At 44.1% G+C, this 144,179-nt stretch overlaps 2 protein-coding genes and 2 long non-coding RNA genes across 8 annotated transcripts; 2 read left to right on the top strand and 2 right to left on the bottom strand.

Moving 5' to 3' along the window:
- Positions 1-4,887: 4,887 nt before the first annotated feature.
- On the top strand, positions 4,888-18,952 carry LOC116938931 (NXPE family member 4-like). Its single transcript, XM_032946665.2, has 6 exons — positions 4,888-8,973; positions 9,469-9,849; positions 11,993-12,372; positions 13,073-13,128; positions 14,351-14,590; positions 17,991-18,952. The coding sequence occupies exons 1-6, from the start codon at positions 8,824-8,826 to the stop codon at positions 18,557-18,559; spliced, it is 1,776 nt and encodes a 591-aa protein (XP_032802556.2). The 5' UTR covers positions 4,888-8,823; the 3' UTR covers positions 18,560-18,952.
- A 4,011-nt stretch (positions 18,953-22,963) lies between these two features.
- On the bottom strand, positions 22,964-39,096 carry LOC142913290 (uncharacterized). The gene is made up of 5 exons (XR_012934600.1): positions 38,511-39,096; positions 32,370-32,432; positions 26,855-27,059; positions 26,142-26,216; positions 22,964-25,773 (listed from the first exon to the last, which is right to left on the bottom strand). It is a non-coding gene; the product is annotated as an uncharacterized LOC142913290 (long non-coding RNA).
- A 167-nt stretch (positions 39,097-39,263) lies between these two features.
- On the top strand, positions 39,264-74,555 carry LOC116938934 (uncharacterized). Of its 5 annotated transcripts, none has more exons than XM_076060790.1 (15): positions 39,264-39,807; positions 41,579-41,672; positions 48,830-48,961; positions 50,216-50,329; positions 51,576-51,671; positions 53,837-53,889; positions 54,453-54,741; positions 55,485-55,784; positions 57,234-57,278; positions 59,526-59,834; positions 60,783-61,088; positions 64,897-64,932; positions 67,620-67,922; positions 68,994-69,370; positions 71,184-74,554. In XM_076060790.1, the coding sequence occupies exons 1-15, from the start codon at positions 39,742-39,744 to the stop codon at positions 71,286-71,288; spliced, it is 2,625 nt and encodes an 874-aa protein (XP_075916905.1). In that variant the 5' UTR covers positions 39,264-39,741; the 3' UTR covers positions 71,289-74,554. The 5 variants fall into 5 exon arrangements, with proteins under 5 accessions (XP_075916905.1, XP_075916909.1, XP_075916924.1 ...); XM_076060794.1 differs by having other exon boundaries at positions 68,994-69,299; XM_076060809.1 differs by lacking the exon at positions 59,526-59,834 and having other exon boundaries at positions 71,184-74,555.
- Positions 74,556-92,693: 18,138 nt separating this feature from the next.
- On the bottom strand, positions 92,694-115,906 carry LOC116938935 (uncharacterized). The gene is made up of 7 exons (XR_012934608.1): positions 115,241-115,906; positions 110,391-110,479; positions 102,097-102,221; positions 99,648-99,900; positions 98,848-98,995; positions 97,497-97,533; positions 92,694-95,532 (listed from the first exon to the last, which is right to left on the bottom strand). It is a non-coding gene; the product is annotated as an uncharacterized LOC116938935 (long non-coding RNA).
- Positions 115,907-144,179: the final 28,273 nt, after the last annotated feature.

Here is a 144,179-nt window from a genome sequence, read left to right on the forward strand (position 1 = left end):
CTCATTTTTAGGGATTAATGAATTTGCAATTATTGCAGTGGTCTTACGTTCTAAAGTATTAGTTGGATCTCGTTTAATTTTAATGTAGGTACTTTCCTCTAGTAAATTTCTAATTTTATTAACATAATCGGCTCGTGACATCACTACAGTAGTGCGGCCTTTATCAGCTGCTAGGATTTGGATATCCTTATTTACACGCAGCTCTCTTAAGGCTTTTGCCTCGTTAGAGCTAATATTTACTTTTGGAACTTTGCTATTCTCAATTATTTTAGCAACCTCATGTCTAGTCATCTCTGCCTCATTATGTGGAAGGAGTCTAACTGCTGATTGTACCTCAGCAATTATCTCATCCACTGGAATTGTGCGTGGGGTAACGGCAAAGTTAAGGCCTTTAGAAAGGATAGAGACCATGTCACCGGTTAATACAGTGTTGGTCAAGTTCAGTACAGTTTTGTTTTTACATTTTTGGTTTTCAGTAGGGATTTGTTTATTATGTAGTCTAGAAAATGTATTAATTTGGTTAGTTTTTGTTAGTTTAAACACATTATCAGCCGATTGTTGTGTTATGTTATTGATTATATTCCAATAATGCATAGATACACTATTGCTTATATCTAAGTGTAACTGCTTTAGCGATTCCGAAATGTAAGATAATTCACTCCTATTGTGCTGTATTCTCTCTATTAATAATAATTCGCCAGCTTTGTGTAGTATTTGGTTAGCTTTAGAAGACTTTATGTGATGTGTTATTTTAACTGCGTTTGGTATTACCTTTGAATCTCTGCACCTTTTGAGGAACGCCAGTGAAGATATCACTTTCATCCGCTTAATGCGAAGCTTCTCCAATTTTCTGGTTTTAAGAAAAGTATCCTCCCCATAGAGGTTAGTCAGTTTAACACGTAGGCTTTCGCGACCAATATTATTCATAATAAAGGTTTTTGGGTTAGATCGCGTTTATTTATAAATGTGTCGTAACCCTCCACCACCCGACACGGCCAATCAGCAAAAAAAAGTGTCACGTTGACAAAAGACAAATAATTCACTACTTCAGCCCACCGGTGTGTTGAAGAGTTAATCCACATTTACAGTTTGAGTACGACGTTTCGCTGGTAAATACATCCAGCATCATCAAGCAATTCGCCAGAATGGTAAAGCCCTCGCTTGCTCCCGGTTTTATATAGAGCAGCAGGGTGACGTCATCACTTAACTCATATCAGGTGCAGTGATTAGAGGCGGAGGGGGGGGGGTATTGTAATTATATAATCGATTAGTAATCAGTCATTGGTTATGATTAGTAATGAGTTGTAGATTAGTAATTCTTTAAATGTAATGTGTATTATTTAATAATACGCTTCCAGGCCGCACTAAGCCGGTAGCTGTCAGAGCGATTAAAGTTATTGTTGTTCCTCTCAATTTCAATGGATTCTCTAATTAGTCTTTGCCAGTAATAATTAGTTTTACACACCACTGCAACATTGTAAAAATCAATTGAGTGTCCTTGTTTACGAGCATGTTCTGCCACTGCCGACAGTTGTGTTTGAGATAATTTAATATTTCTCTGATGTTCTTTTAGTCTTACACTGATGTTACGTCCCGTCTGCCCAATGTAGCAGCTGCCACATGAACAATTAATCCGATATAAACCTTCTGTTGATAGTTTAGGTAATGCATCTTAAGTGCAAGATACTAGTTTTTGAATTTTGTGTACTGTACCAAATCTTACTGTAATGTTTTGCTTTTGCAGAACACGGGCTAATTTGTCAGTTACTCCTGAGATATATGGAATTTTTATTGTTTTAACAATCTGGTCGCTGTCAGTAGTATTGCTTTGCGATCGTGATTTGGCATTCAGTGCTCTGTTAATTTGAGCATTATTGTAGCCATTCTGTCGTAGTGCGTCTTTAACGTGTTTAATCTCTCTCACTAGACTCTCACCATCTGACACTGTTTTGGCCCGATGTACGAGCGTCTTGATAAGAGAGGATTTCTGAGCTGGATGATGATGTGATTCTGCATTCAGATAGGCATCAGTGTGCGTTTGCTTTCTGTAAATGCTGTGTGTTATTTTACCGTTTAGGCCATGTCCAAGCAAAATATCTAGGAATGGGAGTGTGTTATTCACCTCCATTTCCATGGTGAACTGGATGACCGGGTTTTGTGCATTGAGATGATTTAGAAAATCATTAAGTGTATCTTTACCATGTGGCCAGACAACCAAAGTGTCATCCACATACCTAAACCAAAAGGATGGTTTTAATGTGCTCGAGGCAAGTGCTCTTATTTCAAAGTTTTCCATGTACAAATTTGCTATAGCAGGGGATAAAGGAGAACCCATTGCTGCTCCTTCCTTTTGTTTAAAGAAATCCCCTCTCCATAAGAAGTAAGTGTTATTTAAGCAATGGCCAGCAAGTTTCGGAATATCTTTTTGTAAACCGGTATTCTTTACTAGTGTATCAAGTAATTTAAGCGATTCGTCCACTGGAACCTTAGTGAATAGAGAAATCACATCAAAACTTACCAGAATATCATCAGGAGTAAGTTCAATATCTTTAATCACATTCACAAGATGTTCTGAATTTTTTATGAATGAAGATGTCTTACCGATGTAGGGCTGTATTTGTTTGGTTATATATTTTGCTAATTGATATGTGGCAGAGCCAATTGTACTGACTATGGGTCGTAATTGGGATGCCGATTTTATGAATCTTTGGTAGCCCATAGAGTTTAGGTGGTTTTGAGGCCCTTGGCTTAATTAGGTATTGCTCATTTTTAGGGATTAATGAATTTGCAATTATTGCAGTGGTCTTACGTTCTAAAGTATTAGTTGGATCTCGTTTAATTTTAATGTAGGTACTTTCCTCTAGTAAATTTCTAATTTTATTATCATAATCGGCTCGTGACATCACTACAGTAGTGCGGCCTTTATCAGAACATCTTGTGAATGTGATTAAAGATATTAAACTTACTCCTGATGATATTCTGGTAAGTTTTAATGTGATTTCTCTATTCACTAAGGTTCCAGTGGACGAATCGCTTAAATTACTTGATACACTAGTAAAGAATACTGGTTTACAAAAATATATTCCGAAACTTGCTGGCCATTGTTTAAATAACACTTACTTCTTATGGAGAGGGGATTTCTTTAAACAAAAGGAAGGAGCAGCAATGGGTTCTCCTTTATCCCCTGCTATAGCAAATTTGTACATGGAAAACTTTGAAATAAGAGCACTTGCCTCGAGCACATTAAAACCATCCTTTTGGTTTAGGTATGTGGATGACACTTTGGTTCTCTGGCCACATGGTAAAGATACACTTAATGATTTTCTAAATCATCTCAATGCACAAAACCCGGCCATCCAGTTCACCATGGAAATGGAGGTGAATAACACACTCCCATTCCTAGATATTTTTCTTGGACATGGCCTAAACGGTAAAATAACACACAGCATTTACAGAAAGCAAACGCACACTGATGCCTATCTGAATGCAGAATCACATCATCATCCAGCTCAGAAATCCTCTCTTATCAAGACGCTCGTACATCGGGCCTAAACAGTGTCAGATGGTGAGAGTCTAGTGAGAGAGATTAAACACGTTAAAGACGCACTACGACAGAATGGCTACAATAATGCTCAAATTAACAGAGCACTGAATGCCAAATCACGATCGCAAAGCAATACTACTGAAAGCGACCAGATTGTTAAAACAATAAAAATTCCATATATCTCAGGAGTAACTGACAAATTAGCCCGTGTTCTGCAAAAGCAAAACATTACAGTAAGATTTGGACAGTGCACAAAATTCAAAAACTAGTATCTTGCACTAAAGATGCATTACCTAAACTTTCAACAGAAGGTGTATATCGGATTAATTGTTCATGTGGCAGCTGCTACATTGGGCAGACGGGACGTAACATCAGCGTAAGACTAAAAGAACATCAGAGAAATATTAAATTATCTCAAACACAACTGTCGGCAGTGGCAGAACATGCTTGTCAACAAGGACACTCAATTGATTTTGACAATGTTGCAGTGGTTTGTAAAACTAATTATTACTGGCAAAGACTAATTAGAGAATCCATTGAAATTGAGAGGAACAAGAATAACTTCGTCGTACTCAAACTGTAAATGTGGATTAACACACCGGTGGCTGAAGTAGTGAATTATTTGTCTTTTGTCAACGTGACACTTTTTTTTTGCTGATTGGCCGTGTCGGGTGGTGGAGGGTTACGACACATTTATAAATAAACGCGATCTAACCCAAAAACCTTTATTATGAATCTTTCCAATGGTTGCTTAATTTGAAACCATCTTCTCGGTTGAAATTGTGTCTGCGCTTGTAGGTCTGAATTGCCTCGTGAACAAATCTCTGATAAAAACCTGTGGGTTTGCAAAGAACCTTGGTATCTGAGAAAATTATATCATGATCACCCACAGCGTTGTAACAAGGTTCTTTGCAAACCCACAGGTTTCTATCAGAGATTTGTTCACGAGGCAATTCAGATCTACAAGCACAGACACTATTTCAACCGAGAAGATGGTTTCAAATTAAGCAACCATTGGAAAGATGTTCTAAATCGAACTAAACATTAAACTAATTTTCATTGGTACAGTATATTTTTTCAAGCAGTGGTACCCCAAACTTTCGCAGCACAGGCTGGTGCACTGCCGGTGCCGATCACTGTGCTACACCTTTCATCATGCTAAGTCCGCCAATCAAATGTTATTTTTTACGCTAATTCCTTTGTCAAGGCACCATAATCCCTCTCACACAGCTTAAAGGTGCACTGCCCCGTGTGACACCTTTCATAATGCTAAGTCGGCCAATCAAATGCTATTTTTTTTATGCTAATTCCTTTGTAGAGGCACCTTAATCCCTTTCACACAGCTTAAAGGTCGCAGTCTGAGCTTGGCTCTGTTTCCCTCCAGCGCAGTCTTCGAGACAGGCTGGTCCCTTCACCTGATGAAGGCTGCTTGTGTTGTGGCCAAAGCGTCGTGATTTTTTATTTATTTTTTTCCTACGTGACATTACAGAATAGAACCAAAGAGTGTTACAAATCTTGGTTAAACATAAACCAAATAATAATCACAAGAGATTAGACCTAGGGTAACTCATAAGAAGTACAAGAAAATAGGTCAAGCACACAAGACCAGATCAAATGTATTCCATGAAATCAGAGCCTCCCCGGCCGCCTTTGTCTTCCAACAATTTGACACAAACACATGGTAGCCATAAATACAGATGAAAGGTGCGTCCCCTCCCTTAGCAAACGCCACGAAGAGAGGGGTTGGAAAGGCAAACAAACATAAATTTGACGTAAAGCAGCCCGCCCGGGGTCACCAAGGGAAGAAGGGGGGCAATCAGGTGCGGCCGCGGGGGGAGAGCATGACAGAGTAAGCATCTGTTTTTTCTCTTACAAGAGACGCGCAGAGGGGAGATTTTGCGGATAAAAACAGCAACACGACAGCAAAGCAAGGGACAGCTCGGAAGAGGACAGCAAGCCAGCTCCGGGGCATGGCCTCGAGATCAATAATGCGTGTGGTGCATCGCAGAGAAGGGGGGCGAGGTGATGATCTGTGCTGAGTTCGGCATGGACCGATAGAGGATCGCTGAAAGTTATTCTCAGCGTCAAGCAATCAACCTCGAGAAAGGGCAGAGAGGGCCAAGCATCGACCAAGAGTGAGTGCTCAGCAGCTCCACCAGCGCCACCATGCAAGGGTGCCAGCTGCCAGCGGACAAGCATTGTGCCGACTCGGCTCATCCAGCAGGGGAAAGAGCCTGACCAGCCGACCGTGAGCAAGAGTGTCAGCCCCAGCGAGGGTGCCTTGGGTTCGACCCATACGCACACCGAGCGGCACCAGCTGGAAACCAAGACAAGAGTGAGGAACTGCAGCCAGTGGACGAGCCGCGGGCGCTATCTGACGACGGATCATCGCGCACCAACGGCGAGCATCGTGCCGACTCTTCCACCCAGCTGTGGACCGAAACTGTGGCCGCCCCCGAGCAAGAGAGAGAACGAAGCCGTTTGTATGACCCTCGCCCACACTCACACCCTCACGACGCTTCGCCCGGCGTCTGCTTTACACAAATAATTGAACAAGTGGCAAATAAGACACACAACACGCATATCGGGACAAATAAGATTGTTCCAAAAAGTTATCTTTGTGTTTCAAGAAGGGTTGCAATTACAAGTTGGTGCATTACATATCAACTGATCGTGAAGAACATGCTCCCCATTGAGCTACGTGGATACAGTCATTTAGAAATATTTTCGTTGTTAGTTTTTTTTTATTGCATAATCTTACCAATGAATTCATTGATAACTACTCTTGCCTTCGGGACATGTTTCTTTATTGCCCTTCGTATGAATATCGTTGCATGAATTTTTTATGACTTTTCCTCTCGCTGTGTATGCTCGCGTACTCTGAGGAATAATCGATTGTATTGTTACCCAGTTAGCAAACGTGACCATTGAGGGTTAAATGTATGGATCAATGAGGGGGAACATCTCCTGGAGTACTGTGACAATTCCAAGCATAAGAGTTTGCATATTAGAGTGTTAAGGTTTTGTTTAGAAATTAAAATTGCTTAACACAGAAGTGTTTGAGTGTTTCTTTCCTAAGTTCATGCATAATAATCTTAATTATAAGAACTGTATCCTGCGGTGAGATTTGAATTTGGAGACCTGATATAAACACACTAAGACATAATCAGTAAATGTTAAAGCAAGAACAATTGTATTATACCGATTGATAATACAACCCTAGACAGCGAAGCCGAGCTTAATCTAGCATACTTACATCACACCTGCATAACTTCATACAATAATTGTCTTATCCCGATTGATAATACTACCCTCGACAACGAGGTTAAGCCTAAGTATCATAACTGCGTACATTAGCATATTCGTACACATTCACATAAGTTAATATTATTACATCTTAATTAGCATAATCTATGCGCATAATTACATTAAATAACATAATTTCGGCAAATTACGTATATTCCCAAATTTCATTTAATTTGTATTATTTTCATTAAAATTTCAATACCCGGCATATAAAACATCTATATGTGAGTATATGGGTCTCTGTGTGAGGCTATAGGTCTCTGTGGGAGTCTATGGTTGTGTTTGTGAGTCTATAGGTCTCTATTTCAGTGTATAGGTGTCTGCGTGAGGTCACCTGTCTGTTTGTAAATCTATGGATCTCTTTGTGTGCCTCTGGGTGTCCGTGTGAGGCTATAGGTCTCTATGTGAGTCTCTGGTTATATGTCTGAGTCTATAGACCTCTATGTGAGTATATGGGCATCTGTGTTAGTCTATATGTCTCTGTGTGCATCTATGGGTCTCTGTGTGAGTCTATGGGTATTTGTGTGAGTTTATCGTTATCTGTGTGAGCCTATTGGTATTTGGATGAGTCTAAGTGTGTCTCTAAGAGTATATGGGTCTCTATATGATACTATGGTTTTCTCTTTAGTCTATGGGTTTCAATGTGAGTTTATGGGTCTCTGTGAGTCTATTGGTGTCTGGGTGGGTTTATGGGTCTTTTAATCTGTGGGTCTGTATGCGAGTCTATTGATCTGTGTGAGTATCTAGATGTCTATATGTGCGTCTTTGGGGATTTGTGTATGTCTATGTTTTCTGCGTGAGTTCATAGGTTTTTATGTGGGCCTCTAAGTCTGTGTGAGTCCATGGGTCTCTGGGTGAGTTTATGGATCCGTGTGTGAGGCAATAGATCTGTATGTGGGTATATGGGTGTGTGTGAGAATCTATGGGTCTCTATGGGAGTCCATAGTTGTCTGAGTCTATTTTTCTCTATGTGAGTCTATGAGTATCTGTGAGTCTATGGGTCTTTTGTGTGAGTTAATCGTAATCTGTGTGAGTCTATGGATCTCACTGAGTCTATTCGTGTCTGTGTGAGTCGATGGGTCTCTGTATGTATTTATGGATCTATTTGTGAATCTATGGATGTATCTGTGAGTATATAGTTTGAGTCTATGGGTCTCTGCGTGAATCTACGGATCTCTGTGTTAGTCTATGAGTGTCCGTGTGAGTACGTGGGCGTCTGTTTCAGTCTATGGGTCTCTATACGAGTTTTTTGGTCTCTGTGTGCGTCTGTAGGTCTCTGTATGAGTCTATTGGCCTTTGTGTGAGTGTATGGGTGTCTATGTAAATCTATGCATCTCTGTGTAATTCTATGGGTGTCTGTGAGTCTGTATGTGAGACTATGGATGTCTGTGTCAGTCTATGGGTCTGTGTGAGTATTTGGGTCTTTGTGTAAGTCTATGGGACTTTGAGTCTATGGGTGTCTGTGTGAGTCTGTGTGCCTCTGTGAGACTGTGGATGTCTGTGTGAGTCAATGGATATTTATGTGAGTCTGAGTCACTGTGTGAGTCTATTGGTCTTGATGTGAGTTCATGGGTGTTTGTGTGAGTCTATGGGTGTACGTGTGAGTCAATAGGTCCCTATATGATTATATGGGTCACTGTGTGAGTCTATGAGTGTTTGCGTGAGTTTATAGGTATCTGTGTCAATCTATTGGTTTCTATGTGCGTCTCTGGAATTCTTCATGCGAGTTTATGGATCTTCATCTAAAAGTATAACATTTATCCTAATTAATAATGGGAATAAAAAAATATATGCACGCATATTCTGGGCAGTTGTCAGATGAAAAATAGCTTCAAAGCCCTCCTGCAGTATCGATAAACATTCTGATTCTAATAAATAGTGGTTGGTCATGTGATTAACCAATTGTATCTCTAACAATGTTGCTAAAGTGGTAACCAATTAACACTGATTGCTTCTTCAGGGAGACTCTCAGGATGGTTGTTATTGTGTGGGAGACCGCGCCCGGAGGACATGTCGGTACCAATTCCAGGCAATGCTTCGATAAGACATCGAGATCACTCTACAAGTTGACTGTATGTTCGGCATTATTCGGTGTGCTGGTGTATCTGAGCATTGTCTATTGGGTATGTATACACTTTCATTATCATTACTATGACAGTAATACACATATTGAAAGTAATTTATTTGATGGTAAATGCATCGCACACTTTGAAATGCACTTCTGCCACCTGGAACACTCCTTTCGATATTAGGAAGCCACCGGAGCTATGCACTTTTAATCCACCATCTAGATTAAAAACTAATTTCTTTAGAACTGCTTTTGTGATTAGTTTGTTGTCCTTTCCTCGCACATAGAGATGCATAGAGATTTACAGAGATACATAAAGACCCATAGAGACCCATAGAGGTGCATATAGACCCATGGAGACACATAAAGATACATTTAAGCCTACAGAAACACATACAGATACATAGACATACATAGATACACATAGAGATGTAACTTGCTGACTCCCCAGCACCTACTGGATATCTGTAATAATGAGCTTTGTAGCTCGTCAGATTCTTCTTCTTCAGTCTAAACACATTATGATTCTGATTCTGAACGGTGTCTTTAGGTTCCCAGGCAGGGTAACTCCCGACTGGCACCACTCTACCACCACCAGCAGCAACCACGCCAACAGCACTACGAAGGTGCCAGCCACGTCCCTCCCCCGTCTCCGGCACACCCGCCATCGCCCGCCTTCGCCCTCGAGGGCCGTCTGGGCTGTACCCCCCTGCAGTGGCCCCTGCCCCTGAATATCGAGCCGCTACACTTCTCTTCGGCTGAGAGGACGGTGGCGAGGGTCGTGAATGAAAGGCGCAGCGTCGCCGTGGGGGACTCGGTGATGCTCCGCGTGGAGATGATGGACGGCACTGGCCGTCCGAAGGGCTACGGCTGCGACTTCCTCCTGGCTCGCGTCTACAACATGGCCCTCGGCAACGCGGCCACAGGACAGGTTATCTGATCTGCTCTTCTTATCGTGGCCTCTACTACCGTGTGCAGGCGTAGCTCTCATAGTTCCGCCACATCTAGCGCTATTTTCTTATAACACGTATTGGTAAAGCAAAAATATAGCAGTGTCGGGAACGCATCTCCATTGCAAACATGTCAGAGTGGCCTCCTATACTCCTGTTTCCTAATAACACTCAAAGGTTACAATATATAAAGCTGTTGGGAATGCATCTATTTAAACATGTTGTAGTTGACTTCCCATAGCGCTGTTTCCTAATAACGCTCACAGGTAAAACATAGCACTGTTAGGAACGCATCTCCAATGTAACCATGTTATAGTGACCTGCTATAGCACTGTTTTTTATCCCGCTCATAGATATAGGGAACCAGTTCCCATAGAAGCCTATGGGGACATGTTAAGAGATTGGGAACGGGTTCTCATAGAAAGTCTATGAGGCAATGTTAAGAGAAAGCAAACCAGTTCCTATAGAAAGCCTATGGGACAATATTAACAGATAGGGAACCGGTTCCCATGGAAAGTTTATGAGCCCATGTTAAGAAATGGGGAACAAAATCCCCATATACCCTTAGATAACTTTTTTGGGCACGTGCTGTTAGCGAGTAGCACCTATGAAGGCCGGCATGGTACACAAGGGTGTGGGTGTATGTATTATGAAGCTCTTTTACACTGTACGTAGTCAACCGTGCTAATCGGAGGTGCAGGGCAAGGACAAAATCTAAACACAAAAAGCAGGTTAACAGAAATTGGTTTTCAATCTCGATTATTAAAAAATGCATAGATCCAGTGGCTTCCTAATATCGGAAGGAACAGTGTTCAAGATGGCCGCCGAAGTCCATCTGAAAGCGTGCGATGCAGTGACCATCTTTGTTGGTAATGATGGATTATGCCCCTTGACGAGATTTGCAAGCTATTGTGGTTAATTTTTAACAAGCAATTTGTGTGTAATGAGTGTGACTTGATAATGTATTTGTTCTTCAAACAGAAGCCAATGCAGCTTCGCGAGCACAGTACGGAGATGGTCGGATCTGCAATACCCGCCACAACATGTGCCAAAAATGTTGTAATAACGGCAGCTTGGCAATGTTTTTTTTTTATATACGTCCCGTAGCGTAGTGAGATGCTATAATCGATCCTTATCGGTACTATGCTACACACCACCATGTTGGCTGTCACACCTCAATCTAACCACAATTTGTTTTACCTGAGTGACAACGAGCAGAGCCCTCAATTAGTATGGATTATGCATCATTTCATTTTATGCAAACCTGTCCTGTAGCGCTCGTGTACAATCTTTGAGGTTACCAAGAATCTCCAATCAAATGCTGACTTCACTGCAGTATACAATTTTGTATCAGCATATTGATGGAACTTGATGTCATGCGATGAGATGACATTGCCGATTGTCGAGACGTATGTGGAAAATAGGAAGGGCCCAAGGACGAGCCCCTGCGGTACGCCGACTAGGCACGACATAGGCATAGACTGTTCGTTGCCTAGCTTGATGAATTGTGATCGACCATGTAGGTATGACTGAATCCACCCCAGTGCCATACCTGATACATCGAATCATGACCTTAGCCGCCCAATGAGTATCTCACGGTCGATGGTGTCGAAGGTGGCTGAGAGATCGGGGCCAACCAATGCACCAGTCATCCATGATCTTGTAGAGGTCATCAATTATATTTAGTAGAGCCGTCTCAGGGCTGTAGAATTTCCGGTTTGCCAACTGCAACGGGTTTAATCTGCCCATCGCAGTGACGTGGGGAAGTAACCTTTTCAGACAAAGGCGCTCTATGACCTTTGAAAGAGTGCTCTGGTTTGAGTTTGGGTCAATGGCTCAAGCCAACTTTTTCAGGAGTGGCATTACCTGCGCCATTTTAAACTGGTCTGGGAAACAGCACTCGCTGAATGAAAGATTTGGCAGGTGGACAATCAGCACAGGCACGTCCGAGAGCGATTTGAGAATCAACGTGTGGATGTAGGCACGGGGAGTGGTGGCTAATCACTACGCCACCGCTCCCCTGAGCGGGAATCAAACTCGGGTCTCTACCGGGTTCGCAGTGCATGCTAACTGCTGCACCACCGCTCATTGTCGTTGCTGTGCGCACATGGTGGGGTGTGGCAGGTGACGGACCATGATAATGGCACATACAGTGTGGAGTTCATGTTCTGGTGGGCGGGCGAGAGCCGGCTGGAGGTCAAGGTAGTGCACCACAGTGAGGCCGTGGGCGTCCTGGAGAGGGCCAGAGATTTTGTGATGGACAAAGTGAGCTTCCGAGGCAACTTCGTTTCCGGGAAGGTGAAGAGGACAACTACTTGCCACTTCGTTCTGGATGCCACCATCATCGCCACCAAGGATGTGTGCAGCTACGATGATGATCTCCTGGGCGAGAGGTGGGCCTGTGAAAGGCCGGACAATATGTCATGCGACGCCATGCAGTACCATTCGTCCTACGACAAGAAGCCCAGGATATTTGCCGACGAGAGAAAGGAACTCTTTATAGGGTAAATCCCTTTGGAACTCCATTCTACTCTGGCAGTTCTTCTACCACACTGCTGTTGAGTCTCTGCCGTGTTAATCGGGTGTGTGGGGGAAGGACAACAAACTAAACACAAAACGCATTTCTAAAAAAATGCTTTTCAATCCACAGTTTGCAATCTGGGTATGTGAGTCTCTATGTAAGTCTATGGGTCTCTGTGTGAGTCTATCGATCTATTTGATTCTGTGGGTCTCTATGTATTTATGTTGAACATCTTTCGCTATCGTGCGTAGCTAACTGTGATAATTGGAGGTGCGGGGAAGGACAACAAACTAAACACAAAACCAACATGATGAAAAAATAATAGGCTTTACCCTTTGCAGCTATGGATGCCAGTGGGGGGTCCCCTTACCTCGAACTCTCCCACGAGTTGAAATAGTTGAGATAAAATCTGATGTAAGGCACCTTGAGTTCCTGATATGTCAAGTGCCCTATACATGTAAAAGCATATCACCATCAGTTGCCGTGATCCATATGAACTGAATTGAGCAGTGAAAGATTCCTTAAACGTAAATGCAGTTGACGCATGCTCGCGTTGTATCGCTTAACAAGTTCTCTTTGAACAAGACTTCGCGATAACGATACATTTTGAATTCAGACCCAGTTTTGTTTTGCGAAACGAGCAAAAAAAATTCTGAGCTGAGTTGTTACAATTCTCGTTTCAGTGAACAGATCTTGCCAATGGATATTGTCTATCAAGTACAAGAGGCATCAGGAAGTGGTACGGACATCCCCAGTCTGCATGCTCGGACTGGCCATGGGCCGGTCGATTCTGACGACTGGCGGGCCTGGTTGGGGAAATGGCAAATGTGATTGAAGTTAAACAATTTTTCTAAAATTTTATTATATACAAAAAACGTTCTAAAATATTTCATGCACCGCAAATGTGTACGCTCCATTGCTTATTTACACTCTCAGTTGGTATTAAGCTGCCAGATATTCGGCAGCCCCAAAGACTATTCCTCATCGGCGGCCCATTTGTGTTTTTGGACTCAGACCCAAATGTGGCCAATAAGGTAATAATGGCAACGTCACGCTCACACGGTACATCGCTAATCTGGCTACGAGTACTACACAGTTTGTCGCACAACCAAACAAAAAATATATATTATGCATAGCCCGAATTTGGGCCAGTGTGTTTAAAAATGCCTGGGCTAATTTTCGGTCCCAGTCCATCAGTGCCAGTCTGGATGATGTACAGTGATGTTTTGTATCCACAATCGCTGGCATATGTTTAAATGGAATTGAACTTGACCTGTATTGGTGGTTATCACACTAATAGATCTTATCACACTGTCTCACCACTACCAATAACAACAATAGCCACTATTCGTAACCGAGAATGGTGACGTCACCACGGCATCTGTGCCAGGCCAGGTGCACTTTGAGGCCACGTGAAGTGTCGAGGCTTGCTGACAGGAGGTCACGGGACAGACCCAGGTGCCATGGTTTTACTGAGATGACTGGCAGATGCACCATCTGTGCCCCCTACTCTGTCAGCTACCAAAATCACAACCAGCACCACCATCATCGACAACACCACCACCACCACTATCATAAACCGAAGCATCAACACTATCGTCAATAACCACCATCACTACTACGATTTACATCAGCAGCAGCAGCAGCTTCAACAACCACCATTATCACCATCAACACCATCACCACTACGAACATCATCAGCAGGAGCTACAACACCACCATGACCACTAACAAACATCAACATCAGCATGAACACCACCATCATCAGCACCACAACTACGAACATCAGCAGGAGCATCAACACCACCACCATGCCAATGCATTAACAACCATCGTCATCATCATAAACACCATTAGCAACATCAACACCACCAACATCATCAGCACCACCAGTACAAACATCATCAGCAGGAGCATCAACACCACCACGGCAAAAAACCAACAGCGTGTACTGTGCGCAGGTAACGTGACTGGCACGTCATCATCGATGTCATCGTCGTCTCGGCCCTGCGTTCCGGGCCTCGGCAACCCACGTCCAAACGGCCACTACATCCACAACGCATGGAGGTCCTCGATCTGCGACAACCGGAACTTTGCCACGGCCCAGGAGGTCAGGTCGTGCCTCCAGAGCAAGGACGTCTATCTCCTGGGTGACTCAACCATCAGGCAGTGGTGGGACTATCTGAGAAAGTTTATTCCCGGTAAGGTGTCCCCAGTACTCCCTCCGACGATCGCACCTCTAATTAGCACGCTCCGATTCGAGGCTGTCCCATCAACCAGCCATCGGCCATGCCATTATCACATCACGATGACGAAGGCTGGAGCAGGTACCTGACCACGAATAACTACAGGGCCGATTTCCAATCTGATATTCACGTCGACGCTAATTGAGAGAAAGTGATTTGTCGTCAGCTTGTGGCGTTTCTCTAACTAAACAGCCTCATAAAAGACGCAGTTACTCCTCGATAAATACAGTTGTCACCGCATCACGCGGCGCTTTCAGATGCGCTTCTGTGCCGTCTGGAACACTCTTCCGATAATAGGAAACCACTGCATTCAGATATTAACTTTTAAATCATCATCTAGATTTAAAATTCACTTCTTTACAACAACTTGTTGTGTTTAATTTGTGTCTTTCCGGGCACCTCCGATTAACACGGTTGGCTACGCATGGTATGATAAACAACATCCATACAAATATACAAACACACGGTGGGGGGTGACTGACTATGATAAATAATATATAGGCTTTGTTAATGCCAAAAGGCGAGGAGAACAAGGAAAATGCAAATATAAATATAATTAATGGCTCAGGTCAACCAGTTTTACCTGTCAGACTCTGCCAGTAACGTACATTAGCATAATGCATACATTGTCATCAAATTAAAGCAGTGTTTGTTTCATTTGTCCTTGTACTGTTCCCCTCTTGGCGTTGTTCTCTGATCTAACACCGGTGCATAGATCAAGAAGGATGTCGATCTCTCTGGTCTAGGTGAATCGGTGTCAAGGACAATGTGTAACATTGTTGTAAAAGCAGTGTTTGTTTACATGTTCTACCACAAGCATGATGTGTAGTTAATGGACATCTGTGAAAAAGAGCTTCATAGCTCATCGGATTCCTTCTGCTCTCTGAACACAGACTCTGATGCTGATGTATGTCCATCCATCTTTGTGTGTGTCGCTGCATCTCAGTTCCTTATCTATTTCCACTCGCCATATCTGGGTTTGATCTTCCACGAAGCTCATGGTCCACCATAAACCGCATCCCACTGCACAGATCATGGTTGCAGATGCACAAATATAAAATAAAAAAACTCCAGAAGTGTGCAACTGTGGTCATCTAGTACCCACATGGCAAATTTCAAGTACGCTAAACATTTTGAACAGACACACATATTCACAAATTTCCCTTTTATGTATTTATATAGATAAATCTGTGAGCCATGCGGCTCTTGACTCGGGTGCAACGACAACAAACAAAAACATGAACAAGAAACATCTTAAAGTGACTGCACGCAACAGATAAATCCAGGAAAAAAACAGCAAAGTCGTCCAGAAAAAAAAACACCGTATATCAACGCTGTGTGCAAAAATCCCAGTGGGATGCAAGTCAAACACTAACAACCATAAGACATTTTAGATTCAAGTTATCAGGCTACCTCCATACTACAACAAACAAACATGGCTAAACCAAAACGTTTTCAAAATCACCAAAATAAAGCGATAAAAACAATGTAACAGTGATCATAGGAACTGTGATTCAAATTTAACAATCAACAATATACATAACATGTACGACTAAACTTTGCAGCCATAGCTGGCTGCATGAGTCACTCCATAACAGCAGGAGTATCAGTAGCAGTATCAACATTTTTCAATACACCTTTAAAGATCAGCACACTAATAAAACTCAAGATCATACTTTGTAGCGGTCATCGGGAACGATACATTTGATTTCAGGCCACTCTGAATAGCAGTGGCAGCTAGGGGTGTACAACTCCTCTAGAGCAGTTTTGAGTTAATATCTCACAGGTTGTGATCCAAGTTGCAGTTTATTGGTGATAGCATTCCAGACCCTGTGAGCATCAATATAAAAGGCCCTTCCTCCAGTGATTATGATTATGATCGCGCCTTGGGTGGAAAGGTTGTGTCTGGAAGTGCATTAAGCATGTTGATTCCAAAAATAAACTTAACTTTTTGACAACGTGATTTTCCAGGTCTACAAATACTGTACTGGACTGGTAGTTATATGTCCTGGTGAGATATGTGCAGTGATGCATAGCACTCATGCATAGTCCTGTCTTTCCTGGATTACCACTGTCCTGTATATATAGTCTTGCCCGGTAGTTGGCGATGAAATTGAATCCCATAATGTAATTAGTCACACTTGTTATATATCTAACCACTTCGTGGGTATGCCTACAGTGGTTGTCCTATGGATGGACTCGTCCCGTCATAGGAACATGGAATTTCCACCACTTGCCTAGTCAGGGCTGTTACACGCGCAAGTGTCATGCAGCCAACCAATTCGTGTGGATGCCGACAATGGCTGTCCTAGGGATTGACTCATCCTGCTATAGGAACGTGGAATTTCCACCACTTATTCAGTCAAGGGTGTTAGACGGCACGTGTCATACAGGGAACCACTTCGTAGGGATGCCTACAGTGGCTGTCCTATTGATGGACTCCTCTCGCTCTAGGGACATGGGATTTCCACCGCTTGATCAGGGCTGTTAAACGGGCAGGTGGTCGAAAATCATCCTCACCTTTAGACTCAATAACGATAAAGAATAAACTCCTTATTTTTATTACATCGGTTTTATTATTAACAACTTCGTTTAACTAACGTCGAGAAGTACATCAATAGCACCTGAGACACACGGTGCCTGCTTTTTGTGCGAGTCGATTCTACAGTTTTGGGACCGCGGCATTTTTTACCTACACAAATATATAAATAGTAAGGCGTCCATACAAAATGTAAATTGCTTTAAAGTAGCGAATTAATTTATTGATGCCCATTTTGATACAGACATGCATTGTCACCGGATCTGAGTATGTGTGCAAAATGTGGAATTGATTGGACAACGGGAAGTGGACGAAATTTTTATTACAAGATTTGACCACGACAAACAAGAGGAATCAAGTTAAATAAAACCGTTGAAAAAAGAAAAGGCTTTATTTACCCTTTCCAGTAAGAATACAGGAGGTGTTAAGATGTTTAAATACCAATTATACACCGATTATCATATCAAAGCATCGTAGAGTCTGCATTAACCACACATCTAGCTCGTGGTAAAATGAACATTTCAAGGACAACGCAAACAAACTCGCTTGATAATAATATACGCATTGTCCCTGAAACTTATTGGTCTACACCAGAGCTAGATCCTTCAGTATGCCATTGTCTCTGCACCAGTGTTCGATCAGAGAACAACGCTAAAAGTAGAGCAGTACAATGACGATGGAATTTTCAAAGCATTAATTCTCGGGTTGAACAGTTATATCTATGTGACCATTTCTTGTCAGAACTATCAAGATGATGACTTTGCTCACCAAGTCACTCTCACATGGGCACGTGTGCTGTGTCTGTCCGTGCTACAGATACGAAGAGTTCAGGCATCCTGACTCGGGGCAAGAACCAGCTGAGGATGGCACTGAACACCGATATGAACACCACGCTGCACTACTACTGCCACGGCTATCCCGTGCTCACGCAGTACACGTTCACGAAGGACGTCGAGTACGTCTCAAAGCGAATTGACGCAATCGGAGGAGGGGACGGAGGAGGAGGAGGAGGTGGAGGAGAAGGAGGGCGCGGAGTGGTCGTCGCAATCAGCCTTGGCGCGCACTTTGTGCCCTTCCCGCTGGCCATCTTCCGTCGGAGGCTTCTGAACATCAGGGCGGCGCTGCAGAGGCTGCATGCCAGGATCCCCGAGGCCACAGTGGTGGTGAAGCTGGCCAACACTCGTGAGACGGCCAACAACATTGAACTGTACAGCAATTGGAACACGTTTCGCTTCAACGACGTGACACTGGAGGCCTTCGGGGACCTCCGCGTGGCCTTCGTGGATGCATGGGATATGACGGCGGCGATCGGCATGCGGATGGTTCACCCCACCGGCTGGGTCGTCAAGAATGAGGTGGACATGTTTTTGTCCTACGTCTGTTGAGCCTTCGGATCCATGACCGGTCCCTCGCCCTGTGTGTATCAATCTGTGCATGCTCGGTGTGTAAACATCAGCACTGGCGAGACAAAGGCATGGTGGTGGCCACCCACCTCTTGGTGTGCTATGCCGACCTTCATAAGTGCTCGCTAACAGACTGTGAAGGCTATATGTTGGATCTTTGTCGTTGTCTTTGTCGGCTCAGGATGTGTTCTTCGTAGATGGAGTACATTACGAAACAGCGTTAGAGGAGGTCATTATAAATGGTTCCAATGGAGATGCGTCACCTTTGTCGTTGTCTTTGTCGGCCTTCAGAATGCGTTCTTCGTAATAATAATGATGCTGTACACCTTATACATGTATTAAATCATATTATGAATACAAATATGACAATGACAATTGCTTGATGACGATTGCTTGTGTGGCGATCGAAATGTCGTGATCTATTTTTTTTCTACCTATGTACTTACCTTTGCATTCGGTCTGTCGTAAACGTACGTTCCACAGGAACATATACTACTTGCCAATGCATCAACGCAGTGATTAACTATCGATGAATCAATACTCTAACGTGGCTGTCAGATCGACTGAGCAGAATGAATAAAATAGAAACATCGATTCAGGTTCCACATGGTCACATGTGGGCCATGGTGGGGAGCGGTAGTGTAGTGGTTAGCATGCTTTGCTATGAATACAGCGACCCTGGTTCGATTGCCACTCACAGCCAACACCAGTGACGATTATCTGAACCGGTCCTGGGCCTCCCCTAGGTCGACTCAGCCTCAAATTAGTACCTGGACCGGTGTGTAAGCAACACTACTTAGGAGACAAGTGCGGTCGGACGTGATTCTGGCCACCCACCCCCTCGTGTACCGTTCTGGCCTTCATAGGTGCTCGCTAGCAGCACTTGCCCCTACAGTCTGTTAAGGCTATACCGGGGATCTTTGTATTTGGTGTGGGTGGAGGTTGGGTATGTAGTTGGGTTAGTTTGCAAGGTGCTGGCAACCTCTCCAAGCTCGTGCTGGAGGCCCCAGGGGACAGACTGAACCCACGTCTTGGTGTAGTTCCAGGAGACTATTGCAGTTGCCAACGTGGAATGTTCAAACTCTCGCCATGGAGGAGAGGCTGCCATTGCTCTGTCAGGATATGGACAAGTATCGCCTGGACCTCTGGAATACAAGAGGTCCGGGGAACTGGTTCTGCTCCGGTCACCATGAGGGGTGGACAGTCCTCCACTCGAGGCATGAAAATTCCAAACAAGAGGCTTCTGTTGCTTCTAAGCAAAATAATGAAGAGGGTGTGGGAGCGTGGAAGTGAGGTTTGGGAAGCTGTAAGCCCCAGACTACCGTGGGCTCACTTCCCGATCAACAACAAGTCGGGAAAGGTGGTGGTGGTTGCTTATTCCCCCACCAAAGATGAACATCAGTCGACAGATGCAGACAAGGCCGATTAGTTAAACGCATTCTATGACCTGTCCCAGATACGAGCTAAAGTGCACCCCCGGGATAGAGTCATCCTGTTGGGTGACTTTAATGGGCAAGTGGGTAATGAAACAAATACCTAGGCCTAAGTGATTGGAAGGCATGGGCCAGATCAGATCAACAACAACAGTATGAGGCTACTAGACTTCAGTGCAGCCCGGGGCTTGTAATTACGAACACACTGTTCCAGCATGAGCGCATCCACACAGCAGCCTGGATGCACAAATATCTGATCAACTATATACTGATGGAACAGTGGATGCAAGCCCATGTCCTTAACACGACACCAGGACCTGCTATGGAACTGATCTGTCCATTGACCATCGGATTGACATCTGTAAGATGTCTGCCTTCCACTCTGGTAGTGTCCAGTTAGGACCATATTCAAACCCACAATAGCCTGGTCTCAGCTAGCTGAAGATAGTTGCAAGTAGGAAGTTCAATATTACTTTGAGCTGGGGTTGGCATCGTCCCCCCCTCTTCCTGATACTGAGGGGAAATGGGTGAGGTTCAGGACTGTTACTCATTCAGCCGTAATGGCTGCATTTGGTGGGCAGTCCAGAACTCCCCAGAAACCCTGGCTGAAAAAGGAGGTGGTCCAGCTAATTGAACGAAAACGACAGGCCCACTCCTATCGTCTACATATCGCAGAATGAGGAGGCTTACCGCTGCCTTTGCTCGGAGATTCTGAGAGCTGTGTGGTGCTGCAAGGATGAATGGTGGTCGCGGGTTACTGTGGAGATGGAATCGGTCTCGGTAGCCCACGATCACAAGTCACTTTTTAATTACATAAAAAAGGAACTTACAGTACGTCACCTATCACCACCCTTCACGGAAAGAACAGTGATCTGATCTTAGACCCCCAGGAACAGGTCTGCAGGTTTGCAGAGCATTTCTGTGAAGTCTTGAGGGAGGGGAATTCTCTCATCCCAGATATCATGAGGCAAGGTGGGGACGACCCTGCTGAGACTGCTGTTCCTCAGAGTAGCAGGCCAAAGTGAAATCTATTGAAGTACTAGGGACGATCCGCAGTCTGAGACCAAGAAAATCAACTGCTGAGGGAGGGTGAAATCTGTGTGCAGACTGTCCTACATTACATGATCACAATATTCAGCACCACAAGACAGGTTCCACAGGATTAGAAAAATGCCATCGTGGCTCCCCTCTTTAAAAAAGGGGGGGGGGGGGGCACACAGACTGTAATAACTACGTGGAAATTTCCCTCAGTGTGCCGGAAAAGATTCTTGCCAGTCATGCTGAGGAGAGGCTTGCGGAGCCCCAATGTGGTTTCAAGCTTGGGCGGTCCTGCACCTCTGATTAGAATGGTTGGCTCCATACAGTGTAAAAGAAATTAAACATATTTTCTGACTTTAAAACCCTGCTGCTTCAACACTTTAACACAGCTATTTCAATGCTAAATTTCAAGTAGTGGTATACCAATCATATTGCTTCCGAACTTTCTATTAAACCCTATTTTGCTACTCCCCCCTTACAGCACATTCTTGCCGATTTTTCATTTTCTATTTTCCGTTTCTATTGCACACACACAGTGACGCATCACCCTCTACACAACAAAAAGACGGATTAACTCAGCTCCGCACCCCACCAAGGTCCCCTACATGGCTCCTCCACCCCCCTCCCCCCTTAACCTGCATTTAAGCTTTAATATTTCCCCTGTTTTCTACTCCCCCCGTTACAGCACATTCTTGCCGAACTTAAATTTTTTAAATGTTTTTCTTTCTATTGCACACACACAGTGACCAATCCCCCGCAACCTCTACACAACAACAGGATGCTAATCTTTCAGTTACATGCCAGTTTTCTGACTTTAACACCCTGCTGCTTCAACACTTTAACACAGCTATTTCAAGGCTAAATTCTCCTGTTTGATATGTAAACTCCTTTGTCAAGGCGCTCTGCTCCTCCCACCGAGCTTAAAAAGACGCTGCGAATATTAGCAGCGTTTATTGAAGTGCTGTCGTCTCGACAGTTCTGTTCCTTCACCTGAAGAAGGCCACTTGTGTTGTGGCCGAAACGTCGTGATTTTTTGTTGTTTTATTTTTTTACCTACGTGACTTTACCGAATAGAACCAAAGAGTATGGATCCTTGCAGTCACGAAAGCTTCAAATCTAGGTCCGCTGTCGGAGCGTCATTGTGTTTTGCTAAATTATCCTGTTTGATGAGTACTAGGTGCCTCGGTGAATGTATATGCTCTGACTTTAACGTAGCTATTTCTGTGACCAGTTACAAGCTAATCACTCAGCTATTTCAATGCTAAATTCTATGCTAATTCCTTTGTCAAGGGGTACCTCTGCGGATGTGTATACTTTAACTTAGCTATTTCAATGAGCCATTTCAATGCTAAATTATATGCTAATTCCTTTGTCAAGGCGCTTGGTGTTTTTCTTCTCACACAGCTTAAAGGTCGTGATCTAAGCGTGGCTTCTCCCACTCCAGCGCTGTCCTCCAGACAGTCTCGTCCCTTCACCTGATGAAGGCCGCTTGTGTTGTGGCCGAAACGTCGTGATTTTTTGTTATTTTATTTTCACCTACGTGACTTTACCCAATAGAACCAAAGAGTATAAACTCTTGGTTGTTCTTGATTTTAGGGTCCATGAATCTAGACTCACAATCAATATGGACCTGCATGATGGTCGGCAGGCCTGGGTAAAGTTAAATGGTTGGGAATCAGAGCCATTCCCTGTTCACGTTGAGGTGTGACAAGGTTGTCTTCTGGCTCCTATATTATGGTGCATCATCTTCGACCACTTAGCTTTAGAAGCCTTTCATGGCTGTACCAGATGAATTGCCATCTGGTACATATACAATGGGAGGCCGATCGATGCATGGGTGTGATTAAAGAATGTTCGCTGATTAACTGGAGGTCGCTTCTGTCTAGACATGCAGCAGAAACAGTAGAAACATTACTTGCCGATGTGCTTTTCATTTTATTAGCCACAATTAACAGGGTGTCTTAGGTAAACATCCACACAAACACTCGAGAATAACAAAAGCTCCATGCCAGGTCATACCAGAAACATGACTGACACTGTTCAAAGATGTTGGGAGTCGTGTCAGAAGATGCGTCGTACATCGAGTTCCTGCGTCGTAAATGGATCCGTGGTGGCGTAAATCTGAAAGTCTTAAATCGGAGACACCTGTATTTAAAAAGGACAAGTTTCCCTGGAACCTAAGTGGAGAAACTATGTAAATAAACCAATGAAGTTGTCTAACTGGCGTTTTTTCATCTGGCAATTATCGAACCTTTATGAGAACATATGACACTGGGTATCCGCCCACCTCAGTGTTGAGACTAAATTATTCATAAATCTGAAACGGCTCCGGGCCTGACTTAGGCCTAAGCTGTGTCAGCTACAGCTAAGGGCCTCACAATATGAGGGGTTCTCTAAATACAGCAACAAAAATAATACGAAGTTTAAAGTTGTACATAATCGGTTGAGAAATAAAGATGAGACAGGGAGAGAGGTAGTCTATTGGTGCCCTACGTACCAGACAAATATCCGAGTTCGAATCCGGCTCATGGCTACCACCACCATTACCACCACTAACACCAGAATCTAAAATCTTAAGCTTTTTTCACAGTTGTCCAGTAGGGGCAGGTCAGAAAGTTACAACAAACAATCAAAATAGACAAGAGGAGTGCAAAGTATAGGAAAGTCAAGCAAATCCATAAAATAAATGTAAAAATATTAATAAAACTAAACTTTTTATTTTACCAGCTAAAGCCCACTGAACGATTAGATTATTTTTCAGAAGCATGTAGCATAGTATCGACAATGCTTGATTATTGCAACTCACTACCCTCCGGGATATCTGTCAAAAACATTACCTAGCTGCAGCGTGTACAATCATCTTTGGCACGTGTCATGACGGGTACTGCAAGATCCAACAATGTCTGTCCAGTGCTCGCCGAGCTGCGTTGGCTTCAGGTTGCCGAATGAATTCATTATGGGGGCGCACACACTGCACACAAAGTACTTGCCAAAAATGGACCACAATACCTTACTGATCTTGTCAAAGAGCATGAATCATCACGCAAGCTCCGGGTATCTTCACAGAGTAGCTTTTGGTTTTCCATCGAGCAAAGATGGTCACTGCATCGCGCGTTTTCAGATGCGTTTCTGCGGCCATTTTGATTGCTCTTTCTTTTGATATTAGGACGCCACTGGAGCTATGCACTTTTAAATAATCTAGATTGAGACCTAATTTATGTATAATAGCTTTTTGGGCGTCGTTTGTTGTAATTCCCCCGCATCTCCGTTTAGCATAGTTGGCTACATAGAAGTTCAACATACATACATGCAACACAATCAAAGACAACAATTGCCCGTATAGCCTGAACAGACTGTTGGTGCAAGTGCTGTTAATGAGCACCTATCAAGGCTGGAAGGGCACATGAGAGGGTGGGTGGTCAGCACCACGCCCGGCCGCCCTTGTCTCCCTCGTGGCGATGTTTACATACGGCACCAGGAACTAATTTGAGTCTGAATCGACCAAGGGGAGGAGGCTGAGAACAGGTTTAGATAATCGTCACTGGTGTTGGCCATGAACTGGAATCTAACTCGGGTTACCAGGTTTGTAGTGCAGTACGCTAACCGCTACACTACAGCAACCCAACACCATCACCACCACTAACGCCAACACCATCACGAACATTATCACAATCACCACCATCACAATTATTTTGCAATGTATCGAGCCAACCGTGCTAATCAGAGGTATGGGGGAAGGACAACAAACTAAACAAAAAGCAGTTCTACGGAAATGAGTTTGCCAATCGAGATGATTTTAAAGTGCATGGCTCTAGAAGCTTCCTAATATCAGAGGGAAGAATGTTCCAGACGGCCGCAGAAGTGCATTTGAAAGTGCGCGATGCGGTGACCATCTTCGTTCGATGGCGAGCTAAAAGCCACTGTTACTGCGAGGATGACCAGAGTTCGCATAATGATAGTTTATGTTCTTTGACGAGATCAGCACGCTATTGTGGTTCATTTGTGGCAAGCACTTTGTGTGTAATGAGTGTGACCTTATAATGTATACAGAATGTAGGTATAAAGACTAAACATATATAGTGATAAAAAAGTACTTTCCGTATATTTTTTCCCCTTAATTTATCATTTTTCATTGTGCGTTTAACATCATGTCAGAAGCCAAATAATTACATTGAGAAATTGTAATGGATCCTTACTCTCTAAAGCTAAACCAGTTCTACTCCGTGAGTCTGAGTCTATTTATCTGTGAAAGTCTATGGGTGAATCTGTCAGTAGTCACGTCTCTGTGAATATGTGTTTCTATGTTAATCATTGCTGACTCGGTTGCTAAGGCAGCAATTTATGATTTGAATTCTTGTAAAGCGACAACATTTATGGGCGGGTTTAATTAAATTGTAAACAGAGGACAAAACCACATTTAACAGACAAAGCTTCAGGGAGAGACCAGGACAGCCTGAGATCGGGGTTGTCCTAGCCAAGCGAGGATTTTTTTTATAGCTTTACACGGAACTAACACGGTATATAGGTTCAACAGAATCTCTATAATTTGTTGGTATCTTAAACATTCACTCTATGAGTGTTGATTGTTTACACTGGAAAGCCTCTCGGTAAAATTGCTGCCTTCGTTAAAGATGATTGGGAATGGTTGACCAGACTTCTGGCTTCTCTAAGTTGGGGTCTTGCATTCTCCATCTTCATCCAAGCCTGTCCGGTGCAACTTAAAAGCTGTCTCACAAAGACAGCAGTCATCGATAAGTGACGGTATTAAATCATCAGTGCAAGATTCTCTCAAAGATACATAGTTAATTCAAATGCGAACATAGTCCATAAAAATACTCTACTCCTCCCGCCAACCTCTAAAGCCTTTAGATATTGTTTTGGCAAGTGCTATTTGCAAGCACCTATTAATGCTGGCATGGCCAAATAAGTGGTTTTGTCGCCAGCATCACACCCGATTGCAATTGTTACTTCATTATGCATTGTATTACATACACATTCTTTATATGACACACCCATGGTGCTGTTAAAATACTGACGTGTGTGAGTGAATTATTCAGTTAGAGCAGATCATATTTTGTGTTTCTTACTCTTACCTGTTTGAGGGGCTCTGGATGCATCTTTCTAACTCTCTTCCTCCGATATTATTCAGTAGAATTACTTCACGAGGCCTGTAGAGGCAGAAGTGGACACACATCGTTCACACATCACCACCTTGACTTACATCGTGCCTGTCATTGGATGGGGATCGAACCCAGATGTCCCAGCTGCCAAACACTTCCATAGAATAATTACAATAACATTTACTCCGCCTATCATTTTGCTCACCTTTATTTAAGCGTGTGCGAGCCCATTGAGATTCATTATGTTTTATGATTGATACGCCTTAACTAGGATATATTTAATTCATATTGCTCATTAAAACTGACGCCCTTTACCTAAGTGTGTTAGAAAACATCGAGATTGATTATCTCTAATGATTGACGTCCTTAATCGTTTTAAGTAATAAATCATTTGAAAACGCATTTCTTGAGAACTGCTTTTTGTGTTTAGTTTCCTGTCCTTCCCGCGCACCTCTGATTAGCATGCTTGGTTGCGTACGGTACAAAAGAAGTTCAACATACATGCATACTTTGCGATCCTGCAATTACAGCAAAGCATAAACTACAATGAAATGCAAATTAGAATGACAAAGTTACATATAGTAAACAATTATATCCGAGCAAGCCTTATACATTCGATACGGCCATTATGAGCTGTGTGCTATTAACCACTCTGTGCTATCAGTGCAGGTGCAGTCAGTACTCACGGGGCTGCTGTTCTATAGATTACTGAATGCCAGTATTTTCTCTTCCAGCAAATATAAATGATAATAAGGACTGCAGCATGGACTCCAAGGGTGATCGTAATGATGGCTCTGTAATGCAGCTTGCCATATGGCACATCTGTTGTTGGCGTGGGAGTTGTGGTTGCAGTGGGAGTTGTGGTTGGAATGGGTGTTGCCGATGTTTGGTCTATTAAAAACAAAGGCACACACAAGCACGTACACTTACATACACAGGCAACGTGCAATGCGGCTTTCCAAGTGGGGCTCAAAACAAAATTTCACACATTCCTCTAAGCTGCAGAGGGTATATGTAGAAAGATTGTAACAGGAATGGCACCAATCTTGAAAAACGTGTTAACTATACTACTCACATACCAGATTTCATCGCAGATCGCCCATGCCTTCATAACATTTGACTCAACTCAAAATAAAGTTTACGTTACTGTACCAATTGAGCACATCTAACCACTGTCTAAATTTACTTAAATTGCCTGAAAAATGAGGCTAAACACATTATTTGTATTTATAACATTTGCCAAATGGCATAGCCTTCTTGACTTTTATTCACAATTGCCTTGGTGCACAACCTATTTTTACAACAAATGACGACTCAATATGAGCCTCGGTTGGTGACTGATTCTAAAGTGTTGGGCATTGTGTTAATCCCGTTATGTCAGCACGTTTAAGGAAAATTGTACCATCCATCGTAGTTTGACCTGAACTACCAAGTGGCAGTCCCTTATAGATCGAGGGCTCAAAAGAAAATAAAACTCGATCATGTTATAAATCGATAACCACGCCTCCCACGAACTAAACCACTCAATCCAACACTCACCAATCACAACAATAACTATTTACTGGGTATATTTTTAAGCAATAAAATATACTTGACAAATATAAAATAAATATACGAAACAACGTAATCACATTTTTATAAACAAACGGTAATATAAATCCCAGAAAATGCAATGCAACAAAACAGTTTTAAATACCACCGGTGGTGCAGGCATGTTATTGGCTGTGAACATTGTGAGGGCATGAGGCATCATTTTTTTAGGAAAGAGATGGTCGTGGTTGGGGTCCAGTTAAGGGTTGATGGAAGGCATCGGTACATTAATTCAGGTCGGTTGAGAAGGGCTCCGAAAAACAATAAATAGCCTGGTTAATGGCTCCTTCAGCACACCTTCCAGAAGCTCCCTATGAATGTGTTCTGTGTTGAGAATACTGAATGCTGGACTCAATTTGTAATGTACTATCACTTGTTTCGCATCTAAATCAAGAAATGTTACTCCTGTGAAACTAGTTGTCACTTAATGTTGCAGTGAAATTGAGATGTATTGTGGAATGTTGAAAGCTGCATTTTATTCATATAGACTTCATTGTTTTTCTCATATCTTACAATCATTGAATTTAAACAGACATTGCGATAAACTGTTCAGAATACTTTTTTTTCTGTCTTTCTCAATGAATAATGCACCGTAGAATATATTAATTACATTTCATGGAATAATTTTGTATTATAGTACTATTATTATAGGTTTTATTTTTTAACAATGTATGCTAAGTTGTATTACAGGATGTTAAATTATTTGGACAAAACATTTCCCAAAGCCAAAAATTGAGGAAGACCCCACAGTACGTAAGTAGTACTAAAAGGGGTCATTGCTGTGTCATGCACTGCGTAACGCACATTACAAATGAACAACTTCAAATTTCAGGCATCCTGCCTGAAACACTTTAGGCTATTCAGGGACAACTCAATGTCAGAGGAAGAGTCTAAATTTTCACGTCATAAATTTGAGGTCATCGCTTGCAAACTTTAAAGTAAAAACATGAACATAATTGTCTCAAGTTTTCTGGCCTTGAAATTGAGGCTTGTTCCCCTGAAATTTGAGTTGTCCCTTAATAGTCTGAAGTGCTTCGGCCAGTATACCTGAGAGTTTCAGGAAATTTCCCGAAACGTTTTAAGAGTGTATTTTTCTGTTAATCTGCCACAACAATGTTAATTGACCTGCCATGTATTGCCTATACAGGCAGACCTCGCTTAGCACTTAAGATACGTTTCTGGAGAAGTGAGTACTAAACGAAGTAGTACTAAAAGGGTCATTACAACAATGTATGCACGGTAAAGCGTTCGTTATTTATTTCTTATGAGCAATATATCAGGTCATAATTTGGGTATCGGTAATCACCCTAATAATAATAACAATAATACAGGTGATAAACTTTATTTCACACCATATGAGAATAGGTTTTCCCTTTTTTCTGGCAACAAAACAGGTGTTAAGATGTTAAAACACCAAACTGAAACCATATACAAGGAATCATGTCTGCATTAACCACAATACTTGTGGTCAGAATGCAAACAAAAAACATACTCTAATAATATATGCATTACTCTTTGTCTTTGAAACTGATTGGTCCACACCAGACAGCTTTTTTTCGAGCCTAGTCTCAAACGGTATTAGACCATAAAAATAATGGTGTAATAAAATATCAGTATGATGCACTCTACTCACATTCTACTGCACTTTCACAAGGCAGCAGTGCGAGACAAGGTTTTAGGAGCTGCTGTGCTCCCATTCTGGGTCTTTCTCAGTGATAAACCCCAGCACCTCCGTGACGTTAGTGGTGTCCTCAGTCTACATTTTTGTGGGGAGGTTTATTTTTGGTGGAGCCTGATGCTCTATTTGATCTCGTGAGAAGACAAATATGCTCTATCAGCCAGCCTCTCGCCTTGCACATGGCCCACCACAGATCACCACCAGACTAACACTGAGAAGTAAAAAAAATCGATAAAAGTTTATCGATTATTTTTTTTTATTTTTGTTGTGACTATGAGTGGGGTCTGGTCGGCTGGCTGCTGCTAGTAGGACCTATCTTGACTTTCCTTCTCCTTGAAGTCAGCAATTGCCTGGCAGAGGATGTGGCGCCATTGAGGTCGGTTGATGGCTTGCCCCTACCAGCTTGTGATGTCCACGTCAGTTTTTTTAAAATATCCTTTCAGTGTGTCTTTGTAGTAATTCCTCTGACAAACATAGGAATTCTCACTGCAGGTGAGCTGGGAGTCGACGGCTTGTTTGGTGAGATGAGAATTCGGCATCCACACAAACAATATCTGGTCCAGCGAAGTTTGTGCGTGAGGATCATTACCTCGATGCAGGTGACAATTGGCTTCAAAGAGGATAATCGAATTTTTCCACTGATATTCCCACTCGATGTGATGAATCTTCCAGAAGCATCGTTTGGCAGTACCTCTCCAGATTGGTTTCACTAAATTGGTTTCACATCCCTCAAGGAATATAGGGATAATGACTGCATTATACACCTGAATCTTGGTATTCTTCCGTAGGTCACAGTTCCGTGAAAATACGTTGTATAAGTTTTCAAAAGGAAGCACTTGTATGCTGGATCCTGTGATTCATTTCAGTGTCCATGTTGGCACTTTGAGAGAGATGACAAGCGAGGTAACAGAAGTCCTTAACTGTCTCCAAAGAATGTCCCTCGATGGTGATCTGTGGTGGGTCATGTGCACGGCGCGAGGCAGGCTGATCGAGCATCTTTGTCTTCTCGATGTTACATGAGAATCCTAGGCTTTGGTAAGCTTGTAAAAAAGGATCCAATGTGGACTGGAGGTCAATCTTTGTACGTGCGAGATTGGCACTGTCAACTGACTATACGGAATGAATGCCTTGGATACTTTCGTTTTGAGCAGAGACAATGAAGATTAAATAGCTGCCCATTCATTCTCTATCGGATGCCAATTCCAGTGAGAAACAGTCTTTAACGTAAATCAGAATGACTGCTAAGAAGATATAGAACAGTGTTGGAGCAATAACACCTCCTTGCTTAACTCCAGTTTTCATTACGAATGAGCTCCTTTTCAGTACTAATAGAGAAAACAGTGGCATTCATCTGATCGTAAATAAGCCTTAGCAACTTAATACATTTCGTATTGAAGTTAAATATGGCCAGTACCTTCAATAGGGTGTTACAATTGAATCAAAATCATAATCTGTATATTACCTGAAAAAATCCAATGAGCTATGAAGCTCTTTTTCAAAAATGTCCAGTAAATTTACATGAAGCCTTGTAAAGGGCCATTGTTAAATTGATGAGGACCATGTACAGGTTCTGATTGTGTTCCCGACACTTGTCCTGGACTTAGTAAGCAATGAAGATCATATAAGTGGTCCCGCGTGATGGCCTTGACCTGCACTGAAATTCCGGCAATATTTTCTCTGTGAGAAAATTCCCTCACGTAGGAATCAAGGCAGATCAAGCCAATACCTTGATAATGTCCACATTCCAATGTATCTCCTTACTTACATATTATAACAATGATTGCATTGTATCAAGTCCTCCGGAACCTTGTCATTGTACCAGATTTGAATAATGTTTGTGGAGCATCTCTATCAGTTCTTCACCTCCGACCTTGTAGACTTTAACTGGTATGCCATCTGGTCCTGCAGACATGTTCTACTTGGCTTGTATGATAGCACTTCTTACTTCTTTGAAGACAGGGGGGAGGTTAGCGAGAGGGATGGATTCAAATAGTGGAATCAATGACTCACGGTACAGTAGTATTTCGAAATGCTCCTTCCATCTGACTTCATTTTAATGTATGGAGCATTGACCAATAATTGGGCTCAACGTGGCGTGGGACCATAGGTGCTTGGACTGTAAATGACCCTTATAGCCTAGAATAAAGCTCCTAATGGCATGTATATCAGTGTGAAGCTCGATCGTTTTGTCCTTTTCTTGCCACAACTTGTTTTTAATATGTATTTTTGTTTGGGCTTCAACATTGATTTGCTGGTTTGACTGTTTCTTCTGCTGGTGTCAGATGTTATTTTTCCATATACGAGGGGATTACATTCTCTAGTCGAGCAGGTCCTGCATTTTAGAATAATTCTAATCAAACCAATCTTGGTTCGTACTTCACGCTCGTTTTTTGTGCTAGCATCTCCGATTAGCAAGGTTGACTACATACAGTGTGAAAGCTCAACATACATACATACATATCTCGTGCTTAAGAAATATCAACCCTCACCTCAACACTGCAATGAGGGTATGCCAGTCTGTGGTGATATTCCAAAGATATTTCACAATGTGACTGTGGATATGGTAACCAAAGGAACACAATTTTAACTCTTGCCTGTAAAAGATGCGTTACAGGAAAATTCGAGAGTATCAGGAAAACCACCACCATAAGTTATTTTGTAGCTCACGAACCTCAACTTTCAAGTTTAGCTTTTCACCCATAACCTCGTAATATACCAGAAGAACGACTCAACTTTGGACATCTGTGGCACCCTTTCGTTGCTGTGATCTTGGCATTTTGGACCTGTCAGCCTTTGCTTTCATATAATGAAATGTGATAACTCATCATATGTTTTTGATTATTTCAAAGCAACCCTAGTAGTGTGGTTACATTGGTATTTGTGTTGGTGGTAATGATATTGTTACTGCTAATGATGATGATGATGATGCTTACAGAGTATTAGAAATATGAGAAGATGACACCGGTCCATTATTTAATGAATGCAGGTCAGGATTCCTGTAAAAGAATACAAAACAAATTAACAGACACCCAGATCTTCATTGTACTGTGTAGCAGGTGTGGACTTACCTGTGATGAATCACACATACAATTGATCACTCAACAGCATGTCAGAGTCCCCCTGTGGAAATTGAGAGTTTGGTATCTTGCTGCTGCATTTTACGTGTTCGGGTGAAAATGACACGTGAATTAAGGCATAAAGTGCACCATACAGTTAATATCAGTAAGGTGAAGTATCACGTAATGCATAGTAACTCAGGGATTGCAACCTAAGTCACAAGTACACATTAGGCCACGACCAGACAGCAGCTTACAAATTCATTTTGAACAGGCTGAAGATGGGTAAGCGTGCATTGTCTTGGAGCTTAGGTGTACATTTTAAAATTAATAATAATATACTTGAATGATAATTATGAGATATCAATGTTAATTTACTGTTGGCTAATTGGCTAATGGAGGTTAATTTATGTATAGTTACATTTTATATGAAAGTTGATTTTGATAATTTTATATATAAAATAGCTGTGGGATGTGGGATGATGCTGTGTCTCTTGGTCACAGTTGAAGGCACGATTTGTTATTTTAAGCATTTTCTTCGTTATTGCGTGATTTACCGTTTTTGACACTGCAGTGTAAAAGGAAATGGCGTCAGCGACCTCATTGTCAGATCAGATCAGATATGGCAGCATACGGCACGACAGCGCATTGCCACATCCAGTTCGAGGTCCCAGCCATCTGGATTCCCCTTGGCGACCTCCCAACCCAACGTCCTTACCATGCCCAACCCTCAATAATGGCCATCCATCTGCTGAAGCCATGCAGCACATAATCACCCCTTTCGTCTCTTCCACCTCCTTATGGCTGATGCCATTTCAGCACAGAGAAGCTGGTTGGTAGGTTATACCATTCGGAAACACGTGCCACGTGCACGTTTATTAAGGAGGTCGTCAGTCCCATCTCAGCTTCCACGAGTATGCTTTAGTTTGAAATAAAGTCAACCCACCAAATATCCCCGAATTCTTATGAAGGATTTTGTGACAAAAGAGTTCAGTTTTAACTTCAATTACTTATTAAGTATCTATACCTGTCAACCCCTTATCAGTTCCTACTTTATTACAGATCAATTCAGATCTTATTGGTCACCCCATGTCCTTATATATCTCAACGTTCATCCTATAAAGTCCCATCATATGGGAGAAACAAACAAATATACATGTTTGCCTGTATTGAAACGGCTGTACGCCGTATGGACCTAAAAACGAAATTTCCTTGTAAATGAATACAGGAAAACAATATGGGTTGACAGGTATGAGTATTTAAGTCTCTTCTCCGTAAAGGACGACTATAGCTTTGAAGACCTGAACCTGTAACCTCCAGTCCAGATGATGGCATTGCCATACACTATGATTGAACATTTCCATGGCCTCTTTTCCACGTATTTGGACGTCTTTAGACTTCTAGGCCTGGCTCACAGTGCCATGGAAATTCTTTGGACGTGCGGGAATCTTTGGACCTCTGTCTCTGAGCTCCCATTATCCTGAATAACACTACCTAGGTAAGTGAATCTCTTCATCACTTCTACATTTTCGCTCACTTTGACTGGCCATATAGCTTAATCCACAGAGTGACAAAATGCCTATATTTTGTCTTCATCCAGCAGACCTGTAATCCCAAAGGTTTTAGTTCCAGTTCCAGGATCTCAGGAGCTATAAAAAGGACTTAGAGAGACTCAGCAAACATCACAGCATCTTCAGAAAAGTATGTAGTTCTACCAGTAGATGGGGCAGCATTGAGTAGTTGTTAAAAATACTCAGCCCATTATTCTCGTTCTGATAAGAGCCTTCTATCGCTTGCATTGATTGAGGACCCCTAGTACTGAGGCTTTGCACGTAGACGTTGTAGGGCTAGGTAAGCAAGTCTAGGGTTCCCAGTCCACAGCCGACCCTCTACCTCCCCTCAACCCATCACCCAAGAGGACCTCACCTCGCCACTCAGTTTCCTGTGCGCTTCCATCTTACCATTCAGTCTTCCTGTGTGGCTCTTTTCAATGATCTTCAGCGTCTCTACAGATGTAAAGTGATGTTTTTTGGAAAGTTTCACTCCAAGGCATTATTTCAGTGGTTCTTAACTTGGGGTGCACGCACCCCCTCAGGGTGTGAGAATGCAATATTGTTTTAGAAGTCAAGATCTTGCGATTCTCAGCCCTCTTTCCTTTGCAAAGTCTGGGAGAATCGAGCCAATGGTGTTCTGTTTAAAAGCTTCATGGGGACCCAATACAAATTTATAGCCAGCTCAATTGATGCCACCGAATGTATTAAAGTCACACAATGTGGCCAATGGATTAGTGTAGAAATGTTCCTTCTCGAGATCACTCTCTTCGGTTGGAGCGTACGCTGAAATGCAAGAGATGCATTCCAAGGAGTGCCTCATTCTCATGTACATTAAACCCTAATCAATGGCCTGGATCTTCTTGACTGGCAGGGCCAGCCGTGAGGAGATTGAAAATGCTATTCTTCTCCGATGCACGCCCCCAGCGTATCCAGATCAGTGGAAGGTGAAGCTACCTACACTTAAGAAGTTCAACATACGTACTACATCTCTCCAATGCCCGGACGGTGCACCTCGGACAAAGCATCCACTTCCACTCTGATGTCACGCAGCTCCCTCGCCAGTAATGGTAGCTTTTCATCGTCTTTTACGGTTAGTAGGTTCCAGGAGCCAAATCGGATGTCCTGCTTCAGGTCTACCCGAGGGCGAAGCGCATAAAGTGGTTGTTTCCTTAGCATCAGTTTGGCAAGACGAGTCCCCACCTGCCGACAAGTGATCATTGGCGTGGGTGGCGATGGTTCACCTGGGACAGATAGTAAGAGATCTCGATCTTGGATCGTATGCTCTCAACAGACTGACTTTTAACAAAGCCGAGTTCCAGGCCTGAGCTAAACCCATAACTTGCGGTTATAGAGTTTTAGGAATCTACACCCCCCCCCCCCGCCCCCCATCGTCGGGGGTGAAAAAGGTAGGTAAAATGACATCACATTATATATTTTAAATTTCACAGTGGAATGTGTGACGAGTTATTCGGTCGAGCTAAAGCCAGGGGGCAGGAGGGTGTTGGTGAAGGGCGGCGTACGATGAGAGATGTAATGAGATGTGTCGCGGTTGTATCATTGTTTTACGAGCATTATTAACGGTTGTTTGGGGTACTTTTGGTCAATTAATATATCTATGAAGCAATTTGAAGGTGATTTAAACGTTGTGATGGTAAAAGAGAATCCATTTTAGGGCAGTTATTTTCATTCAACGTGATTAAACTTTCTCAGTACAATTGGCTACAATGCACAACATAGCCACTATGCAGACTCGGATTTAGCACTGAGCTTCAGGAGTTTGGTGTGAACACAGTCTTCCCAGTATTTTGGCAGAGATTCATTTGGCTGTTGATTCCGATAGGAAACAAAATGTATATTTTATACTCGTGTTTAGCAAACTATGATTTGCCTCATTTATGTAGTAATATAATTACATATTACATCTTCTATATGTATTATTATGATTGCATGTCAATAATATGCTTAAATTTGGTAGAAATTTCCGTGGGAATTATAATTTTTGCAGGTACTTTTGTTCAAATGTGATAAATGTACGTAAGTTTAACTTCTTTCGTAATGTGTAACCCAGCCGTGATAATCGGAGGTGCGGGGAATGTGTGATCATTTCGCGAGCTGGGCAAGCAGGAGTAGGGTGATTGAGCACTGTGGGTTTTTGTAGCACGTGGGCCGACGCAGGGTCTCTTGGTCAATGTCGCAGAGACAAGAAGGCTCCCCGTAAGAGAACATTTCGAAACAAAGTGTTGCTGTCACGTGGCCCATTCGTGTGTGTTCCTGCACGAAGTTGTCCAGTAATCTCAAGCAGCCGTGCGACGATGAGGAAGGGGAAACGAACACAACGCAAACTTAACATCGCTTATATTCTTGGTTCTTTCGGTAAAGTCACGTAGAAGGGAAACAATAAAATAATAAAAATATAAAACAATAAAATTCTCACGACGTTCCGTCTGCAACAGAAGCAATCATCATCAGGTGTGAAAACAGCAAGAAAATTTTCTTGCTGTGGTCGAAACGTCGTCAGAATTTTTTATTGTTTTAGATTTATTATTTTATTGTTTCCCTTCTACCTGACTTTACCGAAAGAACCAAGAATATGAATCCCTGCAGTCACGAAAGCTTTAAATAAAAATTTAACATCACTTGTCTCTGAATGTTCTTCATCCGGCCTGTTCTCTCGTTATGAACACGCCGGGAGACAGGGCCGGATGGGCTGGCTACAAGGACATGATTCAACAGGTGACATGTTTAAATAACGGACGTCGGTTATTAAAGGTAATTTATGTTAATAGCTGTCACGTGGTTAAATAAAGAACGTCAATTACGTGAGACATTAATCCGAATGGACTTTCATCTGATCAATTAATAGCTTAGTTGACAATGTCAATGTGCCTTCATTTGTTAAAATAAAGTATGCCATATACAACAGGAAGTTAATTTCATTGAGCTCTTTCCTGGTGATAAGAAAAGTACATTACATTTTTAACTATGATCCAATACAACATTTTAAAATTTCATGTAACATTCTGATATGCGTAAACATAAACAGTGATCATCAGCTATAATCAAGCCACTGCTGGATGACGTTTTTCCCAAGCCATCGCCATCTCTCACGATCCCAAGATGCAATAATCCACAAAGCGTCTGGACACGAGCTGATTCAATTGCTTACAGATGCGTCCCATTCCGTATTTGCCACTTCGTCGTCATTCTTGCCTTTTGGCCATCATCCCTTTTAGCAATGTATGGCGACAAAACTTTGGATAATGCCGTTAACTCGCATACATTCTCTAAATTTACATGTTCATCTGTCTGCCTGTTTGCAAATCCAAGCATGTATCTCTCTATTCTTCGTATTTGGTAAAGGCCATGTGTGCAAATCTGGTGACCAACTACAATAAACGCCTGACCTCTGTGATTGCCAACAAGGGTTTTGCCACCAAGTACTAAGTCATGTTTTGCAGAGGGGTCAAATACTTATTTCCCTCATTAAAATGCAAATCAATTTATAACATTTTGACATGCGTTTTCTGGATTTTTGTTGTTGTTATTCTGTCTCTCACTGTTCAAATAAACCTTACATTGAAATTATAGACTGATCATTTATTTGTCAGTGGGCAGACGTACAAAATCAGCAGGGGATGAAATACTTTTTTCCCTCGCTGTATTAAGGCTGATAAGCACACGAGGGGGTGGGTGGCCAGCACCACGCCCGGCCGCCGTTGTCTCCTCTGTGGCGATATTTTCAAATCGCACCACTCATTTGAGGCTGAGTCGACCTAGGGTAGGTTTGTAGCGCAGCACGCAACCGTTACACTACCGCTCTCCCTATACACACATAATAATACAATACCCGCCATTCACTACTAAGTGACGGTGACGTCACCACGGCGCCTGTGCCAGGCCAGGTGCACTTTGAGACCACGTGAAGTGACGAAGGCTCGCTAACAGGATGTCTCGGAACAGACCCAGGTGCCATGGGTTGGCTGACTGAGATGATCGGTAGATGCACCAGCTGTACCCCATACTGTGCGAACTTCGCCCGGTGGCTAAAAGTCCACAACAACAACTGCCGCCATTCGCCACTAAGTGGCGCTTGTGCCAGGCTGATTCCCCAAAGACAAAGATCCCCCGTATAGCCTTAACAGACTGTAGGGGCAAGTGTTGTTAGCGATAACCTATGAAGGCTGCAACAGTACACGAGGGGGTGGGTGGCCAGCACCACGTCCGACCGCCTTTTGTCTCCCCAGTGGTGATGTTTACACACCACACCGGGTACTCATTTGAGTCTGAGTCTACTTAGGGGATGCCCAGGACCGGTTCAGATAATCGTCACTGGTGTTGGCCGTGAGCGGGAATCGAACCCGGGTCGCCGGGTTCACAGTGCTGCACGCCAACCGATACACTACCACTCCCCGCTAATACTCATACACACACATCTACACATATTCACATATCGTTGAATACTCACTTGTAGGCCGAATTCACTGCTTCATGGAGGAACAAGACTTATTATATTTTTGAAACTTTTTCAAGGCAATAACACCTGTCCTTTAAACCTCCGATGCAGCCCAAATGCACCACCTATATGAGGGAAGTGAAGATTATATGGCAAGGTGTGGCTTAGAGAGGTAGGTGGAGACTGAGGTTACGCTCAAAAGGACTTCACAAATAACATATCAACCAACTCGTCAAAAAACACTACCATGAAGAGGGAACCATTCAATAGGCAACATTTCAAGCAATGGCTCCTGATCGTCGTAGAGCTACAGAAGCGAATTTCTTTGCCACTGATTTTTGTGTTGTGTTTTGTTCTTCCTCTGCTCCTCCGATTAGCTTAATTGCCTATGTACCGTGCGAAATAAGTTCAAGGTACATACGAGTAATAATGAATTCGTCACGAAGTAAACTGCGTATTTCTGAAATCCATATATCCCTAGATTTACGAACGTTCAGTTTACGAAACTCCACGTTTACGCAATGGACAAATTATGGACACTTTTTGAAATCGAATTTCCGCGTGAACGCTATTTCACACGGCATGTGCCATCAGATCAAACAAGATAACATCTCGCTCCCGTGGCGAAATATATTTTTTTCAAGGGGGGCGACTCGGCCGGCAGACAACACCAGGCATTCCACAAATACACTCACTCACTCGCCCACCCACACATCGCCCACCCACACACCCACTCGCCCATCCACCCACTCACTCACTCATCCACACTCCCACTCACCCGCCAATACACTCACTCACCTGCCCACACAATAATTCGTTCACCAATACACTTACTCGCCCAGCCACTCACTCGCCCATCCATCCACCCACTCGCCCATCCACTCACTCGCCCACAAGCTCACTCGCCCACTCACACACCCACTCGCCCATTCACTCACCCACACACTCACTCAACTCACGATAATAAAAAAGTTGAGTCGTGAAAGGTGTGGCTCCGAAACTATGTGGTCAACAATGGTAACTCACAAGGAAGTAAGTCTAACATTTTTTTATTTGCATTCACTGGATCTGTCACTGCTGAGATGCTAGCTTAGGGCCATGTGTCAGGGTGTGAGTCTCTGAAGGGGGTTGGTCCAACATAGCCGAGTCAGAGAGACACTCACAGAGCCAGCACCGTTGAGATCGCACGCAGCTCTAGAGTTTCGTCAGAGTTTCGTTGTCGAGACTCCGGCGGCAGCGAGCGATGGAGCTCACAGTGAAATTCTTCTGCGCGCTCGTCTTCTTTTTGGTCACGTTCTACTTCTCAGAGGTGAGCCGAGTGTCCCAGTACACGCGTTTTTGTTCCAGTGTGTGTGTGCCTGTTGTGTCCCAGTGTGCGTGTTCCCAGTGTGCGTGTTTCCCAGTGTGTGTGTGTGTGTGTCAAGGCCTATGATACCATCAGTAGGCCTGGGCTATGGATTTATCTTCGTGCTTTTGGAGTCCCTGACCCACTGCTCACGATCATTAAGGACCTTCATGATGGTGAGTGGGCCCGGGTAAAACTATGTGGCCGGGAGTCGGAGCCATTCCCTGTACACCTTGGGGTACGACAGGGATGTCCTCTGGTTCCCACATTGTTTAACATCTATTTTTACCACGTAGTTTATGAAGCCTTCAATAGCTATACCGGATGAATTTCCATTTGGTACAGATACAATGGTAGGCTGATTGATGCCCGGGTGCGATCAAGGGATGGCTCCCTATTGCTGAACTATGTTATGTATGCCGATGATCTGGTAATTGCTGCTCACTCAGAGGAGGAGTTGGAGGTGCTGCTGCTAAACCTAGAGCTCGCCACCAATAGGTGGGGCCTTACCATCAGCCCCACCAAAACAAAGCACCTGCCTGGGTATTTTGTAACATCGGACACTCCACCACCACAACTCCCAAATGGTGATAGGACAGTTGTGGAGAGAGTGGAGAGTTTCCCATACCTTGGCAGTGTGTTCATGACCGGCTCCAGTTTAACAGCAGAGGTCTCACTCCGAATCAATCGAGCGGCATTATCTTTTCATCGGTTGCGTAACGCTGTGTGGCAGCTACCTGGTCTATCACTCCGCACGAAGCTTCAGGTCTTCTCGGCCATGGTCATTCCCTCCCTTGTCTATGCTTGCAAAACGTGGACCCACCTAATGGAAAATGTTCGCCGGTTAGAAACATTTAGGCTGGCCTGCCTACGATCCATCCTGGGTTTAACCAGGCTGGATTGTGTGAGGAGCTCACAAATCCTTGAAAGATTTGGACAAAGTCCCATCGGGGAGCTCCTCCGGCAGGTAAGGCTGCGTTGGCTGGGTCATGTAGCCCGCATGCCCAGCCACAGCTTTTGTTCTGCCGGATCGAGGGGGCTAAACTGGCGCGGCACGGGCTAGAGAAGAGATGGAGTGATGTGGTACAGAGGATGTGGAGCTGAGTGGACTTGCCAATGACTGGTACCAGCGGTGTCAAGATCGGCCTCTGTGGAGTTGGCTCGTGAAGGACGCTACTGGGCAGTTGGAGGCAGTCGCCCTCCAACAACAACAGAGGGCGGAGGAGCGACGCTCACAACAACGATTGGAACGCCGGGTGGCTAAAGCACAGCAAATTGGTACAGTAAGGGGCACAGATGGTGCATCAGCCAGTTGTCTCAGTCGACCCGTGGCACCTGGGTCTGCCCCATGACCTCCTGCCAGCGGGCGTTCGACACTTCACGTGGCCTCAATGTGCACATAGCCTGGCACAAGCGTTGTGGTGACGTCACCACCACTTAGTGGCGAATGGCGGTTGTTGTTGTCCCTGTGTGTGTTCTTCGTGCTTTCGGAGTCTATGTTGTTGTGTTTAGTTTGTTGTCCTTCACCCGCACCTCCGATTAGCACGGTTGGCTACATATGGTGTGAAAGAAGTTCAACATGCAAACAGACATTGATGATGCCTTGCAACATGTGTGTAATTGGTTCATGACCAGCTCCGATTTAGTAGCGGAAACCTCACTTTGAATCATTGAAAGTAACATTGTGGTTTCATTGGCTGCATAGTAACACTTTGTTTTGTCTTTCCCTGTGAAGGTTCTGGTGCAAGCTCCATCCCTAGATGACAAGTTTTGCCCCCCAGGGAAATATAGCAGCAAGACTGGTGTGTGCTGCAATATGTGTATGGAAGGTAAATATGTCGGTGCAAGCCCACAATGTAAATGATGGTTTACCTGCTTTGGCAAGTTGATTTGGGGCGGCATGGTGGAAAGATGTTAACTACCTCGCCTGATATGCAGGAGGTCGTGGCTTCGATCCCGACCCTGACTTCTGCATATTTGGAGTTGGCGTGTTTTCCTAATGATCGCGTGGATTTTCATCTGGCTTCTGCGATGTGTTTCCTTCTACATCTAGAAGCATGCGTTTATGTGGCTGCTGTAAATGTCCACATGATAAGCCACTTCGTTGAGCTATTATTTGCGTCCAGGCCGCTTTTGAACCTGAGCTACATAGCTCAGTGGGCCTTACCTGGTGAAATAAAAATAGTTGAGTTTATTTTTTTCGTAGTTTTTCATAAAACGTGTTAATGTTTTTTTTTCCCAAAAGTATTTTTATTGAGCAAATGATTCGGGTACACACAGTGGACCATGTTTGGAAATTGCCACCAGTATTATAGACACTGCGATGAACAATGATTATTACTCAAAATAAAGTTTTATTGTTAGATTGCGTACTTAAAAATGCCTTCGTTAACCCACCACCTGACACAGCCAATTAGTAAGGTTTGTCACGTAAACAAAACATGCCACTTAGTTACTACTTCAGCATACCGGTTGTGTGTTGGAAAGTAAACCCATTTACAATTTGAGTATGACGTTTCGCTAGTGATCACAACCAGCTTCATCTGGCAATTTGCCAGAATTAGCCTCACTAATTGGCTGTGTCGGGTCGTGGTGGTGGGGTAAGGACACATTTATAATTACGTGATCTAACCCAAACTATTTTTTATTAATAATATTGGTCGCCAAAGCCTACGTGTTAAAATGATGATTACCAACGTTTTATATTTTGAACCTGTCTTTGTAAGTCAATAAATTCTACTTCCCTGGTGTCTACTTCCTTAACAAAGATAACCCTCTAGGACAGTGGCTCTCAGAGTGTGGTCCGAAAACCTCCTCCCGGAAGTCCGTCGTGGCTGTGACGTCAACAAAGGTTCAGAATCAAAACCAGAATATTTTATTCATACAAGAGGAATTCTATGAGCTATTAAGATCTTTTCCACAGACGTCCATTAGGTTGATCAGAAAAAAATTACAATCTTCATACCTTTTGCTCAGACATGCATTCATATTTGACTTGTTATATTTAATTACAAAAAAATAGTCAGGTAAACTTCCCTGATTATAATACGCTAACCCCAAGATGTAAATGACCCCGTAAAAAATTCTAACTGCGTAAAAAAAGAAGTGTTTACATTCCGATAACATGAATCATGTAGTTTTATTATTCGGATTTAGAGAGAGAAGTGAATGCGATTTGTCACCAGGAGTGGGCGGGCGACTGGTTGGTCTCCAGAAATGTTTACATCGGCTAAGTGATCCGTGGGCTTTTGTACTTTTATATTTACCGGGTAAGGCCCAATGAGGCTATGCAGCTCTTTTTCAGAAGGAACCTGGCAATCACAAATGATAAACTCAACGAAGTGGCTTATCATCATGTGGATTTTTTTAGCACGAAAATAGTAAAAATGCTTGATGTTGATTCTAAATGTGGAGGGAAAAACCGAAGGACCCGAAGAAAAATCCACACGACCATAGGGAGAACAAACTCCAAATATTCAGCAGGCGTCAGGGTTGCGATCGAACCCACGACCTCCTGCATACCAGGCGAGGTAGTTAACATCTCAGCGTGGTAAGCCACTTTGTTGAGCTATCATTTGTGGTCAGGCTCCTCATGAAAAAAATACTAATAGCTCAGTGGGCCTTACCTGGTAAAATAAAAAATAGTTTAGTTTAAGTGCATTTATTTTTTTCGAGATTTACTTACCTTGCCTATAGTTTGCACTCCTATCGCGTTTTTGCATTGTTGGTTATTAATTATCATTATTGCTTCATTCAATCACTCATTCCCTCCAGAACCAACGCACCAGTCTCCCTGACGCTCTCTTAATGACCTCCTGGCCCAGCCGTTTCTATGGACGCCGTTGCTAGGCTGACGATGTGCCCTCGTGGCCATCACAGAAACGTTATTTTTGTAGTCCACAGTGCATTGGTTATTCTTGGTTCTTTCGGTAAAGTCACGTAGAAGGGAAAAATAAAATAAAAAAATATAAAACAATAAAATTCTCACGACGTTTCGACTGCAACACAAGCAATCATTTTTTTTTATTTTCTTGCTGTGGTTTTCACACCTGATGATGATTGCTTGTGTTGCAGTCGAAACGTCGTGAGAATTTTATTGTTTTATTATTTTATTGTTTCCCTTCTTCGTGACTGCAAGGATTCATCTTCTTTGGTTCTTTCGGTAAAGTCACGTATAATGAGGATAAAATAATAAATAAATAAAATGTTATAACACAATAAAATTATCACGACGTTTCGGCCACAACACATGTGGCCTTCTTCAGGTGAAAGGAACAAACTTGTCGGGACGACAGAAGCTCTTCTGTCGAAACGTCGTGAGAATTTTATTGTGTTATTTTATTTTATTAATTTATTGTTTTATTCTCATTCTACGTGACTTTACCGAAAGAACCAAAGAAGATGGGGGTGGGATGTATATGTATACACAGTTTATATACAGCTTATATATTGTATCAAATATATTCCCATACATGTATCGTGAGCTTAATGATTAACTCATGTTACTTATATTCTCCATTCTTTGCCTTGGTTACGTGCATTTGAGTTTAGGATAAATTTAAAAATGATTGTGTTTAACCCTCAGCATGGTTGGCTACGTACGGTGCGAAATAAGTTCGACATGCATACATACATACATACGAAAGGGGGTGGCTCTCTTATACCTCATTCATTTGCTGAAACCTTATGAACCTGTGTGGCGATGCCACTCAAAATAATCCAGCCACCTGTGTGTGCCTTGGGGAAACCTGCGCTCAATGGGCGACATGCGCTATGAAGCCCTTTTTCACAGAAGGTGCACGGGGTCAGAACGTGACCACAACAAACAATACAAACAAACTAACGATAGGAGTGCAACGTATAGGACAGGTAAGCAAATCACTAAAGAATACATACGTAAAATAAAGTATATATGAGTTCAAATTGCAGAAGTGCATCATTGCTGAATCTTTGGTAATGCAGCAAAACAAGAGCAAGACTAACCCAGACCACACCAAGACAACACATAGTCCCTCAACAAAACTGCACGTAAAAATGTAACAATCAATACATAGTTCAGAATGAAATAATATTTTAGGTTTAATTTAAAAACATATCTGTTTTCACTCGCATGCGCGTATTTGTAGATTACGTGCCTTTTACTAACTTATTTAGCTGTTTCATAGGACCTCCTGATGTAGATGCACACCCTGAGCTCTCATTACTCTGATAGTGCATTGTCTTTGGGCTGTAGGCCTTTTGGCGTCCTCTGGTCTAACACCGTTTGAGACTAGGCTCGAAAGAAAGCCGTCTCTGGTGTGGACCAATCAGTTTCAAAGACAATGCATATATTATCAGAGTATTTGTTTTGTTTGCATTCTGACCACAAGTAATGTGGTTAATGCAGACATGATTCCTTGTTAAAGGTTTCAGTTTGGTGTTTTAACATCTTAACACGTGTTTTGTTGCCAGAAAAAAAGGGGAAAACCTATTCTCAGTATATTTGTTGTATAAATCTCTACTCAAATTGACATTCCTCATAGTGGCAGTGTGGGCAGACAAAGGTGCTTTTGTGACGAACTTCATACCTTGGTGCTAAATTGCACCCTGAACGCACGACCTTGCCATTGGAAACTTGACCACGCACACGGCCGTATGTTCCTTGCTGTTGTTGGTATTTATAGTTGTAACAAAAATTATTTAAACACAGAGTGTTTGCCACAAATGAACCAGAATACCTCGCTCATCTCGTCAAGGAGCATAAACCATCATCACGTGATCTCCGGTCATCCTCACAGCAGCAGTGGCTTTTGGCTGGCCATCGAACAAAGTCGGTGACTGCATCGAGCGCTTTCAGATGCGCTTCTGCAGCCATCTGGAACACTCTTCTTTCCGATAATAGGAGCTATGCACTTTTAAATAATCTAGATTGAAATTAATTTCTTTAGCGCTGCTTTTTTGTGTTTAGTTTGTTGTCCTTCGGTTGGCTACGTAAGGTGCAAAAGAAGTTCAACGCAACATACATATATACATAACCAGGTTTTTGCTTATTCTTAGCTCTTTCGGTAAAGTCACGTTGAAGGGAAACAATAAAATAATAAAATATATATAAAAGATTTATCTTGTATAACCAGTTCCCCATCGATATGCCATTCATTGTCCAGTGGGGTTTACCTGCGGCAAAACATACCACACCTACAAATCACGCCAGCTTTAAATTATCTCACAGCACTTGCCCCCACAAGTCCTCGTACACTGTTGGCAATCGTTGTCTTTGATGAAGTAATTCCTAACCTTACTTGGGCATAAACGCCATTGCTCAAATCTTAGAGAACAAATACCTTAAATAACTTCCTGGTGTGGCGTTGTAAGCATCAGCACTGGGGAGATAAAAGTGTGATCTTGGCCAACCATTGCCTTGCGATGCGATTCAACGTACAGTATAACACAACATCATCATTAGCAATTTTATGGAGACTATATGCAACTTCATAAATACGCAAACTATATGTATTCACGTAAAACAATATTTAAGAATCAGAATCCTGATTCATTATGGAGAAATCCGATGAGCTATGAAGCTATTTTTCACAGATGTCCAGTAGGGGCACGGGGTCACAGAGTTACAACAGCAAACAACACGCAAACGATAGGAGTTCAAATTATAGGAAAGGTAAGCAAATCACTGTAAGAAAATACATACTCAACTTCACTGAGCTATTATTTATTTTTCAGAAGCAACCTGGCCACAAAATAAAGCTCAACGAAGTGACTTGTCATCATGTGGAAATTTATAGCAGCAAAATAATCAGCATCCCATCATCAGCCACATAGCCTTCTGGTAGTGCAAAAATTCAACAGCATTGGTTGAACGCAAGGGACCTTTGGAGCCAACCATACAAATTGGAGGTGCGATTAGCACGGTTGGTAGTTCACTGGTATTTTTTTCCTGCATGTGTATGCTTTGATATTGAATAGCGCATTGATTGTGAGAGCACTGTGGAATGTCAAAATTACCCAACTATGGAGCTGTCAAATGTCCACATTGCAGGGGAGAGGGAATGATAACATCACAATGGCCTGGCTTAGCTACACTCAGTCGTGTCACTCACACATTCTGTAGGAAGAAAACAAATACATTGCTTGTTTGTCCTCTCCAAATATATTCGGATTGTGCAATCGGCGTCATGTCATAGCCAACACGGTGGTGTGTAGCCTAGTATATCGACACGGCTCGATGTTAGCAACTCACTACTCTACGGGACGTCTGGCAAAAAACATTAACAAGCTGCAGCGTGTACAAACCTCTTTGGCACGTGTCGAAACAAGTACAGCAAAATCCGACCGTGTCCGTCTAGTGCACGCCGAGTTGCATTGGTTTTAGGTCGCCGATCGAATACATTACACATAAAAGGCTTGCCACTAATTAGCCACAATACCTTGCTGATCTTGTCCAGGAGCATACACCATCACGCAAACTCCGGTCACCCTTGCTGCTGCCTTTGGACATCTATAAAAAAAAAAGCTTCATAGCTCATCAGATTTCTCCAGTAATAAATAAAATATTATGATTTTGATTGCTGCCTTAGGCACCCTAACGCAACGGTTCTCAGCCGGGGGTACGGCGGACCCCTGGGGGCACGTGAGGTGATTTATAAATGTGTGAAATTATATCATACATGAGAGTCATTGGTGAATAATCATGTATGAATCTGCCAATATAAAATAAATAAGATAACATTTAAATCCATATGGTAACCTGGAACGATATATAAAATAAATTCCTTGATCGTAAACAATGTGGTTTGCAATAGTAACCAGCGAGCGTGAACAAATTACGTCACGCACCGAGAGCGTCCGGTGATTTTTTTTATTCGCTTGCAGTTACTAGCAGCTAGTTAGGGTATATACCTCAAACAATTGGCAATTCTTTTAAAATATCGACGTTCATTATTAGTAGATTTCTTTCTCAGAACCAAAGTTGGGTCAGGCAAGGGGGTGCTCGGTTGAAACAAAATTCAACAAGGGGGTACAGCAGTAGCCAAAACAGATTGAGAACCACTGCTCTAACATGTACAGGGGTGTATGCAAGTGGTGGCTGATACACCAAGGGCTGTGATCCATTTTAGTGCAGCTCAGCGGGCTCTGTCATCCACCAGAAAGTTATGATGAACAATTACCCGGTTCGAATGCTAAAACGCCCAGGATTACAGCTACTTTGCTTATAAACTTAGATTCTCCCCTAAGTACGGATCATTTTTCTTTTGTTCTCCCGTCCTGCAACAATGTACAGCACACGGAAGTAGATAGCAACCAACGCGCAATTGAAGTGTATGACATGAAACCTTGCCATCATTTTTATGTATGTTGAACTTCTTTTGCACCGTACGTAACCAACCACGCTCAAAATAAACACAACAACAAGCACTTCTAAAAAAGTGAGTTAGTGAAATGAGAAATTAATTTTCGGCGAGGCTTGTAACCTGGTAACCAGTTTTCCATTAAACATCCATTAAAGTATTGTTTCACTTTGTCAAGTACCCCGTTTTTGTATTGCTTAGAAATGTGTTAATCCTAAAATGTAAATGACATTAACTGAGTGCATCATTTGGCCCAAATTATAATATTTTGTTACGATTTAGTTTATGGTATACGTTTAGAATATTTGGATGCAATACATTTCGACACGATAAGCCACTTTAGTGAGCTAGCATCGCGTGTGGCCAGGTCGCTTCTGAAAAAGAGCTACATACGTAGCTCAGTGGGCCTTAGCTGGTGAAATAAAAATAGCTAAATAGTTTAGTAAAAGGCACGTAACCTACACAGATGCGTATGCAAGTGAAAACACATTTTTTTAAATGAAACCTAAAATATTATTTCATTCTTAACCATGTATTGATTGTTATATTTTTATGCGCAGTTTTATTAAGGGACTATGTGTTGTTAATAATTGTAACAAGAATGTGTCTCTTCACCTCCCAAAACACCCCAATTCTGTTTTACTCAGGGACGTTTGTCTTAAGTGAGTGCACATCCAGTGGTGAAGATTCAGTTTGCGGTTCCTGCGTGGAGGGTGAAACGTACACGGAAGAACAAAACCACTTGGCAGACTGCAACGAGTGCAGCTCCTGCAGTGTTGGTGAGTGCAACAGGTGTGCCAGTTCATTTGTACGGTGAGCCTTCGCTGGGCGCCACGGTGGCTAGGATATGTTAAATACTTTGCCTGGTATATAGGAAGACGTGGGTTCGATCCCGACCGTGACGATGCCTCCTGTATATGTGGAGTGTGCATATTCTCCCTGTGGTGGTCACGTTGATTTTTCACTGGGTCCTTCAGTTTTCCCCTTCATATTTAGAAACATGCTTTTAGAGTATTTGGCTGCTATAAACTAAACTATCCAACTCAACAATTTTTTATTTTACCTGTGAGGCCCACTGAGTTATACAGCTCTTTTTTTACAAGCGACCTGGCCACAAATGATAGCTCAACGAAGTGGCTTATCAGGTGGAAATTTATAGCAGCCAAATTATGTAAACGCGTGATTTTTATTCAAAGTGTGGAGAACCCGGAGAAAAATCCACGCGACCACGGGGAGAGAGGCAGGATGTCATGAATTTGAGGTAGATAATATCTCGCCACCGCGGCACCCTTAAAAATGTCCACGTGATAATCCACTTCGTTGAACTATCATTTGTGGCCAGGTCACTTCTGAAAAAGAGTTACTGTACATAGCTCAGTGGGCCTTACTTGATGAAATACAAATTATAATTTAGTTTGGTTTTAGTTTAGTTTAGTGATGAGTCAATGTTATGGTGATCGCACAGCTCTCACACTCCAAGAGTTATTCTTGCGGGTTTAAACGATCTATTCAACAGCACAGATGCCTATGGGAAGATTATCATAATACGTACATTTATTAAATGCTTTTCATCTAGGATCTCAAAGCGCTGTATAGGACAGCAGGAGCAGACACTTCAAAATAATTTCACGAATACATTTTTTAAAATAATTTAATAAATTAACTAAACATTTAATAAGTGGAAGCATATATGTAGGTATTTAAGGCGCATTTGAAAAATGTCCACAAGCTCAGAGATACCGGATTTCTCGTGGAAGAGTGTTCCATAGCCTAGGAACTACAAGGGAAAAATTCTTGGTCACTCATAGACCAAAACCTCGACCTGGGAATACAGAGAAGGTCTGCATCCCCAGATTTTGGTTACCTTAAGGGGACACATGGGTGAAGCATGTCAATGATGTAGGCTGGGGCAAGGTGGTATCAGAACGTCCTGCGCACCATGAAGAGCCAAACGTGCTAATCGGAGGTTTATATTTGGAGAAGCAGGGGAAAATAAGTGGTGATTTTTACTATTTTTTTGTAATCTGCAACAGGTGAAGAGGAGGTGCTTCCTTGTAAAAGCACACGTAACACTGTTTGCCAGTGTAAGGAAGGCTACTACAGATCGACATACTCAGAGAAGTGTGAAAAGACAATCCCAGGGCCAGGTAATTATATCTGCGATGAAGAATTTGCTTTGTCTATTCGCTGAGATTATTCAGCTCAGTTCAACATATGTTCCTTTATTATGGCATTTTCATAATAAAAAAATAACACAGAATACGTTGATAATGAGTATATTGGGTATATATTATATAATATAATATGTATATATACATATATTACATAATACAGTATACATTGAGTATATATATTAATAAATATACTCAATATCTACTTCTTTTTTGTTAATTATTCATTATAAAAAGGCCATAACAAAGGAACCACCTCTAAAGTATGACTTTTTCTTATATATGCGTTTAAGATCCGACTAGTGATCGCAGATTGGCTTCTGCCTGTCGAACAAATACATTATGGGGTCGAACTAATTACACACAAAGTGCTTGCCACAATACAATACCTCGCTGATCTCGTAACGGAGCATAAATCATGATTACTCGAACTCCGGTCATGCTCGCAGCGGCTTTTGGCGAATGATTGAGCAAAGACGGCCACCGCATTGCGCTCTTTTAGATACGCTTCCTCGGCCGTCTGGAACGTTCTTCCTTCCGATGTTAGGAAGCCACCAGAGCTATGCTTTTTTAAATCGAGCGTTTAATTTTATTGTTCTTCCCTCGCACCTCCCATAATTATCACAGTTGGCTACGTATGGTGCCAAAGAGGTTCAACATAATACAACATTATCAAATAAAAGTGCGAGTCACTCCACCCTGGTTATATTACATGTTTTTTCCTCGCTACGCTCTGCACACGTGAGTTCCCTGAGTGATTTTATACAATTTTCACCCCTGTAAATAACTACCCATTATCATCACTTGTCCACAGTCCTTTTTAAACTATCCTGTAAAGCCAGAGTGGAAAACCATTTCTTTATTGAGGGTCGAATTGGGCTGTTAAATACATTTGGTGCAGGGGGAAGGACAACAAACTAAACACAAAAAGCTGTTCTAAAGAATTGGGTTTTCAATTTTTATTGAACAATTTAACAGTGCTCCCAGTGGCCTCCTAATATCGGAAGGAAGTGCATTCCAGACGGCCGCAGAAGCTCATCTGAAATCACGCGATGAAGTGACCGTCTTTGTTCGATGGTCAGCAAAAAGCCACAGCTGCTGCGAGGATGACTGGAGTTTGCGTGATGGTTTAAGCTCATTGATGAGAAATCGATCCTGTAATAGATATGTTATTAAGTGTTAAATCACGAAACTAATGCTTATTATTGTTTTCTTCTTCCAGGTTGGATGGTGGTTGGTCTAATTATTACATTGATTTTGATCATCATTGCTTTAATTCTGTCATTATGTTATTTTTACCAAAAATGGAGATGCAAAGGTATTAACCACCACACCGATAATGCTGATAATACCACGGCTTAATTATGAATGAGATTGAAACAAAACATCATTTAGGCCACTGCGTGGATCATTAAAGGTTATTAAGGTCCACGCATTAAAATAAATTAAACGAAACTTTTTTTTATTTTACCAGCTAAGACCCATTGAGCTCTACAGCTATTTTTCAGAAGCGAACTGGCTATCATAAATTACAGCTCAATGAAGTGGCTTATCACGTGGAAATCAATTGTGGTCATATATTCTAAACGCACATTGATTATAAAACCCTGAGGACCTGGAGAAAAATCTACGCAACCACAGGGAGAGAGACATGCAAACTCCAAATATACAACAGGTGTCAGGGTCGGGATCGAACCGACGACCTCCTCTATACCAGATGAGGTAGTTCACAGCAAGGGGAAGAGTGATTAAGAGTCGTGGAATAAAAAGTATGGAGACACGCGACACTCTCAGTCACAATCTTCTTGAGCAGAAAACCGCGTTTTTCAAAGAGGGGAGGTCGTCTGGGCTTTTCAGGGAGGCAACACGCTTCAGATAAGAGGATGCTGGAAGCACTTGCAGAGGAGCTACACAGATAATAATCGTAATAATAAGATGCCTTCTCAACAGTAGCAGACACGTCCAAGCAGCTGGGTTCTCATCCAGTGGAGCTCCCAGCAGTGATAATTGAAGTTCAATTCCATGCAACTTCACAGAGTCCCGCTTGGGTTTTGAGTCCGAACAAACCCGAGTGGTGTTGTCGCAGGTTTATGGAGCAGATTCCAGGCATGGGCTCCCTATTCTTCCAAGAGATGGTCTCTGTGCCGTGCCTTTGCCACACCCCAATAACTCTACCCATTTGGGGACATACTCAGGATTTTGTCCTAAACAAATCTTGGTTCTATGTGCGCAAAAAATAATAGGGGAAAACATTGATAATTTATCATCCCATACTATACTGCATCCTATACTGCCTCATGCAAAATGTCACGTGTGTTTATGGCACATCGTCACAGGGGTTCTCTTTATGCGTTCATGAATATTGCAGCCATAGAAGTTTCAAACTCATAAGATTGGCGGTTTGCTAGTTTGTTGTCCTCCCCCCGCACCTACAATTAGCACTGTTAGCTACATATGGTGTGAAAGAAGTTCTACACACACATACAACACGTAATAGTGCGTCCGCAGGAATTACGAGCTCACAAATACCAGTGAAATGTGGATTGACCAATTTATATATCCTATGAGGTTAAGAACTTTACGATTTAAGTAAAAGTTTATCTTAAAATTTCTCCAAGTCCTCAAATTTTCCCTCATTTGGAATCAACGTCAGGCATACATAGTATTTGGCTGCTCTTATAAATCTCCACGTGATGATAAGCCACTTTGTTGAGCTGATATAATTTGTGGCCGGGTTGCTACTGAAAAGAGCTACATAGCTCAGTTGGCCTTACCTGGTAAAATAAAAACATGTCCATTTATATCGTTCTTTAGATACGTCCAGTGCTCACTGAGCTGCATTGGCTTCCGGTTGCCAAACGAATACATTATAAGGTCTCACTCATCGCACACTACCTCGCCTGGTATGCAGGAGGGCGAGGACTCGATCCCGACCCTGATTCCTGTTGTATATTTGGAGTTTGCATATTTTCTCCGTGGTCATGTGGATTTTTCTCCGGGTCCTCCAGTTTTTGCCTCCACATTTAGAATCAACATCATGCGTTCAGAGTATTTGGCTGCTATACATTTCTACGTGATGACGATAATCCACTTCGTTGAGCTATCATTTTCGATGCCGAGGTCGCTTCTGGAAAAAGAGCTATGTAGCTCAGTGGGCCTTACACATGGTAAAATAATAAGTAGTTTTTAGTTAATAAGGCCGGCTCATTACAGTTCTGAAAATAAGGCCGGCTCATGCCGGTTCTGGACTTCTACCCCTCCATGTCGACGCTTCCAGCCTTTACAAAACCCCACCGCCGACCAGCGCCCCCCATCATCTAAACAGTGTGGGCAGCCTTGATCCAGCAGTGGATTGCCAATAGAGCGATACATGAAAGCTCGTATTTTTTTTTCACGCAATTTTTTTATTTATTTTATCGTTCACTACCGCACTGCTCACCAACTTTGTATCTCTCATTTGTATGGAAAACCAACCGTGGGAAGTTTTAAATGGAAGGAATTATGAAGAAGTCTCTCTGATTGATGGACTTTTCAATGTGAGTATACTTTTTAAAACCTGTTTTTATACCTAAACCGTTAAAAATTGAACAAATTATGAACCTGGAAAAATAACTCAACGTCTAACTGTAATATTTTCCAAAGATGCACGACAAATTCTGTCGTAAATCAGTACGATTCATTGTGTTTATGACTATATAGTAGTTCGAAGTAACATTACAATAAAAAATGAAAATCTCTGGTAAATGCATACACCCTACGTCAGCATTAAAGATAGTGGAGTATGTATCAAAATCACCGTTAACTTTAAGGTTGTGTTGAATTTCACGCCCTGGAACTGTATTGTTAATTGAAAGTGTCAAATTTGGAGAGTACATTATGAAAAGATCTAAGAATTTATCAGGACCACTACTCTGACCATGGGCACATAAGAAATGCAGCTATTGCTAAATTGGCTAAAAGGCATTAACACCCCACTATAACTGTGGCAATACAACATTTAAATTCAGGTTGGCTACGTATGGTGCGAAATAAGTTAAAAACAAATACGTCTATTTTTTATCATGCACAAGTATAATTGGTTATTTTCGCATGATCACAGGTTAGACACTGGAAGTCGAGACAGAAACTGATTTACAAGAACAGAAAAAGGCTGCAGAGCTCCATTGCCAAAAACCCTCAACACCTCCTCGATGAACTGGACAGCCAGGGGACCATCTCTCACAGCGTCTACCGAGAGGTCCAGGACACTCCCACCAGCTCTGACCGTGCGGCAAATCTGATCCAACAATTTCTGAACCACGGCGAGACGGCCTGCCAGAACCTCTTAGACGCCCTCCACGCAACCGGAGACAAGTATCCGGACCTTGCAGACTGGCTGGATTCCCTCGGTATGTAGCTTCATTGTGGATCATGAAATGCAATTGTCCTTCCGTCCTCACCTCCGATAAGCACGGTTGTTTACTGCGTATGGTGCAAAAGAAGTTCAACATACATACTACACTATACATTACTATACACTACACTATACACTGCACTACACAATACACTATACACTACAATACGCTACTATACTAAATAGAAAAAAAAATTCTTTATAAATGCACTTGGTGCGTAGTTTGTTTTCCTTCCCCCATACCTCCGATTAGCAATGTTGGCTACATAGGGTGTGAGAAATTTTCAACATACATACATTATTGCGGTGGGTTTTTCATGGACTACTTTAGAATCCGAATATTTATGCTGGAGGAATCTGAATGGCTTTTAAGCTTTTGATTTATAGCTTTCGTGACTGCAGGGATTCATATTCTTGGTTCTTTCGGTAAAGTCACGTAGAAGGGAAACAAAATAATAAAAATATAAAACATTAAAATTCTCACGACGTTTCGACTGCAACACAAGCAAACATCATCAAATGTCCAGTAGGGGCACGGGGTCAGAAAGTTACAATAACAAACAATACAAAGGCATGGAAGGTGTGCAAGTGGAAGTTAAGCAAATCACGAAAAAACAATATGTCCAAGGAGTTATCAAAGCCTTCTCCAAGTTTGCACACATATAGGACATAAATCTATATTGTATAATATGAAACAAATTATAATCTTACATGTTTTATTTGTGTGTGTCCTGACAGAACGTCAATCCATTGTGGTCGTTGAAGGAAGAAATATGCATCTCGTCCGCAGAAATAAACTTCATCTGAAGCGGTGGATCAGCGATAACCCAGACTACCTCATTGAGGAGCTGGAGAGTAAATTTATCATTCAGAAGAACGTCTCCGACGAGGCCAAGAATCAGCGCAATTCTTTAGAAGTCACCGGCTTCCTACTCGATCACATTATTAGCTGTGGGGAGGAGAGATGTCGGGAATTCCTCGATGTGCTTAAAACCATAATCAGGTACCCAAAAGTTAACAAATGGATGAGCATCCTCGGTAAGTACATGAGTGTGTACGAGACTACCACGGTGCCGATATGTTAACCACCTCGCCTGGTATACAGGAAGTCGTGGGTTCGATGCCAACATTGATGCCTGTTGTATATTTAGAGTGTGTATGTTTTTCCCGTGGTCGGATAATTTGTCTCCGGTGTTCTCTAGATTTTCCATCCACATTTTGATTCAAAGTGTGTTTTTTTTCTGACTTGATCTTGTTTTGCGATCCCCAAGATTGATCACGCCATCCTCATTTACACAACGTGTGCTCCTCCCTTGATATAAACCCTTTCCCATTCCGATGACGTCCGTGTTCGTTATCAGAATAAAATAACGTGATTGGTACCGAGGCTCCCACAAGACCATACGGGACGATGTGTGGCACAGTTTGGCGCCAGCTATGATAGAGTGTGGTCTTGTCGCTACAGTTCTCTGCAGTGAGTAATTACGTATTTTAAAACAATGGTACTGCTATGCCTCTCAAAATACATTTAATGCTGAATCGCTTTCATATTCTGAGATTTGGCAGTGAAGGTGACACCCACCCTGAGACTTGCAGTCATCTCGGAGCGGGAAAGGTTTGAGAGTCAAACGTTCAGACCTGTAATGTATATTGGAGCTAAAAAAAAAATTTATTGAAAGGTAAACTGAGATAATGAGCAGATTTTTTTATGCATTCTACCACATTAACGGATAAATTTTGACTTAAAACGTCTGTGACTGCAGGAATTCATATTCTTTGGTTCTTTCGGTAAAGTCACGTAGATAGAAAAAAATAATAAAAATCAAGTGAATAAAAAAACCACAACGTTTCGATGGCAACACAAACGGTCGTCATCAGGAAAATGGGTTAGCCTCTAAAGGCAAACTGTTAATAAAGGTTTTGAGATGAGCGTAGCCCAAGTGTGAAGCAGAAGATTAGTGTTGGATTAAAGTCACATTGGCAAACTTTGATCCTTACCCGTGTCGTATCGATAGTTCAATGTCCATGTGCCATTGTATTGAGGGACTACTACTGCTGTGTGGTATCTTGGCGTGATCAGGGACTGTTTTTGCTGTTGTTTTTGCTGACTTGCCCAAGTTTGATTAATCGACTTATATACAGTAATTAATGTATTTGGAAGGAATTCATATTTATTGACTTGATTACCCTTTTCCTCAATTTTTCACTCCTATCGTGTTTTGTATTGCTTGCTGTTGTAACTTCAAGATCTGCCCATAATGGACATCTGTGAAAAAGAACATCATAACTCATTGGATTGTTCCCTTAGTCTAAATAAAGATTCTTATTACGTTATGTTCCCTAATCCACGTGTTCCTCTACCTGTCCATTCTTCTTCATGCACTTTTTATTTGTATCATTTGTCCATGTTTCTGACACATATTTGCTTTGTAAAATTGATTATGTTAACATAAAATATCTAACATTATACTTTTACTGACCCAATAGAAATGAAGGCGGATCTTTACAAAGAAGAGAATAGTTTGAATCAAGGTAAGGTCACATCATCTTATTAAGAGAATAGACCCCTCAACACGTGGGGCGCCACGGTGGCTAGGATATGTTAACTACCTCGCCTGGTATACAGGAGGTCGTGGGTTTGATCCCGACGCTGACGCCTGCTGTGTATTTGGTATATGCATGTCTCTCTCTCCCCCCGTGGTCGCGTTGATTTTATTCAGGTCTTCCTGTTTGTTCCTCCATATTTAGAATCGACATGCGTTCAGAGTGTTTTACTGCTATAAATCTCTACATGATAATCCACTTGATTGAACTATCATTTGTGGCCAGGTCGCTTCTGAAAGAAAGAGCGATATAGGGCAGTGGGCTTTACCTGGTAATATATTTAGTTTTATTGTTTTTAGTTTAGATAGGTCTATGTAAGAAGAAGTATATAAAAAAGAGCCTACATTTTTAATTAAGTCAGGTTCTCGATGCGGCAGACTCACTTCTCTTTATGCAAGTCTACTAGCCACTCTTTCTGTACTGCTTCCTGAGACAAATTCGCATTGAGATGCTATGTTAATCCCATATTGTATGGTACTGCATTGTTTGCGAAAACAACTCTCTTACATATTCTTAGCTCTTTCGGTAAAGTCACGTTGAAGGGAAACAATAAAATAATAAAAAATATATAAAACAATAAAAATTCTCACGACGTTTCGACCATAACACAAACGGTCGTCATCAGGTGTGTCGGTTTGGTTTAATTTATTTAGTTTTAAATGGTGCATTTATTCATTTATAAAAACGTCAGCGCCACGTGCAGCGATTTGGCAGTTTATTTAGAAGGACTAGTCCATCTATGTTCTGAAAAGAGGAGGGGGGAGACGAAAAATTAATGTATGCTGTCTGAAAGCCACTGTAAGCGTGAACAATCAATTAAGACCTGAAATGGTTTATCAAATCTTTCCAATGATTGCTAAGCCAGAATCCATCTTCTCGGTTGAAATTGTCTCTGTGCTTGTATATGTGGATAGCCTCATGAACGAATCTCTCATGATAGCTAGATGGCTTACAAAGAACCTCTGTCTTGGAAAAGTCAATGTTATGTGAGCCTACTGAATTCTAACAATGATCTGCCACGGCCGAGGTGTTGATACTACCGTGTTTAAGGTCTGCTTTGTGTTCACGAATGCGGTCCGAGACTTGGCGTTTGGTTTCTCCAATGTAACTACCACCACAGAGGCAACTTAGTTTGTAGACACCAGGGTACTGTATGTCCGGAATCACATCTTTTACAGACGGAACCAGATCACGGATTTTATGTAATGTGTTGAAACGGACCTGGATCTTGTGTTTATTCAAGATTTTGGAGATCTTTTTTGTGATCCCCGCAATGTAGGGTAAAGTGATGGTTTTGAAAGGCTCCTCAAGAGGGTCCTTCTTCATGGTTTGAGTGATAGCTTTGCGGATTGTATAGTCGGAGTAACCATTAGCCTTAAGAGCTTGGTGTACGTGCTTGAATTCACTGCCTATGTGTTCCTGGTCGGATATGCATTGGGCTCTATGATACAGAGTCTTGATGAGATAATTCTTCTGTGATGGATGGTGGTGGGAATCCGGTTTCAGATAAGCATCCGTATGGGTAGCTTTCCTGTAGACAGAGTGGCTCATTGAACCATCAGGTCTCTTTTAATTAGGACATCCAAAAAAGGTAGCTTGCCATCTTTTTCGACTTCCATGGTAAATCTGATGGATGGGTGTATGGAATTGATGTGGTCGAAGAATTGGTCTAGAGCAGGCCGGCCATGTGGCCAGATGACAAAAGTGTCATCCACGTACCTCTTCCATAAGGTTGGGCGCAGAGTGGCAGTCTGGATGGCGTCAGTCTCAAATTTCTCCATGAAAATGTTAGCTATAACCGGAGACAGGGGGGAGTTCATTGGGGTGCCCTCAGTTTGTTTGTAGAAAGTTCCATTCCAAGTGAAGTATGTATTGGTTAAACAGTGTCTCACCAGGGGGGGTACCTCAGTGTTTAGTCCTTGATGCACCAAGTCTTCAATGATTGCGATGGTGTCAGGTACAGGAACCTTGGTGAATAAGGAAACTACATCAAAACTGACAAGCAGGTCGTCTGGGGACAGGGAAATACCCTTGATTGTCGATACCAGGTAAGTAGAATTGTGTACCGCAGAGGTGGTTTTTCCAGTGAAAAGACGCAGGATTTCACCGAAAGAGCTAAGAATATGAATTACTGCAGTCACGAAAGCTTTAAATCAAAATTTAACTCTCTTGCAGTTGAGAAGGCGAGAATCGTGGTCGTTGACGGCAATGCACTATACATGATCCGTGGCAAAAAGCCTGAACTGAAGAAGTGGATTGCCAGTAACAGCTCCTCATTTACTTTACTGGACAAGCTGAAGACGTGGCGACACATCTCAGAGCACGTCCACTCCAAAGCTGCGGGGATGGTCACAATAGAACAAGCCGGATTCCTGCTCGATCACTTCATCGATGGAGGAGAGAGGAAGTGTCATAGCCTGCTAGAGACACTCCAGGAGCTCAGAGAGCACTACCCACAAGTTGACACGTGGCTGGATTCACTTGGTACGGGAACGCACTTGCACAATATTTAATATCAGTGCTTATTTATGTCGAATGTATTTTGAACTTATTTCGCACCGTATGTAGCCAAGCGTGCTATTCGCAGGTGCGGTGGAATGACAACAAACTAAGCACATAAGCAGTTCTAAAGAAAAGTGTTCTGAATCTATACTGCCCCATCTCTAATGAGATGAGGCGGTAATTCAGGTCATTTTGTTATGATATTCAGCATAAATGAATGTATTCATAGGAAATCTTGATTTGAAGCTTTCGTGACTGCAGGAATCCACACTCTCTGGTTCTTTCGGTAAAGTCACGTAGATAGAAAAAAATAATAATAAAAGAACACCACATTTGGGTCACAACACAAGCATCTGTCATCAGGTGAGAAGGAATTATCTCATATTGTGGCTTTATATAGGCACGGGAGAGGGGGTGGAAGGGGGGGCTGGGGTTTTGTAGAGTCGTGGCTGCAGGAGTTCACGGGGGGAGAGTGGGGAGGGTTTGTGGCACGCAAAGGCAGGTGGGGGCTGGAGAAATTCGCATGTCCATGAGCTTGAGTCGTGGTTGGAGGGGTTCACGGGGGGATAGCTCATGGACATGCTAATTTCTGCAGCCCCCACCCGTCCCTGCGCGCCACAAACCCTCCCCCCGTGAACTCCTGCAGCCACAACTCTACAAAGCCCCAACCCCCCCAATACCCCCCTTCCCGTGCCTATATGAAGCGACAACAGCAGATAATTATTTCTTACCTGATGATGGACGCTTGTGTTGCGACCAAACCGTCGTGTTCTTTTATTATTATTTTTTTTTTTTCTACGTGACTTTACCGAAAGAACCAGAGAGTAAGTATTCCTAGGCAAGCTGGTATTGCAGTTAGCATATGATGAAGTCATTTTTAACGACAAACCCCGCACCAGCGTGACGACAACGGTGATGAATGTACCGCAGAAAACAACTCGCAGATCGTGGTTGTGAAAGAGGGGATGAGAGAAAGAATCACCAAGAGCTACGAGGATCTAAAACAGTGGATTGCCAAGGATCCCTGCGTCCTGCTGGACGAGCTGGACAGCAAGTGGTACATCCAGCGGCACGTCTACAACACGGCCAGAGACATCAAGGACAAGGGCGAGTGTGCCGCCTTCATTCTCGAGCACTTCATCAGCGGAGATGAGGAATACCAGAAGCTGCTGGTAGCTCTGAAAGCCGTGCATCGACATTACGATGATGCACTACGTACTTGGCTAAGCTCCCTAGGTAAGTAATACTCTAGTTACGTTTTTTAAACCATCACACGAACTCCGGTCATCCTCGCAGCAGTGGCATTTGGCTGGCCATCGAACAAATATGGTCACAGCATCGCAGGTTTCCAATGCGCTCCTTCGACCTTCTGAAATGCTCTTCTTTCTGCTATTTAGCAAGCCACTGGTTCTATGCACTTTTACATCATCTTGATTGACCATAGGAAGTGTTAGACAAGAGGACGCCAAGAGGACGCCAAAAGGCGTCCTCTGATCAAACACCATTTGAGACTAGGCTCCAAAGAAAGCTATCTCTGGTGTGGACCAATCAGTTTCAAAGACAATGCATATACTATTTTTTGTTTGCATTCTGACCACAAGTATTGTGGTTAATGCAGACATGATTCCTTGTAGAAGGTTTCAGTTTGGTGTTTTAACATCTTAACACCTGTTTTGTTGCCAGATAAAAGGGGAAAACCTATCCTTATTTGCAGGGAGTAGTTTCATTGCCAGGGTGAAGAGTAGAGGGGGAAGCAGACAGCTCTGTCTCGACCTCCTCCCCAGCGAAAAACTCTCAGATCTTATTCCGTTTGTCATAACTGAGGCCGTGGGATGTGTGTATAGGAGTTTGCACATGTCTATGAATTGTCAGGGAAATTTAACTGTACTCATTACCCTAAATAGAAAGGCCCATTCAACTCTATCAAACGCATTTCCCCCATCCAGCATCAAGGCATGTGCGGCGAGATTGTGCCTGTTAGTAATCTCTGTTGCATTGACGAGAGTGCTGACGTTTTCAGCAGAGTCTCTATTTTTGAAGAAACCCGTCTGAGCTGTCCATATAATCGCTGGGAGAATCCTTTTAATTCTACCAATTAAAGTTTTAGCTAATACCTCATAGTCTGCATTTAACAGAGATAGTGACCTCTAGCTACCCACCATATCTTCTGGGGAGCCTGCTGTTGTTTTTTCCAGGATTTTTTTTATAAGCCTCGTGCTCTCGTCTCCATTAGATAAGCTCTGATATGTACACTTTAAGTGTGTTCCATAGTATTTGAGAAGAGAGAGGCAAGTATAGAGCAAAATGAATCTGAATACATTCCTCAGTTTCCTCTCTGATCTTTAACCGGATGATTGTCCTCTAAGAATCGATGGTCTAGGGACAAATAATTAGTCCTTATATGCTTTCGTGTGGTAACAGGGGCCTGGAGAGAAGATAATAATAATAATCGATTCTGGAAAGCGTCTTATAGGTTCTAGAAATGCGAGTGAAATCTCTTTCAGTAGGGTGGGTCCTCCAATGGTCTGTCAACTGGTGTTGAGTGATGGGTTCAGCGAGCAGAAGCTGCTGTGCCGCATTTTTGTCAGAAACTGGTGAGTGTGATTTATCAAGAACGAGAGCCTTAACCAGGTTCCAATTTCCTCCTCCGAGAAGGTCCCCATTCCTTTTCTCAATCAGAGCCGTGATTAGGTAAAACTTGAATTGACCGTGTGGGTGTATAGACGTTCAGAAGGGTGACATCCTTGCCCTACAATTTTCCTACAAGATATATGTACCCCCTTCGGGGTCTAATTTGAGCGTCTCTTGGGTCATTTATATCCTTTCATTAATGAGAAAAGCTACTTCTCTCGTTCAGTGAGATGCGTTTCTTACAGGAACGCAACATCAGCCTTATGCTTGCCTAAAAAATTAGAAGGGTACGCTGTCTCCTGATAGGGTGGTTCAGGCCGTTGACATTCAGGTAGACTATATTTAGTTGATCACAGAGGGGGGGAGTGGTTTTTTTCAGAGTTACTGCGGGTCAGGGGAGAGGGATCCAGTGTCTCTTGTTAGTCATATTTATTGGGAGTCCTTTCAGAGGGTGGAGGCTTACTTTGGCTGCGGACCATCGCTGAATGAAATAAAAGGGATACAGGGGAAAAACAAAATACAACCGAACTACGCACAGTCGAGTCCCATCCAAAATAAAAACCCTTGGGTTCAAACCGGACCCCCCAACAAAACCTTGGCTTCTGGTGAGACTCGAGTGCAGCACCTAACTTCGTCTCATAATTGAATAAACAGAACACAACCAACAATACAAGTCGATGGATAGCAAAGTGATCTTGACGAACAAAGAAAGGCGCCCATTGCATCATCATTCCCAACGCTTTAAATGCACGGGAGGAGACAACAATGGGCGGGGGATGGCAGGATGGGGTAGTAAACGGGCCCGAGCCCTTGATATTGTTGAGACTGGAGTCAAGGGAAAATGGAATTGGTTAGGGAGGGGGCTCAAACAAAGAAATCTGAAAATATGGTAATGATAAGAGAGCTTTGGATGTAGCTCTAATGAGGGGATAAGAGGAGTACGACAAGGGTTAAACAGGAAGGGAGAGAGCTGGGTGTAGACTGAGGGATGAAGAACACCAAGTGGATATGAGGGTATCCCGCTCTCCTGGGCCTTAGCCCAGGATGACTCCGTTACTCCCTGCCTGGTCAACTAACTGAACCAAGGGGGCAGGCAAAGAGAGGTTAAATGGGAGGAGACCTCTGATTGGGGGGGGGGAGGGGGCACCCGGAGGGGGCAGGGCCCACAAATCAGGGAGACTATGAGGAGAGGACAAAAAATTGTACAGCAGCTGAGGAAGAAAAAGAGCGATTAGAGAACTGTACCAAGAAGGGGTTGAAGGGATAAAGGAGCAAAAGAGGGAAGGAAAAGATAAACCGACAGGGTTTCAGGTATGGAGTAATCAAATATGACGAGGCAAGGGATTGAGTGGGGGAGAGCAGAGAGTGGAGGATGTGGAAAGCGGCAGGAGAACGGAGGAGGAGAAAGAGAGGTGGGAGGAGATGGACAAAAAGACCGAATCCGTACGGTTGCACACATCCACGTTAACACTCGCATGGGAAGTCTCGCTCTTCCTAGTCTGAATTTTATGCATTTCCAAAGGGAATAGATAAGTTGATTTGTGCCCCAATCTGCCGCTGTGTGCGCATCGTGGACAGGGGTGACCTAGAACTGCCCCTACATGACCATGTCATGTCAGCGATATAAATATAAATGTGTGCAATTTTTTATGTTGTTCGTGGCAGCTAGTTCTTCTTATTAATGGGTAATTAATGATCATCAAAGAAGTAAGAAGGAAACTGGCACGATTTAGACACATGTAGTAGGATGGACAACAACAGCAAAATTAATAGTGTGTTCTTTGGAAAAATGGAAGACACCGGAAAGAGAGGGAAGACCCAACAGCGAAAGGCTTGACAACGATATGAGAAGTGATTGGTGCCAGAAATATGTTGCACTACTTGAACATATTGGCATAAGAGAGAGGAAAGTGGAAATATGACAAAATGTGCAGGGGACACTATGGATGGTGATGATGATAATATTTATCAGTATTGCCCATTATATTAATTGCGAGATGAATACTTATTGCACCTTTTCGCTGCAATCTAGTCGGGTGATGTTCAATCTAATTACATGTACTTGAATATATGTTGAACTTCTGTCTCAGCATACGTAGCCAACCGTGCTAATTGTAGGTGCAAGGGAAGGACAACGCACGTAAACATTTTTTTATTAAGAATTGAGTTTTCAATCTAGATCATTTGCATAGCTCTCGTGGCTTCCTATTATCGAAAGGAAGAGCATTCCAGACGGCTGAAGAAGCGCATCTGAAAGCATGCAATGCTGTGACCATGTTTGTTCGATGGCGAGCAAAAAGACATTGCAAGGATGAGCAGGGTTCACGTGATGATGGTTTGTGCTCCTTGACGACGTCAGCGAGGTATTGTGGTAAATTTATAATAAGCACTGTGTGTATGTGTCTCTTTACAGGACTTACAAGGGAAACCAACAGCACCAATCCCCCAGGTAAGATCAGGAATTATCTGTAAATAGTCCTTTCAACATAACCACACAAGTGTAATGAGAGAGCGCCATCTGCTAGATATAGTGAGTTACTGCACGGGCTCTATGGTTCATTGGTATCCAACCCGGAGCAGGGAAACATCTGGGCCAAAGGTAACGGGCGCAGTCGGGAAGACTACCCGAGAACCATCAGGAAGGTTCCACGAGGGGGCGTGGCTAGAGGTGGAGCTCAGCTCCACCAGGGGGTATATAAGCAGAGCTGGAGGAGAACTCAAGGTTGGGTGGGAAGCCTCGGGTCTGGGCTGCGCCTCTGCTCCTCACCAGCGGCCACATGGCGAAGTCACCATCAGAGTTCACCTCTCCTCCCCAGCACGCCGTCAACCAGCGGTGGGTTGGAGAGAGACAGAGGCGCGACCCTCGATGATGGAATGGAGAGAGAGCGCCTTGTCCACGGCAATAGACGGTTGTGATTAATGCGGAGGAAGAGAGAAAGTGGAGTCGTGCCTTATTAAAGTTTAATAAAAGACACCAGTCACGATTCGTCGTGGAAGTCGTTTATTACACAAGGAACAAGATCCTAGTGGACCCCAACAGCATATATGACAGAAGAGCCACCATCAGTATTGTTTGGGCTGCCCAGAGTTAAAGTAAAAGTGAATCCCTATAAATTATAGTAGCAAGTATGGTTAACCAAAAGCAACAGCGAGGATGAATGTATGTAAGTTGAACTTATTTATCACCGTACGTAGCCAACCATGCAAATCTGAGGTTCAGAGGAACGACGACAACCTGAACACAAAAATCGATTCTAAAGAAATTAGTTTATCAATCTAGATGATGTAAAAGTGCGTATCTCCAGTTGGCTTCCTAATATCAGAAGGAAGTGCGTTCCAGACTGCCACAGATGCGCATCTGAAAGTGTGCAATATGCCGACCGTCTTTGTTCAGTGATTAGCCAAACCCCCTGCAACTGACGATTACCGGAGTTCACGTGGTGATGCTTTATACTCCTTGATGAAACTTGGACCAACAATGGAACATTTGCCGCTTGTTTGCAGAGGTTCACAACTTTAATTCCAAAAGCCTGCGCTGGTTTATAACGAAGTAAATATAAAACACGTTCCGTTTGCTTCACAGTGGATATTAAAGATCCTTGATGTCGTTCGAATTGAGGATGCCATTTGTGCCGCAAACTGCAAACTTCGAAAATGCTCAGTAAGATGTTTGATAGAACAGCTGGAAGTATGGGAAGGATCCTTGGCTTTGCTTTGTGAAGGTCAAGGGAGCTGTGACTGTGTGGCAAGAGGGTCTGTAGGAACTGCTAGAATCATGGCAACACAAAATAAGTTGGCTGATACAAAAACTTCTAAGATGATGGTCAGTGCTGTATATGGATAGAAGGTAAAACTTCATAATGATTTGATGTTAGGGCAGGTGTTCGTTAAAATTGTATTTTATTATTCTTTATTAAGAATATTTTCGTATTCATTGTTATGCTATATTGCGTATACACTTACACCATGAATGGGGTTAGCACAATGGAAAACTCAAAAATCATTCAAAGTGTGATGAGCGTGCAGGACTTCGAATATTATTGTTATGCAGCATTGGAGGCAGTCTTAGGCACTGAGGCTGGACAATGGGGTCTTGAGATAACATTTTCTAAGACAAAGTTTATCACAGCAGCTATAAATAGGACTCCTGCAGCAGGATCACCAGACCGGATATGAAAAGCAAAGGTCGAGGTAGTAATCTACTTAGGCAGCAATGTCCATCATGCGGTGGGTTCAGAAGCAGGCCAAGAGCATTATTGCTTTGGCAAGGCAGGCTATTGATGTGCTATGGAAACTATTTTCGAAGGCAATAGATGGATTTTAGTAGAAAAAAATGGTATTGCTTTCTGTAAAATTCTATGGGTGAGAGAGTTGAACGAAGTAGCTGGTAAAGGAGTTTGTTGGCATTGAACATATGTCTAAGACTGATCCTGGGAATTCCGTGCCGATACAGGATTAGCAGTGCCGAAATGTGACATGGTGAGCACTGTAGATATGATTATGCAGGGTGTGGGATGGCAGGTTACCGAGGAAGGAATTAATAAAGGTCTCCACGAGTCTGGCGACCCAGGGATAGACCTAAGACCAGGTTATATCTATGGGACCTCTTTGCCAGTATCCAAGTATGAAACATAAACAAAGGTTTTACCCTTCATGGAAATAAAATAGGCATTAAGATGTTAAAACACCAAATATATACGATTGCAAGGAATAAAGTCTGCATTAACCACACACAGCACTTGTGGCAAGCATGCAAACAAGCATGCTCTGATAATATGGTACAGGCCAATCAGCTTTAAAAACAATGACAATATTTTCAGAGGATGTTTTATTGCATGTTTTGCCACAAGTACATGTGGTGAATACAAACGGATGCCTTGCAAAAGTATATATTTGGCGTTTGTGCATCTTAACATATCTTGTTTTTTGCCAGAAAGAATAAAACCTTGGTACTATTTTTTCCATGAAGACCAGGTTGGTGGGATTACTGTTAGGGCAGATGTTGGGAGGTCACGTGTCTACTTTACAGCAGCTGAGGGATCTAGCAGAAGGGTAGGGAGTGTTGACGTGATACGGTCGCATTGATGGCTTTGACCAAAATGAAAACTCGGAACTATCCGAAATTCCATCTCACAGAGAAAATAATCGTGGTCGTGCCTGGGAACGCTGAGCACGTGATCCGTGGCAATAAGCCCGATCTGAAGAAGTGGATCGCCAGTGGCAGCTCCTCATCTACTTTGCTGAACGGGCTGATGGCGAGGGGACACATCGCAAGACACGTCCATTCCAAAGCCACGGGGATGGTCGCAATGGAACAGGCTGGCTTCCTGCTCGACCATTTCGTAGACGGAGGAGAGAGGAAGTGTCAAAAGTTGCTGGAGACACTCCAGGAGCTCAAGGACGAATTCCCCGAGATCAAGCAGTGGCTCAGCTCTCTCGGTATGTTATTGCTTGCTGCTCACGCCGCTGCTGCAGGAAAGGCCTCCACGAGATGGAGCTCAGTAGTTTACATGTTCTCCTCGTGGTCACGTGGATTTTTACTCCGGGTGCTCCGGGTTTTCTCTACACATTTATAATCAACACGCATCTAAAATATTTGGCTGCTTTCAAATTTCCGCGTGATAAGACACTTCATTGGGCTGTCATTTGTGATAGCCAGGTCGCTTCTGACAAGAAACTATATAGTAAAATAAAATAAAGTTGTTTTTCCTCATCGGTGAAGCGGAGGCCCAACACCTATTATGATACCACCCGTGCTCAGTCACTGCTGTCACTGCAGAGCCTATTGCAGTGACACAAGTCACGGAGGCATCTGATGATGTTCGCTTGCCCTCTATATGGCGAGCGGTAGTGTAGTGGTTAACGCGCTGTGCTATAAACCTGATGACCCGAGTTCGCTTCCCGCTCACGGCCAACACCAATTAAGATAATCTGAACCGGTGCTGGGCATACCCTAGGTCGACTCAGCCACAAATGAGTATCTGGTGTAGTGTGTAAATATTACCACGTGGGAGACAAATGCGACCGAGCGTGGTGCTGGCCACCGACCCTCTCGTTTGCCACAGTGTTGGCCTTCATGGGGTGCTGCTAATCGCTAACAGCACTCACCCAAATAGTCTGTTACAGGCTTTGTTTTACCTTCTAAACGTGCTTGAAAGTAATCTTTGGCCTTCATTCAGGGAAAGAGTTTCTCACCCTTGGTCTGTCTCTATGCATTGAAGTTGGATGAATATACTACCGTCTGAAGGCCCTTCCTTCCGATATTAGGAAGCCACTGGAGCTATGGACTTTACAATAATCTGGATTGAAAACAATTTCTTCATAACTACTTTGTGTGTTTAGTTTGTTGTCCTTCCCCTACACCTCAGATTATCACGGTTGGCTATGCACGGTGCGAAAGAAGTCCCACATACTTATGTATTATGAATATTAAACGTTGGATGAAAGTCACGTGCATCTTTAACCAAGTACTACATGTAAATGTGTATTTATTGTTTAACTGCGCCACAGAAAATAAGGCAGCGATTGTGATTGTGGAGGAGGGAACACGAGAGAGAATGATCACCAGCCGCAAAGATCTAAAGCAGTGGATCGCTAAGGACCCCTTGGTCCTGCTGGACGAGCTGGATAGCAAGTGGTACATACAGCGGCATGTCTATAACACGGCCAGAGACATCAAGGACAAGGGCGAGTGTGCGGCCTTCATTCTGGAGCACTTCATCAGTGGAGAGGAGGAATATCAGAAGCTGCTGGTAGCTCTGACAGCCGTGCAGAAACACTACAATCAGAGGCTACGCGAGTGGCTAACCTCGCTGGGTGAGTTATGCAACAGAGAAGTCTCGAGGAGGTGGCTCAGATGTTTTTCCGCCACCTGTGATTCAAATGAGGTACTCAACTTTAGTGGCTCATCACCAATGACTGACATAGAGCCCTATAGATTCACACAGAGTGCCCGGGATTATTTATGAAGACACATAGACTTGCAGATATCTGAAATCTCAATACAACTAGGCAGGTGTGTTGACTCTCGGGATGAGGCACCCCCAACAACTTTAACGAAAATTAGGCCGGGAGCTTTTGCCACAGATGACCTCATAGTACAATAGTAATATTAAATATAACATATTTTATAACACGCCTTTCATATTTAGGTATCTCAAAACGCTGTAAATGAAAATAAAACTACACTCACAAGTGTAGATAACATGTCAACGAAATAGAAAGCTGATAGCAATATCAATGACTACACTCTAAATTCAAATAAAATGAGGAGCTATGTTAAAAGCGAATGATCATACTTACAGATTAATCCAATCAGACACCAAAATAAAGTTACAGGACAAACCTGTTGTACAAAAGGGTGAGTTTTAAGATGTAATTCATGGACCGAGTAAGGGGATTCCACATTTACCCAGCCTGGCCGTGAGAGGCTCCATCTTCCATATGACATGACAGTTTTATGCTTGGAATGACGAGTAGTGGACCAAATTCAGCTGATCTAAGTTTTCGCATTGCATATACAACTTGAGCAGATCGGCGAGATATTTAGAAACCAGCCCATTGAATGCCTTAAACGTGAGAAGCAGAATCTTGAAGTCGAGTTTGTACTTCACAGGGAGATAGTTCAAATCACAATGATTTTGATCCCATTTAAATTGTTTTTTTGCGCACGTTCAGCGCACCACATCGCGCACTTTCAGATGCGCTGCTGCGGCCATCTGGAACGCTCTGCCTTCCGATTTTAGAAAGCCACTGGAGCTATGCACTTTTGAATAATCTTGATTGAAAACTAATTTCTTTAGAAATGCTTTTTGTATTTAGTTTGTTGTCCTTCCCCCCGCACCTCACATTCGCGTGGTTATCTCTGTATGGTGCGAAATAATGTCAACATACAGTACATACGTAAAATAGTTAATTGCACATGATGCAGGATGTCATAGGAATCCAATGCCGATGTAATTAGTGATTTAATGAGAAAGCACACGAGGTGAGGGGCTGAGTTATGGGTCCCCGCGTGGGACCCGTAAATTGGAATTTCAAAACTGTTGAGCCTGTGTCAAACCTATCACATTCTCTTAACGCAGCTTTCTAAATCATTTGCTTTCTTTTTTCTTCTTCTCATCGTTATCCTACTACAGACCCGTGACGTTATGTTAATGTAGTTTTTTATATATATATATAAATCATATCATTATGAACACAGAAACGGTGGACATTTGTTTCATATTTGGTAGTCAGTCATAGGTAGGGAGTCAACTGCACAGATGGTTATGGAAATGAGGTTCCAACTATAGGGGCAGCAGACTTGAAGTATAAATCTGTCAGTGAGCTAGGTATAAACTGAACTGTAAACTATTTATATTTTACCAGGTAAGGACCACTGAGATATATATCTCTCTTTTAGAAGTGACCTGGAAATAAATATAGCTCAATGAAGTGGCTTATCATGTGGATATTTATAGCAGCCAAATACTCTAAAACCATGTTTCTAAATGTGGAGGGTAAAACCGGAGGACCCGGAGAAAAATCCATACAACCATGGGGGGAACATGAAACTCCAAATATACAGCAGGCATCAGTGTCGGGATCGAACCCATGACATCATGCAGACCAGGCAAGTGAGTTAATATTTAGTTGACATATCGCCACATTTAAATGTCATAAATCTGATATGTTCATGTGCTTGTCTTTGTGTTGCAGGGCTTCCATTTTCACCAGGTACTCCAATTTCGCAAGATGGTCCTCTGGCAAATCCAGCAGGTTATCATGAGGCTGCATTTAATTTTAATGACAAGGAATCCTTGAATAGCACTACAATTACCCACTCGTTCAACACACCCCAATGAAGACCCAAAGATAGTTTCCATGGCTGATGAAACATCATAATTGATCTGCGCAGCCATGATCTGCGCACTTCTAGGTGAAGGACTTTACAATCCATATCTACACCTCATGGTCTCGCAATACAACAACCCATGAAGCTGATGCTTACGAGTTGATTTCATCCTTCCGTCTCCACCAATAACTTCAACCGCTGACTATCATATCTTCCCACAAAGGGTCCAGTCCAAGCGTACTTTAGTGACCCTCTCCAGAGCGCTACGGTGGCTGGGAGATGTACCTCGCCTTGTATACAAGAGGTGGGCTCGATGGCGACCCTGACACCTGTATAAAACTAAAAACTACTTTTTTTATTTTACCAGCTAAGGTCCACTGAGCTATTTAGCTCTTTTTTAGAAGAAACCTGCCTATAATAAATGATGGCCCAACGAAAAGGTTTATCACATAGAAATTTACAGCAGCCAAAAACTCTAAATGCATGCTTCTAAATGTGGAGGAGAGAGAAACATGCTCCAAATATACTGTTTATACTGTATATTTGGAGTTTGTGTGTTCTCCCTGAGGTCTCGTAGATATTCCTCCGGGTCCTCCGGTTTTCCCTCCACATTTTGAATCAACGTCACACGTTTAAAGTATTTGGCTGCTTATTCTTTGGTTCTATTCGGTAAAGTCACGTAGGTAAAAAATAAAACAACAAAAATCACGACGTTTCGGCCACAACACAAGTGGCCTTTATCAGGTGAAGGGACCGTACTGTCCAGAGGACAGCGTTGGAGGGAAGACAGTCAAGCCCAGGTCGCGTCCTTTAAGCTGTGTGGGAGGAAACAAAACGCTTTGACAAAGGAATTAGCATAAAATGACCGTAACGCACGTAGAGGACTGGCACGGGGGAGGGGGAGGGGAGTTTACAAATGTTGGTGTGAAGGTAAATAAGCTGCTGTGAAAGTTTGGTATATCACTACTTGAATAAATGTACTGTATCATTGAAAATTAGTTTAATGTTTGGTATGATTTAGAACATCTTTCCAATGATTGCTTAATTTGAAACCATCTTCTCGGTTGAAATTGGACGCGACCTGGGCTTGACTGTCTTCACTCCAACGCTGTCCTATGGACAGTACGGTCCCTTCACCTGATGAAGTCCACTTGTGTTGTGGCCGAAACGTCGTGATTTTTGTTTTATTTTTTACCTATGTTACTTTACCGAATATAGGCAAAGAGTATGGATCTTTGCAGTCACGAAAGCTTCAAAACTATTTGGCTGCTTTACATTTCCATGTGATAATCTTCTTCGTTGAGCGATCATTGGTGACCAGGTTGCTTCTAACAAAGAGCTGTATAGCTCAGTGGGGCTTACCTGGTATAATACAAAAATGTTTAAATAGTTACATTTGTACTACTTTGCACACCTTTCAGATATTGTTACATTTCCAAGGTCAACCATCCATTTTTCTGATCCATATGGCAAAGCAGGTAATCTATTATAATATTTTGTTGCCTCGCTTATAACCTCCAACAGATCAACATATTGTTTTGCATTAATGCTTTGTTTTCTCTAAACGTCCCCAGCAGATGTACCGCGTGAATAACGTGCATTTAAAATTAACTTCGTCAATTTAAAGTCCTGATCTTTATTTGCCTTTACCGCTACAACGTAAAGCGCACCTTTGTACCAGTATGGTAATTCAGACAATGGACAGCAATACTATCACAGCGATTGGCTATGCCGACGCCATGCAAACTCAATCATATCGAGCTGTGACGTCACGTCACATTACAGTGATGTGTGTTGGTTTGACTGATAAAGTCTGCACGCAGTTGCCTTTGAAATAATTTAATAAAGTTGCTTCTGTATTCACATTTCCAGAGGACAGAAATGTAAAACCATGGAAATTTATTAAACTGTGATATGCATGAGGCTTCAGCCTAATCGAAGGAGGCAATACTTAAATAAATAAATATTATGCACCATGTTTTTTGACATCTTAGACTAAAGTGCAGTGGTTTCATTATAAAGGAGGGAAATAAATTTCAGTTCCCTCTTCCTGCAATAGGGTGCCAGTGAGCTAGAAAGCTCTAAATACGGGATTCCTGCGTTAACTGCAGAAGTTACACAACGCACAGACATTGTCATGAGATTTCACTCGACATTGACTTGCAATTATACTTTTAAAATCGTTGTTTTATGTATACAGTACAAACATTGGAAAAAAACTACATTTTATAACTCTGGGCACCTCTACATTTTGGGGGAATTATTATTTTAACGTTATTATATTTCAACGTATGTGTCTATAATGGTGTGTACCTGGAGATGTTAACGTTTGGTAAATTCCACTATGCGATTTATGGTATGTGTATTTTGGGTGTATTCTGTTGAAAGTGCGCCACTGATTCCACTATACAGAATGTTCTGTGTGTATGTGTGGTATATGCACAATATTTAATGTTGACCAATTTCAGCGTACGTGTATTCTCAAAATTACGTGGGCGGATATACCATGCCCTGCAAATAATGGTAATTTTTTGGTAACCACAAATGTTTTTTAGAAAGAAAATCACACTCTTGATGTAAACACATTCAACACCGCGCAAGACAATAGTGATTTGTTGTTTGCTGCATCTTTACGCAACGCAGAACCATAACGAATCGGGTAATCCAAACGTAGTACTACTGCACTGCACAGTCGCTACTTGCATTGCAATGTATGTTCCAGAAATGCCTCGTTTTTAGTGGCATCAGTACAGTGACCCTTCTCTATTCGCGAGCTCTGGATTCTTGAGTTTTGCAGATTCGCGAGTTACTAAATGTATACCAATTCCCTATTCGCGACCCACCAGACTCTTGTATTTGCGAGCATACGTAGTGCTAAACCACCGACACCCGGGAGGTGAGCACAGAATCCTGCATCTGAAACTGTCTGCCAAGATTAAAAAGTAACCCTCGCAGATAGAGAGGGTTTTATTGTACTATATTTTATAATGAAATTCAAACAACATTACAAGCTTTTTGGAATAAACGAATATGTGGCCTTAACCAAAACTTACATGGATCATGGTTTTGTTGTGAAAAACATGTTTTAAATCAACATTACAAGCTGTAAATGGGTATTTGTGGAAATTACTGTTTGCAAGGAAAATGGACACGGGCACCCAACCACTGAATTACCATGGAGTTTAGAGGACACACCGTACAAGAGCTAAATTCGTTATTTTCTGCAAACAAGTTTTACAGTTGGCAGCCTATGTATGTGTGTTGAACTAATTTCACACCGTACGTAGCCAACCGTGCAAATTGGAGGTGCAGGGGGAAGAACAACAAACTAAACACAAAAAGCAGTTCTAAAGAAATACGTTTTCAATTTAGTTTTAAAAGTGCATCGCTCCCCTTGCTTCCCCATTTATTTTATCATTTATTTACCCCATTAGTTCACTCCGTGTATGTGCTGAAGTCCAAGTCATCCAGCACACAACCAACGAACGCTCCGTAGATGTACATCCTGAAATCAATTATCTCAAGTCATTTACCAACTAAAACAAGTACATCAAAGAAAAACTTAAAAAATGTTGAGCAAAGTTGTAATTCCAACTTTAGCTCAACACGACGCTTAACCACGACAGTTTTACAGGAATTTTACCATTTCACAACCACTGTGCATCTTCAAAAATCACTTAAGCACCACCTTATCGTGATGAACTCTCAAGCCGATTGTCAAACTCAAGTGACAGAACTCAGCACAAAACACCGCCAAAAATAATAAAATAATGGACAAATCTTCAAACCAGACAGCACACCAAGATGGCAATACTTAACACCTCCCACCGTACACAGCACAACATTATACCGCACGGCGTCATCCATCACATTACGTAACTATTTTAATTAAATGGGTTGTTTAGCATTATTGTTAATGACTGGGCTGAGACCATGAACTCACTGACACTGAAGAAGCTGGTTTAATCACAGGTAGATTTAAACCTAGGATCTAACTGTGCCAGCTCAATGCTCTGACCCGTATTTATGTATGTTGAACTTCTTTTGCACCAGCCAACCGTGCTAATTGAAAGTGCAGAGGGAAGGACAACAAAGTAAACACAAACAGCAGTTATTTTTGTATTATTAGGCTTTCATTTGACAGAACACGAGCACTTTACAAATCAAGTCCATGAGTGAACAGTCGCAAAGAGCCGTCCCGACGCAACTGAGCTCTATACAAGAGAAGGGAGAAGGAAGGGGGTTTGAATGGGAGGGCCCGCTGCCCAAGCTGAGGGAGGCCATCAACATTTTAAATGTGCAGGGGCGGGGGGGGGGGGTGGAGGTAAGGAAGTATAACTAAACTAATGAGGAACGTTTAGAGTATCAGTGAGGGGAAACAGGAGAAAGGGCAGAGGAAGGGAAGAAAGAACGCTTGATCGTTACCGAGTTCCACTCTCTTTTATCTGCTGGGGGGGGGACCCCTCTTTTCCGGTCCCAATCTCTCGGCACACCGATTAAAAAGTCATTTTATTCAATCTTGATTTCAAGCTTATTTTAACCTCGCCATGAAAGGGGACCACATATCCTCGAATTTCTTCTCCTTTTCCGTAACTTTTGGCTCAGATACTCCATGCTTAGTCACGTTTCGTCACCATATCTGGTTCCTTAACCCTACAGGGTTTCTTCGACTGCTGGAGAAAGATTTGTGCTTCATATGTTGTTGAAATAGCTTATACAATGTCCAAGTAGAGTTTCACAACATCTGGGCAGTACCAAAAGGTATGAAAATATGTTTGTATCGTGCCCAGTGTGCATTGTGGGCAGTCAGTCAAGCTCTCCGTAAACTTCGCCCTTTTCTAATTTGTCAGGGATGCTCCGTGTATAAATTCAAACTGGATTAGCCGAAGTGGTAGGGCTCTTGCTCAGATCTCGGGGTTTACCAGATCTCTAACCAAATCTACAGCGTTATCTCATAGGGCACAAACCTGTTCCACAGCTTCTTGGTCACTCATCTAATGGCGGAGCATCGCTCTACCCAAAGTCGATAGGCCTCAGACATAATACTGTATAGTTAACCCTAGGTGTCTCTAATCAGCAAATGAGTGAGTACATGAATCCCGTTTTCTGTCGGGAGCGTTTGTTATAGCGTCTCTGATCTGGAGAAATTTGAGAATGGGGGATGTCGTAGGCGGCCCGCAACCATCAAAATACAGTACCCATCCGTCCGTGTACAATAGATCATCAGCCCTTTCTATGATAGCCTCCCTCCAGTTATCTATTTTATGACCTTATCCCCCACCTTTAATGATGGGGTACCCCATAGTGTCGATGCTCTATGTATTGGGACTGAAAGGGTACTTTGCGGTCCTTGCAACCTGTTTGTGTCGAGGCAACTGACCATAGTGGCTGTATTCGTCGTGGTCTATCTTTATTTCTGACCAGAGCATACCCCTCTAGGGAGAACGGCTTGACCGAATGCTCCTTCCAACTTTTCACAATCCCTCACTTCTTTAGGTCGAGTTAGCCCTTCACATTGTAAAGGCCCACAGCTTTATGATATTTCTGGAAGTTCGGGAGGCCTATGCGCCCTAATCCCTGGTTGAGTGAGAAGAGAGTGTCCTATACAAGATAACTTGCAGTTCTAAATACAGGAGGAGATTCGGGAATGTATCGACTTAAAAAAAGGTCCTGGGGATCTGTGTCGGCATCATTCACAAACAGGAACAGTATCTTTGAAAGAATAATACCTTTTAATTAAGTGTGCCCTGTTGTGAAAAGAGAGGGGCACGTCGATTCAGGCAGCCAGCGAGGCAGTGACTTCATGAAGCAAGGGGGTAATTATTTCGGGTAAAGCAGGCTCAGTGAGGAGGGGACCATAACTCCGAGGTATTTAACGTGTGATTAGGACCACTTGAAGAGCATCAAGTCTTCTGGGAGCTTAGGAGTAACCGGAGAAAGGGGCATTACCTTCCTGTAGTCCGCCACGATGGATAAGATGGCGGGGGTTGATGATTCCGGTTTCCTAAACATAATTAAAACATCGTCCACATAGAGGTTTATTATATTCTCAACCTTGCCATATGTCACGCCCGTGATTGAGTGGTTCGTCCAAGTGCTCTCAGCCAAAGTTTCCATTGCGAGGCTAAGGAACAGCAGGGAGAAGGGGGACCCCTGCCTCGTTCCTCTCTCCAGCACAACGTTATGAAACATTATTCTATTTGTTACAACCGAGGCCGTCGGGTGTGTGTAAAATAAGCCCACACACATATCTGTGAATTGGGAGGGGAACCCGAATTTGTCCATTAATCGAAAAAACAAAGCCCTTTCAACTCTGTCGAACGCCTTTTACATGTTTAACATGCAGGGAAGTTATTCTTGTGGCTAGCTCTACAGCATTGACTAAGACCCTGATATGCTCAGCTGAGTCCCTGTTCTAAACAAAACCTGTCTGGGCCTTATCTATAATGGATGGGAGAATCTTCTATAGTTATTCCACCAGATAAGAATAGAGTTTCCCCTTTTTTATCGCAACAAAACAGGTGTTAAGATGTTAAAACACCAAACGGAAACCTTTTACAAGGAATCATATCTGCATTAACCACAATACTTGTGGTCAGAATGCAAACACTCTGATAATACATGCATTGTTTTTGAAACTGATTGGTCCGCAGCAGAGACAGCTTTTTGTCGAGCCTAGTGTCAAACGGTGTTAGACCAGAGGACACCACCAGAGTTTTGGGCACATTGGCCGATAGCTGTCCAGTGTGTATTCTGGGGAGACCGGTTTATGGAAGACCGTTAACCTAGGTTCGTTCATGGAATGGGGAAGGCTTCCTTATCAAAAGAGCTGTGTCTAGGGCTGTCTTCAACTGCATCAGGACAGAGGCCCCCAACTTCCTGTAAAGTGCAACGTGAATCGTATCTGGGGTGGCTACTTTTCTAGGTGGAGGCGAGTGTTTTTTGGTGTTTAGTTTGTTGTGCTTCCCCCACACCTCCGATTAGCATGGTTGGCGACGTACGGTGCGACAGAGGTTCAATATACATACAAAACTTCCCACACTGACTCACACACCCGCTCATTTCCCCCTGCCCCTGTCTCTCGCACTCAGGACCATGACCGTTGTCCCTTCCTCGCCGCTCAGATTCATCATTAAACTCTTCACCGTGTTCTGCGCGCTGCAGCTTGGATAACTCATGGTTCAGAGGAGTGGCCTCTCTGTCCTCTCTGCCTCCTCTTCCTCGCTGTTTAGCTCAAAGTGAGTGGAGAGGGTGGGGGGGCAGGAGAGGACATCCCTCTTGCACCCCAAGGTGAACAGGGAATGGCTCGGACTCCCAGCCACGTAGTTCTACCAGGGCCAGCTCACCATCATGAAGCTCCTAACGATTGTGAGTAGAGAGTCAGAGACTCTGAAAGCACGAAGAACAACCCAGAGCCCAGGCCTACTGATGGTACCAAGGGCCTTGACCAGGTCAATAATGCAGAGATGTAGGGATTTTTTGAGAAAAAAAAATATCCACACCAACACACACCCCCATACCCCCATACAAACCTACTCACACCACACAATGGGTCCCACGAATGCCCAGGTCTCCTCGACTTCCAGTCTGGAGACGGTGTCCCATGCCAACCCCCTGGTGAGACCTGAGGGCAGCTACCGCCCTGAGGGGTGAGTGGTCCCAGCAGTGCGTTTCCGTGGTGATTCCGTTCCGAGATCAAGAATGCCACCTAGCACTGCTGCTCAAGCAGCTGCACCCCATGCTCAAGAGACAGGGAGCGCACCACTCGGTCTACCTGGTCAGCCAGGTGAGCGATGGGGGACGGTGGAAATGGTAAAGGTATTTGTGTTTGTGATGATGGTGATAGTGGTGGAGGTGATGGTTTCTGATGGTGGTGGTGATGATGCTGGTAGCGCTGCTGGTAGTGTTGGTAATGGTGGTAGTGGTGATAGTGGTGGTCGAGCGTGGTGCTGGCCACCCAACCCCTCGCTAAAAGGACCTGCCCCAATAGTCCACAAGGCTATACGAAGGATCTGTATCTTTGTAGTAGTCACATTTGTGTGTTTGGTGTGAAAATACAGTGAGGGAAAAAAGTATTTGATCCCCTGCTGATTTTGTACGTTTGCCCACTGACAAAGAAATGATCAGTCTCTAATTTTAATGGTAAGTTTATTTGAACAGTGAGAGACAGAATAACAACAAACAAATCCAGAAAAACGCAAGTCAAAAATGTTATGAATTGATTTGCATTTTAATGAGGGAAATAAATATTTGGCCCCCTCTCAATCAGAAAGATTGCTGGCTCCCAGGTGTCTTTTATACAGGTAACGAGCTGAGATTAGGAGCACACTCTTAAAGGGAGTGCTCCTAATCTCAGCTTGTTACATGTATAAAATACACCTGTTCACAGAAGCAATCAATAAGATTCCAAACTCTCCACCATGGCCAAGACCAAAGAGCTCTCCAAGGTTGTCAGAGACAAGATTGTAGACCTACACAAGGCTGGAATGGGCTACAAGACCATTGCCAAGCAGCTTGGTGAGAAGGTGACAACAGTTGGTGCGATTATTCGCAAATGGAACAAACATAAAAGAACTGTCAATCTCCCTCGGCCTGGGGCTCCATGCAAGATCTCACCTCGTGGAGTTGCAATAATCATGATAACGGTGAGGAATCAGCCCAGAACTACACGGGAGGATCTTGTCAATGATCTCAAGGCAGCTGGGACCATAGTCACCAAGAAAACAATTGGTAACACTACGCCGTGAAGGACTGAAATCCTGCAGCGCCGGAAGGTTCCCCTTCTCAAGAAAGCACATATTCATACCCGTCTGAAGTTTGCCAATGAACATCTGAATGATTCAGAGGACAACTGGGTGAAAGTGTTGTGGTCAGATGAGACCAAAATGGAGCTCTTTGGCATCAACTCAACTCGCCGTGTTTAGAGGAGGAGGAATGCTGCCTATGACCCCAATAACACCATCCCCACAGTCAAACATGGAGATGGAAACATTATGCTTTGGGGGTGTTTTTCTGCTAAGGGGACAGGACAACTTCACCGCATCAAAGGGACAATGGACGGGGCCATGTACCGTCAAATCTTGGGTGAAAAACCTCCTTCCTTCAGCCAGGGCATTGAAAATGGGTCGTGGATGGGTATTCCAGCATGACAATGACCCAAAACACACGGCCAAGGCAACAAAGAAGTGGCTCAAGAAGAAGCACATTAAGGTCCTGGAGTGGCCTAGCCAGTCTCCAGACCGTACGCCCATAGAAACTCTGTGGAGGGAGCCGAAGATTCGAGTTGCCAAACGTCAGCCTCGAAACCTTAATGACTTGAAGAAGATCTGCAAAGAGGAGTGGGACAAAATCCCTCCTGAGATATGTGCAAACCTGGTGGCCACCTACAAGACACGTCTGACCTCTGTGATTGCCAACAAGGGTTTTGCCACCAAGCACTAAGTCATGTTTTGCAGAGGGGTCAAATACTTATTTCCCTCATTAAAATGCAAATCAATTCATAACATTTTTGACATGCGTTTTTCTGGATTTTTGTGTTGTTATTCTGTCTCTCACTGTTCAAATAAACCTACCATTAAAATTGACTGATCATTTCTTCGTCAGTGGGCAAACGTACAAAATCAGCAGGGGATCAAATACTTTTTTCTCTCACTGTATGTGTGTCAAGGTAGATGATCGTATTCTGGTGTGGGATATCCGACTGATCTTTATTCGTGGGTGTATATATCTAGGTGTTTGCTTAGTGTGCGTTAATGATTATTGTCGAATGTTTTCCTTGGCGGTGTGTTTGTATCGCGTTTTTTTTGTTCCGCGTGCGTGTGAGCCAACACGTTAGTCTGTGCACAGTATCTTGGTAAGGATAGTATCCTTGGACAGGAGTACATCTAGGGAACAGGGAGAGAGGGAGGAGTCTTTCAACATCAGAGGGCGGGCCCAACCCGGGGAGGTGCCAGAGGCAATACTGAACTAGAATTGGTCAGCTTGGTTCAAAATTAAAAAGAGCAGGAAAGTGGAATAGGGGGAGAGACAGTGGGGAGTCGATTGGGGGGGGGGGGGCAGAGAGATGTGGTTGATGAAGGAAGAGTGGGGACGAGAGGGAGGTGGACAAGGATGAAAGGAGAGGGTCAGTTTTAGTTTTCAGTTTATTTATTTGGTATAGCCCTGTGAGCAATTCGGCTCTTGAATCGGGTGCAAACAAAAAAACAAAAACATGAACAAGAAAACATCTTAAAGTGACTATGTGACTATGTGCAAACAGAAAATCCAAGAAGAGACAGCAAAATATTGCAGAAAGCACCGTACACCAACGCTGTGTGCAAAAATCCCAGTGGGATGCAAGTCAAGCAACAACAACCACAAGACAACTTAGATTAAGGCTGTCAGTCTAACTCCGTACTACCACAAACAAACAAAATAAAGCCATAAAAGTAATCTAACAGTGATCATAGGAACTGTGAACGAATTTTCACAATTAACGACATAAACAACATGTACCACCAAACCCTGCAGCCATAGCTGGCTGCATGAGTTACTCCACAACAGCAGGAGCATCAGTCGGAGTATCCAAAAAAATCAATGCACCTTTAAGATCAGCACACTAAATAAAAAAACAGATCATACTTGGCAGCGGTCATCCGGAGCTAAACATTTTATTTTATTTTAGGCCACTGAATAGCAGTGGCAGTTAGGGGTGTAGAACTCCTCTAGAGCAGTTTTGAGTGAAGATCTCATAGGTAGTGATTCGAGTTGAAGTTTATTGGCAACAGCATTCCAGACCCTGGGGGGATCAATAGCAAAGGCCCTTCCTCCAGTATTTGTATGGCAATAGGAAATGTGAAGCTGGTAAATGAGCGAAGACCTTAGGTCAAATTTGTTCTTTAAAACAGAGAGGAGATCCAGCAGGTAATCTGTGGATTTTTTTGTAAGTATATCGTGAATAAATAAGATCTGGTGCACAAGCCGTCGAACATTAAGATATGTTAAGTTTGACCCAATGTAGAGATCACAGTGGTGAGTCCTATATGGGCAGTTCAATGCAAATCTTAATGCCGAGTGATAAATTGAGTCAATCTTTTTCAGTACAGTACTTGGGGATGATTTATACACGATGTCACCGTAATCAAGTAGAAGCAGTATGGTAGCTTTTATCAATTCCAAACGGAACATAGGGGGAAAGCAGTGCTTGTGTCGATATAGAAAACAAATTTTTATTTTTGTCTATTTACCAATATAATCAATGTGATCTTCAAAATTCAGTTTTGAATCCAGGATTACCCCAATATACTTATAGATCTTGACTTGCTCTATTTGTACTCTTTGGTTTTATTCGGTAAAGTCACGTAGATAAAATAAAACAAAATAAAAGAAAATAATTAAATCACGACGTTTCAGGTGGAAAAGTCAACGCAGAATATCTGTGTCAGGAGCACAGTTCAGAGACAACGGATTATATACAGGTTAAGGGAGGGGGGAGGAGTCAGTAACGGGGCGTGGGTGGGTGGGATGGCTGGGTTAAGCAGCCATTTGCTAGGCTGCTGCGGGTAACAACCACTTCGCACTGCACGGGAGTAGGTAAAAAAAACCCACCTTTTGTTATGCTGCGTGAGGGGTCAGGGGGATTTTGAAAGCGGGTGCAAACGGCTGATGCTGCGTGGGGGATCGGGGGGATTTTGAAAGCGGGTGCAAAATGGCTGATGCTGCGTGGGGGTCGGGGGGATTTTGAAAGCGGGTGCAAAACAGCTGATGCTGCGTGGGGGGTTGGGGAGATTTTGAAAGCGGGTGCATATGGCAGAAGCAGCGTGGGGGGTCGGGGGGATTTTGAAAGCGGGTGCAAACGGCTGTTCAATTATAAGGTAGCTGAAGTTTGATATACAACCACTGAAAAAAGGAAATGGCTGTACAAAAAATTGAGAGGCAGCAAACGTTTGACTTGATTAAAACATCTTTCCAGTGATTGCTCAATTTGAAACCATCCTCTCGGTTGAAGTTGTGTTTGTAAATCTGGATGGCCTCGTGGACAAATCTCTAATAATAACCGGTAGGTTTGCAGAGCACCTAGGTATCGGAGAAAAGAATATCATGATCACCCACAGCGTTGTAACAATGATCAGCCACGGCAGAAGAATTCGTTCTGCCGTATTTCAAATCTGATTTGTGCTCGCGAATTCGGTCAGAGATATGCCGCTTCGTCTCCCCGATATAGCAGTCCCCGCAGGTACAACTCAATTTGTAAACACTGGGGTACTGTAAGTCAGGAATGACATCCTTTACTGACGGGATCAGACCACGGATTTTGTGCACTGTGTTGAACTGGACCTGGATCTTGTGATTGTTTAGAATTTTGGAAATCTTTTTAGTAACACCTGCTATGTATGGTAACGTGATGATTTTGATCAGAGTGTCAAGTGGTTGTTTCTGTATGGTGGGAGAAACAGCTTGGTGGATGGTACGGTCAGAGTAACCATTCATCTTGAGGGCCAAATGTACATGTTTTAATTTACTGGTCAGGTGGTGTTTGTCAGAAATGCAATGAGCCATATGGATTAACGTTTTGATGAGAGAATTCTTCTGAGTCGGGTGGTGGTGGGAATCAGGTTTCAAGTAGGAGTCTGTGTGGGTGGGCTTCTGGTAAACAGAATGTCCCAAAGAGCCATCAGGCCTTCTCTCAAACAGGACAACCAAGAATGGTAGCTTGCCATCTTTCTCCACTTCCATAATGAATTTGATGGAAGGGTGTCTGGAATTGATGTGGTCTAGGAAAAGGTTCAAAGCTGGGAGGCCATGTGGCCAAATGACGAACGTGTCATCCATATATCTCTTCCACAGGGAAGGGCTGAGGATGGATGTCTGGATGGCGTCTGATTCAAATTTCTCCATGAAAACATTGGCTATCACTGGTGATAAGGGGGAACCCATGGGGGTACCCTCATTTTGTTTGTAGAAGGTGCCATCTCCCCGACCCCCCACACAGCATCAGCCGTTTGCACCCGCTTTCAAAATCCCCCCGACCCCCACGCAGCATCAGCCGTTTGCACCCGCTTTCAAAATCTCCCCGACCCCAGACGCAGCATACCAAAAGGTGGGTTTTTTACCCACGCCCGTGTAGTGTGAAGTGGTTGTTACCCGTAGCAGCCTATCAAAAGGCTGCTTAACCCAGCCCTCCCACCAACCCACGTCCCATTACTGACTCCTCCCCCCTCCCTTAATCTGTATATAATCCCTGTTGTCTCTGAGCTGTGCTCCTGACACAGATATTCTGCGTTGACTTTTCCACCTGACGACGGAAGCTTGTGATTTAATTATTTTCTTTGATTTGTTTTATTTTATCTGCGTGACTTTACCTAATAAAACCAAAGAGTATGAATCATTGCAGTCACGAAAGCTTCCAATCTAGAATTGCTCTATTTTATCATTATTTAAGTCCTGGTGAGAAGCATAGCACCTTGGTTGGAGGGATTCAGGACTAGTTTAAGAGCAACTAGCTAATGTTGTAGTTTGTTGAAATCACCCTGGAGCTTAGCAATCACGTCATCTGGAGAGCGGCCAGCAGTAATCAGTATCGTGTCATCTGCAAAAATAAATACCCTGGAATGATCCAGGTCAGTGCCCAAGTCATTGACATAAAGAGAGAACAAGAGGAGGCCGAGGATAGAACCCTGTGGAACCCCTTTTGTTATCTTAACACTGTTTGACCTCCAACCATCTGTGAATACAGTTTGGGTGCGAGAAAAGAGGTAATTTTTTAATCATTTTACTGCGTTTTCGAAAAAACCGAGGTAAATTAGTTTACTAAGCAGGGTGTTGTAGTCTAATGTATCAAAAGCTTTGGACAAGTAAAAAAAAAGACAGGCGCAGTACTGCTTATTATCAAGGCTACTGTAAATGTGATTCAGATAGTCTAATGCAGCAGATGTGGTGCTGTACTTTTGTTCGGAACCCAGATTGTTTTAGATGTAATAGATTATTGGCGGACAGGAAACTGCTAATTTGGTAGTTCAATCATTTTTCAAAAAATTTCATAAACGTGGACAAAATTGAGATAGGTCGATAGTTATTTGGATCATCTTTAGGGCTCCCTTTGTGAAGTGGATGAACATAGGAATGTTTCCATTCTAGAGGAACTGATGCTTCTTTGATGGGCAGGTTGAAAATATGGGCTATAGGTTTGTATATTAGATGACCAACAGTTAGTAGAGCAAAGACGGGAATACTATCTGCTCCGGTAGAGGAGGACCCTTTGAGGTAGGAAAGTTGTTTCAGAACATTACTTCCGTGGATTGGCTGGAAACTAAATTCGTTTAATGTTTGGACAGGGGTGTAGGAATTTGCATGAGCAGGGGTGACTCCCAATACATTATCAAAAAGGTTACCAGCTTCAGAAAAATGAAGGTTAAAATTGTCAACAATTTTTTTGGGATCTGAAAAATATTCCCAATTTCAGTAAAGCTCAACGGGCAGATTATCTGTTTTGGATGCCTTTTCGATAAATTTGATTGTTTTCCAGAAAATCCTGGCATTTCCATGTGATTCCAGGAGAGTGGATGAAAAGTAGCCATTTTTTGCATACAGTATTCTTTTGATGCATCTATTCCTTAAAATCCTGTATTCTAGCCAGTCATTGACCAAATTACTTTTCTGAGCACATGCCCAAGCCTTGACCCTAGTTTTCATGAGCTTAGTAATCAAAGGATCAAACCATGGTGGGTGGTTGCCTTTAGTTTTAAATCTAACCAACAGAGCATGTTTGTTAAGAATTTGGAGAAACGTATACCTGAAAGTCTCCCAAGCCGTAGTCAGGTTGAGGATATCACAGACCTTGTCAATATCCGAGTGTAGCACATCATTAGTAAATGCCTGAGTGCTGAAGAGTCTCATGGAGTGCTTCTAAACCAATTTATGGGGGGCTTTGGGTCTGGCTGATGTTCTCAACCCACAAATGAAGGAGTGATCACTAAGGTTATGACCCATAACACCGGTCAGTGCAAAATTGTAAGGGGAATTTGTCAATAGGACGTCAAGCAGAGATGACTGTCCCGGATTTTTTAGGCTGGGTCTTGTGGGGACATTTATTAATTGAAACAGGTTAAATTCATCTGCAAAATTTGTGGCCACAGCAGGCGGGTTTAGCCAAATCAAAAATAGATCACCCACTTAAACTATTTCACCTTTAGGGAGGCCCCCAAGAAGCTCTCAGTGCAGATGCAGCTTCAACATCCTTCCCACTAGGCGGTCTATAGCAGCACACTACCAATATCTGTTGATTATTTGGGAGAGTTATTCTGAGAACCAGACCTTCAAAGCAACATTTTTTAAACAAGGAGTGAGCTGGTGAACATGCAATAGTATTACGAGCATAGATGGCAATTCCACCTCCTTTAGATCTTCGGTCAAGCCGAAAAAGGTTGTAGTTGTCAATCGTAATCTGCAAGTCATTGACGGCAGGAGTGAGAAATGTTTCTGTTAGGCAAAAAATGTCCGGGCCAAGATTTGCCACTTCTAGTTTTAGATTACTTAATTTAATCACAAGCCCTCTGATGTTGACATGTAGAACACCAACACCTTTTCTGACAGAAAAATCTACAGAATTATACGAGTTCTTTACATTTGGGCCAGGATGAAGCTCAATACCACCCAGAAATAAGAAAAGTAGAATTAATAGTTTGCACAGGTATTTTCTGTGAAAGGATGAAGAGCGGCAAACCTTGGACGAATAGCAGCAGCTCGCAGATGGTGTTATTTTTAAGAGCAGAATGAAGTTTAGAAGGAGTGCTGGTGAAGTAATGGGACAAAGATAGGGTTTAAAATGATACAATGATGGAGTGTAGAAGTGTCTATAAGCTGTTTCATTAGCAGGTGTAGTGGCAAATCGAGCAACAAGTATGGACGCAAAGTAACGAGAAAGGGGAGACGAAAGGAAGGAATGGTGGCAGGAGGCTTGTGAGTCGGAGTGCTCAAATAAAGGTGCTCGTATCTGACGTCGGTGTCCTGAGTCTTTCTACATCTGTATTATTTGTATCTGTACATTTTTGTGTCATCGGGACTGTGTGTGTGTGTATCTGTCTGTGCGTGTCCGTGTATGTATATGTTTATGTGTGCATTGTTAGATTTTAATGTAATGGACTATGCACAGTAGTGTGCAGTACAGCATAGTGTGTCTTACTGTATCGTGTTTAGTCGCGTGTGGTGTATTGTGTGTGGTGTAATGTGGCTTGTGTACTGTTGATTGTATGGCGTTGTGTGGTGTACAGTGCGGTGCAGGGTGTGTGCGATGCAGGCTCTGCATATGTATGGTATAGGTTGTGTGTGTAGGCCTTGATACTTGGTGGTACAGGCTGTGGGGGTGGTGCAAGCTATGTGTGTGTGTGGGACAGTGGTGGTGTGAGTAGGGTGTATGTAGCTAGGTTAGTGTGTGTGAGGGGCTGGAAGCCCCTCCACTTGCCAATTCTACCAAACATCACGATGGAAACGCTGAAATAAGCTCGTGCTGGAGGCCCCAGGGGACTAGTTTATGATGACTTCTGGCCAAACTCCATCTGGCAGAGCCAGATTGCACCACCCCTCTTGGGCAGAGCCAGATTGCACCACCCCTCTTGGGCAGAGCCAGATTGCACCACCCCTCTTGGGGTTCCTCAAGAAATGGTAGAATACTGCAATTGGTCACGTGGAATGTTCGGACACTCGTTGCAGATGAGAGGCTACCACTCCTCTGTTGGGAAATGGGCTGGTACTGCCTGGACCTCTGCGGAATACAGTAGGTCAGGTGGACTGGCTCCATTGAGCTTGAGGAGTGTACAGTTCTCCAATCGGGGCAGGAAACTGCCAAACAACAAGGAGTGACGCTTTTTTTAAATAAAAGAATGAAAGGGGTGTGGGAGCATGGTGGTGAATTGTAGGAAGCTGTAAGTCCCAGGGTGCTGTGGGCACACCTCCCCATCAACAAGAGGCAAGAAATGGTCATGATTGCTTACGCCCCAACAAAAGGTTCACATCAGTGATGGGACGCAGACAAGCCGATGAGTCAGGCATCTTCTATAACCTGTCCCAGGTGCTAGCTAAAGTGGCCCCTCAGGATCGAGTCATCCTGTTGGGTGACTTTAATGCCCGAGTAGGTCATGACTCAGCCACCTGGGTCAGAGTGATTGGAAGGCATGGGTCGATCAGCTCATTAATAATGGTGAGAAGGCTGATAGACTTCTGTACAGCTCATGGGTTTCTAATTATCAACATGGTGTTCTAGCATCGGCACACCCATATCACATTATGAATACACACTGGCTACAAACAAGAACATCTCCCTTACTACAAGGTGACAGACAAGTGAATGTAAGCCCATGTACTTGACACCAGGACCTACCATGGAGCTGATATGCCCACTGACCATCGGTTTGACATATGTAAGATGTCTGCCTTTTTTTCCAATCCGGTTGGTGGGTGTCCATTTAGGACCACATTTAAACTCACAATATCCTGGTCTCAGCTAGCTGAGGATAGTTGCCAGCAGGAATTTCAAAATCACTTTCATCTGGGGTTAGTATTGTCACCCCCTCTCTTCCTGATATTGAGGGGAAATGGGTGAGGTTCAGGACTTTGGCTCATGCAGCTGCAATTTCTGCATTGGGTACGCAGTCCAGACCTCCCCAGAGACTGGCTGAAGAAGTTTTGACTGGTTGAGAGAAAACGACTGGCTCACTCTTATCGTCTACAACATCCGCAGCCTTCGCTCGCAGCCTTCACTCGGAGGTTCAAAGAGCCGTGTGGCGCTGCAAGTATGAGTGGTGGGCACGGGTTGCTGAGGAGATGGAATCTGCCTCAGCAGCCCGCAATCACAAATCACTCTTTAAATTCATCGAAAAAGTAACTTGCAGCCCTCACCTATCAATATCTTTTTGGGAAAGATGTTCCGACCAGGGAACTAGTCTGCAGGTTTGCAGAGCATTTCCAGGAGATCTTTGGGGAGGGGAATTCCCTCAGCCCAGACAACATCATGGGGCAAGATGGGGACGACCCTGCTGCGAATTATTTCATGCCAATGTGGGCTCAGACCAGAGAGGTCCTACACGGATGCCATATTCTGTCCATTTTCTAGAGCAGAGGTGTAGGTAATCCAAGAAGACCTACATCTCTGCTTTATTGACCTGGTCAAAGCCTATGATACCATCAACAGGCCAGGACTATAAGCTGTTCTTCCTGCTTTCAGAGTCCCTGACTTTCTGGTCACAATCAGTAAGGACCATCATGATGGTGGGCAGGCCTGGGTAAAGCTACATGGCTGGGAGTCAGAGCCATTCTTGTTCACCTTGGGGTAAAACATGGATGTCCTCTGGCTCCCAATATATTTAACACAATCTTTGACCACGTAGTTCGAAAAGCTTTCCATAGCTATACTGGAGGGATTTTCATCTGGTACAGATACAATGGGAGGCTGATCGATGCCCGAGTGCAGTAGAGGGATGGCTCCCTATTGATGATCTCATGATCTGGTGATTGTTGTTCACTCAACCCATGGCACCTGGGCCGACCCGTTACCTCCTGTCACTTCACATGGCATCAACGTGCACCTGACCTAGCACAGGCGCCGTGGTGACGTCACCGCCACTTTGTGGCCAATGGCGGATGTTGTTATTGTTGATGGTCGTGATGGAGATAATGGGAGTGATGGTGGCGGAGATGACGGTGATGGTGGAGGCAGTGGTGGTGGTGGTGATAGAGGTAGTGATGATGGTGATGGAGGTGTTGATGGTGGTGATGATGATGATGGCGACAATGGAGGTGATGGTGATTATTGAGGTGATAATGAGGGTGATGTTTGGTGGTGATGGTGTTGATTGTGGAGGTGACAGCGGTGGTCGCGATAGAGGTGGTGATGTTCGGCTGACGTGGTGATTCCGTTCCGAGCTCGAGATCGCCACCTGGCGCTGCCACTAAGGCAGCTGCAACCCATGCTCCTGAGACAGCAGGCTCAGTCTGACTGGTTAGCCAGGTGAGCGAATAGGGGTGCGCGCTGGGGGGTGTGGGCAGGGGGGTGCAGGCGGGGGTGGACCTCAGTGGTATTTGTAATGAATATCTGCATGATGATGATTAAGATGGTGTTGGTGGTGGTGCTGCAAGTGGGGGTGATGATGATCACGGTGGTTGTAAAGGTGGTGATTAATGATTGTGGTGATGCTGATGATTATTAACGCGGTGCTCGTGGCAATTGTGGTGGTGATTAAGGTGGTCATGGTTGTGGTATCCAATTATGAGAGTGATGATGATCATTATTAAAAGTGCTGTTGATGCTGATCATGCTAGTGATAGTGTTGATTATTATACTGCTGCTACTGCCGATACTCCGGCTGACGATGATCGTGCCCCTCGCTGCTCCCACCCCACCCCGTGCCCCCCAGTTCCACCCGTGCACCCACCATGCCAGGCGGGGAGCGGCCCGTTCAACCGCGCCAAGCTGAGGTGATAATGGATCCACTACCACATCCTTATCGTCCTATTGACACTGCTACTGATGATGCTGCCCTTGCTGCCCGACCCTTGCAGCCCACTTGCCAACCCCACCGTGCACCGTATCATGCCCCCACCATACCCCCCACCGTGCTCACCCCGTGGCCACCACCCAGGCTGGTAGCGGGACATTCAACCACCCAAGCTGATAAACGTGGGTTACGTAGAGGTGCTCCTGGAGGCGCCCTTCGACTGCTTCGTCTTCTCCAACGTCGACGTCCTCCACCTGGACGACGGCAACCTCTACCGTTGCGGGCAGCAGAACCCACGCCACCTTTCGGTGGCCGTGGACAAGTTCGACTGCAGGTGCTGGGTGGCTGTGAGGGTGGGTGGGTGACCGAATTAAAAAGTGTGGGTGATTGAGTGACCGAGTAGGTGGGTAAGCGCTAGTGTAACGGTTAGGGCACTGTGCTATGTGCCGGCGACACGGTTTCGATGCCTACTCATGGCCAACACCAATGACGATTATATGAACCGGTCCTGGCCCTCCCCTGCGTCGACTTAGCCTCAAATTAGTACCTGGTGTGGTGTGTAAAAATCGCCTTTAGAGACAAAGGCGGCCATACATGGTGCCAACCACCCCACCGTGCGCTGCCATGTAGGCCTTCATAGGTGTCCCAACATTCTGTGAAGGCTATAGGAGGGATCTTTCTCTGTTTTTGTTCACTCATGGGAGCCTGGATTAGTGCTCTGGTCTCTGAGCTACCCGATGATATATTTGAATTCAATGCTAATTTATAACGTGAACATTCAATAAGTTATTGCATAAACCTGTGTGTGTACAAACGGCGATGATCCCGTCGTTGATAACGTGATGCAAATGTTCATTCACGTCCATCAGGCTTTACAAAACATCTTACACAACGTGCTCCCTGTACCTGCCAACTTCAATCATTGATTCCTCCACCAAAGTTGAGTCTCAGTCTCTGCCAGATACTGATTATTGTCTCATCCACACTGCGGGTCACAACAAGACAGTCACTCAATCACCCGCTCACCCACCCACGCGGCCACCCACTCACCCATCCGCTCACTCACTCACTCACCAACCCACTCATCTACGCACTCATTCGCCCAATCGCGACTCACCAGCTCACGCACCTAATCAATCACTCATCCGCTCACCCACGGACTCACTAAATAATCTAAGTGCGTGTTGATTTTAAACGTGGAGGGAGCAAAGCCGGAGGAATCTGGAGAACGATTCACGTGACCCCCTCGTGGAAAGAACGCTCAGACTCCAGACAGAACCCATGATGTCCTGCGTAGCAGGCGAGGAGGGAGATGCAACATCTCCCCCGCCACCACTTGCGGGTCGCTAAGTGTGTAGCGCAGTGTGTGAACTTTCCTCTGACACACGGACCCGGACATTGAATATGGACCCGCAAATTGAACATGGACACATCTGCACATATGTACAGAAATATAGAGAAATAGACGCCTACAAAGCCTATAATGAAATCAACTAATTCGCCCTAAATAGTAATAGGTTTTTACCCTTTTACCAGATAAGAGGGTTAAAAACATATTACTATATCTTGTTACTGGCAAAGGAGGTCTCATAATGTAAGTAATTCACTCTAAATTGCCTTAAATCGCCAAAATTGCACAAAATCACCAGAAAAGGGCGAAGTCGCCAGAAATCGTCAACATGTGCCTAAAACCTTCAGAAATGTGCATAAAATGCGCCCGATCTCCACAGACAGAAGCTAAGCAAGGCAGAGCCCGGATCGTGCTTGGATGGGTGACCACCACGCTCGGAACAGGATTATTGCGCAGCACTAGCACTCCATTGTTGCATCGTACTTCTATGCTCCCTCCGCCTTCACAACTCCACACTGACCAGGACTTTATGTGAAGGAATGACACAAATGCACACGTTTTCTCATTGAAAATAGGTAAATTTCAAAAGATCACTGTCCTGGTCACAAAAGCAAAGTTTGTGGAGAATAATAGCCATTTTCTGTACTTTTGAGGCATAAGCAATTAGGAAATAACACTACCCAAGAACATTTTTGTTACACAGTGAATTATTAAATACGAGGATAATAAGCAGATACACGTGTTTTGTTCTTAATTACGTAGAACTGCTAATTAAACAATTATTGCTATGTTACTGTTCATGATACGATACGATATGTTAATACATGTAACCGTGTGGCAATTAACGCGATATCAGTTTTCCATTAACAATGTGATTAAAATAAACGAAACTATTTTTTTTATTTCACCAGGTAAAGCCCACTGAGTAATATCGCTCCTATTCAGAAGCGACCTGGCCACAAATGATAGCTCAACGAATTGGCTTATCATTTATAGTAGGCAACTACTCTAAACACATGTTTCTAAATGTGGATAAAAATGCCCGCGACCACCACGGGGAAAGACACGCACAGACTCCAAATATATAAAAGGCATCGTCTGGGTTAGGATCGAACCCACGACCTTCTGCATACCAGGCGAGGGATTTAACATCTCCAAGCCATCGTGGCACCCGTTGCGTTTGGCAAGTCTTCTTCATTGTGTCTCCCGTCCAACCTATATTGTTTTTCCCCAATATTCTGCACAGGCTACCGCTTCTGGTGTGGCATTGCTAAATCTTAAGAAGTACATTGGGATTTAAAGCTTTCGTGACTGCAGTAATTCATATTCTTAGCTCTTTCGGTAAAGTCACGTTGAAGGGAAACAATAAAATAATAAAATATATATAAAACAATAAAAATTATCACGACGTTTCGGCCACAACACAAGCGGCCTTCATCAGGTGAAGGGACGAGACTGTCTGGAGGACAGCGCTGGAACGAAAAAGCCACGCTCAGATCGCGACCTTTAAGCTGTGTGAGAAGAAACAAAGCGCCTTGACAAAGGAATTAGCATAGAATTTAGCATTTAAATAGCTGAGTGATTAGCTTGTGACTGGTCACAGAAATGCCTATATTCATATTCTTATATTTTATTATTTCCCTTCAACGTGACTTTACCGAAAGAGCTAAGAATATGAAGTACATTGGGCTGTTGCAGGGCATCTCAGGAGATGATCCGTGGTTTGTTTCTTCTGACAAGCGCATTGTTCAGTTGTGCAGAATACCCCGCCATGATTTCATGAGAAAGTTGCATCTGTCGACACCCACTCTCAGTCTGTTTAGGCTCCGCCATGTGAGCCATTTGGAATTGGAGCCAGATGCGAGCTCCTCACTGGGGGTAATTCCTCATCGGCACCATTCCACAGCTTTGACGCTTGATTTTTTTTTTTATATCAGAGGAGTTTGGCAAGTTATCGCATTGTTGCTGAGATTGTCCGTGCTTCCGGTATGAATGAAGATCGCTTAGAGTCTAAGCCTTAGACTGTATATTTCTCGACATTTTTGCCAGCCATGATTCTTCCTCACCGTAACTTGTTCACGATCCGCACCACTACTCACAGACCTCGCACACGGTCAAACGATGGCGTCATAATTGCCACCACTGGCCCTCAGAAGAAACATGAAGTTTTACCAAAAGCCCTAATTGAAGATGTGTAAAAATCTAACAAGTAGGCTTTCGCGATCAATATTATTCATGATAAAGTGTTTTTTGTCGTGGGTTAGATCACGTAAATGTAAATCTGTTGCAAAGCTACCTCCACTCGGCACAGCCAATCAGTAAGGTTTGTCACGTGAACAGAACGTGCCTGGTATGTTACAACTTCAGAAGACAATAATGGGTTTGTTAGAGAGCAAAACCACAATTTAAAATTGTAAAACATGCTCATGGTCTGTTGACGTGACAGACCTTACTAACTGGCTGTGTCGGGTGGAGGTGGATTTATAACACATTTACGCGATCTAACCCAACAAAGAAAACTGTGTCGTGAATATTTTTTCACGACCAATTTTAATTATAATTAACGCGCACAAGAAACACTCATAACAACACTGCCGTAAAATAAAAATCAATAGATTGGGACACGTTTCGAACAATGGTGCTTTGTCATAATAGCACACTATTGTTGTTTTTGTTCATTGTGCCTGTGCATGACTGCATTGCAGTATGACCAACAAAAGTTTTTCATTATATAATTTTGATGCCAGCAAAAAGGGCCCCGTAGATTTCACTGTTCAACCAGAGCTATTAATGCTTTGATATTTGCATTGCCTTTGTGCTGTTCACCTTTTGGCGTTTTCGAGTATAACACTGGTCAGACAAAGCTGTGAAGGTGGCTGTCTCTGGAGCAGGCCAATCAGTTTCAAGGACAATGCATATTGTTATTAAAGCATGTTTGTTTGCATGTTTTATCGCAAGTATGTATGATTAATGCAGACTTGATGCCTTGCAATGTTTAAACGTCTTAACACCTCTTGTATTCTTGCCAGAAATGGAAAAGCCCATTTGCTTTTTAAGCATGTTTAATTATAAATGTAACGCTTTAACAATTGTTATCTCAGAAATGTATTGTCAGGAATTAAAATATCATCTGTTTTACGAATGAAATGAGCAACAATTATTGCTATACGACGACCTTGAGCAAAGCTGACGGTGCGACCGTTATCGACTGTCTTACATCGCACGCTGTACCGCAGTCGCATCGCCGGATCGTGCCTCACGTGTCAAATTCATTGTTGTTGTTGTTCCTTCACCCAGCAGTAGATATAGAATGGACAATGCAGGAGCACACTGATGCCTACATTGTCACCGCATGGAACATCTTTAGTTTTCGTAAAGAAATTCTTCAGGAACGTCCTAGAACACAAGAGTTACATTCACAGGGACACGGATTATGCAGTGTAACACTCCTCCACAGCGGTCCCCTCATCATATCCATTCCCTACACACTGACATCACCAGTTGATAGGAGTGACCTGAGGTGTGATGATGTGTGACTGGTGGCGGGAGATGAGGAGACACGGTCCGAGATATGACCAACTGTGCTTGGTGGTGGGAGATGAGGAGAGTCCGAGATGTAATTATATGTGATTGGTAGCTGGGAATGAGGTGTAAGGGATGAGGGGATGGGCAGGAAATAGGAGAGGGGACCGTGGGGATGAGAGGGGATGTCAGAGGAGGGATGAGAGGGGGAGAGAGCTATAGATGAAGGAGAGAGCTGTGGATGAAGGAGGGAGCTATGGATGAAGGAGGGAGGTGTGGATGAAGGAGGGAGCTGTGGATGAAGGAGGGAGCTGTGTGTTATGGATGTGGAATAAACGGACTGGAATCCTGACCTGTCTCTGTGTGTTTGGGGAGAGGAGAGTGTCCTCTACACATGTAACAGGGAGCTTGCTCACAAAGCTCTCAGAGCAACTCACAGCACCCTAATCTCATCTCCGCTATGCCACCGCCCTGCTGTCATCTTGCCAAGGGAATTAGGGAGCGTCCCAGTGGCAACTCTACGTGTGTGGTATTAAGTGTACGCAGCTTCAGCCTGAAAATGCAGTCTTTCAGTTATGGGGAATACTGGTGATAGGTTTATCTTGTTACACAACTCAGGCCTGCTATATTTGGCATAATTATGAATTCCATATGATAACGTACACTTCATTGGTATAGATTTTTATTACAAAAACTACGGACGGAATTAGGAATTACCAAAGGCGTGTTTTATGTTTTGTCACGGAAGTTGTGGAAGAGCATAGCCAAAAATATGCTTAATGCACCCCATCTATGCATTAATTTAGAACTAAACTACGTTTAGATCGCATATAGAAGACTCAAATTAAGTGGACAAACATGGGGGCAGTGTTAAGCTATTTGTATTTTTTACATTCATTATTCCTGTTTGTTTTGTATATTTGTCCATAATGTACTGCGTTTAACATTTGTATGTTTTCTGTACCAACTTGCTTCCTGAGCAGTGATCGCAAAAATCCCTTTGTTCTGTCACCCAGAGTCTTCCTGCATGAGAGGCGTGGTATTAATCAGAAGTTATGATGATGGTGATGATGAAAACATTTTATAATGCCAATATAATAATTTGCATTGTTTTTGAAAGCTAATTTTCCATTCATGAAGATGCGCACACCAGCCCGCTAATTTTCTGATGCAGCTAATTATTCCATCAGTGTCTTCGAAAAGGAATATCAAAGCCAGGCGGTGCAATATTTGGGTATGTAATTAGGTGTTTATTCTGGGTGTCTGCTTTGTTCCACACTGCTCACCATCTTTCTCCATTTAGCATGATTGGCTACGTACGATGCGAAATAAGTTCAACATACATACAATATTCTGGATCTGGGTGAGATTCTAGGAAGGTGACAGTGATCCCAGAAGGGGATCAGGGCTTTATTTGGCCTGATACCAAAGTTCAGTGATTTTAAATCAACGACATTCAATATTAAAATAACTAAGTAAATAGCCTCCTTCACACGGCCTTCTGCAAGTGCATGAGTATCAAAGCCGGTCCAGAGGTTGCTTGTCTTGAACCAAGGCTCTATGGCCGATGGGTTGTGAGAGAAATTATTTTATTTGGACCTGTGGAGAGACGGGTATGTGAACGAGATCCGAAGATTTCAGAGATATTGTTCGAGTATAAAAATGAATCAGTTGCTGTATACATCGTGCGGCAAAACCATCGAGTGCCTGGTAGGTCAGCATCAAGATATAGTACATGAGGTGTGTGGTATGTACATCAAACTATGATGATCATCATCATGCTTAAAATAACCCATGGCTTTGGCAGTCGCAGCATCATCCACAGAACCGTTGCTTACCTTGATGTTAATGTAGGACATTGATTCCTGAAGCTCACTGTTGGAAAAAAAACAGGGACTGTCAGACCAACTGAACACAAGAACATTGGGACTAATGACTCGTGGATATCCAACGTTTGGCCAGGACACTCGCCATTTTAGATAGTGTGTCCCAGTGTCCTGAAGCATTTGCAAAAAATATATAAAAAAAAATTCCGAAGTAAAAAATAACCTTTCCTCCTATCCAGCAAGCATAATAATGACAATGTGGGGGAAGGCCTTCATGATTAGTGGGCGTGGAAGGCAGCGGAGTGGGCAGGCCCTATGAAGAGTGGGCGGGGCCAATGTCAGCAACAGAGCCACTCATTTTGTGGGCGGGGATCGCTGTTGCGTGAGCTTGGTTATGTAAATGCGAGCGTCCCAGAAATGTGGTCGCCATAATTGTTTGTGTTTGGAACATTTGTATGTATGCATGTTGAACTTCTTTAGCACCGGACGAAGACAACAAAATCAACACAAAAAAGCAGTTATAAAGATGAGTTTTATATCTTGATTTAAAAGTGCATAGCTCAAGTAGCTTCTTAAAATCGGGAGGGCATTCCAGACGGTTGAAGAAGTGCTTCTGAAAGTGCGCAATGAGGTGACCGACTTTGTTCGATGGCTAGCCAAAACGCCGCTGCTGAGAATATGACCGAAACAGTCCATCGATCAAATGAAGAATCAAAAGTGCATTTGCTCAGTAAAGCTAAGAAGCTCTTTTTAAAAGGGTGACTAGGCCACCAGACAGCATTAAAGCAATCCACAATTATAGAAAAAATATATAAATTATGTTGTAGAATTACATTTGCACTTAAGCTTTAGTGATTTTAATAATAAAGTAAGTATAAATGAGGACAAAGATGGCAGAATTGAGATGCCAAGAGACGAAACTAGGTGGTTCCAAATACTTTGGCCAGCTTTATTAACTACTTTTGATCGAAAATTGCGCGAATTCTAGGAATTTATCATTGTATCTGTGCGAGGTTGGCATTGCCATCGGAACTACATTGTCAAAAGTATGTCAATCAAGTGCTGGGGCCAGAGGAAATACGTGCCAACAAATGTGACTGGGAGGAATAACACGTAACGGTGTTTGCGTCATGCCTTGCGTGCACGTCGTGTGACCTCTACATTGCATGCAGACTGATATCAGCCTTGCCTTGACCATCAACTCTTAAAGAGGTGATGGCAATAGACTAGCCAGGCAGCCAGCTAACAAAACCTTGTTTCTCGTCGTATTATACAAATACATTTAGTGGGATAGGTATAAGATCACCAACTCGCGAGGAAGCTAGTGGTTCTGCAGAGCTAGTCGCGGTGATGACGAGCCCACCTCGTCCTCCTGTTGTAGCGCTCGATGATCCGCTGCTGATTCCTCCGGTAGGTCCACACGGCGAGGAGTGCAATGATGATGACGAGGACTACGAAGCCCACGGCCGCTATCACCATCCACACCCAATCTTCAATGTAGACGTTGCCACCTCCGATCGACACACGGGGCGATGAAGTGCCACCCACGTCCATAAAAAATATATTTACAGGTAAAGCTCACTGTGTAATGTAGCTCTTTTTCAGAAACAACCTGGCTACAAATGATAGCTTAACGAAGTTGCTTATCGTGTGGAACAATATTGCAGCAACCACGTACTCTAAACGTGCGGTTTTGACAGTCATAGAGACCCATAGACCCACAGACACCCATAGAGACCCATAATCAGAGACCCATGTAGAACCACAGAGATCCAGAAACGCATATAGACCCACATAAACTGACAGAGACCCATACTCTTCGAGACCCAGACTAAAACTAAAATTTTATTTTATCAGGTAACGCCCACTAGACAAGCATCTATTTATCAAAAGTGACATGGTCACAAATGGTAGCTCAGCAAAATAGCTTATCACGTGGAAATGTAATAGCAGCAGCCAAATTATCTAAACGTGTGATGTTGATTCTAAATGTGGAGGGAAAAACCGGAGGACCCGAAGAAAAATACACACGACCACGGAGAGAGATAGACAGAACACGCGGACTCCAAATATACAACAGGTATCGTCAGGGTCGGGATTGAACTCACAACTTCCTGCATACTAGGCAAGGGAGATAACAGCATCGCCACTGCTTGAGTTTACCATTTTGTTTTGATGGGTTGGCAGTAAGAGCAGTCGTAGGATGACGTGTCCCCCCTGAGTCACTTAGTAAACAAAAGACGTTGTCGATATGTAGGTTTCTCAACGTGATCAGCTTACAGGAGAATGATCTGAATTTAACGGCGTCAACATATTCGATAGCCAGAGAGGCGTCTCCACTCTGTATGTTCCCAAAGAACGTATATCCTTCAGATGCTTTCAGTTGTTGATTTATCCCGCTGCCATAGTAAAATATCTAAAAGGGAAGGTAAAACACACACACACGCAAAACCATATTACGAAATAATATGGAACAATTTGTAAAGTGGTGCATTTCAGAATCAGAATCTTTAATTATCCTGAAGAAATCCGATTAGCAATGTAGCTATTTTTCATAGTAGTAGATCCCACCAATGCGGCCCGTATATGGAAATCAGGGAATACGCAGAACTGGAAAGTTACACGGGCAGACCATGGCGGGGAGTAAAGGCAAATTTACCCACTCACTCACACACCCACTGCCTCACCCACTCACCTACTCCCTCACCAACTCACTCAGCCACTGACAGGAGAGCGGATGTGTAATGGTAACGATGATGATGACGTGCTCGCAAAACTGAGGCGTGTAAGGACTCTAGCAGCTGTATTCTAAACGAGCTGGAGTCTAAACCAATACCTGGTGTATTTTTGTTTTATTAATAAATGAAATTCATTTCTGTTAAGTATCTTCCAGCCACAGTTTTATTGCGATTGTGCCATTCCGGTGGTCATTCCAAGAGACAAAGAATCCATTGGGAACTCTCGCACATAGAGTAGTGCAACCCTCCACGTTTATAGAGAGCGGCCTACAGATCAGGCTACCAAAGAACTACATATGAAATCCTGTCGGTTGAACTCCTGGTCCATAAAGGAGTGGGCAGCGATTCATCACTCGCTCTGGCATTGAAGGTAACGTTCGTCGCATGAGAGTCAAACCGATATTTGTATTCATTCTCACAGATTAATTCCGACAAATTGAGTGTTGAACCCAAGTTAATGCGATATTGGGTTTTGTTCTTCCGTTAAAATTGGTAGCGATGGTGAAACCATAAAATTGGTTGACTTGAGGGCCAGGATTAATCAGAGGCATCTCCCTCGATCCCTGATTAAGGCCAGGACATTTATTTTCCATGAACAAACGCATTTAGGCATGGGAGCTCCTAAAAAAAGAATTCAGTGAAATTTGGCCTATGCTTCCCACGCTGGCCAAGAAGTATTGGAAGAGGTGGGAGCACCCACACTTTACCCTACCACACACTATCTGTCGATCGCCTATATCCGGTTAACTGCTGGGAAAAGGGGAGATTTAATGGATTGTGGTGTAACTTTCCCATTGTTTAAACTGCCATGCCGGGAGATGGAACCTGACCTTTGCATTGCGTTGCTGTCCGTTCCATCACGGCAGTATCCTCATGGTCAGAGGTCGGCAACTCGTGAATATGGATCTGCATGATGTATTTACGACCACCGTCCCTTAATAACCACATGCATTGCGGCTCTTAAAATATTGAGGGTTTTTTTTACCGAATTATAAACAAAATGGCTTTTATTATTTTGGTTGCCGACCCCTGACCATGGTCACTGCTCTTCCGATGTCAAAAAATCCACTACGGGATAAATAGCCCCAACCCTGTCATCTCGTTTATCTCGTCTCTCACTCCTCTGTATCCCCATCTGGTTATTCCCATTCTGAGTATGTACCATCCCTCTCTGTGTGGCACCCTCGCCACCCTACCGTGCCCAGTCACACTCTTTCGTTACTGCTCTCTTCTCGCTCCCCTTCACTGGAACCAACTCCTCTACTGCAGTGCACAGAGCAACCATCTTCATCACTAACAAGCACGCCAACCACCTGCAGCTTCCGTTCCTCCCTTAAAACAACCCCTATCTATTCTCCCCTAGTGCAGCATCATCATCATTATCCTGATGCTGCATATGCCTGAAATACGACCAGGCCTACCCCAACCCCTATCACTACCTAAACCCCTATCACTACCCCTAGCACTAACCCTATCACTACCCCTACTCCTATTGCTATCCCCAGTACCGGTTCAGATAATTGTCACTGGTGTTGGCCGTGAGCAGAAATCAAACCCGGGTCACCGGGTTCGCAGCGCAGCGCGCTAACCGCTACGCCACCGCTCCATAACCCCTATAGCTACCCCAACCTCTATCACAACCCCTATCACTACCCCTACCCCCATCACTACCCCAACCCTTAACCACTCCCACCAGTCCTCCTGTCACCAGAGCTACAAAACCGCTTTCAATCACTTCACTACTTTTTTTTACCATAATCATCGTATGTACAATTTTATGATTATAGCAAAGCCCCTTGTACTAACACACCTTGTACAAAGGTGCTTTCTATATGAATGTTTATGATGTACAGATAAGATTCTTCTTAACTTACAACAACAGTGTCTCTTCTCCATTCAATTTTGACCAAATGGTCTCCAGAGCTCAGTGGAAGTGAACAGTTGAGAATGGTTCTCTTCTCATTGACCCTGACGGCGTGCTGGCCATCACGGCAGGCATCTGCTTGTTTGTGTGTGAAGAGGAAAACAATCGTTAGTTGCGACAGCGTTGGATATTGACAAGGAACCTTAATTATAAGTGTAATACACAAAAACACATTTTCCTCTCGCAGGCTTAGCTATCGTGGTTTTGGGGTTTCGCGTCGAATTTATTGGCGTACAGAGTTTGCCTATTGCGCCCTCCCTGTGATGGCTCGACCATTCACAGTTGACCATGAGATTCCTGTACAAGTCCGAACTGCACTGCTCGCGATGACGCTACTGCTGAGAAAAAACACACGTGCTGTCTTGTCTCCATCTTGTCTTCCGTCTTGTCTCCATCTTGTCTCCCATCTTGTTTCCGTCTTGTCTTCTTGTCTCCGTCTTGTCTTCCGTCTTGCCCCCGTCTTGTCTCCATCCTGTCTCCGTCTTGTCTCCATCCTGTCTCCGTCTTGTCTCCATCCTGTCTTCCGTCTTGTCTCCATCCTGTCTCCGTCTTGTCTCCATCCTGTCTTCCGTCTTGTCTCCATCTTGTCTCCGTCTTCTCTCCATCTTGTCTCCATCCTGTCTCCATCCTGTCTTCCGTCGTGTCTCCATCCTGTCTCCGTCTTGTCTCCATCCTGTCTTCCGTCTTGTCTCCATCCTGTCTTCCGTCTTGTCTCCGTCTTGTCTCCATCTTGTCTCCGTCCTGTCTCCGTCTTGTCTCCATCCTATTTCCGTCTTGTCTCCATCCTGTCTTCCGTCTTGTCTCCATCCTGTCTCCGTCTTGTCTCCATCCTGTCTTCCGTCTTGTCTCCGTCTTGTCTCCATCTTGTCTCCGTCCTGTCTCCGTCTTGTCTCCATCCTATTTCCGTCTTGTCTCCATCCTGTCTCCGTCTTGTCTCCATCCTATCTCCGTCTTGTCTCCATCCTGTCTCCGTCTTGTCTCCATCCTGTCTCCGTCTTGTCTCCGTCTTGTCTCCATCCTGTCTTCCGTCTTGTCTCCGTCTTGTCTCCATCTTGTCTCCGTCCTGTCTCCGTCTTTTCTCCATCCTGTTTCTATCCTATCTCCGTCTTGTCTCCATCCTGTCTCCGTCTTGTCTCCATCCTGTCTCCGTCTTGTCTCCATCCTGTCTTCCGTCTTGTCTCCATCTATCTCCGTCTTGTCTCCAGCCTGTCTCAGTCTTGTCTCCGTCTTGTCTCCATCCTGTCTCCATCCTGTCTTCCGTCTTGTCTCCATCCTATCTCCGTCTTGTCTCCATCCTGTCTTCCGTCTTGTCTCCATCTTGTCTCCGTCTTTTCTCCATCCTGTCTTCCGTCTTGTCTCCATCTTGTCTCCGTCTTGTCTCCATCCTGTCTCCGTCTTGTCTCCATCCTGTCTTCCGTCTTGTCTCCATCTATCTCCGTCTTGTCTCCATCTTGTCTCCGTCTTGTCTCCATCTTGTCTCCGTCCTGTTTCCGTCTTGTCTCCATCCTGTCTCCATCCTATCTCCATCCTGTCTCCGTCTTGTCTCCATCCTATCTCCGTCTTGTCTCCATCCTGTCTCCGTCTTGTCTCCATCTTGTCTCCATCCTATCTCCGTCTTGTCTCCGTCTTGTCTCCATCCTGTCTCCGTCTTGTCTCCATCCTGTCTTCCGTCTTGTCTCCATCATGTCTCCGTCTTGTCTCCATTCTGTCTTCCGTCTTGTCTCCATCCTGTCTTCCGTCTTGTCTCCGTCTTGTCTCCATCCTGTCTCCGTCTTGTCTCCATCCTGTCTCCATCCTATCTCCGTCATGTCTCCATCCTGTCTCCGTCTTGTCTCCATCCTATCTCCGTCTTGTCTCCATCCTGTCTCCGTCTTGTCTCCATCCTGTCTCCATCCTGTCTCCGTCTTGTCTCCATCCTGTCTTCCGTCTTGTCTCCATCCTATCTCCGTCATGTCTCCATCCTGTCTCCGTCTTGTCTCCATCCTGTCTTCCGTCTTGTCTCCGTCTTGTCTCCATCCTGTCTTCCGTCTTGTCTCCATCTTGTCTCCGTCTTGTCTCCATCTTGTCTCCGTCCTGTCTCCGTCTTGTCTCCATCCTGTTTCTATCCTATCTCCGTCTTGTCTCCATCCTGTCTCCGTCTTGTCTCCATCTATCTCCGTCTTGTCTCCATCCTGTCTCCGTCTTGTCTCCATCCTGTCTTCCGTCTTGTCTCCATCCTATCTCCGTCTTGTCTCCATCCTGTCTTCCGTCTTGTCTCCATCTATCTCCGTCTTGTCTCCAGCCTGTCTCCGTCTTGTCTCCGTCTTGTCTCCATCATGTCTCCATCCTGTCTTCCGTCTTGTCTCCATCCTATCTCCGTCTTGTCTCCATCCTGTCTTCCGTCTTGTCTCCATCTTGTCTCCGTCTTGTCTCCATCCTGTCTTCCGTCTTGTCTCCATCTTGTCTCCGTCTTGTCTCCATCCTGTCTCCGTCTTGTCTCCATCCTGTCTTCCGTCTTGTCTCCATCCTGTCTCCGTCTTGTCTCCATCTATCTCCGTCTTGTCTCCATCTTGTCTCCGTCTTGTCTCCATCTTGTCTCCGTCCTGTTTCTGTCTTGTCTCCATCCTGTCTCCATCCTATCTCCGTCTTGTCTCCGTCTTGTCTCCATCCTATCTCCGTCTTGTCTCCATCCTGTCTCCGTCTTGTCTCCGTCTTGTCTCCATCCTGTCTCCGTCTTGTCTCCATCCTGTCTTCCGTATTGTCTCCATCCTATCTCCGTCTTGTCTCCATCCTGTCTCCATCCTGTCTCCGTCTTGTCTCCATCCTGTCTCCGTCTTGTCTCCATCCTGTCTTCCGTCTTGTCTCCATCCTGTCTTCCGTCTTGTCTCCGTCTTGTCTCCATCCTGTCTCCGTCTTGTCTCCATCCTGTCTTCCGTCTTGTCTCCATCCTATCTCCGTCATGTCTCCATCCTGTCTCCGTCTTGTCTCCATCCTATCTCCGTCTTGTCTCCATCCTGTCTCCATCCTGTCTCCGTCTTGTCTCCATCCTGTCTTCCGTCTTGTCTCCATCCTGTCTTCCGTCTTGTCTCCATCCTATCTCCGTCATGTCTCCATCCTGTCTCCGTCTTGTCTCCATCCTGTCTTCCGTCTTGGCTCCATCCTGTCTCCGTCTTGTCTCCATCCTGTCTCCGTCTTGTCTCCATCCTGTCTCCCGAGTACCCATGGCGGGTCCCAGGTCACGTGGTGTTCCCAGCCTCTCGCCAGGAGGCGGGAAGGTTAAACCGCCCGCCAATTTTACTTCCTAGATTTGAAGCTTTCGTGACTGCAAGGATTCTTACTCTCTGGTTTGTTCGGTAAAGTCACGTAGGTTAAAATAAAATAAAGAAAATAAAAAACAACTAAATTAAATCACGACGTTTCGGAGGCAACACAAGCTTCCTTCTTCAGGTGGAAGACAGCTATTCCGCTGTTTATTCCACCTGAAGAAGGACGCTTGTGTTGCCTCCGAAACGTCGTGATTTAATTTAGTTTTTTCTTTTCTTTCTTTTATTTTAACCTACGAGACTTTACCGAAAAAAACAAAGAGTATTTTACTTCCTGTAGTGTACTGTACACGGATACTGTACAGTACTGCACATTGCATCCCTTTTTTATTCTATACATTTACCATACAAGTTATATTGAACACTAGAGAATATTACAAATATTTTACATTCAAAGTACTTCCTGTTTAATGTTTGGGTTGATGTAGGGTAACGATCAACAAAAGGAGGGGTGGGTGTTGTATGACGAACCGGTAACCAAACCCGAGTTTCACATTGATGCCTTTGAGTTTGCACATCGCGGGTTTGCCGATTGCAGCTTTTGTCAAGAAGGTAACTAGACCCGTCACGATGGGCAATGGGTGTTTCTGGACATTAGCATCGTAATCCTCAACATCATCGTCATCCCAAAGGCACTGTGATGAGCCTGCAGTGTGATTATCGACCTCACTGACTGCTGAACTTCATCTTTGCCATGGCCATTATCTTTAATTCATTACATTTGTTTGGCTGCCATTCTATCATGATTCTTTATAACCAGCCATAATCATTTCTAGCGACATGTCCTGCCCAAGCCTACTTACTTCATGATTATAAAATATAAAAAATTGTTTTAGTATGGGTCTCAATGAGGATGCGTCTGACTCTGGGTTCTTGTGGGTATCTATGGGTCTCTGGTTATATATGAGTATCTGTGTGTCTCTATGAGTGTTGGACTCAGTGGGTCTCTGGGTTTGTATGGGTCTCGATGAGTATTGGTCTCTGGGTCTCTATAAGTATTGGTTTCTATGGGGCTCCGTGGGTCGATGGGTTCTTGTGGGTATCTATTGGTCTCTGGTTATATATGAGTATCTGTGTGTGTCTATGAGTGTTGGACTCAGTGGGTCTCTGGGTTTGTATGGGTCTTGATGAGTATTGGTCTCTGGGTCTCTACATATTGGTTTCTATGGGGCTCTGTGGGTCTATGGGTCTCAATGAGACTAGAAACATGTCTTCAACAATTTGGCTGCTATATACAGTGAGGGAAAAAAGTAGTTGATCCCCTGCTGATTTTGTACGTTTTCCCACTGACAAATGATCAGTCTTTAATTTTAATGGTAGGTTTATTTGAACAGTGAGAGAATAACAAAAAAATCCAGAAAACGCATGTCAAAAATGTTATAAATTGATTTGCATTTTAATGAGGGAAATAAGTATTTGACCCCCTCTCCATCAGAAATATTTCTGGCTCCCAGGTGTCTTTTATACAGGTAACGAGCTGAGTTTAGGAGCCCACTCTTAAAGGGAGTGCTCCTAATCTCAGCTTGTTACCTGTATAAAAGACACCTTTCCACAGAAGCAATCAATCAGATTCCAAACTCTCCACCATGGCCAAGACCAAAGAGCTCTCCAAGGATGTCAGAGACAAGATTGTAGACCTACACAAAGCTGGAATAGGCTACAAGACCATTGCCAAGCAGCTTGGTCAGGTGACAACAGTTGGTGCGATTATTCGCAAATGGAAGAAACAAAAGAACTGTCAATCTCCCTCGGCCTGGGGCTCCATGCAAGATCTCGTCTCGTGGAGTTGCAATGATCATGAGAACGGTGAGGAATCAGCCCAGAACTACACGGGAGGATCTTGTCGATTATCTCAAGGCAGCTGGGACTATAATCACCAAAAAAACAATTGGTAACACTACGCCGTGAAGGACTGAAATCCTACAGCGCCCGCAAGGTCCCCCTGCTCAAGATAGCACATATACATGCCCGTCTGCAGTTTGCCAATGAACATCTCAATGATTCAGAGGACAACTGGGTGAAAGTGTTGTGGTCAGATGAGACCAAAATGGAGCTCTTTGGCATCAACTCAACTCGCCGTGTTTGGAGGAGGAGGAATGCTGCCTATGACCCCAAAAACACCATCCCCACCGTCAAACATGGAGGTGGAAACATTATGCTTTGGGGGTGTTTTTCTGCTAAGGGGACAGGACAACTTCACCGCATCAAAGGGACGATGGACGGGGCCATGTACCGTCAAATCTTGGGTGAGAACCTCCTTCCCTCACCCAGGGCATTGAAAATGGGTCGTTAATGGGTATTCTAGCATGACAATGACCCAAAACACATGGCCAAAGCAACAAAGGAGTGACTCAAGAAGTAGCACATTAAGGTCCTGGAGTGGCTTAGCCAGTCTCCAGACCTTAATACCATAGAAAATCTGTGGAGGGAGCTGAAGGTTCGAGTTGCCAAACGTTAGCCTCGAAACCTTAATGACTTGGAGATCTGCAAAGAGGAGTGGGACAAAATCCCTCCTGAGATATGTGCAAACCTGGTGGCCAACTACAAGAAACGTCTGACCACTGTGATTGCCAACCAGGGTTTTGCCACCAAGTACTAAGTCATGTTTTGCAGAGGGGTCAAATACTTATTTCCCTCATTGAAATGCAAATCAATTGATAACATTTTTGACATGCGTTTTTCTGGATTTTGTTGTTATTCTGTCTCTCACTGTTCAAATAAACCTACCATTAAAATTAGACTGATAATTTCTTTGTCAGTGGGCAAACGTACAAAATCAGCAGGGGATCAAATACGTTTTTCCCTCACTGTATTAATACACGATATAAGTGACTTCGTTGTGCAATCATTTGTTATTTTATTTAGTGATTTTCTTACCTTTTCTCTATTTTGCATACGTATAGTCTGTATTGTCTGTTGTAACTTATACTGTGCTCCTACTGGACATCTGGAAAAAAAGCTTCAAAGCTCCTCGGATTTCTATTCCAGACGAAATACAGATTCTGAGTCTGGATTCTCCTTTTGTATGGCTGGCTAATGTACATGCAGAACAATAACAACTACAATTTAGCATTCAGGTGATCAAGCCAGATAACCGCCTCAGGAGCAGTGGAGTGTTATCTCTGTGATGTCTCCTTCATAGTGCGTTGCTACATGATGTATGGTCTGTTCTGGATGACCACGGATGCGGTTTAGGGCTTCGTGGAAGATGAATCCCAGGGATCTTCTGCGTTGAGTATTTCACAAGTTGTTTATTAGTTATTTTGAACTCCATTCAGCTCCCCAAGCTTCATAGTGTCTGGACTCACATTGTTCAAGATCCAAGCCATGATGAGGGACATTATTGAGGTACTAATGAATGGGAAGGCAGCTGTTTTCCTCAATTCGTTGATTTTCCCAGAGGATTGCAGCATTGTGGTGGAAGGATAGGGGAGAGATGTGAGAGTACGGGCAGCCAGGGTGTAGGGGTCGACTTGAGGATTCGACTAATATATCGCATTGCAGTGTTCAGTTGGACATCAACAAGTGGAGTGCGACTATTTCTGTTCCATACTGTTGCAAATTATTCTCCTACAGAGTACACAAGGGCCATAGTTGATATCCGTAGCACTGGTGCTGATGCTCTCCAGCTTTTGCTTGCCAGTTTCTGAACCAGGTTGACCCTTGTTTTTGTCTTGGCAGCGACCTTTATCAGGTGGTCGTGGAAGATTACCGTACGGTCCAGCTTCACTCCGAAATAGGTTGTACTGGGGTCATGTTGCACAGTGTTGGTGTAAAATGTCACTTTCAGAGTGTGCTTGGCGCGCCTATTATCAAGATGAAATGCAGTGACTGTTGTTTTTGGGGGATTTTGCTTTAGCCTCCATATTTGTAAATATTCTTTAGAGATCACTGACCCGACGAGGGGGCTGATTTTCCGGAGGATGATGCATTCAAGGAGTTTATAGGTCATGCACTGGAATGATATCCGTCTACAGCGTCTCGGGTTGTCGGTTGGCTTGCCCGGTTTGGGTCTAGAAATCACCATCACCTCCCACAATGCTTTTGGGATGCATCTGGTTTTATAGGTTTTGCCCAGGAGAGTCTCTCAATGTTCAGTTGTAGGATGCTTGTCCCAGGGCCTATCTGGCACGTTCTTTGGCCTTGAACAGGGCCATTGGAGTAGCTTGTGTTGTTGCTATGGAGACCGGGAGATTGATGGTCGATGTTTGGTCACTGCGTTGATGGCATATGTATGTTCTCTCACTTAAAAGAGTGGACTGCTTGAAGGCTGCCATCTTCAACTCCACTGATTGACCACGTCTGATGATCAATAAAAAATGTGTCCGAGTTTATTGTACAGGAGACCCTTGAATATCGCGGGTTCATCTTTCACGAATTCAACTTATTGCGGGCAAGCTCTTTTTATACTAATTTAGCTATTGCGGGGGTTAGTTTTAGTCTTTCGCGGGTGTACTGTACCCTGAAGAACTGTAACATAGGCTGCTACCGTGGTGACAGGCGGGCGAGAGATGTGAGCAATGCGAGGGATGGGGAGGCAGTCAGTGGCACTTCAACCTGAGCCGTGCAAGCATCCTGCGGACAAAGACAATGGTCTCCTGTGTAGCCTTAACAGACTGTTGGGGCAAGTGCTGTTAGCGAGCACCTATGATGGTCGCCACGGCACACGAGGGGGTTAGTGGCCAGTGGCAATGTTTATACATCACACAAGGTACACATTTGAGGCTGAGTTGACCTAGGGCAGTCCCAGGACCAGTTCAGATAATCGTTACTGGTGTTGGTGGCCATCAACGGAATTGAACTCGTGTTGCCGGGATCGTAGTGCAGCTCACTAACCGCTGTGCCACCGCTACCCACAATATGGACAAAGATCCCCTATGTAGCCTTAACAGTGCTGTTAGCAAACTCACACACACACACATATCTCAATACCAGATCTTACCCAGCCTTTCAGAACTGATCACCATCACCATTACCACCATCACCATTCCAAGTATCACCATCGCTGTCCTCATGCTGATTGGGGTCGTACTGAAAACACCACGCCATTGTTAGGAAACACAATGCCACACAAACAGCACGATTAGCATAGCCAGAACCATGTTCGACTACCTTTGTCTCCCGATTGCTTTGTGCTTCTACACCACACCAGGTAAGTACTCTTTTAAGGCTGAGTTGATATAGGCGAGAACCGCACCCATGCTAGAAACTGCTACTGGTATTTAAAATGCTTTGTAAAAATAATAATTGCCTCTTTGCCTAAAACACGAAACATCGGAGTGAGTAATTTAACATCTAATAAAAGTATTTGTGTTAGATCATGTAAGTATTAATGTGGCGTTAACAGTGATGACATCATCTTGTTCTTTCATACCAGAAACAGGAAGACTTCTTCACAATTCTGGCAAATCGCCTGATGAAGCTGGTTGTAATCACCAGTGAAACGTCGTACTAAAATGTTTAATGTTGTGGGTTTACTCTCCAGAACAACGTATGTACTGAAGTAGTTACTAATTTGCACGTTTTGTTCACTTGGCAAACCTTACTGATTGGCTGTGTTGTGTTGTGGTGGGTTAGCGACACATTTATATCTACGCGATCTCACCCCAAAAAAATGTTGTGTATTGGAGTTTGAGTTTGCATTTTTGTCAGTTTTAGAAATAAGTACAAAACACGACAAATGTATACAAATATCTACAGTTAAAGTGTGATATAAGTAGAATAGATAGATTTATCACAACAATAATCTACAGGTATTAAGCGGCGCATGCCATTCGTAGATCTCACCACCGATGCGCCCCGTGTATGGAAATAAGGAAATATACAGAATCTGCAGAGTACACGGGCAGAGCTAGCCAGGTGGTAAAGGGTGATTTACCCACTCAATTACTTAACCACTCACCCATTCTCTCAAAAAGTCACTAACACACCCACAGACTTCACCCACTCACCCATCCACTCACTAACTAACCTACTCACTTATTGACCCATTCACGCACCCATACAAATGCTTGTAATTGCTGCTTTTTGTCAGTTTATGGTCCTCCGCGGAGAAATAAGTACAAACACTACGCATGTATACAAATATCTATGGAATGAAGTTTGGTAGAAGTATAAGAGGTGTAATACAGTCTGTTCTATAATGCGGTGATAGTTGCGTAGCTGAGGAACACCACGTTATGGAAACATCGCATTATAATAAACTAGCTTTACTACCTGGCTCCGCCCGGGACTTGGATTCTTGTCCTGGATTAATTTCATATTTCCTTATATTTCACTGAAAAACGCTGAAAAAATGGATGCAAGAAAGATACAAGCCGAAACAAATCAATTTAACTAAATCGGATGTTTTTCACTCGAGGAAAATCAACCTTAACCCACTTATATGTAAGGTCGATTTTGTCAACTCGGGAAGGGAATGACGTGGCGAGCTGAAAATAGTCGCGTTCACTGAGAAATTCCAGACGGCAGAAGATGTGCAAATTTCATGACATGAGAGCTCAGCGTTGGAGAGTTTTTGCCGCTTCACACAAACAGATGGATTTTCTGCTTTATGTTTAAGAGCAAGCTGAAAATAGTCACGTTGACTTAGAAAATCGAGACAGCTATGCCGCGCATTTGTGCGGGATACACGGCGTAAGGGTTGGGGGGGGGGGGTGCGTGACGTCAGCAGGCACCCTGCGTAACGCTGCCACATGCGGGTGACATCACAGATGTGACGTCACCGATCACTTGCCGTGCAATATATTATATCCATTATTTATTGCGCCCCCCCCCCCCCAAAATAAAATAAAAACAAAAGTTTATTTTTATACTTTTTGCATTGTGTACAGTCTGGAAACTACCCACATTCCAAATTTCAAGTTTGTAGCATGTTGGGAAGTACGCTAAACATTTCGAACAGACACATTCATAAATTTCCCTTTTATATATATAGATGATATCTTATACTCGCGGGAAGTACCCGGCGTTACCCGGGAGAAAAATATATGTCAAAACCAAACAAATACTAAGCTATTGTGAAAGCCCAGCGTGCCGTTTGTCCATTTGTCTGTCAAAATTATAAGATGTTTGCAATAAGTTTTGATTTAAAGCTTTCGTGACTGCAGGAATTCATATTCTTAGCTCTTTCGGTAAAGTCACGTTGAAGGGAAACAATAATATAATAAAATATATATAAAACAATAAAAATACTCACGACGTTTAGACCATAACACAAACGGTCATCATCAGGTGTGAAAAAACTAACGGCAAGAAACATTTGAAAGAAGTGTCGGTTTGCATTTATTTATCTTTAAAAGGTGTATTTATTAAAAAAACGTCAGCACCACACGCAGCAATTTGGCAGTTTATTTAGAAGGACGAGTCCATCTATGTTCTGAAAAGAGGAGGGGGGAGACGAAAAATGTATGTATGCTGTCTGAAAGCCACCGTAAGCGTGAACAATCAATTAATACCTGAAATGGTTTATCAAGAGACCTGATGGTTCAATGAGCCACTCTGTCTACAGGAAAGCTACCCATACGGATGCTTATCTGAAACCGGATTCCCACCACCATCCATCACAGAAGAATTCTCTCATCAAGACTCTGTACCATAGAGCCAAATGCATATCCGACCAGGAACACATAGGCAGTGAACTCAATCACGTACACCAAGCTCTTAAGGCTAATGGTTACTCCGACTATACAATCCGCAAAGCTATCACTCAAACCATGAAGAAGGACCCTCTTGAGAAGCCTTTCAAAACCATCACTTTACCCTACATTGCGGGGATCACAAAAAAGATCTCCAAAATCTTGAATAAACACAAGATGCAGGTTCGTTTCAACACATTACATAAAATCCGTGATCTGGTTCCGTCTGTAAAAGATGTGATTCCGGACACACAGTATCCTAGTGTCTACAAACTAAGTTGCCTCTGTGGTAGTAGTTACATTGGAGAAACCAAACGCCATGTCTCGGACCGCATTCGTGAACACAAAGCAGACCTTAAACACGGTAGGACCAACACCTCGGCCATGGCAGATCATTGTAATAATTCAGTAGGCTCACATGACATTGACTTCTCCAAGACAGAGGTTCTTTGTAAGCCATCTGGCTACCATGAGAAATTCGTTCATGAGGCTATCCACATATACCAGCACAGAGACAATTTCAACCAAGAAGATGGATTCTGGCTTAGCAATCACTGGAAGGATTTGATAAACCATTTCAGGTCTTAATTGATTGTTCACGCTTACGGTGGCTTTCAGACAGCATACATTAATTTTTCGTCTCCCCCCTCCTCTTTTCAGAACATAGATGGACTCGTCCTTCTAAATAAACTGCCAAATCGCTGCGCGTGGCGCTGACGTTTTTTTTAAATAAATAAATACACCGTTTAAAAATAAATAAATGCAAACCGACACTTCTTTCAAATGTTTCTTGCCGTTGGTTTTTTCACACCTGATGATGACCGTTTGTGTTATGGTCGAAACGTCGTGAGAATTTTTATTGTTTTATATATTTTATTATTTTATTGTTTCCCTTCAACATGACTTTACCGAAAGAGCTAAGCATATGTTTGCAATAGTCCAAAAAGTTATTGAAAATGGGGGGTAAATAGTTGATCTAAAAGGTTTCTGAAAATTGTCGACCCCACCCCTCAAATTTATTTTTACCTCCGCGTAGGCATATATACCTACACACCCTACATACAATAGAGTGAGTAGTATCTGACTCTACAGTAGTATCTGGCTCTACAGTAGTATCTGGCTCTACAGTAGTATCTACTGAATCTATAGTAGTATATATTTACTTACTCTGTAGCAGTATCTACTGACTCTACAGTAGCATCTACCGACTGCAGTAGTATCTCCCGAGTCTACAGTAGTATCTACCTACTCTACACTAGTATCTACCTACTCTATAGTCGTATATACCGACTCTATAATAGTATCTATCTATAGCAGTGAACTACTAACTTAACAGAGTGCTGTGGTGAGGCCTAGTCCCGTGCAGAGCCCCCGGCTTCGCCTGGCTTGCCCAGCCGGCCGAAGTGGCACCTTGGCCGACTGGGGCTGGGCCGCTATCCTCCCCCCCACCATCCCCCGCCTGCATTACAGTAGTAGTAGCTACAGACTATAGTAGTATCTACCGACTCTATAGTAGTAATTGCACACATTGTGGTGGGGGGGGGGGACATCACACTTTGACCTCAGCGTTATGTTTTTTGTTGTTGCATTTTGAACGCGAATAAGAATTCCCCCCCCCCCCCCCACCGAGTCAGCGTTCTCGCGCAGATGCGTGCTTTAGTGCCACCCTGTGCTTATAAATAGTTATACTTTGTTAATTGAACTACTTTACATTTGACAGATGGGAAAAATAAATCGCGATTTGTCGGTCGGGGGCTTATTGCGTCGTATGTGCGTAGTTTGTTGAAACAAAAACCCAGCAGTTTGTAAGTTAAATGCGTCACAAGGGTGTGTATACAGACAGAAAAATGACTTATATAGGTAAGATAAGGTAAGAGAGTCAAAGATAACCCGTGAGATGCGTACACAGGGAATTCATACTAGCAACCAAATACTCTAAAACGCGTGATAGTAATTCAAAACGTGGAGGGAAAAACTCGTTGACACGCAGAGAAATCCATACCATCACGCGGAGAGCGACACGCTAACTCCAAATATACAGCAGGCGTCAGTGTCGGGATCGAACCCACGAAATCCTGCATACCAGGCGAGGTAGTTAACATAACGGTAAAGTGTAAGGTATCGGTTAGGAGGAATGCGAAGACAATATATTCACCAAATTGTCGGTCACTTTATGAAGCGGCGAGCCTTGAATCCCACTTGGACCACTTCTGTTACAGAACAAGGAAAAAAAATACGAAACCAACCAGGAGCTTTTTTTTTACTCTGCTGGTTTAGTCAGAGCTTCTGAAAAAAAAGCACGGAAATTTCAGTGAACATCTGTTTCCATTCCATGCGGGGAAGGCGCGATAGGCCACGTGCACGTTGCATGCGCAATACAAATTCCGATAAAAGTTTGGTCTGTTTCTTTTATCCACGTACTGTACGCAGTGCGCGAACCACTGCGCCACCGCTCCCCACACACACACAGTGCGCGAACCACTGCGCCACCGCTCCTCACACACACAGTGCGCCAACCACTGCGCCACCGCTACCCACACACACACAGTGCGCTATCCACTGCGCAACCGCTCCCAACACACACACCGTGCACTAACCACAGCGCCACCGCTCCCCACACACACAGTGCATAAACCACTGCGCCAATGCTGCTCACACACACACTTCATGCTAACCACTGCGCCACCGCTCCACACACACTGCGCGAATCACTGCGCCACCGCTCCCCACACACACAAACAGTGCGCCAACCACTGCGCCACCGCTCCCCACACACACAGTTCGTTAACCACTGCGCCACCGCTCCCCACACACACACAGTGCGCTATACACTTCCCCGCCGCTCCCAACACGCACACACACCGTGCACTAACCACAGCGCCACCGCTCCCCCCCCACAAACACAAACAGCGCGCTAACCACTGCACCACCGCTCCCCACACAACCACACACAGTGTACAAACCACTGCGCCACCGCTCCCCCCCCCCGACAAACACACAGTGCGCGAACCACTGCGCCACCACTCCTCACACACACAGTGCAGTAACCACTGCGCCACTACTCCCCTCACACACACAGTGTGCTAACCATTGCGCCACCGATCCCCACACACACACACGGCACGCGAACCACTGCGCCACCGCTCCTCACACACACACACGCTGCGCCAACCACTGCGCCACCGCTACCCACACACACAGCGCGCTAATCACTGCGCAACCGCTCCCCACACAAACACCGTGCGTTAACCACTGCGCCACCGCTCCTCACACACACACTGCGCCAACCACTGCGCCACCGCTACCCACACATACACAGTTCGATATCCACTGCCCCACCGCTCCCAACACACACACACCGTGCACTAACCACAGCGCCACCGCTCCCCACACACACACAGTGGGCCAACCTCTGCGTCACCGCTCCCCACACACACACACTGCGCTATCCACTGCCCCACCGCTCCCAACACACACACCGTGCACTAACCACAGCGCCACCGCTCCCAATACACACACCGTGCACTAACCACAGCGCCACCGCTCCCCACAAACACACAGTGCACAAACCACTGCGCCACCGCTCCCCCACCCCCACAAACACACACAGCGCGCTAACCACTGCGCCAACGCTCCTCACACACACTTCATGCTAACCACTGCGCCACCACTCCTCACACACAGTGCGTTAACCACTGCGCCACCGCTCCCCACACATACAACAACAACAACCGCCATTCGCCACTAAGTGGCGGTGACGTCACCACGACGCTTGTGCCAGGCCATGTGCACATTGAGGCCACGTGGAGTGTCGAACGCCCGCTGGCAGTAGGTCACGGGGCAGACCCAGGTGCCACGGGTCGACTGACTGAGATGACTGGCTGATGCACCACTTGTGACCCCTACTGTGCCAACCTGCTGTGCTTTAGCCACCCGGCGCTCTGGTCGTTGTTGTGAGCGTCGCTCCTCCGCCCTCCGTTGTTGTTGGAGGGCGACTGCCTCCAACTGCCCAGTAGCGTCCTTCACGAGCCTCCTCCACAGAGGCTGATCTTGACACCGTTAGTACCAGTCATCGGCAAGTCCACTCAGCTCCACGTCCTCCTGTACCACGTCACTAAATCTCTTCTCTAGCCCGTGCCGCGCCCGTTTAGCCCCCTCGATCCGGCCGAACAAAAGCTGTTTCGGCATGCGGTGGCTGGGCATGCAGGCTACATGACCCAGCCAACGCAGCCTTGCCTGCCGGAGCTCACCGATGGGACCGTGCCCAGATCTTTCAAGGATTTGTGAGCTCCTCACACAATCCAGCCTGGTTAAACCCAGGATGGATCGTAGGCAGGCCAGCCTAAATGTTACTAACCGGCGAAGATGTTCCATTAGGGGGGTCCACGTTTCTGAAGCGTAGAGAAGGAAGGGAATGACCGTGGCCGAGAAGACCTGAAGCTTAGTGCGGAGCGACAGACCAGGTAGCTTCCACACAGCATTACGCAACCGTTGAAAAGATATTGCCGCTCAACTGATTCGGAGTGAAACCTTTGCTGTTAAACTGGAGCCGGTCATAAGTACACTGCCCAGGTATGGGAAACTCTCCACTCTCTCCACAACTGCCCCATCACCGATTGGGAGTTGTGGGGGTGGAGTATCCGATGGTACAAAATACCCAGGCAGGTGCTTGGTTTTGGTGGGGCTGATGGTAAGCCCCGATCTCTTAGTAGCACGCTCCAGTCTCAACAGCAGCGTCTCCAACTCCTCCTCTGAATGAGCAGCTATTACCAAATCATCGGCATACATAACGTGGTTGAGCAATAGGGAGCCATCCCTTGACCGCACCCAGGCATCGATCAGCCTCCCATTATATCTGTACCATATGGAGATTCCCCCGGTACAGCTATTGAAGGCTTCTAGATTTAAAGCTTTCGTGACTGCTAGGATCCATACTCTTTGGTTCTATTGGGTAAAGTCACGTAGGTGAAAATAAAATAACAAAAAATCACGACGTTTCGGCCACAACACAAGCGGCCTTCATCAGGTGAAGGGATGAGACTGTCTGGAGGACAGCGCTGGAGTGGAAGAAGCCAGGCTCAGATCACGACCTTTAAGCTGTGTGAGAAGAAAAACACCAAGCGCCTTGACAAAGGAATTAGCATATAATTTAGCATTGAAATTGCTCATTGAAATAGCTAAGTTAAAGTATACACATCCGCAGAGGTACCCCTTGACAAAGGAATTAGCATAGAATTTAGCATTGAAATAGCTGAGTGATTAGCTTGTAACTGGTCACAGAAATAGCTATGTTAAAGTTAGAGCATATACATTCACCAAGGCACCTAGTATTCATCAAACAGGAGAATTTAGCGAAACACAACCACGCTCAGACAGCGGACCTTTCAACTGTGTGCGAGCAAACAAGGTGTTCTGACAAAGAAATTAGCATAAAAATTAGCATTTGATTGGCGGATTTTCGGAAAGAGGTGGTGTACGTGCCGGTGGACTTGCCATTTGGCGCGGGGGGGGGAAGGGGGGGAGGGGGAGTTCACCTATTGATGGTGTGAAAAGGGAATTCATAAGAGCTGCGAAAGTTTGGGGTACCACTACTTGAAAAATATACTGTACCATTGAAATTAGTTTAATGTTTAGTTCGATTTAGAACATCTTTCAAATGGTTGCTTAATTTGAAACCATCCTCTCGGTTGAAATTGTGTCTGTGTTTGTAGATCTGAATTGCTTCATGAACAAATCTCTGATAAAAGCCCGTGGGTTTGCAAAGAACCTTGCTATCAGAGAAAATTATATCGTGATCCCCCACAGCGGTGTAACAGTGATCAGCCACAGCAGAAGAATTCATTTTGCCGTGTTTCACATCTGATTTGTGCTCGCGAATTCGGTCAGAGACATGTCGCTTTGTCTCACCGATATAGCAATCACCGCAGGTACAACTCAATTTGTAAACCCCGGGGTACTGTAATTTCTTTGTCAGAACACCTTGTTTGCTCGCACACAGTTTAAAGGTCCGCTGTCTGAGCGTGGTTGTGTTTCGCTAAATTCTCCTGTTTGATGAGTACTAGGTGCCTCGGTGAATGTATATGCTCTAACTTTAACATAGCTATTTCTGTGACCAGTTACAAGCTAATCACTCAGCTGTTTCAATGCTAAATTCTATGCTAATTCCTTTGTCAAGGGGTACCTCTGCGGATGTGTATACTTTAACTTAGCTATTTCAATGAGCCATTTCAATGCTAAATTAAATGCTAATTCCTTTGTCAAGGCACTTGGTGTTTTTCTTCTCACACAGCTTAAAGGTCGTGATCTGAGCGTGGCTTCTTCCACTCCAGCGCTGTCCTCCAGACAGTCTCGTCCCTTCACCTGATGAAGGCCGCTTGTGTTGTGGCCGAAACGTCGTGATTTTTTGTTACAATTTTTTGTTATTTTATTTTCACCTACGTGACTTTACCCAATAGAACCAAAGAGTATGGATCCTAGCAGTCACGAAAGCTTTAAATCTAGAATCCTGCATTTTCTCCGGGCACATTATTCCCACGACTTTAGTGAGGCACTGTTTGATGAAGTCACCGTCTGAGAAAGGTTTCCCGTGTAGGGCAATGAGTTGAGCTACTTCATAACTGGTTATTGTTGCATTTTCTTGATCTTTGTTAGCACGAAAAAAAAAAACCTGCTGCTGCGTTAGCAGGCTAGCTGCCATTTGCTTTACCTTCTCTTTCCGCTCGGCACCAGTGTAGGACGTGAAGGTCTGATGTTTTGTTTCATAATGCCGTCGTACATTGTACTCTTTCATCACGGAAACACTCTCATTAAAAATCAAACAAACACACTTCCCTTTTGGTTTCTATAAAAAAAATGCATTTTTCCACCGAGTCTGAAATTTTCTGCACTCGCTTGCAATCTTGTGTCTCTTCGGTTCCGGCATTTCTGGTGACCCTGAACAAATTTTTCTTCGATTGCTTGCTTTGTGGAAACGCTGCCTTGTTCAAGACAATATCGCCACCTAGTTTTTAAACTAAGAAGTGCAATACAGTGATACGGGCCAATTAAAAATGGATCGAGGGCCGCAGTTGGCCCGCGGGGCGTAGTTTGGACACCCCTGATCTATGGGGTTACTGTGCGGTCCAAAGTTTGGGTTGCTTGGCTGTGATGGCACTCCTATGGCCTTGTTTGATGATCTCATGGGATGTACCGTGTGAGATTTTGTTCACGTGGAAATTTGATTTCGTTATTTGAAAAATGCCCATAATTTGTCGAACGCTTTAACGAAAAATGTTGTGAACCGAACATCTGTAATTTAGCCTATATATGTATTTATAAGCACCCGCTTATATATACAAATTGTTATATATTTTGTTATATCGTATATTAGCTGGTGCTTATGGATAAATACAGCAACGTTTTGTCATTGGGTATGCTCCCCATATGTGTTTTGACTTGAACGTGAATCTGAAATGATTATATAATGGGCCAATTATCACTTTTAACCCTTACATTCGTCCTGGATATTTTGTGAGCCAGCTCCCAAGCCATGCCCATTCTCCGGCCTCCATGTCGCATAACGTGTGAAACATGCTACGTAAGATGCTGGAGTCACTCTGCGTCATTCTTATCACGCAGGACTATCACGAAGCAAGTCGCTTTGTTTTACAGACATTCTGCTGTCTCACACAAGGGGGTGAAGTTGCTATGTGTAATACAAATTCATTAGTTTGCAGGTCATTTTTGAAACTTGACAAAATTGTACAATGATCCAATGGCGTACTCTTTTTCGATTGACATCACGTGATCTTTTAACACCCACCATCCACTCCGCTCCCAGTCTCTGCCATCCCTCTCTATGCCTCCCACGCCCTGCACCCAGTTTCTCTCTCATTCCTTTTCTTTTCTTATTCCCCTTCACTGAAGCCAACGCCCACTACACATAAAACAGTCGTCTTCACTATAAGCTTCAGCTTCTGTTCCTCCCTTAAAACAACCCCCATCTCTTCTCCCCTGGCCTATCATACAGTGATGGAAAAACGTATTTAATCCCCTGCTGATTTTGTACGTTTGCCCACTGACAAAGAAATGATCAGTCTATAATTTTAATGGTAGGTTTATTTGAACAGTGAGAGACAGAATAACAACAAAAAAATCCAGGAAAACGCATGTCAAAAATGTTATAAATGTATTCGCATTTTAATGAGGGAAATAAGTATTTGACCCCTCTGCAAAAAAATGACTTAGTACTTGGTGGCAAAACCCTTGTTGGCAATCACAGAGGTCAGACGTTTCTTGTAGATGGCCACCAGGTTTGCACACATCTCAGGAGGGATTTTGTCCCACTCCTCTTTGCAGATCTTCTCCAAGTCATTAAGGTTTCGAGGCTGACGTTTGGCAACTCGAACCTTCAGCTCCCTCCACATATTTTCTATGGGATTAAGGTCTGGAGACTGGCTAGGCCACTCCAGGACCTTAATGTGCTTTTTCTTGAGCCACTCCTTTGTTGCCTTGGCCGTGTGTTTTGGGTCATTATCATGCTGGAATACCCATCCACGATCCATTTTCAATGCCCTGGCTGAGGGAAGGAGGTTGTCACTCAAGATTTGATGGTACATGGCCCCGTCCATCGTCCCTTTGATGCGGTGAAGTTGTCCTGTCCCCTTAGCAGAAAAACACCCCCAAAGCATAATGTTTCCACCTCCGTGTTTGACGGTGGGGATGGTGTTCTTGGGGTCATAGGCAGCATTCCTCCTCCTCCAAACATGGCGAGTTGAGTTGATGCCATAGAGCTCCATTTTGGTCTCATATGACCACAACACTTTCACCCAGTTGTCCTCTTAATCATCCAGATGTTCATTGGCAAAGTTCACACGGGCATGTATATGTGCTTTCTTGAGCAGGAGGACCTTGCGGGCGCTGCAGGATTTCAGTCCTTCACGGCATAGTGTGTTACCAATTGTTTTCTTGGTGACTATGGTCCCAGCTGCAATGAGATCATTGACAAGATCCTCCCGTGTAGTTCTGGGCTGATTCCTCACCGTTATCATGACCATTGCAACTCCACAAGGTGAGATCTTGCATGGAGCCCCAGGCCGAGGGAGATTGACAGTTCTTTTGTGTTTCTTCCATTTGCGAATAATTGCACCAACTGTTGTCACCTTCTCACCAAGCTGCTTGGCAATGGTCTTGTAGCCCATTCCAGTTTTGTGTAGGTCTACAATCTTGTCCCTGGCATCCTTGGAGAGCTCTTTGTCTTGGCCATGGTGGAGAGTTTGGAATCTGATTCATTGATTGCTTCTGTGGACAGGTGTCTTTTATACAGGTAACAAGCTGAGATTAGGAGCACTCCCTTTAAGAGTGGGCTCCTAAACTCAGCTCGTTACCTGTATAAACGACACCTGGGAGCCAGAAATATATCTGATTGAGAGGGGGTAAAATACTTATTTCCCTCATTAAAATGCTAATCAATTTATAACATTTTTGACATGCGTTTTAATGGATTTTTGTTGTTATTCTGTCTCTCACTGTTAAAATAAACCTACCATTAAAATTATAGACTGGTAATTTCTTTGTCAGTGGGCAAACGTACAAAATCAGCAGGGGACCAAATACTTTTATCCCTCACTGTACTGCTACTCTATGCCCTGGCTCCCCAGCTACGATCAGGCCAACACCAACCCTTAACACTACCCCTATCACTACCCCTATTACTACCCAACCCACATCACTACCCCAAGCCCTATCACTATCACTACCCCTATCACTACCCCTATTACTACCCTAACCTCTATCTCTACCCCAACCTCTATCACTGCCCCAACCTCTATCACTGCCCCATCCCCTCCTGAACCACTCCCACCTGTCCTGTTCCCATAGCTACACCACCACTTTTAATAATCCCACTTTTTTATTTTAACTACGATAATTTTACGTGCAATTCTATAATTATTTAATGCGCCTTGGGCTTAGGCGCTTAATATATAAATCTATTTAAGATAAGATGATCGATACACCCGCAGTATAACCAGGGCAGCCTGCCGTGTTGGAATTGTGTGTCGCTGCAACTATTGGCGAATGCGCTGCCGCTCAGCCGTGCCACTGCCCTTGAGTGGACAATCAGTACACTGATGTGACTGTTGTCTGTGTATCCACAGAACTGCACGGCCCACAAGATGACAATCCCCCTTAGCCCAGAGTGCTCAGACAACGCTCTAATCGTGGTGAGTTAAAATACCATTTGGGGGCCAACTCATCGTCGATCTCTCTTCATTGTCAATAAATGAGTATGAGTACAGATGGTCCCCACATTTACGACGTTACATTGCCTTCCTGGAAATGCCGTTTTTCAAAATTGGAACGTCGTAGACTGGACCCCTTTTCCCAGAGACGATAGAAACATGAGAAACCTCATTTGCTGATGTGTATTTCCTTTTATCGGTCGTATTTAACAGAGTTTAATAAGAAACATCCACACAAACACTCGGGAAGAACAAAAGTTCCATTCTAAGTCATATGAGAAACCAGGCTCACTGTTCAAATGTGTTTGGAGTCATGTCGGAAGTTTTTTGTTTTATGAATCGATGCATGGTGGCATTATACAGGGTATTCTTGGTTCTTTCGGTAAAGTCACGCAGAAGGGAAACAATTAAATAATAAACCCACAACAAGAAAATTTGAAAATTTTCTTGTTGTGGTTTTTCACACCTGATGATGATTGCTTGTGTTGCAGTCGAAACGTCGTGAGAATTTTATTGTTTTATATTTTTATTATTTAATTGTTTCCCTTCTGCGTGACTTTACCGAAAGAACCAAGAATATGAATCCCTGCAGTCACGAAAGCTTTAAATCAAAATTATACAGGGTGTTTTAAAAAATTGACCCGATTTTAAGTAGATATATCTCTGCAACCATGAACCGCCCATTAATGAAACTCTTACCACTTTTAAGGGCGGGGCATCGAGTTTCAAATGATTACTGCTAGATGCCTCTCCCAGCGCACAAACAGCTCCTAGCCTCAGTCATTTGCAAGATGGTAACCCCGCAATACAAGGCGTTTTGCGTTCTGCAGTTCAGCAAGACTGAATCTGTAATTGCGGTGCAGTGTGCGTTTCCACGGCGCTTTGGCATTGATCCGCGAATGTCAAAGAGCATTCGTCTTTGGTACCGACAATTTGAGGAAACAGGCTGTTTATGTAAGGGGAAGAGCACAGGGCAACCACGCACCTTCGAGGGAAATGTGAGAAGAGAGGCGTTTGGGACGAATTCAACTGTCGTCTCGATGTTGTCCGTCCAGCAGGTGGAGGGCACATAGAGCATTAATATAACGGTTAATAAAACTTGATAACTCATTAAACCGTTTGTAACTTTTTGTGTAATTGTAACATGTTGCCATCGTGAAATATACTGCTTTGAAATTGGGTGCATCCTTTTAAAACACCATGTGTTAACGTCGTAAATGGGGATCGTCGTCAAAATAACGTTATGGGCCTGATTTGATTTAACTGTAATTATTATTATTTGCTTTTATCACAATTCTAATTTTTTGGGGAATTTCGAGAGTAGTCATTTGTATTGTTATTAAAGTAGACCCTCGGTTAACAGTGACATCAGTTAAAGATTTTTTTTGGTTAACGTTTCACTTTCCATAGGACCCATGGTTTCGACTAAGTTGAAATGTTGATTAACAGTACGTTTACGTAACGCACACGGGCGCCAATTTCGGTGACTCCAAGTACCTATAAGTGGGCTCAGCATGTCTCAACCAATCAGTGACGCCCATTTATGAGCGGTTAGACCTCGAATGGCTTTTTTTACATAACGTATTCTGTTTTGACAGTGGAAAAAAATCTCTCTTACAGACTCGGTGATTTTTTATTATAAATAAGAACAGGTTTTACAATTTCTGGAAATAAAACAAGGCATCATGTCTGCATTAACCACACATACTTGCAGCAAACAAATATGCTCTGATAATAATGTATCCATTGTATTTTAAACTGATTGGCCTACATGAGAGAGAGTAGCCTTATTTACGGACTTTTCTCACCACCAGTGTTACATCAGAGAACAACGCCAAAAGGTCAACAAAGACAATGCAAGTATCAGAACACTCATAGATCAAGTCGAGCATTTATATCTAAGGGACCTTTTTAAAAAAATAAAAAACAATAGGTTTTACCCTTTTTGGCAATGTATTGCCTGAAAAGGTTTTATCTATTCTTATTTTTTATAATTTTGATACTGGCAAAAGGTCTTAGTGATTTTTACTTGTTTCAACTTATTGGTGAATTTGAATAACAGTTATTTCGGGAAAGAGTATTTTTCGTGAATCGGATTCAACAACATTAACCCAGGGCCTACTGTATCAGCTTCCTATTTCTATTACATTTTTTCTTTACTGGTGAGTTAAGTTAATTTTTTTATATACAGCTAATTGAGATACTTCAATATGAAAAGAACTTCAAGGAATATAGATTATTATCATCCTGCACTATTATGTGGAGTTTGATAACGTTACAATTCTTAGAGGTAGAAATCTTTCCTAATCATGTACAGAGGGATTGACATGGATACAGAGCTTGACATTATTTAAATTGATTTTTTTTTGTTTTATTTGGCCCATCCATCCCTCCCATTATGCCAGATACCCAGGAGTTGACTGAAGATGCAGTAGCTATTAGGACGGTAACGATCCATTTCTTCAACATTATTACAGATGTTTAAGGTTCAGGATACATGAATAATATCACCGTATCCTGCAGAGGTTGAGCATGGCCCTAATGCGATTGTCATTTGTCCACAGGAACGGCGGTCGCTGACAGCACGGGAATTGAGAATGGTTTGGAGTCCGGGGTGTAGGGCCAACAAATATCTGGTGAGTTCGAAACCAGTTTGTCGTCAACTCAAATTCATCATCACTACCACCACTATCATTACCACCATAATCATCATCATCATCACCATCATCGTTACCACCATCATGACCACCACCACTATCACCACCATCATCATCATCACCAACAACAACAATCACCATTCGCCACTAAGTGGCAATGATGTCACCATGGTGCTTGTGCCAGGCTAAGTGCACTTTAAGGCCACGTGAAATGCCGAATGCCCACTGTAAGACTGCGCCAATCATAGAGGATGCTTGACGCATCATCTCCTATCAATGGGTTCTAACGTGGTTAAATAAAGGATGTCCGCCAAATCAGGGTCAGTGATTGCTATGGTTACTAGTTCTATGCAGGTGCCAGGCAGGTGTGATGCCTGGGTTAGACTCCCAGCCATGCCAGTGACACAGGCTGCACATGGGCGAGGGTGGGGATGTGCGATTGACGCATGTACACTTCTGTCTCAACAGGGAATACGCACTAAAGGAAATGGACCCAGTTGGATTAGATGTAAGAGTAAGATCAGGTGAGAGTGAGAGAGGCATGAAGCAGGAGCCACTCTTATTATTCACCAACACGGGTCTGCATTGATAACATAACTGTTTGTGTCTTCTTTGTGTATGTAGGTGTGTGTGTGTGTGTTTAGGTGTTGGGGACAGAGAGTGGTGACTGTGCAGAATGCCCCATATGACATCATTACAACTGTGGACCACAGGACAAGTTCCGCAGGATTGGAAGGATGCCCTGGTGGTTCCCCTCTTTAAAAAAGGGAGACCGCACACATTTTAACAACTACAGGGGCAACTCCTTCCTCAATGTGCCAGGAAAGGTCCTGACAAGGATTATTCAACATCCCCTTGCTGGGCAATTTGGTTTCAGACCAGGGTGGTCCTGCACAGATGCCTTTTTATCTCTCTGTCTATTATAGCAGAGGTGTAGGGGATTCCAGCAAGATTTACATTTCTGCCTTATTTATCTGGTCAAGGCCTAAGATACCTTTAACAGGACACGGCACTGGGCTGTTCTCAGAAATCCTTGAAAGATCTGGAAACATCTCCACTGGGGAACTCCTCCGGTGAGCAAGGCTGCATTGGCTGGGTCGTATCGCCTACATGCCCAGCCAACGCATGCCAAACAGCGTTTGTTTGGCCAGATAGAGGGGGCTAAACAGGCACGGCATGGGCATGGACTGATGTTGTGCAGGTGGATGTGGGAGCTGTGTGGACTTGCCGATGACTGGTACAAGCAGTGTTAAGATCGGCCTCTGTGGAGGAGGCTCGGAAAGGACACTACTGGGCAGTTGGAGGCAGTCGCCCTGCAGCAACAACCATAGACATGATTTCGATTCTTGGTTGCAAAGTAATATGAGCATTGAATCTTTGCTAGAATGGCTCAGGGGTAAATTAGTACCTAGTACTGGGTGTAAACATCAACTTACTTTAACAGGTGCTCACAAATCGCACTCGCACCTAGAGTCTATGGTGGCTACAAGTAGAGATCCTAGGGTAAAATGTGTTGATGAAGAACCTTGCTAGAAGTGAATACACATATAATGCTGTGTATACACGTGACTATAGACAACGAATATATTACACACTGCTGCAATGTGTGGAGTTTGTGTTCTCCCACCGTTCTGTATGGATTTCCTCTTGGATCTCCCGATACTGTCGTGGGCTAAAAAAGGGCTTCTGATATCCTCATTTCAACCTCTGAGTTTCTAACTATGTGTTCTCTCTCTCAAACGCTAAACCAGAAATATTAGTGATTTGTAGTTTGAGCCTCGAGTCTTGGTGTCTCTTTAAAGAGTGCAACGGTGTTAGAGACGTGGAACCAGAAACTCAATGGTGCTGGTTTGATTGCCATTTGGCGTGCATAACCCTGGGTTCCAATCCGGGTTCAACCACTGCCTGTAATTAATCTGGGTTCTCAAATGCAGTGGTCACCATCGACTTACAGAGAGACCCATAGGCTCACACGGAGTCCCATAGATTTACATAGAGACCCATAGACTCACATAGAGATAATATATAATAGATATAATTTCCAGTTGAGATCGAGATCAGATGGATTATGCTATGTTAATCTGAAAATATGCAGTGCATATTGCCTGATAGTTAATCGCAGTTATTCAATATGATGCCTTGAATAAGCATGTACTTAAAAGGTGTATTGCTTAATAATATGCATGGTTATGTTCCTCAGTGTTAATAGCCTACATCAATGTAAACATTCACACCGAGAGAAGGGACGTGTTTAGGGAAAGTGTTGGTATTCATTTTAATCAGCTGTCCTGTAATGAAGGCTATAATCATCTGGTTCGTAAAGAGGTAAACTGCTTGACTGATAATGGCATTTATAATGTGGCGTTATTCCCGATCGTGTGGGTGTTGTCTATATTGAAAAACACAATCTTGGACTCTTGATGCACAAATAACAGCACTCTGTTGCTAACATTGACATTATTCAAGCTAAAGTAACAGTACTCCGGTGCTAACATCGACACTATTGATGCACAAGTAACAGCATTTCGGTGCTAACATCAACAAACACACACACACACCTGTATTTTGCAGGATGTTGTTCAGAGAAGTGTTTTTCTGTATTTCCCTTTGGTGAAAAGTAAATATTGTACTGAAAACCTGCCATCTGCTTCAGTGTCCAACCTGTCATCAATACAAACATAAGTTACTCTGCACAGGTACGTGAATCGGGGCAACCACCCCGGGCTCCAGTCTTTGGGGGGCCCCGTGCTTCAAGGTCAAGGTTTAGAAAGTTGCATTCATTACACACAAAGTACTTGCCACAAATGAACCACAATACCTTGCTGATCTCGTCAAGGAGCATAAGCCATCATCACGTGAACTCCGGTCACCCTCACAGCAGCGGTTTTTGGCTATCCATCGAATAAAGTCGGTCACCACATTACACGCTTTTTGATGCACTTATGCGGCCATCTGGAACGCTCTACCCTCCAACATTAGGAAGCCACTGGAGCTATTCACTTTTAAATCCAGATTGAAAATGCATTTCTTTAGAACTATCTTTAGTTTGTTGTCCTTCCCCGCACCTGCGATTAGCATGGTTGGCTACGTACAGTGTGAAAGAAGTTCAACATACAAACAGGACGTAATGCTTCTCGTCGGGGGCCCACAGTGTGGTTTGCTCCGGACCCCCAAACCCCCTTTATAGATGGCCCTGACTCTACACCACAGATCCTCCCAATGAATAAAATTTCCCCATACATGGCAACCTCTGTATCTCATCTCTGGAAGCTGTAATTTCTTTATTTAACTTTCCCCATCATTTATTCACTGACGACACCGAGATTTTTCTTTCCCTCCTTTACCAATCACCTGTCCTACCATATTCCTGACTGCTTAACAACTGTCCAATCCTGGATGTAACGCCGCTACCTCTACATCAGTTCTTCCAAAACTCAAATTCCTTTCATCCCTATTCCCCGCTCCCCTCCACCCTGTAGTACCATATCATTGCCTCTCTTTCCCCTCAATCCTCCCATGTCCTCTGCTTGCAACCTCAGCGTCATCTTCAACTCCTCCTCCAACCACATTCTTTGGGTCTTTCGTAGATAGAAAAAATAATAAAAATATCGTGACGTTTCGATCGCAACATAAGCAATCGTCATCAGGTGAAAATATAGAGAGCTGCTGAGACAGGATGTTTTAAAGGTTTGAGATGGGTGTAGCCCAAGGGTCGTAAGCGAAGTGGGCGGGGCTAGTTATGGAATTTGCATGTAAATATAAGATCGGGTAAAAAAATCCAACTACATCTCTGCCACTATCTATGCGTGCGACTCTCACCTCTTCAACATTCGCGAAATCTGTCCCCTCATCTCACTCTCTGCTACTAAACTTCTGGTTCATTCCCTTACACCTTGACTACTGCAATTATCTTCTTCCCGGCCTTCCTGCCTATGCCTTCACACCTCTAACAACAGTATAGAATGCCTCTGCCCAGTTCATTTAATCTCCCCCATAATTCCCAAACTTCTGCTCTCCTTTCCCTACTCCACTGTCATGACCAAGTGAGCAGCATGGTACAGATCGATCCTACCTTGATTCACTTCTACCTGTAATCGTTCCAAACAGATTGATTTTAGCCTTGTAGTCTCTTGTTTTCCTCAGTGAACGTAGAAAGGGCCTGCCGATGATCAAACCTCCAGTATCAAGGCAGGAAAGGTCAACCACCTCGGTCTTCTGAGACCCAGCCCTATGTACCACTCCAGATGGACTGCCTCGTTACTAGGTAAGAGTTTTCCCATATTGAATGGAGACCAGAGCGCCCAGTAAGAAGGCCAAGGCATCATCCCCACCGGAATCCCCTGTTGAGATCTGGCCAGAGACCATGGGGGAAGGCTTGAAAGAGATGCTACAAACCGTGCTGGAAAGAGTGGATGGGATCACCAACATCCTTCATGGATTAGAAGAGAGAATGAACGAGCTTTGCGGGAGGGTCAAGAAGCAGGAGAAAGTGACCAAATTTCTCCTGTCCACCATGGAAACGCAGACGGCATGGTAAAAGCTCCTTAAACTAGGCTATCAGAGCTGGAGGCAGCATTCAACAGGTTGGATGTGAAGGGTCGGGAGACCCAACTAAAGGTGTACAGCATCCTGCAGGGAGTGGAAGGGAGCTCTTCTCAGGGGACCCTAATGTGCATCTGCAGGCACCTTCCAGCAGGTCCCGTGGGCCTGTAGATCCCCTGCCAATCAGACGAGAAGTGAAAAGGAGAGGAGGGGGTTACTCCATGGAGACTAACATCGCAAGACCTTGCCTCGTCCTAATCATATTTGCAACACGGCACAGTGCCATGTAGGCGTGGTGGGCAGCGAGAGCAGCCAGGCCACTCTCTTGGAAGAGAAGTGGCCCTTCAAAACCCCAGACCTCACTCCACTGGACACCAAGAGAAGGTGTCTTCACTCAAGATCGCCAGGTGAATACAGGCGCAGCAGACCCTGAAACGTGACAGGGTGTTGGTGGCATGCGCTGCGTCTTCCGCGGGGCCCGGGGCCCACGTGGACGAGGAGCCTGCTCCTGCTTGCTCGCTGCAGCAGCGGAGCGGCGTCCGTCGGGGTGACGGCGATCGGCGGCGGGACGACCAACGGTGGGCGAGGTCTGCATCATCCCAGTCCAGCAGTGGACGGGTCGCCTGCTACAACTGCGGCCTGCTGGGGCACGTCCAATTGGACGGCGGCCCCCGGGATGTCCGCCTTCCTACGACTCCCTGCTTTCTAAGGCGAGTCACGGCGCACCCCACACTCGGCCACAGGGTTCGATTTGCGTCGGGTTGCATGCGGTTTCGAGGGGAGTCGATGCGTGGTCGCGACATGCGGCCGCTCCGACCGGATCAGTGGTCCGAGCTGGTACATCAAGTGGTTGCGGCGGCCACGGGGTCGCATGCTATTTGACACCTGCGAATCTTCAACCATTATTTCTGACCTCATTTACGATATTTTGCCCCCCCGGTGTCGGGTTTTGGAGCCGGTGGATGCTCCGTGTTTCGCCGCCAACGGCGGATCATTGGCGATAATCGGTCAAATAACTGTTGAGTTGCACATTGCCGATGTCACATTGTCGGGCCATGTTTTGGTTTCTACGGCCCTGGCTGTTCCGTACTTACTGGGGACTGATTTCCTCGGCAAAAATGCCCCTGAAGATTTGTATCGACCAGGGCTGTTTGGAATTGCCATCAGGACGATGTATGGCATTTCTCCCGTCTCCAACCCGCATGTGTTCCGCTAACACCACGGTGCAAGCACTTGCGTGCCGAACAGTGCGGATTCCACCTGGCGTGCAAATGTTGGTGCCCCTTCGATTGCTTAAACCACTCGATGCGCGTGCTGTGGGGGACAGTATGGTGTTGGGTCCCTCAATTAAGCTTAGTCAGGGGATGTCACTCGTAGCGGCTCAGACGCTGGTGTCCCGGGACCAGGCACCATTCATACTAGTCCTTAATGCCGAGTCGGACATGACGGTCATTCAGGAGGGTTCCGTGATTGCACATGTGTCTCCGGCGTGTCCGGAGGCAGATGTCGTGGGCAATGTCGGGTCGGCGCTCGGGCTCACGGACCTCGGGATGTGGATGAGGGCTGGATGGATTGACTGTGCTCTGAATGTGGCGATTTATCCGCGGGACAAATGGGGAGGCTGAGAGCGATCCTGCGGGAGTTTTCCGACATTTTTAGTGAAAGTAAATTTGATATCGCTCGCACGTCCCTTTTGAGCCACCATATTGACATGGGGAATGCTGCCCCCATTCGGCAGAATCCTTACCACCTGAGCCAGGCTGAAAAGGAACACGTTAGGGCAGTGGTTGATGAGATGTTGGCCGCAGATATCATCTCACCATCCACCAGTCCATGGGGTGCTCCGATCGTACTTGTTAAAAAACATGATAGCTGTTTGCAGTTATGTGTTGATTTCTGCAAGCTTAACAAAGTTTCAATTGCAGATGCAAAAACCTTTCCTCGTATGGACGATTTGTTGGATGCTTTGGCGGGTGCGCGGTTCTTTTACACCCTTGACCTTGTCAGGCTTTTGGCAGCTGTCGCTTGACGAGGCTTCAAGGCCCAACACGACTTTTCGAACACCACAAGTGTTATATTCATATTCTTAGTTCTTTCGGTAAAGTCACGTTGAAGGGAAACAACAAAAGAATACAATTTATATAAAACAATAAAAATTCTCACGACGTTTCGACCATAACACAAACGGTCGTCTTCAGGTGTGTTGGTTTGCATAAATTTATTTTTAAACGGTGCATTTATTTATTTATCAAAAAAAACGTTAGCGCCACGCGCAGCGATTTGGCAGTTTATTTAGGACTAGTCCATCTATATTCTGAAAAGAGGAGGGGGGAGACGAAATTTTATATTTTTGTTTGAGTTTAACCGGCTTCCGATGGGGTTCCAATCCATGCCGGCCACCTTTCAGCATTTTACGAAGTTGGTTTTAGCAGGCCTCAAGTGGGATTTGTGTCTAATATATTTGGACAACGTCATTGTTTTCGGTCACACATTCGATGAGCATTTGGATCACCTGCGGGCTGTTCTCGTTAAGATGCGTGTGGCCGACCTGAAATTCAAGCCACAAAAATGTCACCTACTCCAAAAATCGGTTCGATACTTGGGCCATATAGTCATCGAATCTGGAATCGCGACAGACCCGGAGAAACTGCTTGCGTTAGGACATGGCCGACCGCCACCTCGGCCAGCGAGGTGCGCAGTTTTATTGGCTTTGCCTCTTACTATCGCCGATTTGTCGTGGGGTTCACATGTATTGCAAAACCTCTCCATGCATTGACATTGGGAGGAGGAGGAGAAGGAAGCTGCATCCCACTCCATTCGTGATGGGCTGGTCAACGCCCCTCCCCTACGTTATCCCGACTTTTCGTTGCCATTTGTGTTGGACACACGCCAGCAATGCAACAATACCTGCCGTACTTGTACGGGAGACATTTCGAGGTGTGCTCCAATCACGCGGCGCTCCAGTACGCGCTGCGTGTGGATCAGCCCTCAGGTCAATTGTCACACTGGCTCGAAATCCTGCAGGATTTTTCGTTCAAAGTTACGTATCGTAAGTCTTCTTGCCATACGAATGCTGATGCCGTATCGTGATTGCCAGCAGGTGGGGAGTGTGCTTGTTTTTCGGGTTCCGGTCGTTGTTGACCGGCCAGCTCGACCTCCCCCTCCCCTCTCGTTGTGTCTGCCGTGGACACGATGGGTGGGACAGGCAACATCCCTGCTGCACGGGATGCGGTTATCGGGTTGGACTATGAGGTGTGGGGACGCTGGCAGCCGGAGGACACGTCCCTCCTTAAGTTGCGCCGGTGTGTCAGGGAGACCGCCGATGGCATGGCTCCGCGAGGTGTCACGTCATTTTTCCTGCGGGGTGGGCTGCTCATTTATTGGTATGGAGGGTTGTGCCGTTATGCCATTGTTGTCCCTACTGCCCTGTGTGGCGAGGTTGCAATGGCTGTGCATAAACGATTGATGCATCTCGGAGTGCAAAAGACGCTGGCCGCTCTTAAATTGGATTTTTATTGGCCGGCCATGGCCTCTGACATCGAGGATCTCCTTAAGGGCTGCATGCAATGTGCCCGGCAGAAGCCGCCAGCGAGATCCTGTTGCCCTCTGCTGCAATCCATCCAGGTGTCGCGTGTTAACGAAATTGTTGCCCTCGATATTCTCGGGCCATTATCTACTTCCGCGCGTGGAAATAGGTACTTGCTCGTGAGGTTTGCGGTTTGCTGGGGACGAAAAAGGTACACACATCGCCGTACCACCAGCAAACAGATGGCATGGTCGAACGCCTACACTTGACTCTGACCTTCATGTTGAGTCACTTGGTCAGCGAGTCACAGGTCGCCTAGGAATTGTATATTCCCGTGGTTCTTGCCGCTTATAGGATGACCCCTCACGCTAATCTCCCTTATTTTTGATGTATGGGAGGGAGTATGATCCTCCCATCGATGTGCAGCTACAAGCAGCGCCCGCACCGAAAGTGTACAAAATTTCTGATTTGGTTTGGTTCACGCTTGCCAAACTCTCCGAGGGGCAGGAAGCTGCCAGTGTTAACTCCCAGGCCCAACCTGCCTGGAGGCCCGGCATCACGGACTCGCTCAAAGACTCTATTCGCGTGATCCCCGCGCATTGCACATTCCCACGCCGTCATGGGTTGTCGCGCTCGCATGAGTCGTGGCGAGTATTTGGCTGCTCGCCATCGAGCTCACGGGCGTTGTTACACGTTGTGGGTGGGAGATGTTGATTGTGGGGATCTTGTACAACGTGATTGTTGGGTTGTTCATTTTTTTCTCTCGCTGATGTGTTTTTCTCTCTCGGTGTATGTATTGTACAGTTGGGTTTGGGTAATGTATTGCGCAGTTCTGTTAATGTTGGAGCACACTTGGTTGTTGTTCTGTATATTTGTACATCGGTTGCTTACTTGCGGGGATATTCTGCCTAACGGCAGGTGTTTTTCTCCACGGCAGGAGTGGGGGTGTGTAAACAGGAATTTCCTGTTTTGATGCTGAGTTTGGTCACGTGACCAGGAAGTTACAATTTGACAGCCTCTCAGCCACGCGGTAGAGTTTCAGCCATTACACAGAGTACAAATGGAGACACAAATAACGTCTCAGTGAAGGCAGCTACATCTGTATTGTGCGACTTTAAGAAGCATTGTCTGTTAGTTCGTTTATGTTCTTATAATACTGGAACTGCTGTTGTAATGTTAGAATGACCGTTATAATGCTGTAAATGCCTTTATAATGCTGTTAAATTGTTATGATAAATATGAGGCCTAGTTAACAACGAAGCCTGCAACTTGCCTTATTGTAAATGTTACTTGTGATTGAATAAGTCGAGTAAGACTCGTACCCATGTAACCTTATTGCGATCTTGAGAGCAAGGATGACGAAATATCTCATCCACAGTTCAGTATTATGTGTAGTGCTGTACATTTAGGCTGCAGCATGGTAATCACGCGATGTGCCCTTAACACAATAGCATATTCTCTTGTATAGCTATTCAGTACTAAGGTAGGTGCCTGGTCCATCCAGGATCTATTGTTGAGTTTAATGTTATCTAAGACAATGTTATGATGCTGTAGTGTTCATTCATTGTATTGCTATTTCCAAGTATTAACAGATGCTGTATTTGTGCTGTGTTTTTCCATCAGTTTTACCTCGTTCAATTAATTAAATACGTTTGGAGTCGGATGTTCACCCTGACTCTGAAGGTTTATTGGATACGAGGTTATCTACTCGGATAGTGGTGCAATGCAGCACATAGCGAGGCTGAGACAGAGGGAGTTGGCAGCCGGGACGGCTGGATGCTACGGAGGGGGGATGATGTAGTGACTGAATGTCACTGTGTGGTGCCGGGCTTGCGAGGCCACGGCGGAAAATGTGTTGGCATTATGTGCAGCCCGGTTACTGGGCATAGTACCAGCCCTAACGGGGCTTGGGTGAGGGCTGGTTAGCGCGGAAGCACCACGTACAGTGTGCGGTGTGGGCTGCCGGTGAGGGAGCGAGAGGGAGTGTCAGCCAGCCAGGGTTACGTTGGGGCATGATACGCTGATTGACCTGCCGACACGTGACCGGACGATATTGGAGGGGGGTCGCCGGTGGACGGGGCCGCTGGGTGGTCACGTGGTCTAAAAGAGCTCTCGGGAGCCTTCAGGAAAGAGCTCGAGAGATCTAGGTGGGCGGGGCGAGGGGCGGAGCCAGCTCCAGCCCAGGCCGGTATAACGGGGGCCCCGTGAGGGGCGAGGGGTTCTTCGGATTGTTGGTGAAGAAGATCCACGTCAGGTTGAAGAAGCCTCAAGCCACGCGGTCCGGGACCCCGCTCGTGGTCTGGACCGGGATAGCTGGACCGTGTCTAGTTCGTCTGTAGCGTGGTTAGTTGGGCGTTCAACACCCAAGTGTAGGTTACGTTATGTTGTGTTGAGTTGATGTAATACATAGTGTTGCTCCCAAGACAACGTCTGAGACTCAGTTGGACTCACTACATAATTACCAGCGAAACGTTGTACTACTCACATTGTACATTTTGTGGATTTACTCTCCAACACACTGGTGGACTGTAGTAACTATTTGGTGTTTTGTTTACCTGACAAAGCCCTTTCAGATTTGAAGCTTTCATGACTGCAAGGATTCATACTCTTTGTTTTTTTTTGGTAAAGTCACGTAGGTAAAATAAATGAAAACTAAATTAAATCAAGTTTCGGAGGCAACACAAGCATCCGTCTTAAATTGAGCAATCATTTAAAGATGTCATCAACCAAGTCAAACTTTAGCTGCCTTATAATTGTACAGCCATTTCCATTTCTTCCAGTTTGTTGTGCTTGTTTTCGACAACCGCTCGCCAAGTCAAACTTTAGCTGCCTTATAATTGTACAGCCATTTCCATTTCTTCCAGTTGGTTGTGCTTGTTTTCGACAACCGCTCGCCATCGCCTCTCCGCCCCCCTAACCCCCTGTAGCATAACAAAAGGCGGCTTAACTTAGCCCCCCCCCCCACGGCCCTTCCTGGCTCCTCCCCCCCCCCTTAACCTGTATATAATCTCGGGTATCTTAGAGCTCTCTTCACTTGATACAGCAATTTTGCTGTGACGGTTTCCACCTGAAAACGGAAGCTTGTGTTGCCTCCGAAACGTGATTTAATTTAGTTTTCATTTATTTTATTTTACCTACGTGACTTTACCGAAAAAACAAAGAGTAAAAAAAGCCCTTACTAATTGGCTGCGTCGGGTGGAGGGTTTCGACACATTTATACTTCCGCTTAATCTAACCCAAAAACCTTTATTGTGAATAGCAGTGTATGCACATAGCGCAAGAGGTCAAATGATTGGCGCAACAAGTCCTGCTTTGACAATGCGTGATATATAATGTATAAATAGCACTGAAAAAATGTTCTTATTCTGTAATAATTCATTTTTGTTTTTTCACAAGACCTATGTAGGGTAGGAAATCGCACTTCTACCACTTCTAAAATGGCAATGCGTGATCTCACCTTTTTTGGCTGAATTGGAGGAAAAATAACATACAATACGTTCCCACGTGTGGTTGTGGTTATACAAATGGCACAGATGTTGAAATGTTCATATGTTTGCCGAGTTTCCTTGTGGTGAGCAAATTAAGAGAAAAACCAGCACATTTTAGAGTCCCGTTAACGTCTCAATTTCAAAGATAATGTAGAATTCCATCTATGTGTATGTATATACGGCATATACAATGAGTTTAATTGATATTATGTACCCTAAAAACGAGCATGAACGCCTCAGCAAAGATCAAATAAAGTGACTTGAGACAACTCAGTAATGTTTATTAATACTCTATTTTACAATGTCTACGTTAAGTTATTTTTTAAATCCACTGCTGCATGAAGGCCTCCCCACGCCATGAGGGCCTTTGGCAGTTATCTGACAATTTAACACGCTAGAAAATGCTGGGTGGATGAAAGCAGGGAGCATAGACATGGGAGTGGAATCCCAGTGTACATCTTAACACCTACTCTATGTTTTTTTCGGTAAAGTCACGTAGGTAAAAAATTAATAAAATAAATTAAAACTAAATTAATTTTATTGAATTTTTACCTACGTAAATTTACCAAAAAAACCAAAGAGTATGAATCCTTGCAGTCGCGAAAGCTTCAAATCTAGAATCTTAACACCTGCTTTGGCAATAAAACAGGAAGTGTTAAGATGTCCAACACGACATATATACCTATTGTAAAGCATCAAGTCTGCATTAACCACACGTGCTTGTGGCAAAACATGCTTTTTGATAATATATTTGTTATCTTTGAAACGGATTGGCCTCCACCAGAAAGCCTTCCCTTATAGCCTTGTCTCACCAGTGTGAGGACAGAGAACGCCAAAAGGCTAATAGTTCAAAGACAATGAAAGTATCAGAGCACTTATAGCCTTGCAAAAGGTACCTATTCGGTGTTTCAAGATATTAACATCTGTTTTATTGCCAAAGAGTAACAACTTATTTTTTTCCAAACAATGTTCCAGAAGGGCTGCAAAACGTATTACTGATGCAAATTGTAATCTGATAAGGCCTTCACATCCGCAATGGTTGGGTTATGTAGGTACAGTACTGACTGTGTTTATATGGGAGGGGGTAAGAAGGTTCCCTGTCCGACTGAACAAATGGGAGAAAAATGAAAATGTGGCACTATTAATCCTCTATGGAATAATAAACAAATATGCTTTCATGGAGCTTCGTATACTGAAATTGTGTATAATGAATTACTTATTAGAACATTAGTACTATGAATATGTTCCCAGCCTACGTTAGTTACCATCTTATACTATTAGCAAGCCACTGGAGCTATGCACTTTCAAATCTGAATTGAAAACAAATTTCTTAAAGTTCGATATACCCTTTAATGTTGGCCAACTACAGGCACACTGTTACCACAAGCAAGGCGATCCCACAATTATCCTTTTCGAGCTAAACTGATCACCTTTGCCTTTACTCCTGCTCTCACTTCCTCCACTCGCTCAACACTTAAGAGCTCATGATCGAAACATAAAACACAGATACAGTCTGCTCTCCTAAAACGCGGTATTTGCGTTCTTGAAGAACACCGCTTGATGTGATAGTCGCGTTATAATAAATAATATAGAATAGAGGCTAAAGCACAGTCCGCGAGGAAACGTGAGACGCGTACGCAGGGTGAACAAAGACTGAGGCGCGTGGGTAGCATCCAGAAGCATCCAGCAGCATCTCGCCTTGTTGCGATGCTACGCCGAGGCAGCGGTACAACTAATTATTGATACTCGCGCAACATGGCTTCGTTTACTTAATTGCGTTATATTCAATTCGCATCCGCGTTATATATAAATATATTCCCTGATACATTCATCGCGTTATATCCAATTCGCGTTGTGAAAGAAAACGTGTTATAGGAGAACAGACTGTTCGGCAAAAATAGCACAAGAGTCACTTGAGGAGTAATAGTAATATTAAAACAAACTTTTTTTTAAACATGCTTTTATGAAATGTACTAGTAATGGAAGAATTCCACGACTCCAGGAAGTGGCCCCAAAGCTTGCCATAACGTAAGGGACCGTGGTGATTTACAGCCAATGTCATTTGAGCATGGACCATTAGACCCAAGCCGAAACATGTAAAAAGATTGTTACAAAATATGTTTTAAAATATATTTTTATACAATATAGTATTGTCATCAGTATGACATAAGTATACCAAATTTGCAGTCGATACCACATTTGGAAGTGGGTTAAATTTGAGTTACAAGATTTGAAGATACAACAACAGAGTGAGTTAATAGAAGGCGTATTATAAAAACCACGACGTTTCGATTGCAACACAAGCAACTGTCTTCAGGAAGACTACTTTACCGAAAGACCCAAATAATGTGAATTCTTACAGTCACGAAAGCTTTAAGTCAAGATAGGAACTGAGAGCTTAACCCCAGAGATAATATAGCTGCACCAGTACAGAGTTAAAGGAACACTGGCGCTGGAAGTGAAAGATCCAAGCTCTCTGCAATCCCGAGCCCTCAGCCACCAGATACTTGACAGAAGCCGTTCCTTGACAGGTCGGATGAGATTCTCATGACGTGAGCAACCATCAGCTACACAGACAAAGCCACCCCACGCCCGTATAGCCCTTAACAGACTGTTGGGGCAAGTGTGGTTAGCGAGAAGCACCTTTGAAGGCCAGCACTGTGGCACATGAGGGGGTGGTGTGGCCAACACCATGCCCGTCCACCTTTGTCTCCCGAGTGGCGATGTTTCACACGACGCACACACCGCACCAGGTACTCGTTTGAGGCTGACTTCACCTAGGAAAAGCCCAGGACCGGTTCAGATAATCGCCACTGGTGTTGGCCGTGAGCAGGATGTCGAACTCGGGTGGCCAGGTTCGTAGCCCAGCGTGCAAACCGTTGCGCTACCGCTCCCCACACAGACACAGACTCGCATCTTGATGTAGTGGAATAAATAGGCGCATGGGGGTAATTGGTGAGATTGCGCAGGAGCAGGACAGTAGGGGTCATATTGGGACGATGAGGTAATGATTGGGCCAATTAAGCTGGGGTGCCATGGACGGTTGTGATTGGCTGGTGTTGTTGTCAGGGCTGAGGTGGCGTCTTGAAGTCTGGCGAGGTAACAGGTGCACGGGCACGCGGAGCGCCGTTGGGACGCGGGTTAATTAATTGGAGTGTAATGAGAGTGGGGATAGATTGGGGAGACGTGAGGAGAAACGGGAGTTGGAGTCGGGGGCTGGATGAGGCAGGACGTGGAGCAGCTGAAGAGAGAAGCAGTCAGCAGTGGAGAGAGCATAGTGATAGCGAAGAGCGGAGAGCAGAGACGAAGCAGTTAGCAGTGGAGACAGCACAGTGATAGTGGAGAGTGGAGAGCAGAGACGAAGCAGTTAGCAGTGGAGAGAGCACAGTAATAGCGGAGAGCGAAGAGCAGAGGCGAAGCAGCCAGTAGTAGAGAGAGCACGGTGATAGCGGAGAGCGGGGAGCAGAGACTAAGCAGCCAGCAGTGGGGGAAGCACAGACATCGGAACTGACGGAGAAGTGGAGATTGGAGAGACAAAGGCGGCGAGCGAGTTGAGTGAAGCACGGTGAGCGAACTGTGGCAACAAGGGAACTGTGGAGCATTGAGGACATGTGGAGAACTGTAAATAAAGTGGTGTTGGAAGAAAGACAAAAGTTGTCCGAGTGAAATCAACCACTACATATACACCAACACAGCCGCCATTCGCCACGAAGTGGCGGTGACGTCACCACGGCGCCTGTGCCAGGCCAGGTGCACTTTGAGGCCACGTGAAGTGTCGAAGGCCACACACACCTACACACACAGACACACATCTACACACAGACTGTTGAGGCAAGTGCTATTAGCGAGCACCTACCAAGGTCGGAACGGCACACAAGGGGGTTGGTGGCAAGCATCACGCCCGGCCATCTTTGTCTCCCGAGTGGCAATGTTTACACATCACACTAGGTACTCATTTGAGGCTGCGTCAATATCGGGGAGGCCCAGGACCGGTTTAGATAATTCTCACTCGTGTTGGTAGTGAGCGGTAATCAAACTCGAGATGCCGAGTTCTTAGCGCAGCGCGCTAACCGCTACACTACCGCTCCCCTACACACACACACATCTAGACACAAAGACGAAGACAAAGATCCCCCATATAACTTTAACAGACGGTTGGGGCAAGTGCTGTTAGCGAACACCTATGAAGGCTGGTATGGCATTCAAGGGGGTGGGTGTCAAATACCACGCCCGGCCACCTTTGTTTCCCTAGTCGCGATGCTTACACATCGCATCAGGTATGCATCTGAGGCTGAGTCGACCTAGGGGAGGTCCAGGACCAGTCTAGATAATCGTCACGGGTGTGGGCCTTGAGCGGGAATTGAACCCGAGCGCGCTAATTGCCACACGATCACTCCCCAGTCACACATCTACATGTCAACACACAGAAGCACACACACATATACACACGAAACACTTGACGCATGCCACCCCCGCCCTCGTGCTCGTTGTGAAGCAACCCTCTCCAAGCCACCCGTTTTGGGTATTTAAGACCACTCGACTTATTTACAGAAGTGCTGAGTGATGGTGATAAATACACCACACTGGCAAGCAGGCACGTGGATACAATCGACTTGGATCCCAAACATACGGGCATATTGAGTTAATCTCTTATGGGTTTTTATAAAGAGAGGACACGTAGGGTTATGTACAGGGTGGTACAAGAACTCAGGGCATATAGGGATATTGTAAAGGGTAAAACAAAAAGTCAGGACACATAGGGCTATTGTGGATGGTGGCCCAAAAAATCAGGACACAAAGGGTAATTATACAGGGTGGTCCAAAAGGTCCGGACACAGGATTATTATTATACAGAATGGTCCAAAAGTCATGGCACATAGCATTGTTTTATAAGGTGACCCAAAATTCCAGGGCTCATAGGATTATTTTACAGTGTGGCCCAAAAAGTCAGGACACAAACGGGTATTATACAGGGTGGCCCAAAAAGTCAGTACACATAGCGCTATTGTACATGGTGGTCAAAAAAGTCGGAACACGTAGGGTTACTATCCAGGGTGGCCCAAAAAATCGGGACACATAGGATTATTGTACAGAGTGGCCCAAAAGTCAGAAAACATAGGGTTATTGTACAAGGTGGCCCAAAAAGTCAGAATACATAGGGTTATTGTACAGTGTGGCCCACAAAGTCAGGACATATGGATTATTATAAAGGGTGGCCCAAGAAGTCAGGACACAGGATTATTATACAGTATGGCCCACAAGTCAGAAAATATAGCATTGTTTTATTAGATGGCACCAGAAGCCAGGGCACATATGGTTATTGTGCACATGCACAAAGTCACTTTAAGATGTTTTCTTGTTCATATTTTTGCTTTTTTTGTTTGTTGCGGTTGCACCCGATTCAAGAGCCGAATGGCTCACAGGGCTATACCAAATAAATGAAACTATGAAATGAAACTGTGAAACTATGTATAGGGTGGCCCAAAAATTAAAGACAGATTGTAGATGGCGACCCAAAAAGTCAGGACACATAGGGCTATTGTACATGGTAGCCCAAAAAGTCAGAACACGTAGGGTTATTATCCAGGTTGGCCAAAAAGTCGGAAAATATAGGGTTATTATACAGGGTGACCCCAAAAGTCAGGATACATAGGGGTACTACAGGGTGGCCCAAAAAGTCAGGACACACATGGCAATTGTAGATGGTGGCCCAAAAAGTCAGAACACATAGGTTTATTATACATGATGGACCAATAAGTCAGGACACAGGATTATTATACAGTATAGCCCAAAATTCAGGACACATAGCATTGTTTTATAAGGTGGCCCAAGAAGCCAGAGTACATAGGGTGGCCCAAGAATTTAGTTATACAGGGTGGCACAATAAGTCAGGACACGCAGGGTTATTGTACATGGTGGCCCAAAATTCAGGACACATGGTTATCATACAGGGTGGCCCAAAAAGTCAGGACATATGGGCTTATTATACAGTATGGCCCAAAAGTCAGGACACATAGGATTGTTTAATAAGGTGACCCAAGAAGCAAGGACACATAGCGTTATTATTATACAGGGTGGCCCAAAAAGTCAGGACACATAGGATTGTTTAATAAGGTGACCCAAGAAGCAAGGACACATAGGGTTATTATTATACAGGGTGGCCCAAAAAGTCAGGACACATAGCGCTATTGTACATGGTGGCAAAAAAAGTCGGAACACATTGGGTTATTATAGACCGTGGCCCAGAAGTCAGGAAACAGGGTTATTGTACAGGGTGGCCCAAAACGTCAGAACACATGATTATTATACAGTATGGCCCAAAAGTCAGAAAATATAGCATTGTTTTATTAGTTGGCACCAGAAGCCAAGGCACATATGGTTATTGTACAGGGTGGCCCAAAAATTCAAGACAGATTGTAGATGGCGGCCCAAAAAGTCAGAACACATAGCGCTATTGTACATGGTGGCCAAAAAAGTCGGAACACGTAGGGATACTATCCAGGGTGGCCCAAAAATCAGGACACATAGGATTATTGTACAGAGTGGCCCAAAAGTCAGAAAACATAGGGTTATTGTACAAGGTGGCCCAATAAGTCAGAATACATAGGGTTATTGTACAGTGTGGCCCACAATGTCAGGACATATGGACTTATTATAAAGG

This window comes from Petromyzon marinus, chromosome 5 (assembly GCF_048934315.1).
Source record: "Petromyzon marinus isolate PM22_M1 ecotype Great Lakes invasive population chromosome 5, UKy_Petmar_22M1.pri1.0, whole genome shotgun sequence".
Lineage (NCBI taxonomy): Eukaryota > Metazoa > Chordata > Hyperoartia > Petromyzontiformes > Petromyzontidae > Petromyzon > Petromyzon marinus.

Bases quoted from the DNA above. Each gene is read 5' to 3' on its own strand.
- LOC116938934 (XM_076060790.1), top strand. From the start codon at position 39,742: ATGGAGCTCACAGTGAAATTCTTCTGCGCGCTCGTCTTCTTTTTGGTC. The intron at 50,330-51,575 runs GTAATTATATCT...TTCTTCTTCCAG, and splicing joins AAAGACAATCCCAGGGCCAG to GTTGGATGGTGGTTGGTCTA. The intron at 57,279-59,525 runs GTAAGGTCACAT...ACTCTCTTGCAG, and splicing joins AGAGAATAGTTTGAATCAAG to TTGAGAAGGCGAGAATCGTG.
- LOC116938931 (XM_032946665.2), top strand. From the start codon at position 8,824: ATGGTTGTTATTGTGTGGGAGACCGCGCCCGGAGGACATGTCGGTACC. The intron at 13,129-14,350 runs GTACGGACATCC...TACTGTGCGCAG, and splicing joins ACAAGAGGCATCAGGAAGTG to GTAACGTGACTGGCACGTCA. The intron at 14,591-17,990 runs GTAAGGTGTCCC...TCCGTGCTACAG, and splicing joins TCTGAGAAAGTTTATTCCCG to ATACGAAGAGTTCAGGCATC.